Source organism: Vulpes lagopus, chromosome 1, assembly GCF_018345385.1.
Source record: "Vulpes lagopus strain Blue_001 chromosome 1, ASM1834538v1, whole genome shotgun sequence".
Taxonomy (NCBI): domain Eukaryota; kingdom Metazoa; phylum Chordata; class Mammalia; order Carnivora; family Canidae; genus Vulpes; species Vulpes lagopus.
In genome coordinates this window covers 180,505,784-180,619,054 of record NC_054824.1, presented here as the reverse complement: position 1 = coordinate 180,619,054, position 113,271 = coordinate 180,505,784, and the positions used below count along the sequence as shown (strand labels likewise).

Here is a 113,271-nt window from a genome sequence, read left to right as displayed (position 1 = left end):
GAAAATCACTGTAATTCATATTAGCATTTTTTGCTTAAAAAGTTAGCAATGTTCTTATTGTGCATCAATCCTAAAGGCTTCTTTAAAAAAAAAAAAAACTCAGTAAACAATTTTGCTTAAAAATTGTTAAGGTAACAAGATTCAACTTCAGGTTGTGTTGGGTGTCAGTGAGTCAGTGAATATGATTTAATATCTGCCCTTTCTCATTTTGTTTTCTACTCAGAGCATTTGCTTTTTTATATACTTTTGCATAGCCATACACACCTCCATACGTTATAGTTTCTATCTTTAGAGGCAGGATGGAGGAATCCCTGGGTGGCGCAGCAGTTTGGCGACTGCCTTTGGCCCAGGGCGCGATCCTGGAGACCCGGGATCCAATCCCACGTCGGGCTCCTGGTGCATGGAGCCTGCTTCTCCCTCTGCCTATGTCTCTGCCTCTCTCTCTCTCTCTCTCTCTGTGACTATCATAAATAAATAAAAATTAAAAAAAAAATAAGTAAAGCCTTTAAAAAAAAAAATTTAAAAAAAAAAAAAAAAAAAAAAAAAAAAAAGAATAGAGGCAGGATGGTAGAGTGGGTAAGAGCAGAGCAGGACTATAAACTACCTATGTATGTATCCTAGATTTGCAACTTGCTGTCCTGTGTGTTGTACAGTAAATAACTGTAAAATAACAAGAGTAGCTCTTCCACAGAGTTGAAGTGAGAGTTGAGGTAAATGTGTAAAAGACTTTAAACAATCCCTGGCATCTCGTAAATAGTAATATGCAAGCCATAATCATCATTACATACCCACACTTAAAAAGCAAGAAGTTGTCAAGGGCAGTGGCTGTCAAAACCATTACTTAACGAATTACCTGGGAATCTCGGTTTTCCTTTGTGTATCTAGTTTTGCTCCCAGGATCCCGAGGTAAGAAGAAACCCAGCCTGTCAAAGTACTGAGCCCTCGTAGGGTCAGCCACTGGAATCCTAAATAAATAAAACTAAAAGCTGCTCTAATCCAGGCGCTCCTGACAATCCTAAAAGTAGACAGAGCATCAATTCTAGAACTGCAAAAGTCGGCCGCAACGCCTTAAGCCTACTAGAAACGCTATTTGGGGGAGGTCTCCCGAGAGGCCGGCAGCTCACCTGGCAGCTCACCTGGCACCCGCAGGGCTGCCCCCGCCCCCCTTCCCCAGAGCAAAAGGAGAGCTAATGACTATGTAATTCAGGACGGGGTATGTTAGAGAGCAATCATTTAAATTAATTAGCCTCCTGATGGCTGCATTTACGGTGGAAATAAATGCTGTTGCTCTCTTGCCTTTAGCTCAGCCTGTTTGCAAATAAGAAAAAGCGAATCTCGAGGCTGCAGCTCGGGCTTCGGGGTGGAGTCCGGTCCCGCCCCCGCCCCCGCCCCCGCGGAGCCAACGGGGGCCCGTCTAACCGTTTAAATGAGGCGCCGGCGTCCCATTGGCTGGCGCCTGCTGCCCGCTGATTGGCCCCGCGCGGAGGTGGGCGGCGCCCGAGCGCGCTCATTGGTGGAGGCGACGCGTTTAAACCGAGGTTACCCGCGCCCCTCTGGGGTTTGTGACTGTGACTGGCGGCCCGAGCGTGTGTTCCGTGGCGCGTCGGCGACTGGACACGAGAGGGGGCGAGTCCGCTCCGAGACGCCCCGGCCGGGGTCCCCGCTGCGCAGCAGCCTCGCGGGAGCGGCGCCAGCACCTCCGGCGGCGTCTGGACGCTGCCATGGCGACCCGGCGGGCCGGGCGAAGCTGGGAGGTGAGCCCCTCCGGGCCGAGGCCGGCGGCCGGGGAGGCGGCGGCGGCGTCCCCGCCCGTCCTGTCTCTCAGCCACTTCTGCAGGTCGCCCTTCCTCTGCTTCGGAGACGTGCGCCTGGGAGGCTCGCGGACGCTGCCCCTGCTCCTGCACAACCCCAACGCCGAGGCCGCCCGGGTGGAGGTCTGCGGCGCCCCCGCCGCGCAGCAGGGCTTCAGCGTCTCTCCGCGCCGCTTCCAGCTGCAGGTGGGTGGTGGGCGGGGCGAGCCGGGGGGGGGGGCGGGGGCAGCCCTGCGGGTGCCAGGTGAGCTGCCAGCTGAGCTGCCGGCCTCTCGGGAGACCTCCCCCAAATAGCGTTTCTAGTAGGCTTAAGGCGTTGCGGCCGACTTTTGCAGTTCTAGAATTGATGCTCTGTCTACTGTTAGGATCGCCAGGAGCGCCTGGATTAGAGCAGCTTTTAGTTTTATTTATTTATTTATTTATTTATTTATTTATTTACTTATTTATTTATTTATTATTTATGCATGCGTGCGAGACACAGAAGAGAGGCAGAGACATAGAGGCAGAGAAGCAGGCCCCATGCAAAGAGCCAATGTGGGACTCCATCCCGGGTCTCCAGGGTCACGCCCCCGGCCGAAGGCAGGTGCTAAACCGCTGAGCCACCCAGGGATCCCCTAGAGCAGCTTTAAAAAAAAAAAAAAAAAAAGTACATTGCTTCCTCTCAGTCATCATTATATGCGTTTTAGTTTCCATATGTATCCGGGAAGCCGACTCCAAAGTAGTCGGAGTAACTACTTAATGCAGGTGAAATGCTGAGCTGTCTTGGCTGAATGGGTCCATAGTTAAAAAAAAAAAGAGAGAGAGAGAAAGCACCTGTTCAGGGTTTGTTTGGTTTTGGGGTTGTTTTTTTTTCCCCCCCCCCAACAAGCATGGGGTGGAGGAAGGGGAATGCATGACGCTTTACTATTTTGACCCTTTCCCCCCCTCCTTTGCTATAGTGTAGTCTTAATGATGAATCAGATTCGATTCTGCAACGGTTGTTTCAAGACCAACCTGCGTGGCTTTCCTGCGTTGGCATTGGCCCTAGTAATGTTTCCATCCCTCCCACCAAGAGCTAGAGGATTTGGCTGCTGCGGGCTTCCCATTGAGAACCTTTGAAAGTGTGAAAATAAACCATTAGCTGAGATTGTCTGTTTGTACAACTGCATCCTAAGGTCTCGAGGTCCACCGACTTGTGTGCCAGCAGTGGTTACGCTGTCTCCTCTACTTAGGGAATGCCTGCTTTTCCTTCTATGGGAAGATACAGATTTTTTTTCTCTATCTGTGTAATACTTTTTTATTTCTTTTGTTATGTGGTCTAAAGTTGTTTTATGGGTTTTCGATTTATCTTGTTAGAATTTGCCGTTTTGCAGAGTAAAAGTTCACTTTTCTAAACTGTTTTTTAAAACTAGCTGCTTATGATGTTTTATGGCTTCTACTTTAAAACAAAACTTGTCTTTTTTTTTTTTTTTTTTTTCTTCCCCTGAAAACCAATGGACACAGAGTTTGTTTTGTCATTGAGGGGGTTTTCCATCTGATTGCTGCCAGGCTATGGAGTGTTGGTGCAGTTAAGATTTTATTATAATTCTATTTTCTTGTTGAAACTTGTTAAGCCACCTAGTGGCTTTTTTCCTTACAATGAACTTAGAAAAAAATTTTTGGCTTGTTGAATGTTGTTACAGTATAGAGTATTGGTGACTAACAATTATTAATCCCCTACTGTATTCTAAACTGTATATAATATGTTTTGACATTATGCATCGCTATTTGTATACTCATTTGAAATGTGTTCTTTGATTATAGCCTGAAGAAAAAATTGTTATTTCTGTTAACTGGACACCATTAAAAGAAGGCCGAGTAAGAGAGACTGTGACATTTCTTGTAAATGATGTTCTGAAACACCAAGCTATATTACTAGGAAATGCAGAAGAGCAGAAAAAGAAAAAGGTAATAAGTTTTAATCATCCTGTGGTTTACTCTAAGAAAATAACGTGTAAAAACTTTGAGAAGTCTTTGTTTCAGGCTTTTATTTAAATTCTAGTTAGTTAACATATAGTGTAATATTGGTTTCGGGAGCAGAATTTAATGATTTGTTATTTACATACAATACCCAGTGCTCATCACAAGTGGCCTCCTCAATACCCATCACCCATTTAACCCATCTACCACCCTTCTCCTCTCCAGCAGCCCTCAGTTTGTTCCCTAGAGTTAAGAGTCTCTTAAGGTTTGTCTCCCTCTTTTTTTTCTCTCTTCTCCTATGTTCATCTGTTTTGTTTCTTAAACTCCACATATGACTGAAATCATATGGTGTCTGTCTTTCTGTCACTGACATATTTCCCTTAGCATAATACACTCTAGCTCCATCCACCTCGTTGCAAATGGCATGATATTCTTTTTGATGACTAATATTCCATTGTGTGTGTAGATATATAGATATAGATCTCCCTCTTTTTCATCCATTTATCCGTCAATGGACATTTGGGCTTGTCTGATAATTTTGCTATTGTTGATAATGCTACCATAAACTTTGGGGTGCATATGCCTCTTTGAATCAGTATTTTTGTATCCTGTGGGTACAATAATAATACCCAATAATACAATTGCCAGGTGGGAGAGTGGTTCTATTTTTAACTTTTTGAGGAACCTCCATACTGTTTCCCAGAGTGGCTGCACCAGTTTGCATACCCATCAACAGTATAAGAAGGTTCCCCTTTCTCTGCAACCTAGCCAACATCTGTTGCTTCCTGAGTTAATTGTAGCCATTCTGACAGGTGTGAGGTGATATCTCATCATGGCTTTGATTTGTATTTCTCTGATGATGAGTGATGTTGAGCATCTTCTTTGGACAAATGTCTGTTCGTGTCTTCTGCCCATTTCCTGATTGGATAATTTGTTCTTTGGGTGTTGAGTTTGGTAAGTTCTTTATAGATTTTGGATACTAACCTTTTATCAGATATGCCATTTGCAAACATCTTCCATTCCTTACGTTTCCTTTTACTTTCGTTGACTGTTTCCTTCACTGTGCAGAAGCTTTTTATCTTAATGAGGTCCCAGTGGTTCATTTTTGCCTTTCTCTTGCCTTCAGAGATGTGTCTAGTGGGCTTAGTGGTTTAGCGCCGCCTTCAGCCCAGGGTGTAATCCTGGAGACCCGAGATCAAGTCCCACGTTGGGTTCCCTGCATAGAGCTGCTTCTCCCTCTGCCTGTGTTTCTGCCTCTCTCTCTCTCTCTCTCTCTTTCTCTCTGTCTCTAATGAATGAATAAAATCTTAAAAAAAAAAAAAAAGAGATGTGTCTGGTAAAACAATAGTTGTTGCTACATCTGATGTCAAAGAGGTCACTGCCTGTGTTTTCCTTTAGGATTTTGATGGTTTCCTGTCTCACATTTAGGTCTTTCATCTGTTTTGAATTTATTTTTCTGTGTGGTGTAAGAAAGTGGTCCTGTTTCATTCTTCTGCATGTGACTGTCCAGTTTTCCAACACCATTTGTTGAAGAGACTTTTTTCCATTGTATATTCTTTCCTGCTTTGTCAAAGATTAGTTGACCATATTTGTGGGTCCATTTCTGGGTTTTCTCTTCTGTTCTACTGATCTGTATGTCTGTTTTTGTGCCAGTACCATACTGTCTTAATTAAGACTACAGCTTTATAATATCCCTTGAAGTCCAGAATTGTGATGCCTCCAGCTTTGCTTTCCTTTTTCAAGATTGTTTTGGCTATTTGGGGTCTTTTGTGGTTCCATACAAATATTAGGATTGTTTGCTTTAGCTCGGTGAAAAATACTAATGATTTTTGATAGGGATTGTATTAAATGTGTAGATTTCTTTGACTGGTATAGACATTTTAACAAAATTTGTTCTTCCAATCCATGAGCATGGAATGTTTTTCCATTTCTGTGTGTCATCCTCAATATCTTTCATAAGCGTTCTATAGTTTTCAGAGGAGAGATCTTTACTTCTTTGATTAGGTTTATTCCTAGTTATGGGTTTTGGTGAATTTTAAGTGGGATTGATTCCTTGATTTCTCTTTCTGCTGTTTCTTTATTGTTGTATAGAAATGCAACAGATTTTTGTATGTTTATTTTATATCCTACAACTTTAATTTGTTTATTAGTTCTAGCAGGTTTTTGGTGGAATCTCTCAGGTTTTCTACATGGTGTATCATATCATCTGCACATAGTGAAAGACTTCTTCCTTGCTGATTTGAATGCCTTTTTTTTTCTTTTTCTTGTCTGATTGCTGAGGCTAAGACTTCTAGTACTATGTTAAATAAAAGTGGTTAGAGTAGACATCCCTGTCTTGGGGCTCTGTCTTGGGACCTCAGAGGAAAAGCTCTCAGTTTTTCTCCTTAGAGGATAAGAATGGATGCTGTACTTTGTTAGATGCTTTTCTTGTATCTATTGAGAGGATCATATGGTTCTGATCCTTTCTTTTATTAATGTGTATCACGTTGATTTGTGAATATTGAACCACCCTTGCAACCCAGGGGGAAAAAAAATCCCACTTGATTGCAATGAAGGATTCTTTTAATGTACTGCTGGATTTGATTTACTAGTATCTTGTTGAGAATTTTGCGACCATGTTCATCAGGTACGTTGATCAGTAATTTTCCTTTTTAGTGAGGTCTTTGTTTTGGGAATCAAAGTAATGCTGGCCTGATAGAATGACTTTGGAAGTTTACTTTCCATTTCGATTTTTTTAAAACAGTTTGGGAAGAATGGATATTAACTCTTCTTTTAACTATTTGGTAAAATTCCCCTGGAAGCCATCTGGCCCTGGACTTTTGTTTGTTGGGAGATTTTTGATTCCTGATTCAATCTTTGCTGGTTATGAGTCTGTTCAAATTTTCTGTCTTCATATTTCAGTTTTGGTGTTATGTATGTTTCTAGGAATTTCTCCATTTCTTCCAGATTGCCCAATTTTTTAGCATGTAATTTTTCATACTATTCTAATTGTTTGTATTTCTGTGGTGTTGGTTATAATCTGTCCTCTTTCATTCATGCTTTCATTTACTTGAGACCTTTCCTCTTTTCTCTCTGATAAGTCTCGCTAGAGGGTTATCAATTTAATTCTTAAAAAAAAAAAAAAAAAAAAAAAACCAGCTCCTAGTTTCACTGATGTCTTTTTTTCCCCCCTGTATCATTTATTTCTGCCCTAATCTTTATTATTTCTCTACTTCTGCTGTCTTTAGACTTTGCTTTTCCTATTCTAGCTCCTTTAGGTGTAAGATAAGATTGTATATTTGGATTTTTATTGTTTCTTGAGGTAGGCCTACATTGTTGTATACTTCCCTCTTATGACCACTTTAGCTCCATTCCAAAAGTTTTGGACTATCATATTTTAATTTTCATTTGTTTCCATGTATCTCTTTATCTCTTCTTTAATTTCCTGGTTGACCCATTCATTCTTTAGTAGATGCTCTTTAACAACTCCATGTATGTGGTCTTTCCAAATGTTTTCTTATGGTTGACTTAAAGTTTCAGAAAATATGCATGGTATGATCTCAATCTTTTTGTACTTTTTGAAATCTGATATGTGATCTATTCTGGAGAATGTTTCATGTGCACTCTAAAAGACTTTGTATTCAGCTGCTTTAGGATGAAACATTCTGAATAGATCTGTTAAGTCCATCTGTTTCAGTATGTCATTCAAAGTCGTTTCCTTGTTGTTCTTCTGCTTAGGTGAGTCAGATGTTAAAGTCTCCTCCTATTATCATATTATTATCAATGAGTTTCCTTAAGGTTTGTTATTAATTGTTTTATATATTTAGGTGCTCTGAAATTGGAAACATAAATATTTAAAATTGTTAGATCTTGTTGGATAGATCCCTATGTTATGATATAGTGCCCTTCTTCATCTCTTGTTACCGCCTTTGGTTTAAAATCGTTTGTCTGATATAAGGATGGCTGCCCCAGCTTTCTTTTGATGGTCATTAGCATGATAAATGGTTCTCTATCCCTTCACTTTCAGTCTGAGGTATCTTTAGGTCTAAAGTGAGTCTCTCCAGCATGTAGGTGCATCTTATTTTTTTATCCATTCTGATACCCTTTGTCTTTTGATTGGAGCATTTAGTCCATTTACATTCAGGGTGATTATTGATAAATATGAATTTAGTGCTATTGTCATACCTGTAAAGTTGTTTCTGGAGATTTCTCTGTTCTTTTCTAGTCTTTGTTGCTTTTGTTCTGTCTTTCCCATTCAAAGAATCTCTTTTCATATTTTTTTGTAGAGCTGGTCACGAATTCCTTTAGTTTTTGTTTGTCTGGGAAACTCTTTATCTCTCCTTCTATTCTGAATGACAGCCTTGCTGGTTAAAGTGTTCTTGGCTGCATATTTTTTCCATTCACACATTGAATATATCATGCCACTTGCTTCTGGCCTGCCAGGATCTGTGGATATATCAGCTGCTAACCTGACTTGTCTTCCTTGTAAGTTAAGGATTTCTTTTCCCTTGTTGCTCTCAGGATGTTTTTCTTATGTCTGTATTTTGCACATTTTACTACAATATGTTTTATTGTTGGCTTGCTTTTGAGAGTTGGATTTAGATGTTTGTGCCTCTTGGATTTAGATGTTTGTTTCTTTTCCCAGATTAGGGAAGTTTTCAGCTATAATTCCCTCAAATAAACTTTCTGCCCCTTTTTTCCATCTCTTCTTCTGAGAGTCCTATGATACAAATGTTACTACACTTCACGGAGTTGCTGAGTTTCCTGTGTCTATGTTTGTGATCCAGTATTTTTCTTTCCCTCTTTTTTTTCCAGCTTCATTATTTCCCATAATTTTATCTTCTATATCACTTACTCATTCCTCTGCTTCTTCCATCCTTGTGGCCATTATATCCAGTTGGTTTCACATCTTGGTTATAGTAATATTTATTTCAGCTTAACTAGTTTTTAAGTCTTTTATCTCTGTGGTAAGGGCCTCCATGGGGTCTTCTATGCTTTTCTCAAGCCCAGCTAGTATCCTTATGATTATTGTTTTAAATTCTGATTCAGTCTCTTTATATCTGTTTCAGTTAGATCTGTGGCTATGACCTTTTCTTCTTTCTTTTGGGATGAATTTCTCTGTCTTGGCATTTTCCCTGGATCTCTATCTTCTGTGTGTTAGGAAAGCCTGTTAGGTTTCCTGCCCCTGAGAGTAATGGCTTTATTAAGACGAAGTCACAGAAATGACCAGGGCCTGGCATTTCAGGAAGTGTTTCTGGTGTATGCTGTGTGCATTCTGCTGCTGTGTTTTGGCTGCTCTTTCCCTCAGGTCAGTCCTCTGCAGAGTTTCTCCTTGCCTGCAGTGGGGAGTGTTTGGACCTTGTCCAGAGTGTGGTGAGTTTTAACAGGGTGTTTTGCTGTGTTCAAAGAGGCAAGATCCAATATCCAGTAGAGCTGAAGTTTTGCAGCACGCTATGGTCAGTAGACTTGATGCATGCGGAGGGGAGGGTCCTGGCCTTTGAGGGAGGGGCTCGCTGCTGCTCTAGCTCCAGGCATACTTGCTCTAGTTCAGAAGTACCTTCAGAGCACAGGGCCATGGGGCTGGGTGTAAGCAGCTCAAGGCTCCATTGTGGGCGCTGTGTTGCTAACTGAAGTCCATTCCTGCTGATGGGCAGGGAATAAAAATAGTGTCACCCCCCTCCCTCCTCCCCAGAGACAGGAGATCACGCTGGCTGCTGTTCAGGAAGCTCTCAAAAGAGCAGACGATCTCCCCTTGTGTGTCTCAGGATTCCATCAGATCCCTGCCTTCACCCTGTCTGTATCTGAGCTGTCGCCCACCTGGTGGCACTGTGCTCCTGTTTTATCTTAGCACATCACCTGTGTTTCAGAAACCAAATTTTAGGGACCCAGTGCACATGGCCCCATGCTGATCCTCTGGCGAAGGTTTTGCCATGCTGTGGATGGTGCCAGTTTGTCCCAGGAGGACAGTCACATGAACATACACAGGCTTGGAGTTGATGGTAAAGCACAGCAAAAAGCCAGCATCCACATTAGGCCCTCGGCAGGTCCCTCTGTGCCTGTGGTAATGAACGGGGCAGCTCAATCACACCTGCCAGCTCTTTTGTCCCCTGTGAGGCAGTGCCACCTCTCCTAAACGCACTCCAAGAAGGGGTGCACACTCCCAGTACGGCCCAGGGGATCCTCAGACCATGCTGTCCTCTCCTGAGCCTCTGCCTTTCTCTACAGGAGTACCACTATGCCTGTCAGGCTCCACCCTGGGGATGGCACAGACTTCTAAAAACTTCAGGCTTTGAGTTCTGCTACTTATAAAAAATTGTGATAATCAGCCCCTCTCATTTTCCCATTCAATGGTTTTGGGGAACTGTTTTTCTTGTACAATCCCCTGTACACTGATGTGTGTGTCTCTCTTGCTCACTCACTTGGTCCTCTGTCTGTGATCAGAACTCCTTCCTCTCCACAGCACTTGTGATTATTTTCTCCTCCAAATCATATCTCCTTACCTCTTATCTTCCACCATGTGACCCCTTTTCATCCTCCAGGTGTACAGTTTGTTTCTCAACCCTCAGATCAATTTCTTGGGTGTTCAAGAATGATTGACATGTATCTAGCTGTATTTTGAGAGACAAGGCAAGCATAGGGTCCCCCTACTACTCTGACATCTTAGCTCCTCCAAAAGACTATTTTGATGAGTTTTGAAGTAAAATGCATAATATTGCTAATATAAAGGTAATAATTCAATAACTATCAACTTAATCTGTATGTTTTACTTATTTTTTACAGAGGAGTCTTTGGGGTACGATTAAGAAGAAGAAAATGTCAGCCTCTTCAAATAATAAGAGGATTTCCTCTGTTCAAAATGTTAACAAAACATTTTGTGTTTCACAAAAAGCTGACAGAGTTAGGAACCCACTACAAGCTTGTGAAAATTTGGATATGAATGAAGGCTGTTCCCCAACAGAAAACAATTCTTTAATCCTTGAAGAAAATAAAATACCAATATCACCTATTAGTCCTATTTTCAAAGAATGCCATGGTGAGACTTCCTTGCCTCTTTCTGTACGTCGATCTACAACTTACATATCTCTTCATGCACGTGAAAACGGGGACCTGTTGAAAGTAGAAGATGCCAGCATTTTGGAAGATTTTAGTTTTAGTGAGAAAGTTGTTAATGAAGCTTCCTTTAACTCCACAAATAATACTAATGACCAAACTGAAGAGAACTGTAAACTTATTCTTACCCCACCCTCTTCTTCCACTTTGAACATTACACAAAGCCAAGGAAATTTTCTAAGTCCAGATTCCTTTGTAAGTAACAGCTGTGCAGCTAATAATGAGCTAGAGGTAGTGACGTGTCTTTCATCAAATATACTTATGAAAGATAATTCAATGCCTTTGCATTTGGAATCAAAAAGTGTGCATGAAAATTACCGGAAAATCTTAAGTCCTGATTCTTTCATAAATGATAATTATGGACTTAATCAGAATCTAGAATCTGAGCCAATTAATCCAATTCTATCCCCAAATCAATTTGTAAAAGATAATATGGCATATACATGTATATATCAGCAAACATGTAAATTATCATTATCCTCAAATAAAAATTCTCAGTTCTCACAGTCTCAAGATCCGAGAACAAATGGAATTTTACCTTGTATTCCTGAATGTCAGAGTTCAAAATCTCCCAAAGCTACTTTTGAAGAACACAGAGCTTTAGAAATGAAGTCAGATTGTTACAGTTTTACAAAAAATCGACCTAAATTTTCTGCAATGCAGGATATTTCTAGTTGCAGCCAGGATAAACTTACAAGACGCCCAATACTTTCTGCTACCATTACTAAAAGGAAATCCAATTGTACCAGAGAAAACCAAAAGGAGACTAATAAACCAAAGGCAAAAAGATGTCTCAACAGTGTAGCAGGTGAGTTTGAAAAAGTAACAGATAATACAAAAGAGAAAGATGATTTTCAATCTTGTCTTCCAGTTATAGATCCAGTATTCAGTAAACCTAAGAGTTATAAAATTGTAGTAACTCCTCCCTCAAAGACCACGTTAATTGCCCGTAAAAGAAGGAGTGAGGGAGACAGGGAAGATGCAAACGTTAGAATTACAGCTACAGGACATTCAGAGATACAAGAAATCAAAAGAATCCATTTTTCTCCTGTGGAATCCAAAACATCAGCTCTTAAAAAAACAAAAAAGATGACAACACCCATCTCAAAACATTTTAACAGAGAGAAATTAAACCTGAAGAAGAAGACAGGTGAGTCTTGTTGATAACATCTTTAGTGAAAGTATACCTACAAGGCGTATATTTGCTGTTTCTTTTGGCTTAGCGAATTTCCTATTGATAAGCTTGACTTCTAAGTTGCACTCTTCAGGTGCCATTTTGCTTAATAGAAGATGGGGCTGAGTTCTAAAATAGTTTTGATTTTGTTCTTACTGAAACTTTGCTGTTTTGTTCATTATCTTTTTGCATTAATTTCCATTTTAAAAAAATACTGCATTAAAATACTTAATCCTGATTACGGGAGTTATTTGGCAACCCCTCAGGTTTTATGCCCAGGGGAAGTACACCACTTCCTCACCTTAGTCCAGGCCCTGACTGGAAGACCCAGTGATGTGCCTGGCCTATCTGAGAAAACACAGAAGAGGACTTTGCATACCCTGTGCACCTCATGGCATTATTCTCCCTCAGCCTTTACTTAGCCATTAATTGGGAATGAAGACATTCCTAGAGGGAATGTCTCTAGGGCCCCAGAGGTCTGCATTCCTTTGGGGAAAACAAAACATCCGCTGTTCCTTCCCCACTACTCACAGCCTTTCCATCAAGTCTGCCTCAAAAACAGGACTAATTCCACCATGCCCATTGAACCCAGATGACCTCATGATAGTCAAGGGCAGGGCAGGAAAACAAACCACACTACTAATTTAACAGATGATTTGAAAGAATTCTAGAACTTCTAGGAAGTATCATACATCTCATTTCCCTCATTTAATATCTCATTTCCCTTTGAACATCCCCGAGTTTGAACGATTTTCTAGATCTCTCCAGCTCTGAACTCATGGTCCCTGATTAGTGTTGTCTTTTATAAACATTCCCTCATTTTGTTATCTTGTTGAAACCTGGCTCTGCCCTGATTTCATTGCAACCCTCTCCAGTTATGTCTGTTTTCTTTCCTATTTCTCTGACCTTGGGCCTCTTGAGATAGTAGCCCACCTTCATTTTTTTTTTTTAAAGGTTTTATTTATTTATTTATGAGAGACACAGAGAGAGAAGCAGAGGGAGAAGCAGGCTCCATGCAGGGACTTGATGTGGGACTCGATCTCAGGACTCTGGGATCACACCCTGAGCCAAAGGCAGATGCTCAACTGCTGAGCCACCCAGGTGTCCCTGTGGCCCACCTTCTTTCTCACGGCTACTATTTTTTCTCCTTTTTTCCTTGAAAACAAATGAAAAGAAAGAAAACAGCAGCAAAACAGCTTGAGGCTCTTTTTTAATCTCTCCCACCTGTATTCCTCCTTGTTATAATGAAAGATTACTCTCAAGATCTTTTTTTTTTTTTTTTTTTTTTTTTTTTAATGATCCTCACACACACAGAGAGAGAGAGAGAGAGAGGCAGAGGGAGAAGCAGGCTCCATGCACTAGGAGCCTGACGTGGGATTCGATCCCAGGTCTCCAGGATCGCGCCCTGGGCCAAAGGCAGGCGCCAAACCACTGTGCCCCCCAGGGATCCCTACTCTCAAGTTTTTTACATTTGGCTTCTTTATCATTTCAAAATCCTTGTAGGATATCCTTCCGATATCCTGGGTTTTTAGTTCCAACGTACTTAGTCCACATTCTCCTAAAAACATCTTCATTTCTAATCACTGTCTCTGTGATTTTAGCATTTTCTCTAGAAACCTGATTCTGACATTTTTTTTTTTTTGTCCCCTTCCTACATATAGGATCCTTTAATCCATTATGCTTTCTGCAGCCTTCACTCTGACATGTCCTTACTTTCCTACTTTTACAGTTTGGATTCCATGACTTATCTTGGTCATTTCATTCATCTCTCTTCCCCTCATTGTATTTGTCTAGCAAATTCCAATCCCAATCCAACTCTATCTGCTCAATGCCTGAATCTTACTGATTGGACTTTAAATTAATGACCACAAATCTCAAAAAAGCTCTTAACTCTTTTTAGCTTTGTCTTTGGGTTTACTGACCGTTATCACTTTGCTACAGACTGTCTCGTCCCTCCCTTCTTTTCTCCTGAAACCCCTAACACCTTTCCTTCCTTCTCTCTCATGATTGATAATAGTAGTAACAATTACTGAGCATGTCCTCTGTCAGACCCACGGGTAAGTGCTTTACTACTACCTCCTTTAATACTCCTAACAGTCACACAAAATAATTGTTATCAATACCGGATTTTCAAAATGAGGAGACAAGGGCATCCAGAAGTTGAGTAATTTGTAAGGTCACAGAGGCAGTAATGAGAAAGCTAGGATGCTACCCCAGGTGGTTAGACTCCAGAGATAGTCCTCTGAACCTTGTCTGAGCTGATGACCTGCTTCCTCCTTCATTGAGTCAGTGGAAGTACTGAAGAAAACCTTAACACACTTCAACACTTACCACTCTTACTTGTGTATCATCCACAGCTTTCTCGCTACCTACTAACGCCTGAAGTACCTATGCACCCCATGTGGCAGGGCTCTGCACTGGTACAACAGACCCTGTGCCCTTTTACCCCAGGACGTTGCCTTACCAATTGTCTTCTCTCTCCCATATCTTCCATTGTTTACTCCCGACTGAGTCATTTCTGATACAAATATGCTGTTATTCCATCTCTTAAAAAACAAAACCTTAATAACATTTATCCCTCTTCAGCCCCTGCTCCATTTTTCTGTTTTCTTCTGTGCAAAACTCCTTGAAAGAACCCAACTATTCACTTTGTTATTGTTCACTGAGATATGTATACTTTTCTGTGTAAACATAATACTGTGTAAACATGATACTTAAAAGGTGCTTTTAACGTAAAAAAAAAAAATCATTAAGAAAGTCGTTTGTATTAGCCATTTCCCCTTTGTCTCTTATTTTTTGAACCCATTTCAATCAAGTTTTGACTACTTTACTAAACCTTTTCTTGTCAAGGTTATTAATACCTCCACACTATTAAATCTGATAAATATTTCTCAATTTTCATCTTGAACTATAAGCAAACTGGTTGATACTTTGGACTTCTGCCTTCTTGGAACGCTTCATTCTACCATCCGCACTCTCTCCTGGTTCTTTTCCTACTTTACCGGTTGCCTCTCAGTCTTCCTTGTGGAGTGCTCTTTATCATCCCAACCTCTAAATCTTGGAGTAAGTAAAGGCTTTGCCACTGACCCTTTTTCATACTTTTACTCATTCCCTTAATGATCTGGTTCCATCTCATAGTTTTCACTGCCATCCATCCATGGAGAAGGCCTCCCAAGGTTGTATCTTTAGGTGCACATCTCATCTATAGACTCATTTATCCAACATATAACATTTCTGCTTCAGTGTCTAGTGAACATCTTTAATTTGTCCAAAGCCAGACCTTTGCTGTCCCCTTTCCCATGGTACACCTACCTGGCATGTCACTCCCATCATAACACTTCTGTTGTGACCTCTCCTTTCAGGCCCAAACCTTGTAACTGTCCTTAAGTGTGTTTCTCTCCAAACTTTTCTTTATAAATTCAGTCTGTCTGATTTCAAATTCAGTCCATCGACAAATCCTATCTTTTCTTTCTTCCAAATACAGAATCTGATCACTTCTCAGCATTTCCAGTGGCACCTGATTTAGTCTGTTTCATTGTAGAGTATACTACTAGATCTTGCTTCTACCTTTGGCTTCTCTATAGTCTATATTTTTCACATAACAACCAGGGTAATACTTTAAAAATTAGTTGGACTCTAAGGTATCCAGTTCTGTGCCCCCTAAAGGCTTCCTATTTCACTGAAAGCCAAAGTTCTTACAATGATACATAAGGCCCTGTAAGATCTGGATTGTCACCAACCTCCTCCCCACCTCACTCTTACCTCTCTTTCCCCCTTGCTTGTTCTGCTCCTACCACCCTGGCTTCCTTGTTATCCTTGAATCCTCGAACAGGCTCTGTCTTCAAGGTATTTCAAGTTTATTGTCCCATCTATATAGAATGATTTCCTTCTCCAACTCCTTCATATCAGACTCAAAATGTCCAGTAACTTGCCCAAGGTCACAGAAGCTACTAAAATAGTTATAATTTAAACTCAAGTCTCCCTAACTATAGGTTAAATGTTCTTTCTACCATATTTTGCTATACTTTTATGGTTTAAGTAAGAGAAGGATCAGGTACATGTAAGAGTTTTATTTTGGGCTTTTGACCAGTGATGATAGGGATTGGGATCCACTGGCCTCAAATTTCTGATGGAGGCAATGAGTGGTATCTAATATCTGGCTTTCCTACTCCATTACTCAGAAACCTTCAGGGGCTCTCTGCTGTTACAGATTATTTCCAGTCTTGTTGTTCTGCCATTTAAGATCATCCTCATGTGATCTCTGTGTAGCCAGCCTGCTAATTTATATTCCACAACATTCTTTGCCATGCTAGTCGTCATTCCATCCACCCATTTATCTTGGTTTTTTTTTTTTTTTTTTTTTTTTTTTTTTGCTTTACATTCATCACCATACATAATTACACAATTTTTTTTTCTTGTGATGAGGATTTTTAAGATTTACTTTCTTAGCAACTTTGAAAATTGCCTATTTGAATAGGCAGTACAGTATTATTAACTAATCACCATGCTGTATATTACATCCCATGACTTAATTTATTTTATAAGTGGAAGTTTATTCTTTTGAACCCCTCACCCTCACTACTCCCCACGTTAGGCAACCACAATTCTGTTCTCTGTATCTATGAACTTGATTTTTGTTTTTGTTTTAGATTTCACATATGAGATCATACAGTATTTGTCTTTCTCTGTCTGACTTATTTCATGTAGCATAATGCCCTCAAGGTCTATCCATGTTGTCACAAGTGGCAAGATTTCATCCATTTTTATAGCTGAATAATACTCCATATATTGAAGGACTCTTAGGTTATTTATATATCTTGGTTATTGTGAGTAATACTGCAGCGAACTTGGGGGGCATGAATCTTTTTGAGTTAGTATTTGTTTTCTTCAGAAAAATACCCAGAAGTGGACTTGTGGATCATACAGTAGCTCTAGTTTTAATTTTTTGAGGAACCTCCATGCTGTTTCCCATTGGCTTTATCAGTTTACATTCCTGACAACAGTGCACCAATGTTCCCTTTTTTCCCTTTTTTCTCCCATTCAGTACATTGTCTTTGATTTGGTTGATGATTTTCTTTACTGTGAGGAAGCTTGTAGTTTGTCTCCTTTATTTTACTTATGCTGCCTTTACTTTTGGTGTCAGTTCCAAAAACTCATCACCAAGGCTGTTGTCAATGCTTTTTTTTTTTTCTAAGAGTTTTATGGTTTCTGGTATCAAATTCAAGTCTTTGGTACATTTTGAGTTGATTTTTGTGCATAATATAAGATAGTAGTTGAGTTTCATTCTTTTGCAAGTGGCTGTTCAGTTTTCCCAATGCCATTTATTGAAGAGACTGTATATTGTATGTTCTTGTCTCCTTTGATGTAAATTAATTGACCATGTATGTGTGGATTTATGTCTGGGCTCTCTATTCTGTCTCACTGATCTGTGTGCCTGTTTTTATGCCAATACCATACTGTTTCGTTTCCTATAGCGTTGTAATATAGTTTGAAATCAGGTAATGTAATGCCTCCAGCTTTCTCAAGATTCTCAAGATCTTCTTTTGCAAGGTTGCTTTGGCTACTTGGGGGCTTTTGTGGTTCCAAAGAAATTTTAAGACTGTTTGTTCTATTCCTATGAAAAATGCCATAGGAAATTTGATAGGGACTTCAATGAATCTGTGGATTGCTTTGGGTAGTATGAATGTTTTAACAATATTAATTCTTTAAATCCATGAGTCTAGAATATTTTTCCACTTATTTGTATCTTCAATTTCTTTCATCAAAGTCTTAATGTTTTGTATATTGATTTTGTGTCCTGCATCTTTGCTGAATTCATTTATTCTAACAGTTTTGTGATGGACTCTCTAGGAGTTTCTATACATATAATTTCATCTGCAAATAGTGACAGTTTTACTTCTTTCTTTCTAATGTGGATTCTTTGTTTATTTCTTTTGCTTGCCCAGTTGCTCTAGTAAGGACTTCCAATATTGCACTAAATAAAGATGGCAAGAGTGGGCATCCTTGTCTTGTTCCTGACCATGTATCCTCTTATTAATTTTCTTACCTGTTGTTTTCACGCTAATTCAAATCTTTCACTTATTTCAAGTACAATAGTCAGCTTTTATTAACTCCCTGATGGCTTTCCTTTCCCTCTAGGTATAGTCCCTAAGCAAATTTGAATTCAGCGTATCTAACACCTTGTATGTACCTGTTAACTCTGTTTCTTTGCTTGTATTGTTTTGTTTCCTATAGATATTGTCTGACCAGATAACAAATTCTTTGAGAATAGGGAACTACCTATACCTATTTTGATCTCCTACAGGGTGTACAAGGAATGAATGAGTTTCTTTAAGGTAGCCACCTAGTTTAAAGAGAATTAGACACATTGAGCGTCTCTGACTTATGAGCCTATATGAGAGCATGATTAACACTCACTAAGAATAACTGGCTCTATTCTGGAAAACCCGGGAGAACAAAGGAAGTCAGTTTTCCAAAATACCTTTATTTAGTATTGATAAGGTGCCTGTTCTGTGCTATGCATTGTTCTAGGCTCTCTGGATACAAAGAGAAAAGGTATGATTCCTGTCTTCAAGCTACTGTCAGTCCTATAACTGAGCTATGCACAGGGAATCATGGAAGCACAGAAAGGGAGGCACTTCATATGGCCTTTCTGAGTGATGAGGAGCTGTGAGATGGTTCCAGGAAAGGATTCCCACAGAATAAAATGATTCCATGCAAAGGCACTAGCCTCTGCAGTGTATCAGAACGAGGACTTTTTACTCTTATTTTTATTTTAAAACGGTTCAAATTCAAAGAAACTTAGAACCTCATAAATACTGTCACAGTTTGACCATGTTCCTTATTTTTAAATTAGCATAGATTTTTAATCCCTCTAAATGAAAACTAAGGAAACTTTTTCTGAAGGTCCAGATAATAAATATGTAGGTTTTGCAGGCCAAATGATCCCTATCACAGCTACCAGACCTCCACCATTGTAGAAGGAAAAAGAGCCACAGACAATGTGTAATGAGTAAGTGTGGCTGTGTTCCAATACAGTTTTATTCATGGACACTGAAATCTGAATTTCATGTAATTTTTATTTGTCATGAAATACAGTCGTTTTATTTCTTTCCCCAATTATTTACAAATATAAAAACTATTCTATTCTTAGATTGTAGACCACGTTAAAAATAGGAGGTGGGCTGGATTTTTCCTTTTCTTAGTTCTGTTTATATTTAGTAGATGTATCATCTAATGTGAAACCTGCTTCTATTCTGATATAACCTATATATTATCCTATAAACTGTATCACTTTGTCACTGTGATTTTTCTAGCAGTTTCCTTTGTAGATAGCCTCTACTACCTCCCTCAGTGACCTGGGTTGGATACCTGGAAATCCTCTGAAGTTCTTATTCTTTACCAATCGCCCTACCAGTGGCTTGTTGGTTCTGCTATTAAAATAACTCTTCTTTCTAATTTGTCTCCACTGAGTCTGTTTTCATCTGAATTCTCATAATAGCTAAGTTGGGCCTCTGTGATAGCTTCCTCTTAGCTTTCTACCTCTTGATCCCTTTTATTCCATTGGCCACTGTTTTCTAAAATGTAAACAATGGTGTTACTTTTTAGATTTAAATCTTTGTCATACCAGGTATATCACACTGATTAATAGTGCAGCTTCTGGGACCATACTGCCTAGCTCTGCCATTAATAGCTTGTGTGATCTTGACCAAGTAGTTTAATTTTTTTAAGCTCCAGTATCCTAATGATATAAAAAGTGGATAATAAATAATGATAATAATAATAATAATAATAATAATACAGTTCTTAGAGGTTTGCTAGAATGATTACCTGAGGTATTCTATATTAAAAGACTGTGATGATACCTGCAACAAAGTATTCGAACATTAGCTACCACTATTTTCATTATGATTGAACTCTTTTCTACTTTTTTCAACCTCTCCTATTGTTTTTCTGATAGGTGTTTTTTTACTCCAGCCACATTGCAGGTCTGTCAACATCCCACATTCCTCATGCCTAACTTCCACTTCAAGAGTCAGCTCAGGTGTATACCCTTCTAGGTGAAGTTAGCTCCCTTCTTCTTGTTTTCATAGCTGCTTAAATGTCTTTCTCCTTTATGTAGTGTATTATAATTCCTTTTAAACTTTTGTAATAGACTAAGAACTTCTGAGGGCTGGGACCACATGTGTAATTCTGCATTCCCAGCACCTAGCACAGAATCTGCAATATATACCATTATTTAGTGTGTGTTTGTATATATGAATGTGAATCCTAGCTTCTGCAGACATAGGAAAAAGTGTAGCTTCTGGTTTATAACTTCGAGACGTAGATTTAATTGACCACCAAGTTCATAGCATAGTACCAGAGATACAGTAATTATTATGTATTTGCAAAATAGATGTGATGTTGAAGAACCCAAACTTAACTTTAAAACCGGTCATTCTGGGCAGCCCGGGTGACTCGGTGGTTTAGCACTGCCTTCAGCCCAGGGCCTGATCCTGGAGACCCGGGATCGAGTCCCATGTCGGGGTCCCTGCATGGAGCCTGCTTCTCCCTCTCCCTGTGTCTCTGCCCCTCTCTCTCTGTCTCTATGAATAAATGAATAAAATCTTTTTTTTTTTAAAAAAGGTCATTCATGGAATTTATGTCATTTTTAATGCTACTGTTCTGCTTTCTAATTTATTTTAGATTCAAGAATATACAGAACTCCTAATTCTAAAACAAGCAAAAAAACAAAATCTATTGTTGCTGTGGCACAATCTACTTTAACCTTCATAAAACCATTAAAAACAGGTAAGTGCTCAATATTTTTAAAGTCACTGAAAAACTGACATGGAATGAAGCATTAATCACATTTGAAATGGAAATGGATTGACACTTTTCATTGAATTAAAGCCTTGTATTGTAAAAATATGTATTCAAATAACAGAATATTTTCTTAGACTTCAGTGACATTAACTCATGGTGACTTCGAATTTTTAAATAACCAGGAGATACAGCAGTAATTTTTCCCCTTCAAAATTTGATTACATTTTATACGTAAAACATTTTCAACTGTTTTCAGCACATAGTGGAAAAGAAAAATATTGTTCATTGTCTTAAAGGTGGTTTTGCTACCAAAAAATGATCTTTTGCTATATATTTCATTGTACTTTAAAAGAGAATTTCTTATTCAGTAAACCAATTTTATTCTTAGATATTCCTAGACACCCAATGCCGTTTGCTGCAAAAAACATGTTTTATGATGAACGCTGGAAGGAAAAGCAGGAGCAGGGCTTCACTTGGTGGCTAAATTTTATATTAACTCCTGATGACTTCACTGTAAAAACAAATATTTCTGAAGGTAAACATTAAGTTAATGTTTAAATTAAATAATACTCTTGTTTTAACAGTTCTTAACATGAATTGCCATTTTTTAATTATGCACATCTATTATAGTTAATGGCGTGGTTGACTAGTTCATTGACATGAATGCTAAAGATTGTGCAGGTGAGAATTCTTAGAGTATTCTTTAGTGAAAGTACCGAACTTTGCCTTTTCTTTTTGCTTCTCATTCTTGTTTATTAACCAATGCAATTCCGGCCTTTCAGAGGAATGAGTTATATTTTAATACAGATTCAGTTTGAGTTAACAGTGAAACATGGCTACTAAGAAATATAGTTCAATCTTAACCACATAATGAAGTATAATCCTGGTGAATAAATCTAACAGTCTGTGTGGCCTGATCTCTTTAGCCTTAGTTTAAGGTGTGTGTAGGCAAGCTATAGAATTTTGAACAATCTTAAAACCAGTTGATAAGAACTTTTAAAACATTTCAGTGCATGTTCTGGAAAAGTGGAGACTCAGGTATAGAACAAGATGGAAACATGCTGTCCTTCAAGCATTTGAAGGCTTTATTCCTGAGAGAGAAAGAAAGTTAACTTGTACTATTGCATAGAAATTATAGGGATCAGTTCAACTCAAGATAAGGAAAAGTCTTTGTAAACTTTTAAATTGTCAAGCCATCCTATAGGCTGTCTTTTAAGATAATAGTTTCTTCATTGTTGCAGTGTTCAAAGAGAGGCCTGGTCTGTTTTTGTTAGAGAATAGTGTATAGCATGTTTACATTAAAAGGTCCTTTGACTAGACAATCTCTAAGGCAGCATTTCTTTTTCTCCAAAAGTAAACACAGCCTGACGTTTAGTTCTTCTTGAGATAAAGTGTGTTTTATGAAAATTCAGGTTGCATTTCAAAATTTAATTGATTTTTTTAAAGTCATATTCTTTAGAGACTTTTTTATAAGTTTATTAAAAAGGATAGAAACAGAGAAACCAGTGGAAGACTATTTCATTAGTCTAGGTTAGAGATGATAGTGTGGGAACTTGGGTAATTGCCGTGGAGGCTGTGAGAAGTGGTTAGACTTGAGATCCACTTTGCACGTAGAGCCCCATGTTGCAATGATAGAATGGTCTAAGGTACTGAGTGAATAGTAACAGCCATATTTTGAGATAGGAAAGAGAAGAGCAATCTTGGAAGAGGTGGAGAATACACCCTGTTTTGGCCATCTTAAATTTGCATTTATTGCTGGATTTAAGGATATATGTATATATTGTTTAACCAGAAACATTTTTCTTTTATTTTTGCCCAGTGAATGCTGCCACTCTTCTTTTGGGAGTGGAGAGTCAACATAAAATCAGTGTTCCTAGAGCTCCTACAAAAGATGAAATGTCTCTCAGAGCTTATACTGCTCGGTGCAGGTTGAATAGATTACGTCGTGCAGCATGTCGTTTATTTACTTCTGAAAAAATGGTTAAAGCTATTAAGAAGCTTGAAATTGAAATTGAAGCTAGGCGGTTAATTGTTAGAAGAGATAGACACCTCTGGAAAGATGTGGGTAAGAAAATTACAGAAATCTTGTGATTATTTATGTTTTCTAAAGATTTATTTATTTGAGAGATTGAAAGAGCAAGAACATGTGGATGCATGAGTGGCAGGAGGACCGGGGAGATGTGGGGGAGGGAATCCTCAAGCAGACTGCCCACAGAGGGTAGAGCCCAACGCAGGGCTGATCCCAGGACCTTGAAATCATGACCTGAGCCAGAATCAAGAGTCAGATGCTTAAAAAAAAAAAAAAAAAAAAAAAGAATCAGATGCTTGATTGATTGAGCCACTCAGGCACCCCTTTAATTAATTCTTTAAAAATACTCAAGACTTTATATTTCAGAGTCAAAAATGTACATGATTTGACTTTGCTGCCTAAAGTCTCATGTACTTTAATATGATCATATATATATTTAAGAATGGCATGTATCTAAATTAACTAATTTCATATAAGTGATTATCCCTTTTCCCCACTGATTTCTCTCCATAAAATTTTATCTGTTGTCTCTATTTGATTAGTGGTCTGAGTTTACTTGCTTTTCACATGCGTTTCAGGAGAACGGCAGAAAGTCCTGAATTGGCTATTGTCCTATAATCCTTTATGGCTACGAATTGGCCTAGAGGTAAGTATATGCTTCAGTTTTTGAAATTATATACTTTAAAAAATTTTATACTTTTTATTATATATACCTTCAGTAGACTTTTTATTATATATTTTTAATAGATTCTTTAATAAAATGTGGTTTCATTTGGTTAGGTTAATAGGTCTTTCAGTATAAAATTTAAGATCCTTTAATAAACACTTAGTAGGTAATTAGATTAGGCCAGCATATATTATTGGTCTATCATCACATAGTAATTTTCCTGTTTTCTTAAATACGTGTGATTTGGTACTGGATATAATGACAAGTATAGTAAGCTCCTTTTTTGAGCTTTTACAAACAATAATACTAGGCTGTTTTAAATATACTTTCTAATTTAAACCTTTTCAAAACCCAGTGAGGTATGTTTTATTATTTCCACTTCATTGGCAAAACTGAAGCTTAGGTTTGCAGTGACATGCTATATGCCAATTATTAGTCAGGATTTGAATGTATACCTGTCTGATGCCAGAGCCTGAACTTATAACCATTTTGATGCAATTTTGATGCAATAAAAATGTCATCAAATTTGAGTGTTTTTCACTCATTGCATGGCTCAGTAAGACTTAAAATTTTAAAACTAACTGAATGAAAAAGACATTAGTAGTTGACTATTAGAAATATGATTCTATTTAAAAAATACTCTGTGTTGGGGATCCCTGGGTGGTGCAGTGGTTTGGCGCCTGCCTTTGGCCCAGGGCGCGATCCTGGAGACCCGGGATCGAATCCCACGTCGGGCTCCTGGTGCATGGAGCCTGCTTCTCTCGCTGCCTGTGTCTCTGCCCCTCTCTCTCTCTCTCTCTCTGTGTGTGACTATCATAAATAAATAAAAATAAAAAAAAAATACTCTGTGTTTCCAGTCTTCTTTCATCTTTTGCATTTTCTTTAGGCCTTCGCCATTGTCACGTGGGATAGTCTGTTCAGTTTAGTCCAGGTTCTAGAATACAATGGTCTTTGGGACTGAAAGGAATTGTTAACAGTAATTTGGCTTCAATTTTCAAGAAATTGAGGCCCAAAGAGAACAAATTATAAGCTTACTGTGCTCACACAGTTTAATAGTGTCATTGCTAAGATTTCTTATTTCAGTTTAGTATGCTTTTGTTAATCAGAAAATTACATATCAACTGGCTCTGCTTCACATGTTAAATAATTCTAGAACCTTTATTGGAGTAGAACCTCTATTTGGGCTGTAGTGAAAAGCAAAAGAGTTAGGTAGAAACTTGTGATACCTTTTAAAACTTCTACTTGGATGTAGTATGTGTTGCTTCCATCCATATTCCACTGGCCAGAGCACACTGTGGCCCACCACAAATGAGATACAGCAAGTCCATGTCAGTTGATGGGAATATATAATCCTTTTACATGGAAGGGGGAAGGATGAGTAATTGTGAACAAAGTATTTTACCTCACCACCACATCTTAAGGTTCTGGTGGTGGCCATGGCCTTTGAGAATTTTAAGAAAACATCAGAGGCAAAAAAATAAGTAATATCTAGTAAAAAAAAAAATCTTTAATATCTTTATAAAATAAAGTTTTTTCTGTTTTGGCATATACTTTTCATGCTCTTATCTCCACAATTGGTCAATGTAAGATTCTAAGATATAGTATGATATGGTTTTAGTTTTTTCTAGTTCCTTTAAAAATCAATAATAAGCATGTTGATGTTAAATTAATTTCATGTTTAAATCATTAATTATAAACAGATCTGAACTTCCCAAAGTATTATCTTAGATTATTTCCAGATGGATTTCCATCTGTTAACTATTAGAAAATTTTTAATATTTAAGTTTCTGTTGTACCTTCATGATATACTTAAGTAGAATAATTAATCATTGAATTTGAACAACATGCCTACTTTTGATAGTTCTTTAAAGGAAAAAATTAAAATGTAAATATGGTTTGTCAGATGATTCTTAAGAAATTATCTTAGTCCTGAGCTTTTGGTTTTTTTCATCGTACACCGTACACACTAAAGAATACACAGAGCATGTATGGTTTAAAAAGGTTATTTAGCAAATATCCATGTTATTTCCATACTATTTAGAAAATAGAACATTGCCAAATCCTTAGAAGATTGTAGTTTGCTTTCCCTTTATTGTATCCCTTTGCTCCTCAAAGGTCACATAGTCTGGACTTTTATTTCTTTTCAGACAGTTTTTGGAGAACTCCTGTCTCTGGAAGACAACAGTGATGTCACAGGGTTGGCTGTGTTTATTCTGAATCGCTTACTTTGGAATCCCGATATAGCTGCTGAGTATAGACACCCCACTGTTCCTCATCTATATAGAGATGGTGAGTGGTTCTACCTTCATTGCATTCTTTCCACACTATACCTAAATGGCTTCTTTTTATTCTTCCTCGTCTCTGTTTAAATTTTATCTTCTTAGGGATGCCAGTGTAAATAGTCCTTCTCTCCACTATTCTCCCTTTCTTTACACCCGTCATTCCCCATCATTTCCTCCATCACTATAATTATTTTTACCTTTTTGTTGTCTCTACCCACCCTCTCCTCACAAGTAGGCTGTAAGCTCTGTGGAGACTGTATTTGTTTTAGCTCATTATTATACATATGGCACCTAGGATACGACCTGCATTGAGTAGGTGCTGATTAAGTATTTGTTGCATGAGACAGACTACATCACTTGATATCTCCGTACATCTGCTTCTTACTCAATGAGCTGCAAATATTAAAACAGAGTTTCTATGAGTATTGCATGAATTCAAATATTAAAAGCAGAAAGACGCATGGTGTTCTATTTGTGCTTACTATTACTTTTCTTTATTAGTACATTGTCATATTTTAAGGTGAAACTTATCTTTCACAGATTAACGTGCTATGCTTTTTTGTATTTCTATTTAAGGTCATGAAGAAGCTTTGTCTAAGTTTACATTGAAAAAGCTATTGCTGTTGGTTTGTTTCCTTGATTATGCCAAAATATCCAAACTTATTGATCATGATCCTTGTCTCTTCTGTAAAGATGCTGAATTCAAGGTATAGTGTTCATTTTCTCTTTTTATATTTCACATTTAAGACTTTTGCTTGTTTTTATAATGTATTTTCACTTTTAAAACTTCTAAGTTTCCCAAAGAGGAGTGCTTTGGAGTGGAATAGGATAATAATGCCTGTCTAGTCCATCTTACTAGTATTTCTAACTTTCTAACTTATTCGTTGACCTTTAAGCCAGCACACATCCCTGAGAATCAAATCAGCAAAACTATGCTTCTAGGGAATTAACAGGGGAGAAATTTCTTTCTTAATTTAGCATATTATCAAATGAATACTAATTTTTGGAGTTTGTTATTAAGAGAAATTTTTTAAAAGGCCTTAAATTGGAAATTTTTATGTACGTTATTACCATATGATATGAAATCTACTTTTTTTTAATATAATACCATTCATTTTACTTTATTTCTATATGCACAGAATAAGAATCTGTTGTTATCTAAATAAAATTATAATCTTGGGATATAATACCTGGAACCTGTTTCTCCACAGACTAGTAAAGACATTCTTCTGGCTTTTTCACGAGACTTCCTAAGTGGTGAAGGTGACCTTTCCCGTCACCTTAGCTTATTGGGATTACCTGTTAACCATGTTCAGACACCATTTGATGAATTTGATTTTGCTGTTACAAATCTTGCTGTGGACTTGCAGTGTGGGGTGCGCCTTGTGTAAGTATAAGAAAATAGAATTATTTTTCTTAATGACTAAAATTTTCTGGAAAACACTTTTCTGTATTTATATTGTCTTTATTGCTCTTTTTTTAAATTAATTTATTTGTGAGAGTGAGAGTGAGTGAGGGGGAAAGGCAGAGGGAGAGGGAGAAAATCCTCAAGCTGAGCACAGAGCCTGACACACAGGATCCCAATCCCAGGATCCTGAGATCATGACTTGAGCCAAAATCAAAAGTGGACACTTAACCAATTAAGCCACCCGGGCACCCCTCTTTCTTGCTCTTTCTTGTGATGCAATAATTTTTTTAAGGGTTAAAAAAATTTGGGATAAGTATCTGCAACACTTTTGTAAAATGGTGTCAATTTTAGATCCAGAAACCTGGTTTCCGATGCAGAATTTTTTTTCACGCTGACAGTGACAAGAGTCTGTGAGTAGAAACCAGTGGGGCCCCAGAATAGGAGTTGGGACAAGCATGGAACTAATTAAAATATCAAACATTTAAGTAGCACATTATGTTGATAGTGGTTTCGTAAGTACTACATTACTTGGGACCAATCCTAGTAAGTATTATTAACCTTGTGTAACACATGAGGAAAAGTAAGCTCTCAAGTAAGAGTGCCCAAATTTTATACCATGATTAGGACATGAACTCAGGATGTCTGGCTTCAAATCACACAGTGTTTCTCAGTAACAAATTAGGATCCTCAGAATTGGTTTCTGTATGAGTCCAGTGAGTTTACGAGTTTCTGGAAGGTGTGGCCATGAGCATGGTACTGCAGTTGGGCTCTTCTGGATCTCAGCATTGGAGACATTTGCCTTGTTTCTAGGAAACTTCCCAATTTATATTACATTTGATATTTCTGAGGAAGGGATCTCTGGATCTTTAGAACTCCCCAGTTCTTCTAAAACAACATACATGTCACTTGTTTCCTTCTAAATTAAATTTCCTGTGAACATTCTTTTCTGATTATATATTCTCACAACAAGGTGTAATAGTCTTTTGAAACTTTAGCTGTCTCCCACCTGAGCAATTTCCATATAGGCTAGAGCATTTATTTGATGAAAATGTTTCACATGTTATTTTTATATATTTTTAATTTGTTCATTTCATGAATCCAAGCCACAACATCTGTTTTTCTAGCCAATAAGAATTCACGTTTTTAGACTTTCTCCATTTTCCAGAACAGGCAGTAATTGGTTTTATGTTCAATGCTGTTTTCCACAATGGAAGATTTACTTGAAAAAAGCAGTGTTGAATGATGATGCTTTTTAGTTGATCAGGAATTCTAACTAGTTAAGACACTTGATTTTGTATACCAGATTTCTACTAATATTCCATGGGGGCTTGCTTTTTTCTGTAGAAATATTGATTATTATCTAGTACATAAAATACTAGTGACCTAGATGATGTTAGGGGTTTGAATTTAAGTTCTAGTATATGCCTTCTTAAGATAGGTCCTCAAATATTTTTACATTAATCTGGTATAGATATAACAGAATGGCTTTCAAATCTAATAAAACTCCGTTTTAGTTCATATTACTAGCTATGTGACTATAGGCAGTTTACTAAATTTCCCTGGGCTTTGGTTTCTTCATCTGCAAAAAAAAAAAAAAAAAAAAAAAAAAAAAGGATAATAATGCCTGATTGTAGGACTTGGTATGAGGATTAAAATAAGAAAAGAAAGCACTTGCTTAATGTGTAAAATACAGTAGTTCCTCCATAAAAATCCTCCTCCTTTCCTTTCCCTTTCTTTTTTCCTATAGAACTCTGTTGTTTTTTTCATGTGTGCATTTGTGTATGTATGTCTCTTTTCTTTTCTTACACTCTGTTCATAGACCTCAAACCCCAGGCTTAAAATGAGAGATGATTCTTATTTGCCAATTATGGAGCCACAGTTTTCAGTTCATTTTTTGGGCTCTTTCTCACCTAAAATCCTTTAAATTTGAAAGATTTATGTGAGTGATAACTGCATTTAAATAAACTTCATCTTGCATTTTGTTTTGTTTTGTTTAAAGGAAAGTTAAGTATATTTCTTTACATGATAAAGACAATCATGCATTGACAGATTCTTAGCATCTCAGTGTGGAGAGGCTAAAGGCAGGATATTTATGATATTTTGAGGTCTGGGTTTGAGACCCACCGTTTGATGCAGGGAGCTTTTCATATATGTTTTTACATGATAATGTCATCTTAAAATTCCCTTAATAGGCGGATCATGGAACTTCTCACACGGGACTGGAATCTCTCAAAGAAACTCAGGATGCCTGCAATAAGTCGTCTTCAGAAGATGCACAATGTTGACATTGTTCTTCAAATACTTAGATCACAAGGAATTCAATTAAATGATGAACATGGTAAAAATTGAGTAAAGATAGAACATTTTCTTCTCACCAAAAATTGATATGTAGATATATTGTGCTAACAGACTGTCTTTTCATTTATAGGAAATGCAATCCTATCTAAGGATATTGTGGATAGACACAGAGAAAAAACTCTTGCATTACTTTGGAAAATAGCATTTGCTTTTCAGGTATTGTACATTTGGTAAATTTTATACTTTTTATCAATTTTTAATATTGATTTATAAAAGCATTTTTCATCAAATAGACTGTTACTGGGATTTATTTTGTTCTGGGAACTGGGACAATTGCTTTATATATATTTCAAATTACTCTTCACAATACCCCTGTAAGGAAGGTGTTATCACTGCTTCGTAGGTAAGAAAACTGAAGCTAGAAGTTAAAGCATTGATAGGAAGTAGAAATGAGATTAGAACCCAGGCTTGTGTGTCCCATAGTTTTACACATGACACACTATACATTAACCACTACGTATTCCATCACTTCCGCATAAACTATGTTTGCCTTTAAAAAAAAAAAAAAAAAAAAAAGACAACAACTAACTTCTGTGGGTTAAAAATGATACTTGAAAAACATAAATACATGTAGCCTTTTTTTGTGTGTTTCAGGTCGATATTTCCCTTAATTTAGATCAGTTAAAAGAAGAAATTGACTTTTTAAAACACACACAGAGTATGAAGAAAATGTCTGCACAATCATGCCATTCTGATGTTATTACCAATAAGAAAAAAGACAACAGAAATAGTGGTTCCTTTGAACAATATAGTGAAAGCATAAAGCTGTTGATGGAGTGGGTAAATGCTGTTTGTGCTTTCTATAATAAAAAAGTAAGTGTTTTTGTTTTAGCTTCAGTATCTTTAAGTACCTTTTGGTTAAAGCCAGAATTTACTCACAAAATATTTTATTGTGTTTTTAAAATAATGTAGTTTATATATAAGCAAACTTTTCTGCAAATGAGTGAGGATGTTTTCACATACTGTATTTTATCTTAGCTGTGACCAATTGTATAATGCATGATTTTTTTATGTATTACTAAGAAAATATACCTTAATCAGGAGTCTCAATAGGAGACATTTACACACTAAAAAAAAAAAAAAAAAAAGGAGACATTTACACAGAACGGGCACCTAAAGATCACACCCTTATTTTAAAGGTAGATACAAATAAACCCAGCATGCAGAAGGGGACAGTAGAGAACCTGACCACGGGGTATAAGAAGGAGGAAAAAACTCTTGAGTTGAGTGTTTTGTAACCATTTGTTATATTGATACTGTATTTTTATATGAAGTATACCTTTAAATGAAAATATGTGAAAATGAATAAAATATCTGGTCTGGGGCAGCCCAGGTGGCTCAGCGGTTTAGTGCTGCCTTCAGCCCAGGGCCGGATCCTGGAGACCCAGGATGAAGTCCCACGTCGGGCTCCCTGCATGGAGCCTGCTTCTCCCTCTACCTGTGTCTGTGTTTCTGCCTCTTTCAGTGTGCGTGTGTGTGTGTGTGTGTGTGTGTGTGTGTGTGTCATGAATAAATAAATAAAATCTTTAAAAAAAAATCTGGTCTGGAATATGAAGTCAGAAAAATGATACAGAGTCCATGTTACTAAATATAATAAACTGTTATACCTTGAACAATATGATTAGTAGAAAACATTGTCAGATATATAGACAATCTTCTACATTTTAACTAAATACCAGTGAGCCACTGAAGGGTCTAGGGGAGAATGTGTTTTCATACCTTTCTCTTAACTTCTGATGTTACCGGCAATCCTTGGCATTTCTTGGCTTGTAGACACCTTACTCTAGTTTCTGCCTCGGTCCTCACATAGCATCTTCCTGTATATCTGTCTCTGTGTCTCTCTTCATATAAGGATAGGATACCAGACATATTTGGATTAAGAATCCACTGTACCCACTATGACTTCATCTTAACAGATTAAATCTGCAATAACAATATATTCAAATACTGTGATATTCTGAGGTTCTAGGTAGGACATGAAATTTTTGAGGGACCCTATTTCTCCTAGCACAATAATCAAATTCTATTTTTGACATAGTATTTTATAATTGATAATTTGGCTATAAATATGGTATTATCCTAGGTGCTATCACCTAATGTGATTTTCTTAGCTACTAAGAGGAAATACAGACTATAAAACCATTAATATCTATATTACTATCTAAATACAGCTAATTAATTATCTGTTATTTCCAATTAGGTGGAGAATTTTACAGTGTCTTTCTCAGATGGCCGTGTGTTATGTTACCTGATCCATCACTACCATCCTTACTATGTACCCTTTGATGCAATATGTCAGCGTACTACTCAAACCGTAGAATGCACGCAGACTGGTTCGGTGGTGTTAAATTCATCATCTGAATCTGATGGAAGCTCTCTGGATTTGTCTCTTAAAGCATTTGATCACGGTTAGCCCCTTTTGGCTGATGAACTTTTCAAGTTTTTCTCTGCCACATCAGATTTTTGACTAGAGCTATCTAATCTCTTTTTTTTTTTTTTTATTTGCCTAGTAGAAAACACTTCAGAACTATACAAAGAACTTCTAGAAAATGAAAAGAAAAACTTTCAGTTGGTTAGGTCTGCAGTTAGAGATCTTGGTGGAATACCTGCTATGATTAATCATTCAGACATGTCCAATACAATTCCTGACGAAAAGGTAAGCAAGAGTTGCTTAACTAATAATAAGAGTCTCAGAAGGTGACAGCAAGTTGCCTATTTTTCTCCATCAAACTTCTGTTTTCATCTCTTCTGTTTTCTCTTAGGTGGTTATCACTTATTTGTCATTTCTTTGCTCAAGGCTTTTGGATCTTTGTAAAGAAACAAGAGCTGCTAGACTTATACAGACAACTTGGAGAAAATACAAACTAAAAACAGATCTGAAACGCCATCAGGTACTCCCCCAAAATGAAAACACTACAATGTGAATTATACTTCACAAAATACCAGTTGATTGATTCTCGTTATGATTTTGACATTTTAATGATTTGTGAAGTTATTGCCATAATATTGACAATTGCGTGTATTTTGAGTTGGGGATGGGCGTTTCTCCTGACTCTTGATGTTTCCTTCACTGGATATGTCAGTTTTCCAACCACTGTCCCCTGGTTTGCTCTAGGGGAGGTAAAATGACTTACCCCTTTATGAATTTGTGAAAGTAAACTGAGGATACCTGACTTAGCTTTTTTCTTCTTGGAATCTAACTCATCTCTGGGACCAGGAGTTTTCCATGAACTTTTTATGCTGTGTTCTGGGAGCCTTGATCTTGGTGCTGGAGTGCCCCTTGGGTCTGGGTGTCAGTATCTGATTTGTAGTTCAGTTAGCCAGCTCTTTTTGTCTCAAAGCTTTTCCTTTGTATCCTTTATTAGTTTAAAAGTGGTAGTTTGGTTTCTGTTGTTTTATTTCTCAAAATGTTTGTGACTCTCTCTCTCTCTCTCTCTCTCTCTCTCTCACGAATAAATAAATAAAATCTTTAAAAAAAAAAAAAGGGGGGGGGATCCCTGGGTAGCTCAGCAGTTTTAGTGCCTGCCTTCCGCCCAGGGTGTGATCCTGGAGTCCTGGGATCAAGTCCCACGTCAGGCTCCCTACATGGAGCCTGCTTCTCCCTCTGCCTGTGTCTCTGCCTCTCTCTCTCTCTCTCTCTCTCTCTCTCATGAATAAATAAATAAAATCTTAAAAAAAAAAAAAAAATGTTTGTGACCTGGGCACAGGGAGAGAGGTATGTTTGTATTATTTCCCTTTGTGACCCCTATAGTACAAAATTTTGCATTAATGTAAGCATTTCTTTTTAATTCTGAGAAAAATATAATTTTTAACCATCTCTAAAATGGTCTCCTTGCTCAAGTTGAACAAACTATTTTAATCTTTTTTTTTCTCTCTACTCTTCCCACTAATGATCCTATTCACTTATTTGGAAAAAAAATCAAACAGCCATACTTGATACATTTATTAGATATTTCAGAAATACTTTCCATCTGATATTGCTCCTCAATTTTGAGTTACGATGCATTTATAATAGAGTTCTTAATAACTATAAAATAGCTACATTTTGACAACTCTTGAACATACTATGTATTTTGTTATAGTTTATCAAACTCAGAAATAACACTAATTGAAATAATTTGCTCTTACCATACTCAAACTCTTGGTAGTAACTTTTGGGAAATAGGCAGTGGGCTTATATGTTTTTTTCTGCTACCAGACATTCTTTGTGCCTTCTTTTTGCCCCTTGTCAGAATCTACCTCCTTGCCCACATATCCCTTAGAGGATAACTTTGTAGGAAAATTGCTTTAGGAGAGTTTTCAGCAAAGACTCTTTCTTGGTTGGTCTTCAGATTACTTCACTAATTCTGTTTATATGAAATTAGATCAGAGATTTAAAAGTCCCATGAAACAGGGATGCCTGGGTGGCTCAGCACCTGAGCATCTGCCTTTGGCTCAGGGTGTGATCCCGGGATCCAGAATCAAGTTTCCCATCAGGCTCCCCACGGGGAGCCAAAAAAAACTAGAAAACCTTTTAAAATAAATAAATCCCATGAAATGGATATTTATCAGAATGGGGGGTGGGGAGGGTGAATGAAATATCTTTCTTTTCTGCTCAGGATAGCCTTAATAAGATGTAAACTGTAAAGATTTCTTAGCTCTTTGCTGGTGAGATCTCTTTTCCAGATTTATTTATTTGGTCTAGGTAGTAGCAGTTTCCTTGTTTCTTAAAGACCACTGCTTTTCTCTTTTCTCCAGAGGACCATGCTCCCTCTCTTATACAATTAAACTAACATCCAATGATGTCTTTTCATTTGCTATCTGGGACATTAAGCAATAGGTTCCCTATATATTCTCATAGAAATATTATAAGCTAATAAATATATAAATATTACCTTCAGACAGCTAATTTTTCAGGTGTTATATTTTACTTTCTTGTTATTGTTATAATTCATATAAACTATCCATGGAGAATAGACTGGCTCAAGTTCTTGTAGTGACAAGTGAAAATTGTCTAATGGCCCAATTACCTAACAAATGAAGCAAGATTATCCAAGGGTATTCCAACACATTCTACCTTTTAGTTCTCCCTGTCAAAGAGTAGGCATAAACTGTAAAGCAAAGTAAATCCCTGTATGAGGCCCATATACAAGGTAAAATAAAACAAGCTTGTGACACATTGGCTTAACGACATAGCATTAAAAATGTTGACGTGCAGTCTAATTTAGAGAAAAAAACGTGACTGTCAGCATTGGAACTTTTATCATCAGTTTATCTAAGTTTTCAAACAGTTACTAGTTTTTGTAATATGTTTGCCTCTTTGGATTTATCTACTTTCCATCTGTAGCTTCTTTAATGTCACATAAAATTGTTCCATTTTAGTTTACTTAAGATTGAGATGGTCTAAGTGTTAACTTACCTTAGCCTACTATAAGAATGCCCCTTGCCCCTAGAAATTTTTACTCAAATGCAATTTTTGACTTTTTTTTTTTTTTAACCTAATAGGAAATGCTTTTTTTTTTTTTTTTTTTTTTTTTTTTTTTAAGATTTATTTATTTATTAGAGACACAGAGAGAAGCAGAGACATAGGCAAAGGGAGAAGCAGGCTCCTCTCAGGGAGTCCGATGCAGGACTTGTTCCTGGATCCTGGGATCATGCCCTGAGCCAAAGGCAGACTCTCAACCATTGAGCCACCCAAGCTTCTCAAATCTTCAGAAATTTTTTAACTTGCAAAACTAAAATTATGCTCCTTAAATAACTCTCCACTTCCTCCTCCCCCTAGCCCTGGTAACCACCATTGTACTTTCTATTTCTATAAATTTTACTATTTTAGATACCTCATATAAGTGAAATAATGCAATATTTGTCCTTTTATGACTGAATTATTTCAGTTAGCTTACATCCTCAAGGTGCATCCATGTAGCATGTGGAAGAATTTCCTTCATTTTTAAGGCTGTATAATATTCTGTTGTATGCATAGATCACATTTAGTTTATCCATTCATCTTTTGGTTATTCCCACCCATGGGTTCATGTGAATAATGCTGCCATGATTATGTGTGTACCTCTTTGAGACCTTGCTTTAAGTTCTTTTGAATATATATCCAGAAGTGGGATTACTGGATCTATGGTAGTTTCATTTTGAAAATTTTTTAATAAACTGCCATACTATTTTCCATATTGGTCACTATGCATTGCATTTTACAGTCTCACCAGTGATGCACAAGGTCTTCCTGCCAATACTCCTTAACCTTAATGAGATACCTCATTGTGGTTTTGATTTGCATTTCTCTGACAATTAGCATTGTTGAAAATCTTTTCATTTGTGTGTCATTTGTATGTCATCTTTGGAGAAATAGCTATTCCTTTGTCCATTTTTAGATCAGGCTATTTGATTGTTTTTGTTTTTGTTTTTTTTTTTTTTTTATTTGATTGTTTTGTTGTTGAATTATAGGAGTTCTTTATAAATTCTAGATAGGAGTCCCTTATTAGATATATGATTTACAAATTTTGTTTCTCATTCTATAGATTAAGTTTTCGCTCTGTTGATTCTGTCCTTTGCTGAACACATTTTTTAAAAATGTTGTTATCCCACTTGTCTGTTTGCTTTCTTTCGTTGCTTGTGCTTTTGGTGTTATCCGATAAATCATTGCTAAATATGAAGTTTTTCTCTATTTTCTATAAGTAGTTTTATAGTTTTGGGTCTGACATTTAGGACTTTAATCCATTTGGAATTTATGTATATGGTATAAGAAAAGGGCCTAACTTCTTTATCTTGTATGTGGATATCTACTTTTTCTAGCATCTTTTATTATATAGAGACTCTTCTCATTGAAAGCTCTTGGCACCCTTGTCAACGATCTTCTATCCACAAAATGAGAGGTATTTCTGGGCTCTCTATTCTATGCCATTGGTCTGTATGCCGGTCTTTATGCTAGTACCACACTGATTATTGTACCTTTGAAATATGTTTTGAAATTGTGGATAGAGGGAGTGGTTTTAATTTTGATATCTGTAGCCTTAAAGGCCATAATGCTTCATAGGGGCACTGACAGTGATGTTCGATGGCTTAATCAACTTGGACATAATTTCTCAGCCCAGTTTTAGAATTGTCTAGTCTTTTTTCACTTAGAAGTGGTCTAATATATGACTCACCATTTTGTATTATTTGTTTCAATCTCTTAACTACATTTTTCCGTAGAGTGGCTGTGTGATCCCTTCCATAGTTGAATATGTTCCCATACTGTGCAATTTTCTTTTTTTTTTTTATTTTTTTTATTTTATGATAGTCACAGAGAGAGAGAGAGAGAGAGGCAGAGACACAGGCAGAGGGAGAAGGCAGGCTCCATGCACCGGGAACCTGATGTGGGATTCGATCCGGGGTCTCCAGGATCGCGCCCTGGGCCAAAGGCCGGTGCCAAACTGCCGCGCCACCCAGGGATCCCCAGTGTGCAGTTTTCATTCACAGATAACAACAACTGATTAGAACTAACTAATAATTAGCATCGATAGCTAATGTCTGTGTAGAACCCATCCTTGATGGTGAGCTGTCCCAGATAGCTACATAAAGGGTATCAAACATGCTTTAAAATTGTTCTTTCCACCAGAAGGAATAACTTATATTCTAGTGTCCAGTTCAGATAACTAAAATTATAAATCCTACCTTGGAGAGTATGACAAAGTGATTGCCCAGTTCAAATACTGCCTACCCTACCAGTGAACTGACAGTCTACTTGACTTCTCTCAGTTTCCCCATAGTCATAAAAGTGGTACCTGTTCATCTGTTCTTATGGTTGTGTAAGATTTAGATGAATTATTCATAAAGTGTTTATAATGGTGCCTGATGCCTAGTAAGTATTTAACCTATGTTGTTTTTCCTAGTAATTCATTATTAGAAGTGACAGACATGGAGATGGGTAGAATACTAGCCTATAGTTTTCCCAGGGCAGGTAGCTCCTCTTCGGTCAGCAGTCTCCATGCCACTTCTTTTTTTTTTTTTTTTTTTCCATGCCACTTCTTTTTTTTTTTTTTTTTTTCCATGCCACTTCTCATAACCCAATATTCTGTTGTCTTGAGTGTCTATGCCTTAAAACCATAATGTATTCTATGCTAAGAGGAAATATTTTACTGCTTCTCCCTTTTTGTTCATTCCTTTGTTCAAATTGTAACAAAGTAATGCTACCTTATATTGTAAGGCATTTTGTTTATTTTAGGGTCTCCTTTTTTCTTTTTTATTTCTCTGTATGGTCCACCCCTTTTTTCAAAATCAGGCATGAATTCTCTGGGCCATAATCTAAGAAACATACCATATTTAAATTGCCTTTATATTGATTATTAAGGACCTGTGATATATCAAACATGTCTGTGATCTTTTATTTTAGGATTATATTTCCTAGAAATTTTTCTTTAATCATATAAATATGTATGCATGTCCACCAGCAGACCTTTTAACATTCCTAGAAGTATCTATACTCCAAAGATGAGCATATCTTAAGTCTCAGGATTGTTTTCTTTTCAGGATCAACTTGATTAATATTTAATAGATGACTTTCTTACAAACTTAAGTAACTAAGCCTTGTTTTATATTTGCTTTTTTTTTTTCTTTAAGGAGCAAGACAAAGCTGCAAGAATTATTCAATCAGCTATAATCAATTTCTTAACAAAACGGCGATTAAAAAAGGAGATCAGTGCAGCACTGGCCATTCAGAAATATTGGCGAAGATTCTTAGCACAAAGAAAATTATTAATGTTAAAAAAGGAAAAACTGGAAAAAGTTCAAAATGAATCAGCATCAGTTATTCAGGTATCGTATCCTGGTATATTGAATTTTAAAAGTTTTAATGTCATTTTTAAGGAAGAAAGTAAAATATGAAGTTTTCAATTATATATTAGACTTTCAATTTTTTTTGGTACTTGAACAAATACTTAATACCTTCCAACTACCTCCAAAACTCTTACTATGTTCAGCATAAGACTCAAACAAATTGAAATGCTTCCTTTGCTCTGAAGTCTAATTCTTTACCTCTTCTGTCTTTATTTTATATTAGAGGTTTGTAATCTTCTGCTCCATGGTACATGCTGACATACTATACCATTTTACTTTGTATATCCACAAACTCTAACCAAGTTCTTTGTTTAATCTTTACTATATGCCCTGGAAACTTATTTGGGATAAATGTGAACATTTTCCTCTGTAGCCCACTTAGTTGCATGTAACAAAATATTACCTATAATCTACCCAGAATGCCTATGTTAGTTTTCTACTTAGCAAAAAAATTTTAACGTTATCTTACTTTGCATAGTAGACATATTCCTTCTATCTGTTTTTGATATTAGATTCCATTTTAATAACATCAGAGAGGTGTACTATTTAAATTTACCATATGTAAATGTCATTGAAACTTCACCCCATAATTTTATCTATTTTATTAATTGAAAATTTTTGTGTCGGACTACTACTATCAGTAAGTGAAGGATTCTGATTTAATAAATTATCTTTTTTGAACCTCTTTTAATATAAAATATTACACATAGAAAATTGCACAGAACACAAATGTAGAGCCTGATAATTTTTCACCAAGTTAATACCCATGTAACCACCAAGAAATTACGTCAAGAAATAGAATATTATCATCTTCTCAGCAGACATTTCTCAATCCATTAACTCCTTCACCCTCATCCATAACCATTACTCTAATATATGCCTTTTTTTCTGTACATCTTTAAACAGTATAATTTTGTCTTGTCTGTTTTTTGAATTTTACATAGATAGGTTCAAACAATGTGAATTCTTTTATTCTATTCTACATTATTAAATTTGTGAGATGTATTAGTGTTGAGTGTAACTGTGGTCTAACTTTCATTCTATAATATTCTGTAATATACTTATCTTTTCTATTGTTGATGAACATTTGGCTTCCCAGTTTTGATCTATTATAAGCAATGATCACTTCTATGAATATGCCTTTTGGTGTAAAATGTACACTCTGATATATACCTATGAGTACAATTGTTTGTTTTTGAGTGTGTATATTTCAGTTTTAGTATATATTGCCAAAAAAATTGTAAAATAGTGATAGCACACACCATGCTGTTTATGAGCATTCATGTAACTCCATGTTCAGTTAAATACTTGGAAATTGTCTTTTTAATTTTAACTATTCTGATGGTTGTGAGGTAGTATCTTGGAGTAGTTTTAATTTGCATTTTCTTGATATTGGACATGTTTTTAAATTGGAAATCTCTTGCTAAGTGTTAGTCTTTTTTTTTTTTTTTTTTTCCATTTCAATTGTTTGCCTTCATGTAGATTTGCAAGAGATGTTGAACATTCTGGATTTTAGCCCTTTGTTGGATATGAGTGTTACAAATATCTTCATCTCAGACTGTGATTTACTGTTTTATGAAATGAAAATTGTATTATGGCTCGTGGTATTTTTGTGTACCATCTAAGGACTTTTTTCTTAACCCAAGGCCTTGAAGATATTCTTCTACATTATATTTTAAAAGCTTTAATGTAATGTCTTTCACACTTAAATCCCTCCTGATTTGTGTTAGGGACCTTTTTTTTTTTTTTTTAATAGTTGGATATCCAGTTGTTTCAGTAAATTGACTGAATCAGTCCTTGACTCATTGCTGTGCACCTTTCAGTAAATTGACTGAAATCGTCCTTGACTCATTGCTGTGCACCTTTAGCATACATCAAATTTTCTTATGTCTATGCTTCTGTTTCTAGAATTTTTTTCTGTATCACTGTTCTTTTTGTTTCATCTTTGGGTCTTGTACTTTAGCTTTACATGAAATCCAGATATCTAGTAGATAAGTCCTCCTTTTGCTTTTTAAAGAAGTTTTTAACTATTTTAATTCTTCTACATTTGCATAACATTTTGAATCTGAAGTATAAAAGTGTTGGAATTTGAAATTTAATAGGTCAGTTTAGTTAGAATTGGTATCTTTAAATACTGAACATGGTATCTGGTACCTATTTATTTAGGTCTTGTTTAAGTATCTCCTAATATGGTTTTATGATTTGATGCAAGAGGTCACAAGTATTTTTGTTTTTATGTATATAATATATTTTTTTAATTTAGATTTTAAAAAATTTTATTTATTTTTTTAGATTTTAAAAAATTTTAAATGAACATAATTAGATTTTTAAGTTTTAAATTAGCACTCAGTAAAATAGACTCTTTTTTGGTGTGCAGCTCCATAAACTAAATACATGTACATATTTATGTAATCACTACCTCAGTCAGGTTATAGAACAGTTCCTTCACCCAGAAAACTTCTGCATGCTATTTCTTTGTGGTCATTCCTCCTGCCCCACTCAGCCCCAGGAGACCATAACTCCATTTTCTGTTACCATAGTTTTGCCTTTTTGAGAATGTCACGTACATGGAGCCACAGAGTATGTAACCTTTTGGGACTCACTTTTTTTCACTCAGCATAATACCTTTGAAGCTCTGCTAAGTTACATATATCAGTAGTTTGCTTTTATTGCTGAGTAGTGTGGAGTAGTGTGGAGGTTAATTTGATGAGACATTAACTGCTTGGGAGATATCTGTGTTGTTTCCAGTTTTGAGTCATTTCATTTCTTTAAATATTTATGATCAGGATTGCTGGGTCATTTGGTTAAGTATGTGTTTAACTTTATAAGATACTGGCAAACTGGGGATCCCTGGGTGGCTCAGCGGTTTAGCGCCTGCCTTTGGCCCGGGGCGTGATCCTGGAGTCCCGGGATCGAGTCCCGTGTTGGGCTCCCTGCGTGGAGCCTGCTTCTCCCTCTGCCTGCGTCTCTGCCTCTCTCTCCTATGTCTATCACCAATGGATAAATAAAATCTTAAAAAAAAAAAAAAAAGATACTGGCAAACTGGTTTCTAGAGTGGCTATACCATTTTCATTCCCACTCTAGTGCATAAGAGTTCTCATTGCTCTACATCTTCCAATGTTGTGATGTCAGTGTTTTTTAGCCATTCTGTTATATGTGTAGTGGTATCTAATATTGGTTTTATTTTGCATTTCCCTAATCACTGATGATGTATATGTTTTCAAGTGCTTAATTGGCTTCAGGATTATCTTCTTTGTGAAGTGTCTGTTGAAATCTTTTGCTTATTGTTGTAATTGAATTGCTTATCTTACTGAGATTTAAAGTTCTTTCCATATCCTTTCCATATTCTTTGCCAGTGATTTGCAATTATTTTTTCCTAATCTATAGGCCTTTTCTAGGAAGTTTCTTCATCCCAATGTTGGTAAATGCTCTGTGTACTTAAAAAGAATGTACATTCTGTTGTTAATGTGTAGACTGTTCTGTAAATGTTAGATCTATTTGGTTGATGATGTTTAGGTCTTTTATATCTTGACTAATTTTCTCTTTGCCCTCTGAGTAAAAGAATAAACAATGTTCAGATCTCCCAACTGTAATAGGATATGTCTTTCTCCTTTCAGTTCTTTGTTTTATCATCATATATGTTGAAGCTCTGTTGTTAGGCACATGTACCCTTGAAATTGATGAGTTGGGTCTTTTATTATTATGTAATGTTGTTTTTTATCCCTTGTAGTTTTCTTTACTCCGAAGTCTACCTTGCTTGCTGTTAGTATAACCACCCCGACTTTCACTGGACTATCAGCTGCAGGGTATATATTTTTTTTCCTTTTGCTTGTTAATTACTTATATGATTATATATGACGTGAAGTCTAGACAGTATTTAGTTTTTATGTTTTGAAAATCTCTGTCCTTTGATCAGTGGTTTAGACTATTTATATTTCAAGAATTTATTGATATATGTGAATTTAGCTCTATTATTTTACTGTTTCTGAATGTTTCCATTCTTTCGTTTTTCCCTTTCTACTTTCTTGGCTTTTCAGTTCTTTGAACATTTGATAGTGTCACACTTTAGTCTGTTTTCTTTCTGACTATATCCCTTTGTACCTGTTTTTTTGTTGTTGTGTGTGATTGCTCTAGGAGTTCCAGTGTATGTAACTTTTAATCCACTTAGAATTAATATTTTATTACTTTAAGTTGAATATAGAAAACTTACCACTATATAAGTCCCTTTGTGTCCTGTTGCCCACTTTTATGTTTAGTTGTCTTGTCACTGAATCTACATACAATTAAAATCACATCAAGGAGTGTTATAATTTTTGCTTTCGATCATAATAAGTATTTTAAACACATGAGAATAATCTATGCTGTTAATGCAGGCATTTATCATTTCTATTGCTGTGCTTTATTTTTTTGTATTACATTTTTTTACAATTTATAAACCAACAAGGATACATTATTATTAACTAAAGTCCATAGTTTACCTTAGGCTTCACTTTTTATGTGGTGTTGTTATGTGTGTTTGATCAAAATCCTATCCTGAAAATCCTCTAGACTCCACCTATTCATTCATCCCTTACTCCTCTTCACAATTCCGAGCAACTCATGATTTTTTTATCGTCTCTGTAGTTTTGTTTTTTCCGAGAATGTCCTGTAGTTCAATTCCATCAGTATATATGCTCTTTTCAGATTGGTTTCTCTCTCTCAGCAATATGCATTTAAGTTGATTTTATGTCTTTTTTTTGGTTTGATAACTTACATGTTTTTATTGCTGAATAACATTCCATTATAGGATGTACCTCAGGACTTTTTTTTATCTATTGACCTATCAAAGGATATCTTGGTCGCTTCTGATTTGGGACAATTATGAATAAAGATGTTATAAACATCTGTGTACAGGTTTTTCTGTGGACATTGGTTTGCAGCTTCTTTGGGTGTGTATCTTACAGTGGGATTGCCTGATCATGTGATAAAACTAGGTTTATAAAAACAAAAAACAAAAGAACTAGGTTTGTGAGAAACTGTCAAACTGTCTTCCAAAGCATCTGTACCATTTTGCACTCCCACCAGCAGTGAATGAGAGTTCCTGTTGCTCCACGTCCTGGCCAGCATTTGGTGTTCAGTATTTTCGATTTTAGCCGTTCTAATATATATATATTGGCATCACATTGTTTCAGTTTGCAATTCCCTAAAATGCTGTATGATGTTGAGCATCTTTTCATATGCTTATTTGCCATCTGTATGTCTTCTTTGGTGATATGTTTGGATCTTTTGTTCATTTTTAAAATTCGTATTGTCCATTTTTTATTATTGAGTTTTAAGGGTTTTTGTATATTTGGATTCATACCCTTTATCAGATATGTATTTGGCCAATATTTTCTCCTAGTGTATGGCTTATCTTTTTGTTCTATTAACAGTTTTTCACAGAGAAGAATTTCTTTATTAAAGATTTTATTTATTTATTCATGAGACACAGAGAGACAGGCAGACACATAGGCAAAGAGAGAAGTAGGCTCCTTGCAAGGAGCCCGATGTGGGACTCGATCCTTGGACTCCAGGATCACGTCCTAGGCCAAAGTCAGGCTCTCAACTGCTGAGTCACACCCCAGGTATCCCCACAGAGCATAATTTTTTAATTTTAATGATGCCTGACATCAACTTTTTTCTTTCTTGGATTATACTTTTGGCGTTATATCTAAAAAGCCATTGCCAAAGTCACTTAGATGTTCTGTTGTTACTTCCTATATATTTTATGATTTTACATTTTATATTTAGATCTGTGATTGATTTTAGTTAATTTTTATGAAAGGTAAGAGTCAGTGTTTAGATTCATTCTTTTTCATATGGTTGCTGCTTATTCCAGAATAATTTTTTGAAAACAAACAAATTATCCTTTGTCTACTCAGTTGTTATCCCTTTGCCAAAGATCAATTGACTATGTTTTATGGGTATATTTCTGGGCTCCCAGTTCCATTCTAGTGATTTATTTGTTAGTTTGCCAATACCACACTGTCTCAATTACTATCGTCTTAGAGTAAATTTTGAAGTTGGATGATGTTAGTCTTCCAGCTTTCTTCCTCTTTAATGTTTGCTGTTCTGGGTCTCCTGCCTCTCCAAATAAACCTTAGAATCAGTTTGCTGATATCCACAGGGTAATTAGGTGAGATTTTGATTGAGATTGCATTGAATTTATGGATTTAGGAAGAATTGACAGCACTGAGTCTTCTACCCATGAACATGATACATCTCTCCATTTATTTAGATCTTCTTTGATTTCTTCCATTACAGTTTTATAGTGTTCCTCCTACAGGTCCTTTGTATATTTAGATTTATTTTGAAGTATTTCTCTTTTTTGCTACTAATGTTAATGGTGCTATATCCTACAAATTTACTGTGATTGTTTATTAGTTCCAGGAGGGTTTTTTTTTTTTTTTGTCATCTCTTTGGATTATCTGCATAGATGATTGTGTCACCTGTGGACAAAGAAAGGTTTATTATTTTTGTCTCTTGTATACCTTTTATATCCTTTTCTTATTACATTAGCTGGGACTTCATTGAATAGGAGTGGTGAGGATACATCTTTGTATCGTTCCAGATCTTAATGGAAGAGCATCTAGTTTCTCACTGATGAGTTTGTCATTAGTTGTAGATGTTTGACTAGATGTTCTTTATCATATTGTGAAAGTTCCTCTCTATTCTTGGTTTGTTGAGATATTGCCTTTTGAATCATTTTTCTTTTTCAGCCTAGATAATTTGTATTGATCTTAAAGTATATTGATTCTTTTGTTTATCATCTGCTATTGAGCCATTCCAATGAGATTTGGTTTGGTTTTTTTCTTTTAATTTTGATAATTGTGTTTTTCAGTTCTAATATTTCCATTTGGTTCTTATACGTATGTGTCTTTGATGTTTTTACTGATACTTTCTATCCTTCCATTAGTTTCAATATTTGGAACATTTTTACATCTGCTGTTTTAAAGTCTTTGTTGAGTAATTCCAGTGTCTATTGGCATCGGTTGAGTGTCTTTTCCTACACAGGTTGAAATTGTACCTGTATTTTTTTATGCCAAGTATTTTTTAATTATATACTGAATATTTTAAACGCTATGAGAGATTTTTTGTTTGTTTAAATACTATGTGAATGTTGGTATTTTAGTTTCATGAAGTAATCTGCTTTGTTGGGCTCAGGCCACAAGTTCTTATCAGCTTTCTATGGGTTTGGCTTCAACATCATTTCTTTTTTAAAGCATTTACAGTGATATTCGTATCAATCACATGTGTGTATCAGCAAATGGCCAGTTTGGGATCTAGGCAGTGATGTGTTTCTTAATTCAGTACTCAAAGGCTAATCTGTTGTCAGACCCATGTGTACTCAGCTTAGTGGTAAACCTAAGAATTCATAACAAAAGGGATTGCTTTCCTGAGCTATCCCTTCTCTCCAATCCTCCTGGGACTCTCCAGGTGTTTTTAGGGCTGCCCTGTTTGGTTCTCTGGCCAGAAAGGTGGTAAACCTTTGATTACACTGGTGTGCTGTGTTCTTTCTGTGACTACCCATAGCCAAGAGCAAGCAGAGACTCTGTATCTTTAGTAAGAGAAAATACAAAATATGGCAAAAGTTATGGAGATAGGGAGAAATGAAGAATTGGAGTGATGAAAGCAATCTGCCACAGGTATCTTTGGTAGAGTAAAAATAATAAATACAAATAAAGTAGCACTTTATTTGGTTTAAAATCTAGGCCCCATACCAACTCTTGGTACTTGCTTGATGACTTTACAAAAAGTTTTACATCATAAGTTTTGTTTTCTTTACATGAGAAAAGAATGCTAACTTATTGTGTTTTGTGAGAATTAAATAAGAAAATTATACATAATGCTCTTTAGTAAAAGCTATTTAAAGACAGCAGTGCTGCTAAAATAAATCTCTACTGCAAGGAGAGACAATGAACTTATCTTTCATGATCCATATCAACACTGATTAACATTTCAGTAACAGAAACTGGTAGCAGTATTCAGAATAAATGATTATCAAAATGCAAAATGAGCTATCCATATTGAACCTTTAATGTATGAGTTTGAAGGTTTCACAAATGAACACCTAGGGAGGAAGAAAGAAAAAGAATGGCAACTACATCTCTGAACAATTATTTGCTTTACTTTTCCCTACTTTTTTAAGGCAGCTTAATAAAATTTACATTTGCATCAAGCTTAAAGTTCTTTCTTTTTTTAAAAAAAGGAGATTTTATTTGTTTATTCATGAGAGACACAGAGAGGCAGAGAGAGAAGCAGGCTTCCAGGAACCTGATTCAGGATTCAATCCCAGGACCCTGGGATCACAACCTGAGCCATAGGCAGATGCTCAAGCACTGAGCCACAGGCAGATGCTCAAGCACTGAGCCACCCAGGTGCTTCAATCTTACAGTTTTCAAAGTTTTCAATTTTGCTTTAATACACTGAAATGTAGTTGGACAAATGTTCTGGTTACTTACACATCTCTTCATAGTAATGTGCCTTATTTCTCCTTATTTCTCATCAGCCTGAAGAGTAGGAACAAAACCACAAGGGACACGTAGTAAGGAATAGGCAATATCTGTTAGGAAAAACTTAGAGGGTTCCTAACTCTCTTCACCCTGGATAGGTGTGCTTGCTCGAGGCACCGTTGCATGACAATGGGTATAGTGCTATAGGAGACAGAAGTACCTAGCCCCTATACTGTTTTACTTATATGTAAGGGAAAGTAAGCTGTGATAGGGAATTCTCTCCCGACCTTTGCCCCTAACAAAGGAGTTAGGGAATGTGAGTGGTATGGGAAGAAAGCAACCTTGGCTATTCAAGAGTTAACTATTTATCACTTCTCAAATCTTCAGAATTCTACTTTGTGTGTCTAATTAGGAATTACCATTCACTAATTCTTAATGAAAAAAATGACTCAGAGCTTGCTTCTCAGATTCCTGTGTTTATATTATTGGACCTGTATAGGATCCCCCACATAAACAGTTTCCAATCATTACAAGATAGCTTAGAAGCCTTGATATTAAGGGGGAAATACAAAAATCCAAAGATATATTCATAGGAAATTTATACTTAGAATCAATAGACAACAGAATATTACTATAGCTTTATTTGGACTGTTTTCTTATATGTTATTCTAATAGAATATAAACTTGCTTCATATTTTTCCCTGGAATACAAATGCAATATAAATACCACTAGGCTTGAGACAAGGATTTCTAAATTGGCTACAGCTGTATCAACATAGAAACTAAACTACAAACAAAAGAGACAAATATTACCCAAATGCGATGTTTTTTAATTTAATGTGTTTATTTTTAAACAGAATGTTAGCAAAATGAATATTTGCAGAGGTATTAAGTATAGAAGGTTCCATCTGTCTTATTTTGTGTCCTTTCTTGCCTTTTGCAGAGGTATTGGAGAAGATACTCCACCAGAAAACAGTTTCTGAAGTTGAAATACTATTCAATTATCCTGCAATCTAGGATAAGAATGATAATTGCTGTTACTTCTTACAAACGATATCTTTGGGCCACAGTTACAATTCAGAGACATTGGCGGGCTTCTTTAAGAAGCAAGCATGATCAACAGAGATATAAGATGCTAAAGTCATCGTGTCTCATAATCCAATCTATGTTCAGAAGATGGAAGCGACGCAAAATGCAATTACAAATAAAAGCTACGATAGTATTGCAAAGAGCTTTTAGAGAATGGCATGTCAGGAAACGAGCTAAAGAAGAAAAATCTGCTATTGTCATACAATCATGGTATAGAATGCACAAAGAATTACGGAAATATGTTCAGATTAGATCTTGTGTTGTTATCATTCAGACAAGATTCCGGTGCCTTCAAGCTCAAAAGTTATATAAAAGAAAAAAAGAAGCTATACTGACCATTCAAAAGTACTACAAAGCGTATCTGAAAGGAAAGATGGAGCGCACCAACTATTTGCAGAAACGGGCTGCAGCCATTCTACTGCAGACTGCTTTCAGGAGGATGAAAGCTCGCAATTTATACAGACAAAGCAGAGCTGCTTGTGTTCTTCAGTCCTACTGGAGGATGAGACAAGACAGATTTCGATTTCTAAACCTTAAGAAAATTACTACCAAATTGCAGGCACAAGTAAGAAAACATCAACAATTACAGAAATATAGGAAGATAAAGAAAGCTGCCCTTGTAATTCAGATTCATTTTCGAGCTTATGTTTCAGCGAAGAAGGTTCTAGCATCTTACCAGAAAACACGTTCTGCTGTCCTTGTTCTACAGTCTGCATATAGAGGGATGCAAGCCAGGAAAAAGTTTATTCACATCCTCACATCCATTATAAAGATTCAATCATGTTACAGAGCTTACATTTCCAGAAAAAGATTTCTGAGACTAAAAAATGCTACAGTAAAGTTACAGTCAATTGTCAAGATGAGACAAACTCGGAAACGATATTTACACTGGAGAGCAGCCGCGCTAATTATCCAGCGGTGGTACCGGTGGGCAAAACTGGCTGCACTAAAGAGACACGAATATGTGCAGATGCGGGAATCCTGTATCAAATTGCAAGCTTTTGTTAGAGGTCACCTGGTTCGAAAGCAGATACGGTTGCAAAGACAAGCTGCTATTTCACTACAGTCTTATTTCAGGATGAGAAAGAAGCGGCAGTACTACCTGGAAATTTATAAAGCAACTCTTGTCATTCAGAATTACTATCGTGCGTACAAAGCACAGGTCAATCAAAGGAAGAACTTCTTGCAAGTCAAAAGAGCAGTTACTTGTTTGCAGGCAGCTTACAGAGGTTATAAAGTACGCCAGCTAATCAAACAACAATCTATAGCTGCTCTTAAAATTCAAACTGCTTTTAGAGGCTATAGGGAAAGGAAGAAATATCAATATGTGCTTCAGTCTACTGTCAAGATTCAGAGATGGTACAGGACATGCAGGACTGTTCGTGGTATAAGAACACAATTTTTAAAGACCAAGGCAGCTGTGATTTCTCTCCAGTGTGCTTATCGTGGCTGGAAAGTTCGAAAGCAGATCGGAAGGGAACGTCAAGCTGCAGTGAGGATTCAGTCTGCTTTTAGAATGGCCAAAGCCCAGAAACAGTTCAAATTATTAAAAACAGCAGCATTAGTCATCCAGCAACATCTGAGAGCATGGACTGCAGGAAAGAGGCAACGTATGGAATACATTGAACTCCGTGAGGCAGCACTGAGGCTTCAATCTACTTGGAAGGGAAAGAGAGTGAGAAGGCAGATTCAGAAGCAACACAAATGTGCTGTCATCATACAGTCAAACTATAGAATGTATGTGCAACAAAAGAAGTGGAAAATGATGAAAAAAGCCGCTCGTCTGATCCAAATGTATTACAGGGCTTACAGTATTGGAAGGAAACAGCGTCAGTTGTACTTGAAAACCAAAGCGGCTGCCGTTGTTTTACAGTCAGCTTATCGAAGTATGAAAGTAAGAAAAAAAATAAAGGAGTGCAACAGAGCAGCAGTAACTATACAGTCCACATATAGAGCTTACAAAACCAAAAAAAACTATGCAAACTGCAGGGCTTCGGCTATCGTAATTCAGAGATGGTATCGAGGTATTAAAATTGCAAACCACCAACGTAAGGAATACCTTAATTTAAAGAAAACAGCAGTTAAAATTCAAGCTATTTATAGAGGTATTAGAGTAAGAAGGCATAACCAACACCTGCACATGGCAGCCACTGTTATTCAAGCCATGTTTAAAATGCATCAAGCAAAAATGAGATACCATAAAATGAGAACAGCAGCTGTCATAATTCAGGTAAGATATAGAGCATATTGTGAAGGTAAGATTCAGCGTGCAAAGTACTTGACGATTATGAAAGCTATTACTATTCTTCAGGCAAGTTTTAGAGGAACAAGAGTTAGACAGACCCTCAGAAAGATGCAGAGCGCAGCCACGCTTATCCAGTCCTACTATAGAAGACACAGACAGCAAGCCTATTTTACTAAGTTAAAGAAGGTAACAAGAACAATACAGCAAAGGTACCGGGCAGTAAAGGAAAGAAACACACAGCTTCAAAGGTATAACAAATTAAGGCATTCTGTCATACGTATTCAGGCTGGTTTTAGGGGGATGAAAGCTAGAAGACATTTAAAAAGTATGCATTTAGCCGCAACTCTTATTCAAAGGAGATTTAGAACTCTCAGAATGAGAAGAAGATTCCTGCATCTCAGGAAAACTGCTGTTTGGGTTCAGAGAAAGTACCGTGCAACTGTCAGTGCAAAGCATTACTTCCAACGCTTCGTGCGGGTACAAAAGGCGGTCATTAAAATCCAGTCATCATACAGAGGATGGATGGTAAGGAAAAAGATGCAAGAGGTGCACAGGGCTGCCACTGCCATCCAGGCAGCTTTCAGAATGCACAGAGCAAATGTGAAGTACCAGGCCTTGAAACATGCCTCAGTTGTGATCCAGCAGCACTTCCGAGCAAGCAGGGCTGCAAAACTACAGAGGCAGTGTTATCTCCGACAAAGACATTCTGCTCTGATCCTTCAGGCTGCGTTTAGGGGGATGAAAGCCAGAGGACATTTGAAAAACATGCATTCCTCTGCGACCCTTATTCAAAGCACGTTTAGATCTTTAGTGGTGAGGAAAAGGTTCATTTCCCTCAAAAGAGCTACTGTTTTTGTTCAGAGAAAATACCGGGCCACCATTTGTGCCAGGCATCACTTGCACCAATTCTTGAAATTAAAAAAAGCGGTCATTACAATCCAGTCATCTTACCGAAGGCTGGTGGCAAAGAAGAAGCTGCAGGAGATGCACAGGGCTGCGGTTCTCATCCAGGCCACTTACAGAATGCACAGAACATATGTTACATTTCAGACCTGGAAACATGCCTCCATTTTAATTCAGCAACATTACCGAACATACAGGGCTGCAAAATTGCAAAGAGAAAATTCTGTTCAACAGAGACGTTCTGCTTTGATCATTCAGGCTGCATATAAGGGAATGAAAGCAAGACAGCTTTTAAGGGAAAAACACAGAGCTGCTATCATAATACAAAGCACATACAGAATGTATAGGCAGTATCTTTTTTACCAAAAGATCCAGTGGGCTACAAAAGTAATACAAGAAAAATATAGAGCAAATAAAAAGAAAGCTCTTCAACACAGTGCACTCAGGAATGCAGCAGCAGCCTGTACTGAAGCAGATTTCCAGGACATGATCCTAAGGAAACCGATTCAGGAACAGCATCAGGCCGCCACTATTATTCAGAAGCATTTTAAAGCCTCCAAAGTAAGGAAGCATTATCTCCACTTGAGAGCAAATGTAATTTTTGTCCAAAGACGATACAGGGCACTAACTGCAGTGCGCACCCAGGCAGTCGTGTGTAGACAGTCTTCATATAGAAGTTGTAAGTTGCAAGAGGACATGCAGCATAGGCACCTGGCTGCCACACGAATTCAGTCATTCTACCGAATGCACAGAGCCAAACTCGATTATCAAGCAAAGAAAACCGCCGTTGCTGTAATACAGAATTATTTTAGGTCCTATATCCGAGTAAAAGTGGAAAGGGAAAATTTTTTGGCAGTTCAGAAGTCTGTGCGAATTATTCAGGCTGCTTTTAGGGGCATGAAGGTTAGAGAGAGACTGAAAACCCTCTCGGAGGTGAACATGGTAGCCAGTGCTAAGCAGTCTGCCTTCTGCTCTTGCAGAACCGAAGCTCAGTGTGCAGCTGTTCACGGCTCAGCACTTAGGACTCAGAAGTGGCGTGGAGCTTCCCTGGTCACTTGTTCACAGGAGGCCGAGTACCCCCAGAGAGAGGCTCTAGTAGCGACTCAAAGAGCTTTCTGCGAGATGGTCACAAGGAAATTGGAAACACAGAAGTGTGCTGCCCTGCGCATCCAGTACTTCCTTCAGATGGCCGTGTGTCGGAGAAGGTTTGTCCAGCAGAAAAGAGCTGCGGTGACCCTCCAGCAGTACTTCAGGACGTGGCAAACAAGAAGGCAGTTTTTATTGTACAGGAAGGCAGCAGTCATCTTACAAAATCACCACCGAGCCTTTTTGTCTACAAAACATCAAAGACAAGTATATTTACAAATTAGGAGCAGCATTATCGTGATTCAAGCTAGAACGAGAGGATTTATACAGAAACGGAGGTTTCAGAAAATTAAAGATAGTACCATAAAAATCCAGGTACTTCTCTATTTAAGTGTAAAGCTTGCATTCTTTCTGCAGTCGGTATTTGTTAGAATCTGTAAAATTAACTTACGCAGGTCATAAAGAGTAGTACTTCATTTACATGACCATTTCAATGATCTTCCAAAATGGAACATTTGTTTGAGAGTGGGAAAGGGGCACAATAGTAATTCAGCACAGAACTTGGGATCTTCTGAACATGGTCACTCTTTGCTTGATGCATTTCAATAGATATTAATTTTGAGCACATAGTTTGATACATGGGAGTTCTCTACTGAGTAAAATTATTTTTTTAAGTTTTTTTTTAGTTTATTTTTTTAATTTTTATTTATGATAGTCACACACACACAGAGAGAGAGAGAGAGAGAGAGGCAGAGACAGAGGCAGAGGCAGAGGGAGAAGCAGGCTCCATGCACCGGGAGCCCGATGTGGGTTTCGATCTCGGGTCTCCAGGATTGCGCCCTGGGCTAAAGGCAGGCGCCAAACCACTGCGCCACCCAGGGATCCTGTAAAATTATTTTTTAAGTGAGAAATTTAAGCTAAGGTGAAGTGAGATTTGGCAAAATTTAGGCCAAATGATATAATTGTATTCCTCTACCCATGTGTTAATGAAGCCACTTAAGCTATATAGATATGTACTTTATTCAGAGTGTTTAGTAGTTTTGGTTTCCAAAGCATTTTTATATAATTTTTTCATTATGTTATTATTCTACATAAAAGATATATATACTCTATATAACACATAAAAATATTATATCCACACTTCTCGCACACATACATGTATCAGTGGGTGAGAATTATAGAATATTATGTCTCCTGAAATGTGAAGGACTGAGAAAAGTTAAATAACTTCTAATGTTGCCAGAGAGAGGCAGATCCAGGAATGGAATCTAGGTACTTCAGCAATTTATTTCCCACCTGTTCATACGCTAGGCTTTGAACCTTGGTGTGATATGTTGGTACTTGTTGGTTTGCTGTTAAACTTAGATATGCTGTTTCCATTGAGCAAATGTCCAGTGCTGGCAATGTGCTAAATGCTATCGTGGGTGATTGGCATAGACAGTAAGAAATACTTAGTTGCTGTCCTTAAAGCACTGACGTGAGCAGGGACGCACAATTATAAAACAAAATGAGAAGTTTATGTTGCTGGGAACATAAAGAAGAGAAACCTAAGTTTCTCTCGGTCAGAAAAGGCTTCCCAGGACGAGCAGCATTTAGGTTGAGCTGTTAAGCCAAAGGATGAATTCAAAATAGCCCAATAAAATGTATCCAGTGTATCCCCCTGTAGGAGATAACACAGAATTTAAAAATGAGAGAGAGAGAGAGAGAGAGAGAGAGAGAGAGAGTGTGTGTGTGTGTGTGTGTGTGTGGTATAGTGTAAAAAGTAATGTGAGACCAGGTTGACAGTAGAGGGAGTGAGATTTCAAAGAGCTTTGTGAGATATAGACACAAGTTTAGTCTCTTCCACTAGATTAAAAGAAGTTCTAGAAGAATTTTAAATGGAGAAAACCAGAATCATATTTTTATTTTTAAAAAACTACTGTGGCAGGAATGTGGAAGAGGAACCGAAAGGGAAATAGGGAGACCACCCAGGAGGCTCTTGGCATTAGGTCAGGTGAAAGATAGTTTAGTAAGATGTAGTGACAATGGGATGGAAGAGGTAGTATTTGCATTATATAGAGTATAAACAAGCATCCAAACCATAGGTATCGGGATCCCTGGGTGGTGCAGCGGTTTGGCGCCTGCTTTCGCCCCGGGGCGCGATCCTGGAGACCCGGGATCGAATCCCACGTCGGGCTCCCGGTGCATGGAGCCTGCTTCTCCCTCTGCCTGTGTCTCTGCCTCTCTCTCTGTCTCTGTGACTATCATAAATAAATAAATTAAAAAAAAAAAAAAACATAGGTATGGCTCAAGTAGCTCAGCAGATGTTACCGTTCACGGACACAAGGAGCAAAGAGAGGAGCAAGCAGATTGGAAGACTGATGATGAATTCAGTTTGGGGTATATGATGAAGTTGAAGTACCTAACAGATGTCTCAGGTGAGCAGTCTAGCAAGGTAGTTGGCTGTGTTTGGAGTTTGGAGAGTAGTACAGATTTCAGAATTTGACTTCTACATTATTGCCATTCGTGTGATAATTGAAGTCGTGGGAGTGACAGGATCACCCAGGAATAATGTAGAAAATGGGTAAAAGAAGAGGATCTGCTTGGGACTCAAACCCTGAAGAATGTCAACATTTGAGAATATTAAGAAGAGAAGCCAAAACATAGTAGTAAGAGAGAACAAGAAAAACTGATCAAGAAACCAAGCATGGGGGAGAGGAAGAAAAGAATGCTCAAATTTTAAATGCTGCCCAAGAAGTTAATGGTTGAAATAGGTTAACTGCATGTATTAGTTAGGGTTATGGTCAAATGACAGAAAAGCAAAATAATCTTAGGAAATTTTAGCTATTTTTGTCATATGTAATTAAATTTAAAAATCATTTTACACATCTAGTTTTTAACATATATCAGTAGACTCAAACTTTAGTGCACATTAGAGTCACTTGGAATTTTTAAAAATACTGATACCTGGCTCCCACTGAATACCAGTGTGTTAGTATTCAGGTTTGTTTACGTTAAAACCACATTAATATAGTCTGAGTAAGTCAGGGACATCACAAGAGTAATTTTGACATTCATATCATTCTTGCCTGTCAGGTGACTTCTGGAGCCTGCTCCCTTCCTCTTCCCCTACCCCATAAGGGGTGGCTGCAGTATTTATTGTAGGTGTTTTGGATCTTGACTCTGTTGCCTTCCAGCTTTGTGGTGTAACAGGTCTCTTCTTCCCCAACATCAATTTCTGTTATGAGAGATCTATAAAGAATAAATAAGTTATCTTTTCCATTTATTACCTGCACATTCACAAGTTACTCAGTTTCTCTTGATTTACTCATCTCTAAATTATATAATGATATTATATGGTATTATATAAGGTCTTATATGGTATTATGGTTTTGTAAGGACCTACAGTGTCCCTTAGTACAGTGCTAAGGGCTTAATAAGTTATAGCTGTCACTTAAACATTTAGTCAGCCGTAAGGATGCAGAAATTGGAAAAACTGATAGTCCTATGATAGAGAGTTGCTCTCAGCAATCTGCTGCAGCCTGGACACAAAACCCAGGATATACATAAGGGAGGTAGGATGGGAGGTGGGAAAGATTCCAGGAAGTAGGGTAATCAGTGTGTTCCTTTCCCTTCTGTTCTTCCAGATGGATTGAGAAAGTGAGAACAATGCGCCTATATGGCTTTTCAGACATTGTACACATATTACAATTTAGAAATATTTGTTAGGATTTTATTAGTCTTAGCTCTCAGCCAGCTCCAGGTTATATGTAATAAAGCACATAGTAGGTGTTCACTGTGGTTAGCCCCACTGTTCTCAGAGGACTCATATGTATCAGCAATGAATGATTAGAGTAATAGAGTTGTCATGTGACGGTATTTCTGCAATTGATTTTTGTCTACTTAACCTTACTCTAGCTGTCTTTAATACTGATTTTTCTTCAGTTTGCAAGAAAACATATCTCATTGCATATTTGTTAAATTTCTGTATTTAAAAGGCTGTGTGGAGGAGCTATAAAGCCAGGAAATATTTACATCAAGTGAAAGCTGCCTGCAAGATTCAAGCCTGGTATAGGTATTGGAAAGCACGTAAAGACTATCTAGCTGTATTAAAAGCTGTTAAAATCATTCAAGGTTGCTTCTACACCAAACTGGAGAGAACACGGTAACATATCATAGCTATGTGTGGGGAGAGTACGATGGTTATCTGTGTGTATGTGGTAGCCAAGTCTTCACATAAAATAATACTGCATATTGATTTTTCTTTAAAATATTTGCTATGGTTAACTTGTATGGTTTGTTTTGTTAGCGTTCTCCATTAATGAAACAAAGTATATCTCTAAGACTGAGATTGAGATAGAGCCTTGATATAATTCAGTAAAAAATACTTAATCAAACTTGATTTGAGTTCATAGGGATCAGGGTAAGGATGGGACGGATGGGAAGTGAAAAAAATAATCCAGTAAGATCTTGGTTTCCTTATTAGTGCGTTGGTACATTTTGTTTGTCAGTTTAGCAACTGGCAAAATTTGCTTTCTAACTCATTTTTTTTCTTTTCTTTTTTACCTTGCCCTCACATACCTTAATGATGAAGACCTAATTACCAACTTATTTATATTCATTGTATTTTCTGATTCCTAGTTCATTTGTTTGAGACACATTTTCTAAACTCTTACCAGGTTATCTATATTATTTTTATTTCATAATATAAGGATTTCTCTCCAGTTACCAGAATTAATGAATTATTGTATCAGTGGTGATTTTAAAGATTGTTTTTTGAGAGCACACTAGTGTAAGAAGAGTTTTTTGGTAGATTCCATGGATAGAAGCTCAGGGCTTACCATATAAAGATATAGTTGCTGCCCTCAGGTGTTAACCAGTGTCTGGTTTATTTTCTAAGAAATGTGGCAACATGATGTTAAGTTAAATCCATTCTAAGGTTTTATGTATTATCACTATGTTGACACAGAAAGTTTAATCTCTAGCCCTCACTTTCTAAGTTCTTCAGTTCTACTTACAGAATATTTCTTTGTAGATATTTGCACGATGCCAATTTTCCTTTCAAACAAATGTCCATCTCATTTGCCTGATGCTATTAATCTCCTAAGTTCTCTTTGGGACCCCCCTCCTGTCTACTTAATTACCCACTTGCAATATGGACTCAGATTTTATACCCTGCCATTTTCTTTATCTAGGCTTTGTCTAGGTCTGGATAATTGTACTTTCTTTTGATCCTGCTCAGAATTCTTTCTCATTCTAGAAATTCATACTTCTTGCCACTGGAATATGCCAATTTTGCCAACTACAAAACTTTTCCATGTGTCAGGTGTGTGTGTGTGTGTGTGTGTGTGTGTAGAATTCTGAATGCTACTAATTTAAATGTAAATTATACTTTTCCACTTTATTTTCTTTCTCTAGTATTTAGCATGGGGGAGGTATGGACAATAAATACTTACTGAGTAGATTAAAGAAATTTGTAATTGCTTTTCAATAACTGCTTTTTAGGTTTCTGAATGTGAGAGCATCAACAATTATCATTCAGAGAAAATGGAGAGCTATACTTTCTGGAAGAATAGCTCGTGAACACTTCTTAATGATGAAAGTAGGTGCAGAAATTTAAAACCAGCTCATTTGCAAGGAACTATTTTAGGAAACAAAACAAAAAATGAAAAAATGTTTTTTGTTAACTATACATTTTAAACACATTATTGCAGTCAATTAAAAATCATTCACCCATAAAAATGTTTTTTATGAATATTTTTGTTTATATATTTATATTTACAAAATATTCTCAAACCCAAGTTTGAAGTAACTAATTTTAGAGTAAATAATTTATTTGGAGGAAGCATATTTTGTCTATTATAAGTCAAATACTTAATAAAGTCTTTAAGCTACAATTGATCTATTAAAAATATTTAACATCAAAGTTTTAGAATAGCTGTAGTACCTATAGCTTTTTATTAAAGAAATCAAAATTAGTATGCTACTTATAAATTTCAGCATTCATCTAATATTCCCTATTAAGTAGCCATTATTATTATACCTACTAGTGTATATTTACTAATTAGATCCTCATAATCACCCTCTGAAGTAGTTATTAGCATACCTATTTTACAAACCAGGAAACTGAGGTGTAGAGGGGTAAAGTGACTTGCCCAAGGTCATTCAGCCAGTTGGTGGGGGAATCTGTGTTGTAAAGCAAACCTAGTTCCCATTTTAATTTATAGACTTTTTCAGATGTCTTAGACTTTGGTTGTCAGGATGTTATATAACTGAAAAATCTAAGATGCGCTGGTTCTAAGATGTACTTTATGGTTCTTGCAGCAACAAACATCTTCTCTGATAGCTGTTTATAATGCGCATTCTGTTCTTTATACTGCTAACATTTTTATTAAATGTATTTGTCCTGTGGTAATATTAGTCCTTTTCTCCCTCACAATGAGAAGTATCAGAAGATGGGAGGGAAAGAGTACCAGATAGATCTAACAACCTTGGCTTGTGCCTTAATAAAAACTTAATTTTTAGCTATAGACCTATATAGGTTAGAAATTATATACCATCACCTTTTCTTGTATATGAAATAATGATGTTCTTAAGCTAAAAGTGTAAAGAAAAATCACAATTATACCATCTCATTTTACATTGAGAAATTCAAAACCTCCAGTGGGCAGAAATTATTAAGCCTCTTTCTATTAATGTCACTTGCAAATTTTTCCTTATAGAGACATCAAGCTGCTTGTTTGATCCAAGCGAATTTTAGAAGATACAAAGCAAGGCAGGTCTTTCTCCGGCAGAAGTCTGCTGCTTTGACCATACAGAGATATATACGAGCCAGGAAGGCCGGAAAATGTCAAAGGATAAAATATGTAGAATTAAAAAAATCTACAGTTGTTCTACAAGCACTAGTGCGTGGTTGGTTAGTAAGAAAAAGAGTAAGTATTTTTAAGTAGATATCTCAGTTTTATGAAATGAAAGTATTTGATGTTGAGGCACCTGGGTGATCAGTGGTTGAGCATATATGCCTTTGGCTCGGATTGTGATCTTGGGGTCCTTGGGATCGAGTCCCACATCGGGCTTCCCGTAGGGAGGCGCTTCTCCCTCTGCCTGTGTCTCTGCCTCTCTGTATCTCTCATGGATAAATAAATAGAATCAAAAAAAAGAGAGAGAGAGAGAAAGAGAAAGAATTTGATGTTAAGAAATTTTAGGTTTTGGAGAATAATTTCAGAACTAATATAACCATTAACTTGAATTGATTCAGCTTCTGCAGAGCCATGTAACAAGATCACTGGCTGCTGTAGATTTTTGTTCTATGAGCTTGTTTCACATTGATGCTCACCTAAGGTGCAAACTAAATTTTCTCTTGTAATGAATCTTAACAAAGGAACTGAAAGTAGGTTGAGGGAAGAGCTCCACATGAGAAGGAGGTTGTTGTTCAAGTAGCCGTTTACTTCACCAAGCAACTCTGAGGTGTTATGAGCTACAATTCCTCTGTAACTTCCACATCTTCAGCAAGAGACTCCCTCCTAGAGAGTTCATGACTTTTTGGTGTCCAATAAATATATGAAGCACTGGCAAAGACAAAATCCTTAAATTTGAAATTAAAAAGAAGAAATATTTTATATTGTGTTCATTAAATATAAAAAAAATAAATAAATAAATATAAATTGGAGGTCTAAAGGCCACTATAGAGTGGTTCTGCTACAAGAGTCCTGTGCTAGATTTGTGTAAGACTACCCATGGGCAGCCCGGGTGGCTCAGCGGTTTAGCGCTGCCTTCAGCCCAGGGTGTGATCCTGGATACCCGGGATCAAGGCCTACGTCAGGCTCCCTGCATGGAGCTTGCTTCTGCCCGCCCCCCCCCCCCTCTCTCTCATGAATAAATAAAATCTTTAAAAAAAAAAAAAAAGACTACCTAATAATTGGAGAAGTTGATTCAGATAATTTTGTCTGACTTACTATGACCCTCTCCAGCAGTTGTGCTTACAATACTGTAATTTTTTTTGAGTTTAGTATTCATATACTTCTTTCATTACAGTCAAAGCTTTAATTAACTTTTTGTGTAGTCTAGTTAAATTAAATACTGTTCTTAAGTGCCCAAAATATAAGTTTGCTTTTTATACCCTACATTAAGAGTTACACATGTGGAAATACTGTATAGTAAAGGATTATAATCACCTTGAGTTACAATGTAAGTATGATGTTAATATTAAAAGTTAACTTATTGCTAATTTATATAATTTGGTATTAAGGATATAAAAAAATATAAACATTGATCAGTTATCTTAAGAGTCAAATATTTGATTAATCTTTTATTTCTCATATAGATTTTAGAACAAAGAACCAAAATCAGACTTCTTCACTTCACAGCAGCTGCCTATTATCACCTGTCTGCTCTTAAAATTCAAAGAGCATATAAACATCACATGTCTATGAAGAATGCTAACAAGCAGGTTAATGCAGTCATCTGTATCCAGGTTAGCTTTTCTTTTGGAGCAAAACTATATAGTTTTTGTTATACATTTTCTATTTTAATAAATAAATTCCAAATACCTTATGCTAAGGTCATACAGTGTTTTGCCTTTTGCTTATAGGATGACATATTTAGGATGGCTTGATGGGTTAGAAATCGGTTGATGTTTTAAGGCACAGGAATAAATCTGTGAATTACTTTCTGAAATAATTGTACTCATTTATACTTGTAGCAAAGTCTAAGGGTACCTGTTTCCCTACATTCTTGCCAACACAGAGCATTAAAGAGTCTGATTTTTGCTACTTTGATGAATGGCCAATTGAATCTCATTTTTCTGGATTTCCTTTGATTGCTATCAGTTCTAAAAAATGTTTCACGCGTTGACTATTCAAATGATTACCTGTGGATTGTGTGCTTTTAAAAAAAAAAATGTGTGTGTTTCATATACTTTGCCCTTTTCTCTTTTGGATGTTCTTATTTGTTATGATTTATAGCAATTACTTATGTATTCTGGATAAGAACACTATTTATTAAGATATATGCAAAGTATTGAAGGAGAAAGTAATTTGCAGAATGACACATACAGCTTGAAAGAATTTGTGTCAATTGTGAAATGAAGGTTGTGTTGTGCAAGGTTAAATTCACACACACACCCGATGAGGATTGGAAGATTTGCACCAAGCGGAGTGGAGAAGTAGTGTCACTGGGGAGGGTTGAAAGGTATTTCAGTATAATGTTCTGTTTATTTCATTTGTGTATTTATGTGTATATAGGTATTTATTTCAAAAACCAGAAATAAAGAAAATCTCTATGTTTTAAACAGAGGTGGTTTCGAACAAGATTACAGCAAAAGAGGTTTGCTCAGAAATACCCTAGCATCCTCACAAGTCAGCATGAAGTTCCAGAATGTATGAGCCAGCAGAATAGAGCTGCATCAGTAATACAGAAAGCAGTACGCCGTTTCCTCCTCCGTAAAAAACAGGAAAAATTTAATAATGCAATCAGTAGAATTCAGGTAACTGGAAATATGATGTTAGTTCCAGACTTTGGTTTATAATTCACCTACATGGTATCTAACATTTTATAAACACAGTCACATACGTTTTAAAAAGCTGAGGTTCTCCAGTTGAATAACTCATAAATACTGTATCTTTGCTAAGTCCTTCATTTTTAAATTTCCCTAGAGATATTTAGGATTAAGAGATAAAAAAGTATTTTGACATTTTAAATAGATTTAGACATCTGTAGTCCATGAATGATGTTTTGGGTTATATACAGGGATATTATATTTATTTCTTTTCAGAAAAATTGATTTTGTTGTTTATTAGAACGTGAATTGAGGTCTTATTTGCAATGTGTCTGATTATATCCTATAAATTTACTGAAATACTTATTTTGTAGAAATAGATGTAGATAGAAGTTCAAAACATCATGGGTTGTAATCTTAAAATTACTGTGTTTTGTTCCTTTAAGGCATTATGGAGAGGATACTCTTGGAGGAAGAAAAATGATTGTACAAAAATTAAAGCTATCCGACTAAGTCTTCAACTTGTTAACAGGGAGATTCGAGAAGAAAACAAACTTTACAAAAGAACTGCACTTGCACTTCATTATCTTTTGACCTATAAGCACCTTTCTGCTATTCTTGAGGCCTTAAAGCACCTAGGTTAGTTTGTTTTAACAATATCTTGTATAAATACAGTTAGAAATGCATTTTTTTCCTTTGAGTATACAAAGGATGTTATAATACTGTATTAGCTAAAACTTCATTTTGTTGCTATGAATTTATCTCTCTCTCTCTCTCTCTCTCTTTTTTTTTTTTTCCCTCCTTTCAGAGGTAGTTACTAGATTATCTCCACTTTGTTGCGAGAACATGGCCCAGAGTGGAGCAGTTTCTAAAATATTTGTTTTGATCCGAAGTTGTAATCGTAGCATTCCTTGTATGGAAGTCATCAGATATGCTGTACAAGTCTTGCTTAATGTCGCTAAGGTAATTTTCCATTTTAATAATGAATTGTTCCTTGCAAGAAATCTGACCCAGCAGATTAACTTCATATTTGCTCACCGCTAGAACTTAGATCACCCAGTTAAAAATTTATTTATGTGCAAGAGTCTTAGGGGGAAAAATATTTAATCTGTTAACATAATTGTACATAGAAACACTTTTTATGGTGTTATTTCTTCTATCTTTATGTTATTAGTAACAATGATTACTAACATTTATTCCTACATGCTAGTGTTTTTCATGCATCTTTTAATTTAGTTCTTAAATAATCCTCTAAGGCAATTTGTGTTATTATTCCTATTTTATAGAGAAGGAATGATAATTCTTATAGAAATTAAGTCTCCTGCCTAAGCACTTCATTGTGATAATTGGTAGAGCTGAATTTGGGTCCTTTTTTGTCCACCTCTAGAGCTAGTGTCCACTCCGTTGTATCAAAACACTAGAACCTCTTATAATCTGCTGTCACTTAATTATCCTGTACATAATATTCTATATAGGTATTAGCATTAAGTTTTTTGGCTTTGGACTGGTAACAGATATCTATACTAAACTAATGCATGCAATCGAAAGTATTGAGATGACAAATTTATCTTCCCCACCCAATCCCTCAGCCACAACTTAGAAGATTTTACCTGATATTTTCTTACTGAGAAGTGGTGGTTTAAGAACACAGACTGATGCCACACTGCCTGGGTTTGAATCACAGCTCTGCAGCTTATTATAGGTTACTTAGCCTCTCTCCACTTTACTTTCTTTAACTGTAAAATGGGTATAGTAATAATTTCATAGTATCTACCTCACAATGCTATTGTGATAATGAAATGAGTCCATATATATATAATATGCTTCATATGTAAAAGTGCCAGATAAATGTTAACTGTTAATAAGGTTTCGTTATCTTTATCTTAGTATCATTGGCATTATTTGTTCCCAGGTAAATTTCAACATGAATCTAATGATACAGTTAGGTAATTGAGGCAGGAAAAATATATTCTTAGTCTTTATTTTATCCTATGATGAGCTATCACAAGTAAGTTTTTCCTAAGAGGTTCTCAGTAAAATTGGCTTGTCGTTAATCTTGTTTTTATTTACTTTAAGGTGTTCACATTCAAAGATTTTAGATCTGATTCATATTTTGTGGAATTTGGGAAGAAAAAAACCATTAAAATGCAGACATGAATATAAAATGGATCCAGAAACGATAGTTTTACCAAGGAATCATTTCATGAAGTCCTTTGCACTTGCTGTATTAGATCAAAAACTTTTTGAACTTTTTTGCTTGGGCTATTTCTAAGGCTACATGTGTTTACTATAATGTTTGCTTTTATTCTGTTCTCTTCAAGTATGAGAAAACTACTGCAGCAGTTTCTGATGCAGAAAACTGCATAGATACACTGCTGGACCTTTTGCAAATGTACCGAGAAAAACCTGGTGACAAAGTTGCAGACAAGGGTGGAAGCATTTTTACAAAAACCTGCTGTTTGTTAGCTGTTTTATTGAAGACAACGAATAGGGCCTCTGTAAGTACCAGTTCTCTTGCTTTGAGGTTATCTTTCTAGGTTCTAAGGTCTGAGACTTTCACATTTTTCCTTCGGTAACTATCCCAATTTAAATAGGGTTTTGTATATGTTCAAACCTGCCTTTTGTGTTGATATAGGAGGTGTTTATGTGTTGTGTTGTGTTGTGTGTGTTCTGTTGATATAGGAGGTGTTTCTAATGTATTAAACTGATTTTTTTTTTTTTGTATTTTTAAATTTAAATTCCAGTGTAGTTAACATACGTGTTCTATTAGATTCAGGTGTCTTAGATTCAGGTGTATAATATAGTGATTCAGCAATCTATACATGACTCTGCTCATTATAAGTATGCTTTTTATTCCCTTCACCTGTTTCAACCATCTGTGTATATATTTTTAGTGTAATTGGTACCATAAGAACAAATCACTCTGAAATTTGCTTTTTTTCATTTAATATGTTTTTCTAAGCTTTTTTGGTTTTATTTTAGAGAAAGTGCATGAGTGGGAGGGGGCGCAGAGAATCTTAAGCAGGCTCCACACCTAGCTCAGAGCCAAACGTGAGCCTCCATTTCATGACCCTGAGATCATGATTTGAGCCAAAACCAAGAGTTGGACCTTAACTGACAGAGCCACCCATGCACCCCTCATTAAATGCATTATTAATACATCTTTCCTTTAAATTGCTATACAGCTATGAATATGAATACACTGAATTTTATTAAGCCATTCTATTGAAAGATACTCCGATTTGGGGGAAATTTTCATTATTACATTTACATAATTTATTATATTTATATTCTTATTTTGTTAAGCTATGTATAAGGATATTTATTTGTTTTAATTTTTATTTTATTTTATTTAAATTCAAGTAATTAGCATTTACCATATTATTAGTTTCAGAAGTAGAGTTCAGTGATTCATCAGTTACATATAACACCCAGTACTTAAATTGTATCACATGCCCTCCTTAATGTCCATCACCCAGTTACCCTATCCCTCCACCTGCCTCCCCTCCAGGGACCCTCAGTTTGTTTCCAATGGTTAAGAGTCTCTTATGGTTTGTCTCCCTCTCTGATTTTGTCTTGTTTTATTTTTCCCTCCTTTCTTTGCTCCTCTGTTTTGAAGAAACTGAATTTTAAAAATAAAATTTATTACCATTATATGATTAGCCATTTCCCATTTACTTGAGGGAAGTAACAAATTATCCTAGTAAGGTAGAAAACCAGGCCTGTGTGACTCCTCATCCTCTTGTTGTAACCATAAATACATTTCAAGCTTTTCTGTGGTGAGACCCTCATAGGATTCTGGCCTTCATCCTGAGAACAAAACCACTGAAGGATTTTACACAAGGGAGTATGTTGTAGTTTAAGTTCTAACATGACTTTGGCTACTGATTGAAGAATGGATTTGAGAAAGCATGTGTGGAAGTAGGGAGACCATTCAGGAAGGAGAGAGGTATAGCTATGTAGTGGTCTAGGCAAAAGACTGTACCTGACCTAGGGCTGTGAGAGATAGTAGATAACTTTGGAAACTTAGAGAAAGTTCACAGGACTTGGTAACTGGATATAATAGGTATAAGGACTATAATAATATTTACCTGTTTATTCAGTACGGAGTTAGGTGTACAATTTTTTAAATATTTACCTTTTTATAATTTTCTTGCAAATTAAAAGTTAAACGTCTAACTGCTGAACTTGGAAAACATGGCTTTTATTTTGTTAAAGATTCATAAGTTTACCGTATAGTGGTTATTATGGCTGATTTTACTAGCAAAGAAGGGATCCAAAATTTTTATTAGTTTTAATAAATGTACATTTTCTTTTTTAGAGTGTTCGAAGTAAGTCCAAAGTTGTTGACCGTATTTATAGTCTCTACAAGCTTACAGCTCGTAAACATAAAATGAATACTGAAAGAACACTTTATAAACAAAAGATGAATTCTTCTATAAGTACTCCCTTTATTCCAGAAACACCTGTAAGAACCAGAATAGTTTCAAGGTAAGCAATAAATGAACTCTGTAGTTTCGTGTCACTGTTCGTTCACTCATTCATTCATTTAACATTTATTGAGTACATACTATAAGCAAGATACTGCGCTTGACAATGGAGAAACAACATATGAATAAGAATAGAATCTTCAGTAAATCTAAAGTAGACAATCTCAGTAAATAATGAAGTAATAATACTGTGGCTTAGGGTATTTAATAGTCATTTGATAAATTCCTTGTATTAAATAGTTAACTGCTAAGTCTAACAATTAGCTTTTTATAATAAGCTTTGCTATATAAGTTTTTTTTTTTTCTTTCATGTAGAACAAGCTATATTGTTCAAAGCTGCCAAAAATCCCTCCTGGCTACAATACCAACTTCCAGCTCCTCTCCTAATCTCCCTAATACTTGAAATTTCTTCTTCTAAAGAAGTTCTTTATGAGACCTTGTACTAGTTTCCCTAGAGCTGCTATAACAAATTGCCACAAACTTGGTGGCCTTAAACAACAAACAGTAACTGATTCTTTGACAGTTCTTGAAACCAGAAGTTCAAAATCAGGGTGTCAGCAAAGCCTTACTTTCTCTGAGGGCTCTAGGGCACTATGCTTCCTTGACTCTTCCAGTTTTTGGTGACTCTAGGTATTCCTTTGCTTGTGGCTGTATAACTCCATTTTCGGCCTCTGTCTTCACATGGGCCTCTTCTCCTCCCTCCACCTTATTGGATTTAGGGCCAGTTCAGGTAATACAAGATGATCTTATCTCAAGATCCATCAGTGAGGTATATCTGTGGAGACCCCTTTTTTCAAATAAAGTAACATTTACAGGTTTTGAGGATTAGGATGTGGACATATCTTTTTTGGGGAGGCTGGTCATTCAGTCAACAGCAGACCTAGAGAGATAATAATAGTAGTTTAACTAGTTTAAGACAGGTAGCTTTAGAAATTCTTTTAAATGGGTATTAGCTTATCTGGTTAACCAAGCAGACACCTCTATCAGTGTGAGAGTAAGAATCCTATGGAGCTGCCGTAAGGTGCTGAACTTGTGATTATTGCATAGCATGGAGTTACGTAATTTCAGGAGAATCACAGTAAGCAAATAAGTGAATAAAGTAATTAAGATTGTGGTAACTGCTAGGATAGAGAGTAACTTACAGGACCTGCTAAAATAGCATCACTGGGAAACTGGGATGTAATTACAAGAAATAAAAGTTGAAAGGACAGAAGATAGGGTGGGAGGGGGCATTGAATCATGGGTTTTATTTTGGGTAAGCCTAAGATACCTGTGACAAATTAGAGGAAAAGCCAAGCAAGCCATTAGAAAATCAGGGCTGTGGTTCTAGGCAGAAGAATCAGTTGAGAGATTGAAATTCAGGAATCATCAAATCACATTTAAGGCTGTGGTAATAAATGTGATCACCTTAGGGGAAGAGAATACCTAGAAAAGAAATTCCCAAACCAACCCTCAGAACCCATTTCTCCAGAACTCAGACAGAGAAAGAACCAGCCAACAGCTCTGAAGAAGAATTGGTAATTGGATAGAGGATATTCCAGAGTAGTGTCACATCAACTGTGTGGAATACTACTGAGAGGTTGTTAGATAAGGTCTGAAAAATGCCCATTGGACTCAGCAAGATGGAGGCTAGTGGGGAGGTGGTGACACATACAGATTGAGGATTGAAAAACAAATGGAATATTTCATATGAAAAATTCATGAGTTTATGATGATACTAAGGGGAAAAAATCGTTGGTTACCCTTGAAGGATGCTACATAAACAACTCGTGATGCTTACTATGGGTAAAAGGAAAGAATCAAGTGTGTCCCATTTTTCTTGTATATACTGTATAGGGCAATCAAATGGTTGATGTCCGAATTCTCTATTTAAAAAATTGTTTAATAAATGCAGAGAGAGAATGAAACTATCCCTATTTTGTAGCCCCTAATGAAATAATAGGTCTTCTCTAGTCCATGATTTATGCAAGTTTGATAGCAAAGCTTTAGATGAATTAAATTGATATAGGTGACAATAATCAAATCTGTTGATGAATCTTGGCATCACAAAAAGATAAGACCACCAAGTAGACCACCCGGAGAGACCAGGTACACAAGACCATCTGAATATGAGTCTTGTCACAAAAGCAAACCTGAACACCTCATGCCTTTTTGTGCTACTCTTAAGTTCTTACTCCCAGATCCATGCCAGGCTGCAAACTCAGTTTCTGCTCTGAATTGCCAGAAGTTCAGACGCTTTGAGTCAGCATTTAGAAACTTCTCTAGTAATTTAAATATTCTGTTACATAGTTTTTAGAGTCATGTATATTAGAATACAATTTACATACAAAAACTGGTTTTCTAAAAAAAAAAAAAATGGTTTTCTGTTGTAGAGAACTCCAGCAACATCCTTCTGTTAGATGTTATAAATTAGAATTATAATACTGATTTAATATATAAATTTGTTATTTATTGAATTCATTTTTGGTCCAAAATTCAAAACATTAGAACTATGACTTTTACATTTTGCTGAGGCAAAGAAAATTTTATTTAAAATGATTAATTTAGCATTTTCTGGTTTTACCTTATTAAAGATTTAATTGATTTTGATGAACTATGTTAACTCACGATATTTAATTTCCTTCTTTCCTTCCTCCCTCCCTTCCTTCCCTGTCTCCATTTCCATCACTCAGCACTTCTCTACAAGGCATAAATCCTACAGTGTTGACAATGCACTATTTTTTGACCTGAGTTACATAGTGGTTAGCTTTATAATTACTAATAAACTGTATAGTAGTTGTAAATTGGATTTATGCTTGCATATTTCACGGTATAACAAAAGAGAGCCTACTTGCTTTAAACATATTATGAGGACCATTTCTACATATGATTTCTATTTAAGGGACTGATAAATTTTAATACCAGTTATGTTTTTAAAACTATAATTAACATAAGTGAATAGCTTCTCCTTTTTTTCAACTGAGAAAAAATATTTATATCACACCAAAGTTACTTTGTGCCCCTTTGCAATCAGTTATCTCCTTTTAACCCCTAGATTTTGGCAACTGCTTATCTTACTTCAATACTTTTAGTTTTGTGTTTTTTACATTGTTACACAAGTGGAATCATACAGTATACAGCTTCTTGTGACTGGATTTTTTTTTTTTTAGTTTAATCTTTTTGAAGTTTATTTATGTTGATGCATGAATTATAGTTTCATTCCCTCTTGTCACAGAGTACTGTTCCATTGTATGGCTTTACCACACTTTGACCACTTACCAATTAAGAGATGTTTAGATTTTTAACAGGAAATAAGAAGATGCAAATGTATAACGTAGTAGAGAGTTATGTGAGAAAGATGATGAGCCCCCCTCTGATGGATGTTATTTTCCTAATGAAGCATGAGATTATAAGCATCAGCTCAAAAGCAGACCAGGGAGGGTATGCAGAGACATTTGAAGAGAAGAAAGGAATAAAATGATCATCTTGGGGAAAGAGGAAGGAAGCATACTAGGCAATTGCAAGCACTCATTTAGTTTTGTAATTATTGACATAAAATCAATCAGCCTGTTTCTGCAGTCTTTCTTTTCCTCCTGTTCAGCTATACAGGAATGGAGAAGTCTGATATTTGGATTCAGCTTGGAATCCAAATAGAACTTTCCATATGAATTTAATAGGAAAGAGAAACAATAGAATGAATGAAATTTGCCAAGGGGATTCTATTGGTGGACCTACACTAGATAAGGAGGGAAGTGATGTCAGCATTATGATGGGTGATAGGTACATGTTGAGGTCAATGAATTAGAGATCTCATGGGGTGGAAGATTAAATACAGTAGATGTATTAAATCAAACAACATGGATGAATCAGAAGTGGTGGGAGAATGGCAGTATCAGGTTGAGAAGTCAGTGGTGGGGTACTTGCTGACGACGAAGGCTATTATGTGATCATGGAAGATGGGGTCGGTTGAGGTAGAACAGAAGGAAAGGGGGACAAAACTGACAGATGAGATTGTTGGATTTGGGGCTAGCTACAAGGATGTTGAAGTTACTGAGAATGGTGGCAGGAGCCGAGAAGACCAAGAACCAAATTACAAAGAACAAAATACCAGGAGTTTATTAGAAGACCAGAAGGCAGTAGTAAGAGAGCTAAATAGCATAAGCCTCAAAGGAGGAAGGATGGTGAGAAATAACCTGACAGTGGTAAAAGGCAGTAACCTCTCAAACAGGTGAAAGGGTTGTAAGGAATCTGAAGTGTTCAGGAGTGGCCACATTTTTGTTAAGACAAAACAGTGAAAGTAACTCTTTTAAGGGAAGAACTCTGTTAATCCAAGATTTTTATTCTTTTCACAGACTTAAACCAGATTGGGTTTTGAGAAGAGATAACATGGAAGAAATCACAAATCCCCTACAAGCTATTCAAATGGTGATGGACACACTTGGCATTCCTTACTAGTAAATAACATTTTCAGTATGTACCGTAAAAAATACTAAAGCTAATCATGGATGTGTAAAGTGTTTTTGGCTCTCCTTTGTACAGCTTCTAAAATCTGACTCTGTATTAAAATTAAAATATATATATGTAACAATATCTAAACTGTTTCATAATCTCTGTTGTTTCTTTTATTATTTTATAGCTTTATGCATGTTAGAAACCACAATGTCATAAAATATTTCTAACACTATTATTCATGTCTTTTGTCCTAAAATATTATATCAGTCTGAATATAATCATATTCCAAAAGGGAAAAGAATAGCTTATACTCTCATTTTATAGATAAATTGAAGCATTTTTCTAAAACAAATTTTGGAAATATGAGAGTCTGCCAACACACTTAGAAGTGACAAGAGGATAAAATTATCTCACGATGCTCTAGACAACATCTCCATTTATTTCCCTAACTGGACCATCCAGATAGGCTAGTGAGCTCCTTTAGGGAAATTAAATTCAACCTGCCCCTTTATATATATACTAAAAGCCCTTCACTTTGAACTGATTGGAGTTATAATTTGACCTAAAAAGAGCATTTTGTTGCTTGTAAGAGAAACTTGTCACCAAAATCATATACATAGACCTGATCATGATTAGGTGTTGAAACCTAACTTGTTATTCTCAAAAGTTTTGGGTCACTATTACCAGTACTAGGCCACTGTGATTTCAGGACCACAGAAGCCTAATTCCAGTCGCTGTTTGAAATCTGATGGCATCCCAAAGTCTGTTTATAAATGAAAGCCATAAAAGTTTTTAACTTTAAATGAATCAGTGGTAACTAAAAATGCAGAGATCATTTAACTGGCTTACTAATTTGTTAGAATGAGGATTAAATGTAATTAGTCTGAAATTGGCTGAGATTTGGTTAGGATGGCTCTAAAGACCATTTTGGTGTATTAGAATATATTGAAATTCACTGTAGAATTTTTACTTCTTTGCCATTTTTTTTCTTCCAATAAAGTGTTGTAGGAATTCTTAGTATTTTTCAAACATTTTTGTTGACTTTCCCAATGCTTTGCTTTTCTCAAAATTTCATTTAACAAAATCTTAGTATAAGCAATCTTGGTAAATTATACCACCAGGATATAATGTTTATTGGTATTAATTTAAGATGGTTATGACCAAAAAGTATTTCTATATAGTATACTGTATACTATATACTGTAGTATATGTCATATACTACAGTATACTATATGACTTCCAGATGTTAAAATTTTTTCTATTGTTGAAACTCAGACTAAATTTTTTTTTTAAGATTGGTTTATTAGAGTGCACATGCACAGGAGGCGAGGGGCAGAAGGAGAGAGAGAGAGAGAATATCTCAAGTGGATTCCCCACTAATGGGGAGCTCTTTCCCACAATCCTGAGATCATGACCTGAGCTGAAACCAAGAGTTCAACATAACCACTGAGCCACCAAGGTGCCCCAGACTAAATTTTTAAAAATTTTATATAATATCCTACATTTATATGAAGAACATTCCTTCTAAGCTATGTGATAAATCTGTATCAGGATTCTAACACCTAAAAGCCAAAAGGCCTGTCTGTGTATTTGTGGGTGGTTTGGAAGACTAGTTGAGAAGTAATTAAACCTTTTACTTTAGGGGTACCTATTTTCTATTTTCTACAGAGATATACTACATTATATTAAAGAAGGAAAATAAACGTATTAACTGCAATCTAATTTTCTTTTACATGAGTTTATTATGGGGAAGTTAGAAGAGTTTCAAATTAACCTTCTTATTAACTGTTATTAACCCAAATGTCCAGTAGATGTCACTATGACCATACGGTGTCATTTTTTAAAATTTAGTTTTAAATGTATGAACAAATATATTGTTATATAGCTATGATTTTTGGAAATAAAATCTATGCTTTGATATCCTTGGAAAGTTTTATCTACATACCCCTAATACAGCTTGTTATTCCTATTGTATTTTGGCTTCATGCTTGAGAAGAATAAATTCACATTAGGCATTCTGTATTCAGAATTATTTTTCTCAATAGGTGATTTTTTTCCCAGGTTTATTATCTTTATAACTTCTAAATTTTTGCCTGTAGCAATGAAAGCCTTGTACATTTACATTTACTGAATAAGAAAATACTATCTTTTGGATTGCTTGTTGCTAATAGCTAAATTTGCTAATACGCTGGCTTGCTTTTGGGTTGGGGGGAGCTTGAAATCACAATCCCAAAATCAAGAATGGTATGTTCTACTAACTGAGCCATCCAGGTGCCCCATCTAATAGGCTTGCTCTTAATTTTATTGTTCAGTCATTGATTCTCATCATAAAGAAAGTGATCATCTATAGTTCCTCTTTCAACAAAGATTTCCTATGAAAAGACTTTGGTCATAACTTCTTTATTATTTCTCAAATAATTCAGAGAAATACTTATATATTTGAGTATGTGTAAAAACTTCCAATCCATGTAAAAGGAAATATTCTAAAAACTTACTGGTTTCAAGAAATATTTATGAAATATTCACCACCTAAAATAGCTTCTGAAGCTTGTATAAATTGAGGACACCTTTTTACCTAAAAAATTTATAAAAGCCTATTTCAGAAACAGATCTTACAATGTAGAGATTCATTGTATGAATATTTCACTATTACTTCAGAAAATTTCTTTATTTGTAATACTGGTATTTTTTAAAATTATGATCTAAATGAAAACAAAATGAATTTGGTCAAAACTTTGCCCTTGCTATGCCAAAGCATCATTAAGTTTCATACCTGCCAAACATTGTTTGAATATTTGAAATAAATTCTTCTTGCTGTCAATCTTTGCAATTGATCTTTATCAAGGTACATTAAAAGATAGTCCAATAACATATTTACTTTCACAGTGTTACTAAAGACATAGGTTTACAGTGTTGCTCAGGGTCTTCTTCCTACTGTTACTTTCTCTTTGAGGCCATCTGAATTCCTTTGCCATTTTCCTAAAAGACCTTTTAAGGGATCCCTGGGTGGCGCAGCGGTTTGGCGCCTGCCTTTGGCCCAGGGCGCGATCCTGGAGACCCGGGATCGAATCCCATATCAGGCTCCCGGTGCATGGAGCCTGCTTCTCCCTCCGCCTGTGTCTCTGCCTCTCTCTCTCTCTGTGACTATCATAAATAAATAAAAATAAATAAATAAAAAGACCTTTTAATTCCATCCATGTTCATATTTGCTGTAAAGGAAGGACTGACTACTGGTAAGCAGCAGCAATCTTCTACCCATCAACCCAGGCAGCTTTCCCAGGGAAAACTCGTCTTCATTCAGAGCCTCACTGTCAGCATGCTGAGTTTGCTCTTTAACAACCTCCATATTGTGCAATTTGGGGATACTGTTAATTTCAGATTACCTAGAAACCAATCAAGGAAATTTAGATCACAAACGGTGAGCCGAAAGGTAGCTCTAAGCAGATACTGGTATTCAAATCACAGAGGGTGTTGCATCACATTTCCAGTTTGTCCAAGTGGAGATTGGACAGACTCATAAATCAGCTGGAATCCAATTTTCCTTTTCTGGGAAAAAGGGGTCAAATGCCTACTGACATTAGCCATTAGCACCAGAGCAAAGAGAGACAGCTAAGAGTATTTTCAGGTAAAACTCTCTTGTTTGCCAAATCTCCTGTTCCTTTTTATCACATACTCTTTCAACCCAGACCTTCCTCCCCTGGCTCGGTTTTACTAATTACCCTTGGAGCAGACAATAACATCAGTCTTACCATGTCCTCCCACTTGTCCTATTCCCAGGGAGATTGTTAGATTTGACAGATAAAGAATTATAGGATTGTCCTTGCTGCTTAGTAAGGGGACTGCATACACTCCTAATTTGGCCACATAAGGTAAAAGATGTGATAGCTCTGATGTTCCTTTAGGAGCACGAACTCCCAAAATTAATGGTATGAATGTTGGGTCTTGTAACTTGCTGGCATGCCCCACTAGTACACAGCAGTGCAGCACCAGACTCGAGACAACTGGATCAGTCAAGAGAAAACATTTTGTGAGTGAGGAGCAAAAAAGAAAAATTGTTATAACTCCATCCACCACCCCCTCTTTCTCGTTTTCATCTCTGATTCTAGATACTTTTCCAGTAGAGACTCCTCTTTGCTCTTTGTATCGTATTGAATGTGTAAACAAGGTCACTGAATTGACTAAGCCAGCTCCTCAAATCTTTCCTCCTCCTGATTTATTTGCCCATTACGATTTTCAATGAGACCACTGTTGAGGCTCTGAAGCAATACAATGTGTCCCACCAATATGTTTCTTTGCATATTTATACATTGGTAACATCCTCAGGAACACTTGCTACAGTCAAACATCCTTTGAAATATTCCATACAGATGAGTAGGATGAGTAGAATGAGTAGTATTCTCTCATTGTGTTTTAATTTACGTTTCTCTAATCCTAATGATGCTGAACATCTTTTCATGTGTTCTTTTCCCAGCCATATGTCTGATGAAGAGCCTGTTCAAGTGTTTGTCTACTTTTTTTTTTTTTTAAGATTTATTATCTTAGTGTGAGTGGGGGGAAGGGCCAGAGGGAGAGAATTTCAAGAAGACCCTTGCTGAGCACAGAGCCTGACCTGAGATTCAGTCCCACAATCCTTGAGATCATAACCTGAGCCAAAATCAAGAGCCGGTCACCTAACCAACTGAACCACTCAAGCACCCTAAGTCTGTCTTTGTCTACTTTTAAAAACAGGTTGGGTTGTTTTCCTACGTTTCAAGAATTCTTTATTCTGGATAGAAGATAAATTTATCAGATAAATGACTTGCAAATATTTTCTCCTTGTCTGTTACTTGTCTTTTCATTCTCGTAACAGTGTCTTTTGAAAAGCAGAACTTCTTAATTTTGATGAAATCTACCGATTTTTCTTTTATTCATTAAATTTATGGTGTTCCGTGAGAATGGTGAAAATTAACAAGACAGGAAACCACAAATGTTGGAGAGGATGTGGAGAAAGGGGAACCCTCCTGTACTGTTGGTGGGAATGTGAACTGGTGCAGCCACTCTGGAAAACTGTGTGGAGATTCCTCAAAGAGTTAAAAATAGACCTGCCCTACGACCCAGCAACTGCACTGCTGGGGATTTACCCCAAAGATACAGATGCAGTGAAACGCCCGGACACCTGCACCCCGATGTTTCTAGCAACAATGTCCACAATAGCCAAACTCTGGGAGAAGCCTCAGTGCCCATAGAAAGGTGAATGGATCAAGAAGCTGTGGTCTATGTATACAATGGAATATTCCTCAGCCATTAGAAACGACGAATACCCATTTGCTTCGACATGGATGGACCTGGAGGGTATTATGCTGAGTGAAATAAGTCAATCGGGAAAGGACAAACATTATATGGTCTCATTCATTTGGGGAATATAAAAATTAGTGAAAGGGAATAAAGGGAAAGGAGTGAAAATATCAGTGAGGGTGACAAAACATGAGAGATCCCTAACTCTGGGAAATGAACCAAGGGGTAGTGGAAGGGGAGTGAGCAGGGGGACGGGGTGACTGGGTGATGGGCACTGAGGGGGTCACGTGGCAGGATGAGCACTGGGTGTTATGCTATATGTTGGCAAATTGAACTCCAATAAAAAAAATAAAAAAAAAGACAGTGGGCTATGCCAGGGCATTTCATTCCTGGACATCTACGGGAATCCCACATGTCCTGCCTCCTACACCATAAAAAAATAATATAAATAAATAAATTTATGGTGTTGCATCTAAAAACTCGTAACTCAAGGTTACAAAGATTTTCCACTATGTTTTTCTACTAGAACTTGTGTCATTTTGGTTTGTATATTTTCTGAACCATTTCAAATTAATTTCTGCATATGGTACAAAGAATGGATCAAAGCTTGTTTTTTTACACATGGAAAACCAATTGCTCCAGCCTCAGTCATAGAAATGACTATTCTATCTCCACTGAGTTACTTTTGCACATTTGCCAAAAATCAATTAACCATTTAAGTATTGATCTCTTTCTGAATTCTTTTCCACTGATCTGTTTATTTTTATGCCAGTATTACGATGTGTTAATTACTGTAGCTTTAAAAGAAAGCTTGAACTCAAATAGTTTAAGTCCTCCAGCTTTGTTCTTTTGCAAAGTAGCTTTGACTATTTTAGGTCTTTTGCATCTGCATATGAAATTTAGATCAGCTATTCATTTCCTCTGTTTACTTTTAATTTCATTTGGCCTTCATTTTCTAATTCTTGAAAAGTGAGTCATTGTTTTGAAATCCTTGTTTTCCAAGATAAGTAGTCCGTGCTTTAGATTTACCTCTAAGAATTACTTTAGCTGTATCTGACAAATTTTGATGTAATGTTTTTCATTTTCATTTAACTCAGGTACTCTCTCTTTTGACCTCTTGTTTGACCCATGGATTATTTACAGATGTGTTTAAATAACAAATGCTTGCAGATATTCTAGATATCATTGTTTTGGATTAGTAATTTAATCCCATTCTAGTATTTTTTATGATTTAAACTGAGACTTGTTTTATGGCCCAGAATATAATCTCTTTGATAAATCTTTTATGTGCACATGGAAAGGATGTCTATCCTGCCATCATGTAGAGTGTGCTGCAAATAGTAAGTAAATCAAATTAGGTGAGAGTGTTGTTCAAGACTTTTGTATACTTACTGGTTTTCTGTCTACCTGTGTCAGTTACTGAGAGATGATTATTTAAAATCTTGGACTATAATTGTGGATATGTATATTTCCCCATGATTCAAAAAACAAAAATTGATTAAACTACACATGTTTTCAAGCTCTTTTATTACTTATAGAGATCTTTAGGATTATTATGTTGTCTTGATAAACTGAGCATGCTGTAATTACGGAATGAACTTCTTTATCCTTGGTAATATTCTCTGTTCTAAAATCCATTTTATTTGACTTAATATAGCAACTCCTGTTCTCTCTCTCTCTCTCTTTCTCTCTCTCTCTCTTACATTTGAAAAATATTTAATTGCATTGAAATACACATAACATAAAATTTAATATTTTGACCATTTTAAGTTCATTGGCACTGATTGCATTTACATTGTTATATATTCCAGTTCTCTTTTGATCATTGTTAGCATGTGTATTAGTTTCATACAGCTTCTATAACAATTACCACAAAATCATTGATTTAAAGCAATAGAAATATATCCTTCCACAGTTTTGGAGACCATCTAGAACTAAGGTGTTGGCAGGGCTGCACTCTCTCTCTCGAGGGCTCTGGGAGAGAACCTGTTCCTTGCTTCTTCCAGTTTCTGATGGCTTCAGATGTGCCCTGGCTTCTGGCCACATCACTCCAGTCTCTGCCTTTGTGGTCACATTGTCTTCTCCTCTTCTGTGTAACTTCCTTATCCCTCACTCTTACAAGAACATTTTTCTTTGGATTTAGGGCCTACTGTGATAATCCAGAATGATCTCAAGATTCTCAACTCAAATACATCTGCAAAGACCATTTTTCCAAAAAAGGTCACACCAAAGACATATCTTTTTGGAGCTTCCGTATAGCCCACTTCGGTACAGTCTATCTATCCATAGTTTACTTTTAACCTATTTGTATATTTGTGAAAGATGGGTTTCTTATTGAATGCATCTAGTTGGGCCTTTATATTTCAATCCAATCAGCCAATCTCTGCCTTTTACATTAGATATTTAAATTTTTTACAGTTAATGAAATCACTGATATGGCTAAGTTTAAATCTGTCCTTTTGCTGTATATTTTCTATTCATCCTATCTGCTTCCCCCCCCCCACTACCACCTTTATCTTGTTTTCTGACCTGTTTTGCATTAAATAAATAGGTTCTTTTTTTATGATTTTAACTTATATACCTTATTGGCTATTACCTGTAACTTTGTTATGTTATTCTATTGATTACTTTCAGGTTTTTAGTAAATATCTTCAACCTATCTCAATCCATCCATAAGTAATATTAAACCTGCTCACGTATTAGTATAAAGACCTTACAACATACTACATTTCTACCTTCCCAACCTTTGTGCTATTGTCAACATTTTACTTTTAGTATAATATAAACCCACAGTAAATTATTTTTGTCATTTTTGCTTTAAACCATCAGATATCTTCTTAAAATATTTAAATAATCTAAAAATCTTTAAAATTGTTCATATGGGTACGTTTTGAAGTGCTCTTCAGTCTTTATGTAGATCCAGATTTCCATCTGGCATCATTTTCTTTGTGCCTGCTTTAAGCTGTTAGGCAGGACCAATTTTTCCCCACCACTGAGGTAAAAACCTGAGAGCTCTATGAATGCCATGTAAGTCATGAAGTGTCCCACTCTGACTTGTGAGAACAGAAATTCTCCCTCCCTAATCCCAAATGGACTTCAGGCATTCCTCCCTTTGATCTCAGGTGATACCTTCCATGGCCTCTGACATGTTTTTCACCCAGATATTCTTGTCGGTGCTCAGCTAAAAACCTAACATGAATGCTTTGCAGATCTATCTGTGCAGCTCTCTTCTCTCCTGACTTTGCACTCGGAATCCTACCTGCTTTGGTTTCATAATTCTTAGTTCCATCTCCTCACCTCAGGAAGACCACTATACTCTCTAATGTGGAGGAAACCCTCAGGCAGTAACCTGGGGTGATAACTGGGCTCATCTCATTGCCTAACCTCCAATGCCTTAAAGACTATTGTTTTTTAAATTTTGTCTATTTTTTTCTTTAACTTGTTTCAGTGGGAGAGTTTATCCAGTTCCTGTTACTCCATCTTGGCCATAAGCAGAAATCTGACCAATAAGTTTTTGCTCCTTCCTTTCTACTTTCTTGTCTTCGTTTATGATAATCATGTTTGAGTTTTTTGTAATTACTTTTATCCCTTTAATCTATTAGTTACATATTTTTTAAACATTATTCTGTTGGGTTAACCTAGAAATTTTAATACCGAACCTTGAGTAATGCTAATTAAGTAGGCATTATTACCTCTACAACTTCCTTAAAAGTCCTAGAAACATAGAGCACATTTCGTCCATTTCTTCACTCCTGGCTTTTGCATTATTGATGCCATACATTTTAATTCTACATATTTATTTGCCATGTAAGCATTATCGGTTTTCTTTTGGGCAGTCAATATTCTCTTATACTTACCCATAGACTTAAGCTCTTTCCCCCCACCTTTTATTCTTTGCTATTAGTTCCTTCCTGAATTTTCATGTTTCATTTACCATTAGTCTACAGCATGTCATTTAGCAGTTCTTTGGGCAGAGTTCTATTATTGACATACTCTTTACATTTTTATCTATTTGAAAACATCTTTATTTTATTTTTTGAAAATGTTTTTAGTAGTTATAGCATTCAAGTTGGCAGTTATTTTCATTTAACATATCAAAGATGTTATTCCACTTTCTCCTTGTGAGGACTACATTTATTAGATGCTCACATATATTCTATAGCTAGGATAGCTAAAAATATAGTACTAAAAGACATGACTAGTGTAGATGCTGAAACATACAAGAATTTAGCATATGACAAAGGTGGAAATTCAGATCCATGGCAAAAAACATGAATTATTTGATAAGTAATCAGAATAATATAGCAACTCTCTGGGGAAAAATGAGCTTGTGGGGCACCTGGATGGCTCAGTCAGTTAAACAACTGCCTTCAACTCAGATCATGATCCCAGGGCCCTGAGATGGAGCCGCATGTCTAGCTCCCTGCTCAGGGAGCAGTTGGCTTACTCCTCCCCACTGCTTGCACACTCTTTCTCAAAAAAATCTTAAAAAAAAAAAAATGAGATTGTATACTTATCTGACCCTGTTCACAAAGATTTGTTTTATATTCATTGACTGAAAATTAAACCAAAAGAGTGTCATAACATACCATGGCAGTATTAGAGAGAGAGGGAGAGAGACAGCCTGCACGAGTGTGGGGTAAGGCGCAGAGGAAGAGAATCTTTCAACCAGACTACCCACAAAGCAAGAAGCTCAGACGCAGGACTCAATCCCACCAATCTATGAGATAACAACCTAAAACCAAACCAAGAGTCAGACACTTAACTGACTGAGCCATCCAGGCATCCCCAAGGCAATATTTAAAAAAACAACAGCAACAACACAATATTGTAGTAATTCTAACTTTAACACAAATCCCATAATCTTGAAGGAAAAGATTAATTGATTAACTTGCAAGATCCACCATAACAAATATAAAAGATAAATAGCACACCAGGAAAAAAAATTATGTGACTCAAAATCACAGACCAATTCTATTTTTTTGATCTATAAAAAGTTCATACAAGCCCACGATAAAAAGATCAACACTTTAATAGAAAAATGAGCAAAGTACATGATGTTGATGTGTCCAATTACTGATGATATTACCTCTTCTCACTTTGATAAGGTGGTACCTGCCAGGTTTCTCCACTGCAATGTTACTGTTTCTCCCTTTGAAATTAAAAAATATCTTGAGAGAGATTTAAAGATGGCTTTCAAATTTATGTAAAAGCCTTCAATCTCATAGAGAAATATAAATTATACTATGATTATGTTCTTACAAATCAAATTACTCACGTGAAGTATTTAATAGCACTATTGGTACTGTGGGAAAACATTCTCTTGTATTTTGCTATTGAGAGAGTTGGTTGGTGTAATTTCCATTAGAAAAATTTACTACCAGTATTTATCTGCATCTGGGGATTTATTGTACTTATAGGTTCACACATGTACAAAATGGCACGTGTAGTACTAAACATTGCAGAAACTTTAGCAATAATAAAATTTGGTAGATAACTTCATTATTCAACAATAATGAATTTGATTTAAATTATACACCCATATAGTAGAAAACTATGTCGATCTGAAAAACAAATCAAAAAGTCACTTAGGCATTGCTATAGAGTGATCTCCAATCTAAACTAAGGGAAAAGAAACTAAGTGAAAAAAAGAAGGTATATATTTGCTTATATATGCTTAAGATAACTCTGGAAAAATGCATAAGGTAAGGTGGCATTATGTATCTTTACAGAAGGGAACTGGGTGGCTGAGGGACAAGTGTGGGATGGAGACTTTTCACTGTATACCCTTTGAAGTTAATACCAGGTAAATATAGTTTCAAAAAAATCAGTATTTTAAAATTACGTTGTTTGACTTTGTTCTTACCTGGAATAAAAGATATCTTCCAGACTTTTAATTTTTGAAACATTAAGTACACTTCCTCATTTAGTTTCATTTTTACATGCAAGACACTATATAAATTACTAGATGCTGGTAACTTTTAATTGGTTAAAAATTTAGATATTTAATTTTGATATCTCAGTATATATTTTAATTTTAGTTTATTTTTATTTTTTAAGATTTTATTTACTTATTTGAGAGAGACAGAGCATGAGCAGGAGGGAAGGGCAGTGGGAGAGGGAGTAGCAGACTCCCCACTGAGCAGGGAGCCTGACGTTATTTGACCCCAGGACCTCAAGATCATGACCTGAGCAGGAGGTAGATGCCTAACTGACTGAGCCACCCAGGAGCCCCTATTATAATTTTAAAAAGAACTTTCTTTGATCCTGGCTTAACACTTAACGCTAGCTTTGTGTGTTTTGACAAACCAACTTCAATACTCTCTAAGCTTCAGAGTACCCTTTTATGAAATTTAATCAATAAAAAGGAATGAAGTACTGGTACACAAAACTACATGAATAAATCCCAAACACTACGCTGAATGAAAGAAGCCTTACCAAAAATGAGTATTTGTGTTTTCCATGCATATGAGATTCTAGAACAGACAAATATGATTAGTGGAAAGGTCAGAACAGTGGTTATGTATAACAGGAGTCAGAGGGAACTTGGTAGCAGCCTGAGGTATACTGGTGAATGCATTGTTCAAGACCCATAGACTAAAAAAAAAAAAAAAAGACCCATAGACTATACCTTTGACAGTTGCACATTTCTTTATAAATTTCATATCAAAGAACAATCTTAAAAAATACTGAGCTTAAGCTAATGATATGTTTGCTTACGTATTTAGGGGGGCATCATAGCTACCTGCAGCCTGCTTTCAAATACATCCAAATAATACAATGTTAATGGTAGAATTCAGGTGATAGCATCTGAAATTTTTCAAATTAAAAGAAAAAAATGAAAATAAGCAGAGGTATATCCCTAAACTGGAAGTCACTCAAATGTCCATGAACTGTAGAGTGGATGGATAATTTGCGGCATATTAACAGAATGGAATACTACACAGAGAAGGAACTGTCTACTGCCCCCACAAAGCTATAGATGAATCTCACAAGCAAAATATTAAACAAAAGAAGCGAGATGTAAAAATACTGCATGGTTCCATTTATGCAGTGTAAAACAAGGCAAAACTGATCTACACCGTTACAAGTCAAGATAGGGTCTCAAATTGGCAGTGGGCATATGCAATGACTTCTGTGAAATGTGTTCAGTTTGTGAGAATTCATTGTTCTGTGCTATTCTGGTATTGTACTTTTCTCTTAATGTATTTTAATAAAAAGCTACAAAATGAATATAGTAACAGCTCTCACCTCACCATATTATTTTGTAGTTTACATTAAAAACTGTTAGAATGTAAGCTCCATGAGGACAGTGATTTCAATCTTTTTTCTTCACAGCTATATACCCAAGATTAGAACATGACCTGATATATCGTGATCACTCAAAATATTTTTTATAAATGAATAATAAAGCACAGTGCTGATTTAATCACCTGCCACAGATTACAAATGCTCTAAACATTAGACAATACTATCAATAATACAATTTTATCATTGCTTGAGATGAGTAGGTCATATTTCTCTTTAAGCAGTGCATCCTAGACAGCACTGTATTTTAACATGAGGTATCCATTATCTCATGTTTCTAAGTTCATCTCTCCATTTGATCAATGATGGTAAAGAGATCAATGGCCACAGGTGAACTTTACTCCATGGACTTACAATAGGGATTTGAAGTTGAAAATTTACCTTGTTTTTTTATGCAGTCTGAGTTAATTATTTATGCTGCTGCTCTTGTTTCCCTTATAAGTTATTGTATTCTTACTGGACTCTGGCATGAAAAGTGTTGTCCATGAACATAGTCTGCGTTATTTTGGTATTATTCAAAAATATTTTAAATGAAATATAAGTTTTGTTACAAAGACACTTAGACAGATGTTGTAAATAATTAACTTTGTCTTCAAGCAAAGTATTGTGTACTTACTGAGGAGTCCCTAGTGCTTTAGAATTGTTAAAAATCTTTGTTGGGCACACCATTGAAGATGAGGTCGAAAGATTTGTCTTTTATCATCATATTCATCATCTCAGGAAAACTCTCTGCAGAAGGTAAAATTAATTTGTAATATTCTCTATTCTCTAAAAATATAAAAGAGAATTCTAACATACATTTAACTTGAAGTTTTATTATAGACTTTCATTTTTATGTATCAACTTTATAAAAAGCATATGTCTTATCATTTTTATAAATATTTAGGCAGATTATTTTTCTCCTTTGGGCATAATTAGTAAACTATTCCTATAGTGACAAACTTAGAAAAACAAGACAAGACGAAAAAAAGAAGAAACAAAAAAGCCTGTTTTGTATCATTAGGTTTTAGGACCTAATTACTTAAAAAAGGTTTTTCAAGCTAACAGTACTGCCACGTAGAAGTTGTATGTTAACTTTAATTCTAATTTCATATTAGAATTCATTCCTAACATGGCAAAGCTTGTATAATTTAAGTTTTATGTTCATAAAGTGAGAGCTTAGTGTGGGAAATTGGAGAAAGAAATAGCCATAATTCATCAAAATTTTTGAATCTTCACCCTTTGATGTTTACACTAATTTGTTCATTGGTTGAAATTTTTAAGTAGTGATTAGAAGGAGGACCATATAATTGATCATGCAGACAAGGACACTTCTGAGAGTGAAGTGGAGCTCTATTAATAATGATGTTGGACAACGGTGTAAGTTATGACTGTACTGATGAACTCCCTCACTCTTAGAGATCTTTATCACCAGACTGCCCAGTGTGTGAATAAGTGTGCCTGAGGCAAGCAGAGTACGTGCAGATTATTGAGGAATAGTTAATTGTGCTATTTATTAAACTGTAAGGAGAAAAAAAACAGACAGGATAATTAGGTGTCAGCAAGAGTGAATATACAAAATAGGAAACCACAGCAATAAGACTTTTCTAAAATAAACACCTAAGGGAATTTATTGAAACAAAATGCCCCATGGATTATAATTGCCTTTTAGGCAATAGTTTACTACAAATTTCTACCACAAAGGATCTGCAATTAAAATTATGCAAGTAAAATAAATAGAATTAATCATATTTAATACATTCAATTCTACAATAAGATATAATTTTTGCATGAATAGTTTACTGTCTAAACTAAATATTGCATGAATATTTTTCTGTCTAAATAGGGAGACACCAGCTGATAGAATTTTCTATCAAGACATTGTATTTTCTAGATAATTTCCTGATTATTACATAGTTATCTCTTCTTTTACTCAAACAAACCAAAAAAGAAAAAAAAGTAACCATAATTTCATATTTCCATGCTTTCTCTCACCCCCTTTAGGAACATTAGGGGCAAGAATTGAATTTAATGTCACTTCCCATTTTATAACATGCAATCATCATTGGTCTATGAAATTGCCGCTTTTGCTTTATTTATGCATTTCCTCCCTTTGTCCCTGACCCTGAATTCTATTTCCCTTAGTATCAAACTGGGAGCCACTAACAGGTGATATATATTTGATATATATATATATATATATTTGATATATTCTTAAATATGTAACTATCTGAACTGTGTCTTGTTTTGTGTGTGTGCTTCACAATTCACATAAATGAAAGCTTGCCATAGAGTTTATCTTCTTACGATTTTGTTTTACTTGCTATCATTTAAACATATTTCCATGTTGCTGAATCTGTTACTTTCAACTGTTACAGTGTTTCAGATATTTTACTTATCCAGATTCCTAGTGATGCACAAATAGTTACCTCTTACTTCCTTCTTTTTTTCTCTCTAACTTCCTTCTAACCACAAATAACTCTAAAATTACTGTGTCATATAATTATCTTATTTAGTTGTTACAATTTTTCTGTGAAATGTGTGTTAACAATACTTTGTTGTCTACTTCAAAGTTGCTAAGAGAGCAGATCTTAAAAATGCTCACCACGTGGGAATAAATTTGTAACTGTGTGGTGACAGACATTAACTGGATTTATTGTGAGATCACTTTGCAATATGTGCAAATATATATGTACACCCATTATGTTGTACACCCCAAACTAATATAATATTATACATCAATTATATCTCAATAAAAATTATCTCAGTAACTATAATATTTACTTCTGTGTGACAGGCTTCTTTCACTGAATAATATGTTTAGGAGATTCACCATTCAGCATTCACCACGGCTGCATGATATTCAGCATTGTATTGCTGTGCAATATTCCACTAGACGCATGTCTAAAATGTGTTTATCTTTTCGGTCATGAACGGGCATTTGAATTGTTTCCAGTTTGAGACTACCTGAATAGTGCCACTATGAACATGTCTTTAGGTGCACAGATAAATACTTTTATTCCTTCTTTCATTTTGTCAATGTGGTGTATTACATTGGCCAATTTTTGTATGTTGAACCATCCTTGCATCCTGGGGATAAAGCTCACTTGCTCATGGGTCTTTTAATATGCTGCTAAATTCTGTTTGCTAATATTTTGTTGAGATTTTTTTGCACTGATGTTCATAGGGATGAGTGCTTTTAAAAAATGGTATGTGTATGTTCTGTCTTAATATTGCCAAAGAACACTGAGTACTTTTTATGAGGTCTGTGACCATTTACATGTCCTGCTTTGTAAAGCTCTTGCCCAAATCTGTTATTTTTTAATTAGTTGTCTGCCTTTTATTTTTAAAAAAAATGGCATTCATTAAAAAATTTTGTAGGTTTGCCTATCTCAAGCAAAATTTCATCTATTCTAGAACTCTGCTATCCAATATGGTAGCCACTAGCTACATACAGCTATTGAAACATGGTTAGTTCAAATTGGGATGTGCTGTATGTGTAAATATACTCTGGGGTTCAGACTTAATAAGGAGAAAAAAATGAAAAATATTTTTAACAGTTTAATGGGTCAGATAAAATGTATTATTAAAGTTAACTTCAACTACTCCTTTTATTAATGTGACTATTAGAAATTTTAATTACATATGTGGCTTGCATTATATTTCTATTAGAAACTGCTGTTTCACAAAGTTAGGGAAATCCTCCCTGAGGAAGTGGCCAGACCAGTTTTATTCTGTTGGTTATTGGTGATTGCTAGCAGATTAATTCTGATTGAAACAGAAGTCTCTTAGAAGGTAGGCATTAAAAACAAGTACTTGTTAAAGTGGCTACAGATACTGTGAATTTAAAAATATACTGTCATGCAATCACACATTTCACGGTTTTAGATATTTTTCAGTTTTCAGCTTGATATTTATTCATTTCAGAGAAAACTTGTGGTCTTCCTAGTGTGGAAAATGGAAGAATTGCACAATATTACTATTCTTTTAAAAAATATTACTTTCCAATGAGAATAAATAAAACACTGTCATTTGCCTGCTTGGCTGGTTATACAACTGAAACTGGGAAGCAAGAGCAGCGAATCACATGTACCCAGGAGGGCTGGTCTCCAGAACCACAGTGCTTCAGTGAGTCTATGGGCTGCATCCTCAAAATATTTATAATACTTAAAGAGATTAGTCCATAAGGGTCCAAGATAACCTGGTGGGTGGTGAAACCTTTTGGTTGATGAAAACAAAATTACTGGCTCACTGTCTCTTTTACAAAATGAAGGCATATTCAGAAATTCTGAAACAATATTTCTTATTAAAATGTCATTGTCTTTGTTTTTAATAGTCCTATAAAGAGAATAAGGATAATTATTGAAAATGATATTATCATATTGCAAGAAACAGAGATGCAAAGGAGTTACTTTAAAGATTGAGGAACTTCAAAAAAAAAATAAATAAAAAAATAAAGATTGAGGAACTTAAACAGATAAGTGTGCATAAGAAGCCAGAAAAATGCTGGACTCTGGTCTTAAGAAGAATAAGATTATTACCCTAGTGTTTTATCCTTTGAAAGACTCATCTCTCCTTTTTGTGCCAACTTCTTCTCCAATAAATTCAGAAAAGTGTGTTTTCTGAATTTTGAGTTCAAATTTGAAAAAAGGAAATCTGATTGGTTCATCTCATTATTTCATGCCACGGTACCCTATAGTCAAACCATTAATGAGCTTCTATTAGATCAGCTAACCTCTTTTGAGCAAAGGATTCTCTAAGCTCTGTTTTGCAGAGTAAAGGCTTTAGTTCGGTCTGTTTCATTTAGAAAAAAAATGAATATGATGGTTACAGAGGTTGTTATATCTAGTGAACATATCCATTTGGGATAATGATCCTTTCCATGAATTTTGAACATACCATAAATTTAAGCATAGCACCTTTAGTATTAACATAGACCATAGATTAACTCTAATAAACAAATAAATATTCATAACTAGTACTTAAAAATAAACATTAGCAAGAGCTTTGAAATAAGAGCCAGAAAAGAAGAACTCAAGTTGAGTATGTAGTCTAATGGTTAAGACACAACCTCCGCAGTTAACCTGCCTGCATTGGAATTCTGCTCCACCACTGGGAAGTGGGCATTGTGAGCCCAAGTTTCTCACCAATAAAATGGGCATAAAGCTACTTCACTGAGATAATTCATATAACATGCTTGCCACACAGCAGGTACTCCATATATTTAAACTCATATTAACCTTGGACAAATCTCTTAACTTTTGTGAATTGATTTGTTATAAGGGTCTAATAGTACGGCTTAAAAAATTATTGCACCCCATTCAGTGCTGAAGTAAATTTATCATCTAACACAACACTGTTGTAAGTATTAGCTAAAAAATAACTGCAAACTCAAAGATTTTGAATTACATGTCTGTGATTCAGTCTTGGTCTACAAGGACTGACTATGGACTGGCTCTGCAGACTTACTATGTAACTAGGCAATCATTTGCTGAATTGAAAAAAATGAATGAATAAAGTTTTCACATTAAGGTATTTGCAGACTTATTTAAGGATCCATAAACTAGGTATATGTTTTTGTTACATGGTGTTAAAAATTGTCAAACACAGTAGATTTAAAAATATTAGGAAGTAAATCCAAATGAAATTTCTTCTATTAGCCACTAATGATAGTTAGTGGAAGAGCTCTGTTATATTTTCTAAAAGTAGATGTGAGAAGAGTGGGATTCACTACCAGAACTGAAGTTAATCAATACAAAGAGTGTCATTGTTGAGTTGAATCAATTTTTGAAGAAATTTGGTGCAGAACATGCAGGATAATTCCAAAATTAAACCAAATCAGGAACTGTAGAGTGAAATTTTTCTCTCCCCTTTAAATTTCAAGAATAATATTAAACTTTTGCCTTAGTTTTACAATTAAGTAAAAGACAAGCTTAATTTCACCAAGTTAAGCAAAGACATTTTTTCCCATAGAAAAGTGCACTAAGCCTGAGCTGAGAAATGGTTACATCTCTGATGTAAAATTAATGTACAAAATTCAAGAGAACATGCGTTACGGTTGTAATTCAGGATATAAAACCACTGGAGGAAAGGATGAAGAAGTGGTTCAATGTCTTGCTGATGGATGGTCTCCTCAACCTACCTGTAGGGAAGAACATGGTATGTGTTTAAGAATCACCTCCTAAAGCTGAAGATAAGGGACTGAGAGAATAGTACTTTCTTATATTGAAAGACATTTTTATTTAACAGAATTGATTTTTCATTATGTCTGCAAATGCAAGAAGTTGATATATGTTAAATGTTTCCTTAACCCAAGAGTTGAGAACTCCCACAACTCTCCTACTCCACTAGTTCCTATTTAATTTTTTAACATTAATAGACTTAATTTTAGAGCAGTTTTAGATTTGCAGAAATATTGAGCAGCTTATACAGAGAGTTCCCATATACCCCTTCCCACCCTTGGCCACATACAGTTTCCTGTTAATGACATTTTGCATTTAGCGTGGTGTATTTGTTGCAATTGATGAGCCAATACTGATATGTTAACCAAAGCTCATACTTTAGGGTTCATTTTTCGTGTTATACAAGCTATGAGTTTTGTCCAATGTGCAATGACATGTATCCACCATTAGGATATCATACAGTATAGTTTCAATGCCCTAAGAAGCCTCTGTTTCCATATCCATCCATTTTTCCTTTCCATCAAACCCTTGGCAACCACTGGTCTTTTTTTTAATTATAGTAAAATACACATAACATGAAATTTACCATTTTAATTATTTTTAAGTGTACAATTCAGTAGCATTCACAATGTTGAATGACCATCCCCATTTTTTCCAAAACTTTTTCATCAACTCAAGCAGAAACTGTACCCATCCTCCCTCTATCCCCCACCCTACCCCAGTACCTGGTAACATCTATTTTCTATCAATTTCCTTATTTTAGGTACTTTGTATAAGTGGAGTCATTCAATAATATCCTTTTACACTTGGCTTATTTCGCTTAGCATAATGTATTCAAGGTTCATCTGTGCTGTAACATGCAACAGAATTTAATTTCTTTTTATGACTAAATAATATTCATATATATGATAGATACCTCACATTTTATTTATCCATTTATCCATTTTTTAAAAACTGTATTTATTCATGAGAGATACAGAGAGAGAGAGAGAGAGAGAGAGAGAGGCAGAGATGCAGGCAGAGGGAGAAACAGGCTCCATGCAGGGAGCCCAATGTGGGACTTGATCCCAGGACTCAGGATCACGCCCTGCGCGGAAGGCAGGGTCTCAACCACTGAGCCACCCAGGCATCCCTATCCATTTATCCATTGATGGACACTTGGTTTGGTGGCAGTTCCTCTAAAAGTTAAACATAGAATTACCATACTATCCAATAATTCCACTTCTAGGTATACACCCAGAGCAATTGAAAGCAGAGACTCAAGCAGACACTTGTACACCAATGTTCCTAGCAGCATTTTTCACAACAGCTAAAAGATGGAAGCAATTCCTTCTTTATAGTAATGAAGAAAAGAATGGAATGGAATAAAATGAAAAAAAAAAACCTAAGCCTATTTCTCGCAACATAAATAACTATTTCCTTTATTAGAGGAGAATTTGGGATAGTATTATTATTTTTTATTAGTAAACCAATATCAATATATAAATAATCCAATAATTTGAATATACATATTTTGCTACTGTGTTGTTAGTCATTTAAATTGTACAAATCCTCAGATGGCACATAATCAAAAAATTGTTACCATACAAGACTTCAGTTGAATTCTGACCTTTTGCCAAGTACACTAGACTAGAATTTAGAGAAGACTGGTGGCATTAAGACACAAGTGTATAGGGCAGCCCCAGTGGCCCAGCAGTTTAGCACTGCCCTCAGCCCAGGGTGTGATCCTAGAGACCCAGGATCAAGTCCTATGTCAGGCTCCCTGCATGGAGCCTGCTTCTCCTTCTGCCTGTGTCTCTGCCTCTCTCTCTCTATGTCTGTCATGAATAAATAAATAAAATATTTTTTAAAAGACACAGGTGTATAAAAAAAAAAACGGGAATACAGCAATGGGACACTGGCTATTTATCAATTTTGCCAAAGGTTAATTCTACTAAATATGTTTAAGATTTTGTGAAAATACATTTTGAGATTGATTTTTAATATTATAGCTTTAGTGATAAAGTGCACAAAATAACATTTATTTTTTTTTAGAAACATGTTTGGTCCCTGAATTATATCATGGAAATTATTCCACAACACAGAAAACATTCAGAGTGAAGGACAAAGTACAGTATGAGTGTGCTCCTGGCTACTATACAGCGGGAGGAAAGAAGACCGAAGAGACAGAGTGTCACACGTACGGATGGGCCCTCACACCAAAATGTACCAGTAGGTCCTCATTTTAAAGACAATCCAGTCTCATTTTAAAGACTTTGTCTCATACAGCAATGTTTATAAATTGTCCCACTACTTATGCTTCATTTTTCATACTTTTTGGGTTTTTTTTTTGCTCCTAGTTTTAATTATGTTGATCATAGGCTTTGATCATTTAAAGCTCTCAAGTAAAAAAGAACTCCTTTTAGTTCAGATAATTATTTAATAAATATAAGAATTGACAAGATTTTATTATATAACAAAATATAACATATAATATAATGTTATATAATTATATATAATAATCATATATAATTATGATTAATATTATATTTATAATATATAATTATATCAATTATATTTATATAATATATAATATTACTTATAGTATATTTATTATGAAATATATATTATATTTATTTATTATATAATATTTAATAAATATAATATATAGTATATTTTTATATAATATATAATATAAATATATTATATATTTAAATATTTATAATATATATGATATATTATAGAATATAATATATGAATATACATTATATTATTATATTATGATTAATATAATAATATAATATAAATATATCATATAAATATATATTTATGATATATATGATATATTATATAATATAATATACATATATTATATTATTATATTATGATTAATATATTAATATAATATAAATATATATTTATAATCTATATGATATATTATATAATATGCAAATATATATTATATTATTATATTATGATTAATATATTTTTATATATGATAATTATATGGTTTTAATATAATTATATATAATATAACATATAATATAATGTTATATAATATAATAATATATAATATAATGTTATATAATTATATAACAAAATATGGCAAATTAACTAATTTCTATTCCAGATATAGTACATAAGTAGTAGGTAAACTTTGTTCAACAGAAAAAAAATAACACTCTTTTGTATTTCATTTGTTCTCTCATTTTTAGAGTTAAAATGTTCTTCTTTAAGATTAATACAAAATGGTTATTTTCATCCTATTAAGCAAACATATGAAGAAGGAGATGTTGTTCAGTTTTTCTGTCATGAAAATTATTATCTAAGTGGATCTGACTTAATTCAGTGCTATAACTTTGGTTGGTACCCAGAATCTCCTGTATGTGAAGGTAATTTTTAAAATTTCATACTCACACAAAATACCATGCTTTAGCTTTAATTTCTCTGAAAAAAAAATGTTTTTGATATCTAATCCTTGTCCTGAGTCTTATTATTTTTAAGTTTGAGGTAGAATTTAGTGATTCATCAGTTGCATATAACATTCAATGCTCATTACTTCAACTGCCCTCCTTAATGCCCATCACCCAGTTAACCGATCCCACCAGTCCTCCCCTCCAACAACACTAGGTTTGTTTCCTAGGGTTAAGAGTCTCTTATGGTTCACCTCCCTCTCTGTTTTCATTTTATTTTTCCTTTGCTTCCCCTATGTTCACTTATTTTGTTTCTTAAATTCCACATATGAGTGAAATCTTATGGTATTTGTCTTTCTCTGAGTGACTTACGCTTACTCAACCATCAAAAAGAATGAAATCTTGCCATTTGCAATGATGTGGATGGAACTAGAGGGTATTATGCTGAGTGCTATTTTTAAAAATAAATATGGTCTTTCAAATCATTGCTATATATTTTCAGCAATATTTAATCTGAAGAAATCTTGAATTTTGTATTAGTTTGTAGAGTGGTTATAACTTTTAAACTCTTTATTATAATAAATAAATTTTATTTATTGGGAATTATTAGATTCAGTTATCCCAAGTTGGCAGCTTTCTGAGGGTTCTTTCTTATTTAGACACATATTTCCTGATATGAAGATATGAATATACAGTCTTCAAAATGATGGGGGTAAAGAACAGAAAAATCAACAGAATATTACCCAGAGTAAAAATGAAAAATATGGTCCTCAATTAAGAGATATACTAAAATGTAATGTCTATGGTAAGTTTCTATCACTGGACATGTACAAGCAGATAGTATGATCACCCGTTGGAAGACAACAATTCAAGAGTCATTTAAACATAGCTACGGTGAGATATGAAGGAGATCCAAGCCTAGCAGAGAGAACTTATTTGAAAGAGTAATTGACACAGTGTGACAAATATGATAAAGTCATGTATAAAGTATTTGAACAAACATGGAAGGTTTTGATTGATATGGTGTGGGATAGCATTTTTTGGAAGTAATGGAAAATATTTGAATTGAAGGAGTTTGAGAATTGGGAATGGGGAGAGGTAAAGGTCTTGATAGCTTCTGTTTTCCCTGTAATATAGAAAATAGTCATTATTGGTAGACAAGAGGAAGACAAGAAAGTGGAACTTGGAAGAGAGGATGAAGTTTTTTAACAGATGCTAGGAGACGTGAAAAAGGAAGATGACCACGAGTATGAGATGGGATTGCCCAGAATGGTCCTAACTTCAATGTTTTTGTTTTTAATTTTCCAGTCCTGCTCAAGAGCTTTGGTCTAATAGTAGAGGAAAAAATTGTTAGCAAATTATCTGTAACGTGTTATTCCAGAAATAAATAGCAAGCTACTTAAAATCTACTCCACCCTCCCCACCCAATTAGTCAGCATGCCAATGTGCCTGTTATTTTCTCTAGTAAATAGTCATTAAATGTAGGGTAGGCAGTGCAGTTGGCTGAATAATAATAAGTTATATCCTAATCTCTGGAACCATTGAGTTACCTTACTGATATGGCAAAAAGGACTTTGCACATGTGATAAAGGTAGGTATCTAGAGGTAGGAATAATTTCTGGGATTATCCATGTGGGCTCTAAATGTAGGAGGCAGAGGGAAATTTGACTACAGAAGAGGAATAGAGATGTGACAATGGACCAGAAACGAGAAGTTGGAGCAACAGGAGAAAAGGTCGTGTGCCCAGGAATGCAAGGAAGCTCTAGAAGTTTGAAAAGGCAGAGAACCTGATTTATAAAGCTTCCAGAAGGAATGCAGCTCTCCTGACAACTTGATTTTAGCCCAATGAAACTGATTCTGGACTTCTGGCTTCCAGAACTGTAAGAACAAATTTGTGTTATTTTAAAACACTTAATTGTAATGATTTTTCCCAACATTCCTTTGAAAGGAAATGAACACAGTCTATGATGTAGAATCGTTAAGAACAGATTTTATTTCAATCATATAGACATAGGTACAAGAACAGATCCACCACTTAATAGTTAATTTACCTACTTCAGAAGTTTTATTTTATTTATCTATAATATGAGAAAAAGAATTGTCCCTGCTTAATAAAGCTATTTTAGGATTAGAGGAGATGATGAATGCTGTTTTAATTCGCTTGCTTTTTTGGTTTCCTATTGGTGCTTAACAATGCTATTTCAAGTTTAGCAGCTTAAAACAGCACACTTGTGTTATTTCACAATTTCTATAGATCAGGAATTTGAGCACAGATTATCTGGCTCCTCTGCATTCCTGTTGGACAAGACTGCAATTAAAGTGTCAGCTGGGGCTTCAGTCTCATGTGAGGCTTGATTGGGGAAGAATCTGCTTTGAAACGTGGTTTTTGGTAGCATTGAGTGCTTTGCAGATGGCTGAACTGCAAGTCTCAATTTCTTCCTGGCTGCCAGCTGGAGGCAGTCCTCTGCCTGTTGCCTTTTTGCCTTCCCCATTTGGGGGCTTATAATGTGGGAGCTTGCCTTTTTATCAAAATCAGCAAGAAGAGAGTCTCTCAGCAAGAATGGCCTTATTGTACTATGTTGCCTATCACGCTAATCACATACATCCCATCATCTTTGCGGCATTTGCTGGTTAGAAGCAAGTCACAGTTCCTGCTTACTTGGAGGGTTATCACACAAGGAAGTGAACATCAACAACATCAAAAGTGGAGCTCAAGGAGGTGACCCTAGGATCTGTCTTCCATACTTCCTATGGTACTTGGCCTAAAGAATGTGCTTATTAAATCTACCTATTATAGTTTTGCAATTATATGGCTAAATATGGTGATTTTTTTTATATAAGGAAGAAGAAATCGATGTCCTCCTCCACCTCTGCCTCTAAACTCCAAAATCCAAACACATTCAACAACTTACCGTCATGGAGAAACAGTTCATGTAGAATGTGAGCTTAATTTTGAGATACAAGGATCAGAAGAAATACGTTGTGAAAATGGAAAGTGGACAGAACCTCCGAAATGCATTGGTTAGCAACACCCTAATAAGCTTTCCCTAAAATGAAGTCTGCCTGTGTAGCTAAATGGTCTTTTTTCCTTAATTTGTCTCTTTTCAGAAGAAAAGAAGACAGCCTGTGGGAATCCACCCTTCATTGAGAATGGTGCAGCAAACCTGAACTCTACGATTTATTACAATGGGGATAAAGTGGCATATGAATGTAAAAGTGGGTATCATCTCCGTGGATCCACAGAAATTACTTGTAAACGTGGAAAATGGACACGTCCTCCTGAGTGCATTGGTATGTATGCTCGATTTACCAGCAAATAGCTAAGCCTGTTGCATAAAATCTGTCATTCTTGTTATTCAATCCACATACTTTTAGCAAGAGACTACTGTTTAGAAAGGTTAAAAAATACATTGATTCAGCACCTATTCTGCTACTTTTTTTTTCCGTATATGCAGCCATCTTAGAATTTAACCCAATATAAAGATTTGGGAAACTAAAAAGAATTTTGAATGTACAATAGTGCTAAGTATTGTTATCTGACCTGTTTGACACTGTGACTTGAGCTTTATTTTTTATTTTTATTTATTTATTTTTTCACTTGAGCTTTAAATGAAAGCACATAAGTAACTCTGGATTGGGTAACTGGCCATGATCGTGCTCTACTTCCTCTCCCTTCATGTCCTACAAAGTTACGCTAGGGCACTCTGTTCCTGCCTTTGAGTCAGTCCTTCTGATATTGCTTATGCATCTGGCCAGTCTGAAGCCTACACCCTTCTGAGACCTTTCCCTGGTCTTTTGTTTTACTGACATGCACAACCAGGCTATGCTGCAACCAGGCTATGTTGCCAGGCTATGTGCTACTCTTCCCATCATCCTTCTCATTTCTTGATCTCTCCTAGAAAGATCTTCACAGAGATGTTTACTTAAGATTTACTTGTTACATGAGAGAAATGCTATTAAGGATGCTAAAGAAACAAGCAGAGTAAGAGAAGAAATAAAGAGAGAAAAAGTGGAAAATTTCGTCCACGGATTGACTGAGATCTGAGATGAAAAGAATGAGAATTAAAAAGTAAAAGTGGATAATGACAAAGGGTAGTTTTAGAATTGACCATAATCCTCAGGTTATTGTTTATCTTTCTACACATTTTAATAATATTTGTATCATGATTCCTTCATAAGCAAGAAAAGTGACAAATATGCATATGTTTGCATGTTTAGGCAAATGGCTGTTTATTCTTACTTAGTAAATTTTTAAAAACTATTTTACTTATTTATTCATGAGAGACACACAGAGAGAGGCAGAGACATAGGCAGAGGGAGAAGCAGACTCCATGCAGGAAGCCTGATGTGGGACTCAATCCTGGGACTCCAGGATCATGCCCTGAGCCAAAGGCAGATGCTCAACCACTGAGTCACCTGGGCGTCCCTTACTTAGCAAATTTTTAAAATATTTGGGCTGAATAGCATTTTTCTTATTTCTGGAAAATTTAGAAATCAATTGTCCTGAATAATATAATACAAATATTGAAGAACAGTAGTATGGATAACTATATGATATCATTATGTTGTTATAAGTTCATATTAATTTGAAAATAACCTCTTTCCTTAGAAAATATTGAGAATTGTAAGCCTCCACCTCATGTAATAAATGGGGCTGTCGTTGATGGATTATTAGCAAGCTACACAACAGGATCCTCAGTGGAATATAGATGCAACGAATATTACTTATTGAGTGGAGCAAAAGTATCTCATTGTGAACAAGGAGAATGGTCATCCCCACCTATTTGCTTAGGTAAGACAGAGAACACATTATATATTTAAAAAAATTTTTTTCCAGCTTTATTTAGATACAAGTGATAGATAACATGAATTTAAGGTATATGAGGCAATGAGTTGATATACATATATGTTTTGAAATGAGTACTGCAATAAGGCTAATTAACATTCCCTTCACTTGACATTGTCATAGTTCTACTACCAATGATCTTATCATTATGAGAACGCATTTAAGATCTACTCTCTTGGCAACATTCCCGTATTCAAAAGAATATTGTTAACTCTAGTCGTCGTTATGTACATTAGATCCTAGAGCTTATTCCTTTTATAACAACCCACTGAATTTCCTTTACCATTATGTTTGTATTTTATGTGATTTTTATATAACATTTTATATAGCATGGGAATGAGGATTTTTGTATAAATCCTTTTCCCCAAGTGTTTTCTCTTCTCATTTTTGTAAGCAGAAAATCTAATATCATAGGTTCTAAAACTACATTAGTTCTTAACTACGGCTTTTTAAAAAATTGTGGTAAAATATGAACAACAAAACTTCACCATGTTAGCTATTTTTAAGTGCGCATTTCAGTGGCATTCAATAGATTCACATTTTTGTGACTGATTACTTTTTGTGTTTTCTCCTAACTGAAATTTCGTCTTATTATACTCCCCATCATCTCTCCCTATATTGTCTCCAGAATGTTATTTGGAGAGAATAATCAATCCAATTCTTTCCTTAGTAGAGAGTATTGTTAATAGCTTTCTCAGCTGTCAATTCCTCACTTGAATGGTTACCTTTGTTCTATTTTGTTAAGCAAATAAGAACATGTTTGTGATTACTTTAAATATATTTTGGATTAAGACATGGTGTAATTAACATTAATGTTTAAGTGGAGACTTAAAGGAGCTATCAAAATAATTATCTAAGTTGAGATAACTTTAAACACTGATCAATTGAGTTTATTTTGATTTGATTTGGTTAAGTATTAATATATTAGTTATATATGCTTATATATATCAAATTAATATATTTGATAGAAATGCAATTGATTTCTATTAATTTTGTATCCTACAATTTTACTGAATTCATTTTTTACTTTTAATAGTTTTTTAATGGAGTCTTTAGGATTTTTGTGTATAGTAGCATGTCATCTGCATATAGTGACAGTTTAATTTTTTCCTTATCAATTTGAATGTCTTTTATTTCTTTTTTTTTTTTTTTTTTTTTGCCTCTAATCGCTGTGGCTAGAACTTTCAGTGCTACGTTGAATAAAAGTGGTAAGAATGGACATCTTTGTCTTGTTCCTGATCTTAGAGGAAAAGCTTTCCATTTTTCACCACCAAATATTATGTTAGCTGTAAGTTTATCATATATGGCCTTTATTTTGTTGAGGTACGCTCCCTCTAAACCACTCTATTGAGTGTTTTTATAATGAGTAGATGGTGACATTTGTTAAATGCTTTTTTTTGCATCTACTGAGATGATCAGATGGTTTTTATCCTTTGTTTTGTTGATGTGGTATATTACATTGATTGATTTGTGACTATTGAGACATCCTTGCATCTCCAAAATAAATTCCACTTGATCATGGTAATTAATTTTTTAATGTGTAGTGGAATACAGCTTGTTAATAATTTGTTGAGGATTTTTGCATCTATGTTCACCGGGGATATTGGCCTGTAGTTATCTTTTTTCGTAGTATCTGTCTAGTTCTGGTATCATGGTGATCCTGGCCTTGTAGAATGTATTTGGAACCGCACTTTCTTCTTTTATGTTTTGGAATAATTTGAGGAGAATAGATATTAACACTTCTTTAAATGTTTAATAGAATTTGCCTATGAATCCATCTTGTCCTGGACTTTTATTTGTTGGGAGGTTTTTGGTTTTTTTTTTGTTGTTGTTTGTTTGTTTGTTTTTAATTACCAATACAATATTGTTACTAGCAATTGGTCAGTTCAGATTTTCTATTTCTTCCTGATTCAGTTTTGGAAGATTATTTTCCTAGGAATTTATCTATTTCTTTCAGGTTGTCCAATTTGGTAGCATATAATTTTTTGTAGGGTTCTCTTATAATCCTTCATGTTTCTGTGGTGTCAGTTTTTACTTCTCTTTTGTTTCTAGTTTTATATATTTTTGTTCTCTCTTTTTTTCTTGATGAGTCTGGCTAAAGGCTTATCAATTTTGTTTATCTTGTCAAAGAAAGAGCTCCTGGTGTCACTGATTTTTTCTTCTTTCTTTCTTTCTTTCTTTCTTTCTTTCTTTCTTTCTTTCTTTTGTTTCTGTATCTTGTATTTCTCCTCTGATCTTTATTATTTTTTTTCCTTCTACTAATCTTGGGCTTTTTTTTTTTTTGCAGGGGGAGTGCTCCTTTAGGTGTAAAGCTAGACTTTTTGGGATGCATAGCATATATATTTACAGTTGTTATATGCTCTTGTTGGAATGATTTGTTTATCATTATGATTAGACAGTGCTTCTTGGTCTCTTGTTACAGTCTTTGTTTTAAGGTCTCTTTTGTCCAATATAAGTATTACTACCCTGGCTTTTTGTTTTTTTCTTCTACTTGCATGGTGTATCTTTTTATATCACTTCACTTTTAGGTCTAAAGTGTGTCTCTCATAATTTAAACAATATATTTTTTAGAATTATTATTCGTAATTCTATTGACTTTAAAATTTTATTTATTTATTTATTTATTCATTCATTCATTCATTCATTCATTCAAGCGAGAGATAGAGCACAAGCAGGGGGAGTGGTAGAGGGAGAGGAAGAAATAAATTCCCTGCCAAGGGGGGAGCCTGATGCAGGCTTTGATCCCAGGACCCCGGGATCACAAATCAAGCTAAAGGCAGACAGTTAACTGACTTAGCCACCCAGGTGCCCCTTAAACAATATTTTTTAATGTTCAAATTAAATGGTTTTAATTTATAATATAATAATAATAAGAAAAATGTATAAATTCATTTGTTAGGAATAAAGTGTTTCTTATGTATATGTGTGAGGAGTTTTAATAATGTTAAATATAAAACATTGCTTTTGATACCTGTCAAATTTTTCATTTTAAATATATATTAAGCTTTATATTTGCCAAATAAGTAAATAATTTAAAAGACTATTTTGTTTTACAGAGCCGTGTACTATTAACGTGGATCGCATGTACAGAAATAACATAGAGATGAAGTGGAAGTATGAAGGAAAGGTCTTACATGGAGATTTAATAGATTTTGTATGTAAACAAGGATATGACTTATCTCCATCAAACTCGTTGTCTGAATTGTCTGTACAGTGCAATAGAGGAGAAGTGAGATATCCTTTATGTATTAGAAAAGGTAAAACAGTGCTTTCTGACAACTTATCAGGTGATCAATATTACCACTTGAGTTCAAAGTATATGAAAGACCCTATGCAACTCAACATCATCATCTTCTAATCTATAAATTGGAAATGATCTGATCAATATCCAATAAGCACATACACTTAAGTAGGATGACATTGCTGACATCTTTTAATTCCAATAAGTCAATTTTATGAAGAGAGAAATTAGTAGGTCTTATAGATATCACCAGACTATCAGAGGACTGATACCCCTAATGTGAACAGTCAACAACTCTGGAAAACATTGCTTTTCTTGGGGTTTGCTGGAGAGTATTGTTTCAGAAAAGGGTTGATGCAGATTTAGAGATTCTGTATTCTCCTTGGATATGGAACTATTTTATTATTTTTAATAAGAAAAAATGGAAGAGGATGCCTACAAAAAGCATGGCTTCAAAGGGGCTTCCTACATTTGCACTTTTGATTAGATAGAAAGAGAAAAATAAGATCATGATCATAAATACTTTGCCAGTCTCACATATGTATTTCAATATTATAAATAAAATTGTAACCACAATAATCACTTTTATAGTATGAAGCTATTGTAGAACTATGCTCTCAATTATTTAAAAATTGACAGCTACTTAAAAATATTTTTACATGAAATATCTCATTTTATTTCTTTTTTAAAAGATTATTTATTTTAGAGAGAGAGACATATTGTGGAGAGGGATGGGGCAGAGGGAGAGAAATCCTCAAGCAGACTCCACACTGAGCACGAAGCCCCAGATGGGGTTAATTCCACACCCCTGAGATCATGACCTGAGCTGAAACCAAGAACCTGTGCTTAACCAACTGAGCCACCCATGTGTCCCTATCTTATTTTATTTCTGTAGCAATTATTAAAGTATTAGAGGTTTATTATAAAAATTCATTGTATATTTTTAAATCATTTTTGCAGAATCTAAAGGAACATGTGGAGCTCCTCCACTTATTAAAAATGGAGTCATAATTAGTTCGACATTAGGCATCTATGAAAACGGTTCCTCGGTAGAATACAGATGTTTTGATCACCATTTCCTTGAAGGGTCTAGGGAGTCCTATTGTTTAGAGGGAGTGTGGACTACACCACCATCGTGTTTAGGTATGTACTATGAAATATCCACCTATTTAATAAAATAAAACCACATTTTGTTCACTTTCTATTTTCTGTTAGTTGATATAACACTATTATAATGCTTAGTTTGCTATATTTGTGTATCAGTATACTTATTTCATCACTGGTTTCTATTCTTTCCTATAGATAATAAATAACTATAGTCCAGCTTGCCCTAACAAATAGTTATTAAATACAAACCACACACCAGTTACTGGTGTTGTATGGGGCTATTAAATGAACAAGCCATAGTGGTGTGGATACATGTGTTAACAGTTATCATTCTGTGTGATCGATACTATAATAGAAAATATGAGTACAATGGGGAAATAAAAAGTTGAATCAAGTTATGCCTTATTAGTGAAGCATCTGAGTAGAAGTAATAGTATCTACCAAGATTCTCAGGAGGAATTAAAAGGCATATCTTTAAATAAAAAGAAAATATTTTTTTCCATTTCTGACTTATTTACTATCTTCTTTCACCAGCTTGGACGTGAGTATAATACTGAGTAGAAGAGGCAATGGATATCTTGTTTTCCAACCTGACAAGTAAAATTTTCAATAATTTATCTTTAATTATAGGGTTATAAATATTTTAAAATCAAATTTAAAATAAAGATTGGTACCATTTCTTCCTTGATAATTGCAAGAATCCACCAAACATGCCATTTGAGCATTGAGTTTTCTTTGAGGAAAGATCCTGACATCTCTCAGTTTTGATAGGGTGGCTTATAAGAATTTGTCTGTAATATCTAAATTGTCAAATTTGTTGACATAATGTTGTTCACAACATCCTTTTACATTCATTTTAATGCCTTTAGTGGTATGTCTTTGTTATTACTGCTATTAAAATGTATCTCTTTCTTTCTTGACTGTTTTGCTAAGGGTCTATAACTTTTTTTTTAGAAGTTTGGGGTTTTTTAGGAAAGATCTGTTTATTATTTTAGAGAGAGAGCACGCAAAGGAGGGGAAACAGGGGTAGAGGGAGTTTCTTTAAAACACAGTTTATTTTAAAGCATACTTATTCAGTCTGACAATCTTTCCTCTTATAGTAGACTATTGAGTCCTTATACATATTAAGATAAATACTGATAAATTTTGGTTTATAACTACCATCTTACTATACTAGATATATAACCTATCTATTCTGTATTCTTTTCTCTCTCTCTCTTTTTCTTTATTCTGGGTAAATTAATTCTTTTTATACCATTCCACTCTCTACTAGCTTGTCAATACTTTCCTCTTGGCTTCCTTTTATTGTTATCACTGAGACTACATAATTAACCATGATTTATTACAGTTGAATATAAATTAGTACTTTTACCACTTTTCTAGGACCCAGAACATTTTATCTTGATTTACCCTTCCCACTTTTTTTATTACTGTGTCATGCATTCTCATTCTACATATAGTTTAAGTCCCAAAGACACAATGAATATTAGGTTGTCCAAAAATAATCTTTTAGATTTATTTATATGTTTTTCAGTGCTTTTTTTTCTCATTTTCTCCTGTTTTTCACTATTTCTGATAGGGATCATTTTCCATATGCCTGAAAAATATTTCTTTATTATTTTCTCAGTTTTTGTTTGTCTGCAAATTTCTTTATTTTCCTTGACTTATGAAGAGTAATTTTACTAGAGATAGAATTCTAGCTTGATTCTCTTTTTCTTTCCATGCTTTAAAAGATGTCATTTTATTCTTTTCTGCATTTTATAGTTTTTGTTAGTAAATGCCATTCTTAATGGTACTTCTTCGAAACTAGGTTTCTTTTTGTACTCTACTGGTTTTGAGATTTTTTCCCCATTATTTTCAGTAGGCTATTTATGTGGGGCCTTCATGTGCATTTCTCCAAGCATTTCATTCTTCAAGTTGGTAGCGCTTCTTGAATCCGTGGCTTGATTTTTCAAAGGTCTAGGAAAAAAAGTTATCTAACTTTTATCTTCTCTTTGTTTCCATTTGACAATTTTTTATTGATATATCTTCCAATTCATTAATCCTTCCTTTGGATGTGTCCAATCTGCTTTAAACTCATCCACTGAGCTCTCAATATCCTTGTATTTCTAGAATGCCCACTTTATGCTTTCTTTTTTGTATATTTCAGTTGTCTGATGAAAGACTATCTTAACATCTACTTCTTCACCATGTTAATCACACTTATCTTTAAGTCCTTACTTGCAGACTCCATTATCTGAATCATCTGGAGCCCTGTTTCTATTTCTAGCCTATTTTTTTGCTTTTTCTGTTAACAGTTGATTAAATATCAAATATTATGTATGGAAAATTTTAGAAGTTTGCAACAATGATGTCATCTTGTTCCAGAGAATACTCATCTCCTTCCAGCTCATAGTGTAGGGGAAATTGGCCTCAATCTAACTAGAGATGAAGCGTTTTCTAAGCATATCTTCAGACCTTTGTTCACCCCTACTAATAGAATATAACCCCGAGGGCTCTTCACTAAGAGTTTGGTGTTAGACAAGTTTCCTCCTTCTTGACTTTCTGCTTGGCTCTTTATCCTCTCTCTTTCTGCAAGTCAAGAATAGGCAAATGCTTCAAGGGAAAAGCCAGTGCAGAGTACCGTGTTCATTCTCTGCACCTCCCATTCCTGAGTCCTTGACCCCTCAAGTCCTAGCTGTCATAGCTGATCTAAATTTCCAATTTTCTATCCTCAACAATGGGAGAATTCCAAAAGCTCTGCTAGCTCTATGTTTGCTGTTGACCATTCTCTACAGTCTCTCAGCTCATGCTGAGAATCAACAAATGCTCCAAGAGCAAAATGCCACACAGAATGTTAGACTCATCTGGATGAGCTTTAACCAGAACCTTCGCATCTTGAGTACTGATTGCCTTAGAAATTCTCTTCTGCCTTGAGATACTTGCTTCATGTCTGTTTTCAGATTTTCTAGTTTTTAGTCAAAGTGCTGGTCTGATATAAGCTATTCTGTCATAGCTGAAAACAGAAGGTCCATGAATTAATTTTTAACTTGTTTTAATTAAAATTTCATGTTTTGTAGAACCAGGGCATTTTTTTGGCATTTTAAATTATAGTGCCATTTGACCTCATTTCCAAAGATATTTTGCAGTAACTGTATTCTTTTAGAGTCTTTCTGATTATTTTTGTTCATTCTTATTCTATCTATAGAACTGCTAGCATAACATCTGACACATTGAGATTCAATAAATACTTACTAAAAATATTGAAAAAAGATGTTTGTTAATGTTTTACAGTTGTATGATTCATATGTTCTATTAATAACTCTGGACCTTTAACCTACCTCAGGGCCTACTGTTTAGTGCTATGTCATCCAGGAGGCAAATAAGGACACACTCCATTTCCTGAAATAACTTGACATTTTTGAAAGTATCAATATTTTGGAAAAAAAATCAAAGAAATCTGTTGGGTATACTAATAATTACCTTAAGTTTTTATTTTTTTGTTTTAATGCATTAGTGGAAGGACACAATAATATTTTCAATGTTCAGAATTTAAATCATCTTAATCTAATATTGATATTCCTTAATAACTAAAAATTTAAAAGGAGGAAAACTGTCAACCCCTCTGGAATCCATCAAGTCATAGAGTTTGAGTCATTGTTGAGAATCCAGCTTCTTTTTACATTTCCATAAAATCTATCCAACAATCAAATACTTTGTCTCATGGAGATTTTATTTGAGTTTCCTGAAGAAAAAAAATAAGAAAAATAGTATCATTTCAATAATTATTAGCAACTATTAATGCTTTTTATAAAAACACCTTTTTTTGTTTGCTATCCTTGAAAACCATAATGGTATAAAGCTAAGTGACTAGCAGGACATACACTTTTTCCAAATCCAGGACCACAGAGATAAATGGCAGACTTTTTCTGTGAGCTTTGAACATATTTTCTGACTCAAATATTAATTCTGACTTGGTTGCCACTCTAATGCCTAGGAATTTTAAGGTCATCATGAATAGGAAACGCAATGCTCCCTGTTAATGCCAGGATGTGTCAAGATAATTTTCTTCTTTTTATTTTTCAGAGCCTTGCACATTATCTTTTGTTGAAATGGAAAATAATAATGTATTCCTGAAATGGGATTTTGACAATAGACCATATATTTTCCATGGCGAGTATATTGAGTTTCTTTGTAAGAGAGATACATATATAGCTGAGTTCTCAATGATTGGATCTGAACTCAGAGTACAATGTGACAGAGGGCAGTTAAGATATCCAAGATGCATTCACAAAGGTAAGGAGAAGCTAGTGCCTATAACTGGTTATTTTCTTCAGATTTTTATTCAAGAGATTCTTTATGTCATAAATTTCAGAGATATTAGGTTCAACAAAATTCCAACTTTATGGTCATTATATAGGAAAAAAAATTTTATTGTTTTCAGCCAAGCAGACTCTGACAACTTTCTAAGTTGTCTGAATTCGAAGTGTTGTTTGCTATTTCATATTTGTGACACTTTGGCAATTGCGTAAATAAATTGATTTATATGTGCAATATTTAAATGTGAGAAACAAATTATATGTTGAGATAGAAAGTTGCATTTTCTTCCACTTCCCAGTATAGGTACAAGTGTAAGTTATGAGAAGATGGAAAGATGGGAAACAAAGTTGCACAAATCTTTCTGCTGATAGAAGAACATATTAATAACAATGATTAAAATTGTTATTTTCAGGAACATATTTCTGTGTAAGACCTTGAAAACGCTAAAGTGTTTCCTTATGTGACAATTTAAATATATATATATATTATACTTTTTTATTTGTTTTTTCCTCATTCTTTTTTGGTTTTTATTTGAGCACAGTTTACACACAATATTACATTAGTTTCAAGCATACCACACAGTGATTCAACAATTCTATTGTTATGCTGTGCTCACCACAAGGGTAGCTATGATTTGTCATCATGCAACGCTATTATAATACCATTCATTATATTCCCTATGCTGTACCTTTCATTCCCATGACTTATTTATCCATAACTGGAAGCCTATATCTCTCACTAAGTCCCTTTTTCTCATTTTGTCCATCCTTCTATCCTCCTCCTGACTGGAAACCATCAGTTTGTTCTCTGTGTTTATGGATCAATGTCAGCTTTTTGTTTCTTTGTCTTGTTTTTAAGATTCCACATATAAGTGAAATCATATGGTATTTTTTTCTCTGTCTAATTTATTTAAAGACCCTGAATAGCCAAAGCAATCTTGAATAAAGAAGAACAAAAATGGAGGTATCAAAATTTTAGATTTCAAAATATACTACCAAGATATAGTAATCAAAATAGTATGGCACTGGCACAAAATAGACACATAGATAAATGGAACAGGATAGAGAGCCTAGAAATAAACCCATACTTTTATATGGTCAATTAATCTATGACAAACGGGGCAAGGATATACAATGGGGGAAAATAAGTCTTTCAATAAATAGTGAGAGGAAATCTGGACAGCTACATGCAAAAGAATGAAACTGGACCACTTTCTTACATGATACACACACACACACACACACACACACACACACACTCAAAATGGGCAAAAGACCTAAATGGGAGACCAGAAACCATAAAACTCCTAGAAGAAAACAGATAGTAATCTCCTTGTCTTTTGCTTTAGCAACATTTTGCTAGAGGTGTCTCCTGAGGAAGAAAAACAAGAGCAAAAATAAACTATTAGGACTACATCAAAATGAAAAGCTGCATAGAAAAGGAAACCATTGACACACAAAAAGACAACCCACTAAATGGAAGAAGATATTTGCAAAGGATATATCTGATAACAGGTTAATATCCAAAATATAAGAAGAATTTTATTTTTTTAAAGATTTATTTATTTATTTGAGAGACAGTGGAAGGGGGAGGGGCAGAGAGAGAGAGAAAGAATCCTAAGCAAACTCCATTCTAAGCATGGAGCCTGATGTGGGACCTGACCTCAGAACCCTGAAATCACTACCTAAGCCAAACCAAGAGTTGGATACTCAACCAACTGTACCATATGGGTGCCCCAATAGATGGAAAATTTAAAAGCCTCCCCAAATGCAGTGCCTGGATGGCTCAGTCATTTAAGGATCCCACTCGATTTTGGCTCAGGTCATAATCTCAGAATCATGAGATTGAGCCCCTTAGGCTCAATTCTCAGTACAGAGTCTGCTTAAGACTCTTTTCCCCCTCCCTCCGCCCCTTCTACCACCACTCATGTTCTGTAAATAAATAAATAAATAAATAAATAAATAAATAAATATTTTTTAAAATAATAAATTAAAAAGGGACAGAGGACATTTCTCCAAAAAAGACATACAGATGGCCAAAGACACGTGAACAGACAAAATGATGCTCAACAGTGCTAATCATCAGGCAAATGCAAATCAAAACCATGAGATATCACCTTCCACTTGTCAGAATGGCTAGAATGAAAAAGAGAAGACATAAACAAAGGTTGGCAAGGATGTGAAGAAAAAGGAACCCTCGTGCCCTGTTGATGGGAATGTAAATTGGCACACCCGCTTTGGAAAATAATATGCGGGTTTCTCAAAAAGTAAAAATAGAATCACCATATGATCCAATAATTCTATTTCAGGATATTTACCCAACAAAAACAGTAATTCAAAAAGATATATGCACCCTTTTGTTTATTGCAGTATTGTTTATAATAGCCAACATATGAAAGCAGCCCAAGTGTCCATTGATAGATAAATGGATGAAGGATATGTAAGATATTAAATATATAATGGAATATTACTCAGCCATAAAAAAAGATGAGATCTTGCCATTTTTGACAACATAGGTGGATCTAGAGGGTATTATGCTAAGTGAAATAAGTCAGAGAAAAACAATAACCTTTTTTATATTTCTTTATGTATGAATGAAGAATAATCCTGTTTTTAGTAAAATATTACAATAATACAATTAAATGAACTAAATCACTTTATAGGATTAGGATTTTGACACTTTTAAAGATATAGTATAAAATGGAAATTGTACTTTATGTTCAATTAAGAATATTATAGAAATAACTGAATGCAAAGTGTACGTGGTTTTGTTCTGATCATTATGAACAATGAACAAAAGGACATAAACAACAAAAGGGCAACTTTTTAAATACTTTTAATAGTCTGTAAAAAATATTCATAAAACACTCATGGGTAAAAAACTAAAATTTTTTAACTATGGTAAAATCAGGATAGAAAAACTTTATATGTATTTATGTGTTGTGATGTATGTCAGATTTCTCATTTCAAAAAGAAAAAGAGGTAAGTGACTTAGAAAAAATTGTTTAAAAATTGTATTATTGTATAAAATGGCACTGAATTTTTAAAAAGGAATTGGTGGTATAATTTACAAGTCTATCTACTTGCTTTTATCCATAACTAGCTAAAACAATGACTAATTATATGAAATATTGAAGCACTGAGATTATAATAAATACTTGACCAGAAATGTTGCTTATTTCAAAAATCTCTCTTCCTTCTTCTCTCTTTCTCATCAAGGATGATGTCTTATCAACAACCCTGAAGGACATAAAATATATGGCAGAAAGAAGAATGGCATATCACATCATTAAATCCTTTACAAAACATAATTTTTAGAAGAAAAATTACAAATCTCTAAGTTTTAGCTTGCTTGAAGATTTAAATATAAATTGTCTATGTCAAATATTTTTTATTTATAAATAAGCCAGAACATGTTTCCTTCCTAGTTTGACTGAATTGACATGTAACTTAACTTTTATTGCATGTTTTCCATCTGTTAAAAAGGTTGATCCATACGTCAAAATGTTTGTTGCCTAATATTCATTCATTGTGATATATTGTTGCCTTCAAGATATTTGTCCTTATCATATTCATTAATATTAAGGTTTTCTGTTACTCTTAATTCAATCTTTACGTCACTATTAAAGAACCAAACACACTAGAGATAAGAAACTATACATCTTATTGGAAGATTTACTTTATTAAATACAGAAGAGACTTCCCTTTACACTTTCTAAATGTAAAGAACCTTAAAAATTAATTGTAGGGGTGCCTGGGTGACTCAGTGGTTGAGTGTCTAACTTTGGCTCAGGTCATGATCCCAGGGTCCTGGAATTGAGTCCCACATAAGGCTCCCTGCAAGGAGCCTGCTTCTCCCTCTGCGTCTCTGCCTCTCTGTGTCTCTCATGAATAAATAAGTAAAATCTTTTTAAAAAAAATAACTGTAGTATTAGCTTAAAGGCTAATAATTAAATTTTGAATTGGTGAACTATCCACATGTTAAAATGTTGCCCAAGGAATATGGCTAAAAACAAATAACAACTCTTTCCATTTTTATATTTTGCACTTTCAAGTAATTGTTGGAATGATGCAGATTATAACATCAAAAATCAGTCCCGCGGCCTGACATTGTCAGTATTACCAAGGTCTCTTGAAGACTTTTTATACTCACAGTGTCACTTTCTGATTTGATTAACAGTTATATATCTAATTGTTATTAGGGTTCATTCATAAGCACTGTAATAGCACTACTTGGGTACTAGGACCACTGGCAGGACTAGTTGTTATCAGAACAGCACATTTTCTTATCTAGAAGCTATTTAGTTCACCTAACTCAAGACCTTCTCAATATGATGACATTCTTTACATCTCCAAGTAACAATTTTCTAATGAAGGACAGCTAGGCCTAATCCACTCACATGTGGATTACACGTGAATTCATTCAGTATTAAACGTATATTTCAGAATTGTCCTCGAGTTCATAATCACTCTTTTAATATTCTATAGTCATTATCCACAGTGGATCCCATAACACTGAAATTTGCTTGAAATTAAATATCAATAGAAAAGTGTTCACCACTTTCATTTGATTGAAAAATTCATCAATCCATTCATAAACAATATTGAACACCTGCTATATATATCCCAGAAAACAGATTTGCTCAACTGTCTTAGGACTATGTACTTAGTATTACCATATATTCTGATTTTTTAATTGTGCAATCTACTGACTTTTTTTTTTAATTTTTTTTTTAATTTTTATTTATTTATGATAGTCACAGAGAGAGAGAGAGAGGCAGAGATACAGGCAGAGGGAGAAGCAGGCTCCATGCACCGGGAGCCTGACGTGGGATTCGATCCCGGGTCTCCAGGATCGCGCCCTGGGCCAAAGGCAGGCGCCAAACCGCTGCGCCACCCAGGGATCCCTCTACTGACTTTTCTATGTGGAGGGGGAATCTAAAAATATTTTGTGAGCAATGTGGTTCACCAGCTGTCGATATGTAAACCCCAAATGCTAAATAAATGAAGGTGTAAAAAAATGCAACAATGGAACATATACAAAGTGGTGGCATGAGGAGGTGGTGATTAACTTTTTGGAGGGTGTATAGGAAAAGCCTGAGGTCTGCAAGTCTAGAGAAGACATCCCAAATAGAGGGAATGGCACACACGAAGTCAAATATTAAGCACATACCATATGCTACACATCATGCTGAGCGCTGCAGACAAAACAGTGAATAAGACACATCGTTTTTGCTGTTACGGAGCGTATATTCTGATGGGAAATGAAGATATTAGCCAAACCCTCACAAGATGACATGTGCCAAGAAAGACACTCTCTTTGTCAGAGAACACCAGGAGATGCGGCCTAGTCCTAGATGCTCAAGAAAGGCTTCTTTGAGGAAGTGATATATAAGCTGAGACTTGAAGGGAGAAAAGGGCGAGGGAGGATGATGTGGAAAACATGTGCAGAGAACATGATGCTTCCAAGAAGCTAGTAAATATCTAGTGTGGAGAGAGTGGAACAAGATAAACCTGGAGAGATTGGAATCCCATAATGAAGGCCTTTGTAGGCTAAACTGAAGATTTTGGAAGTCACTGATTGAAATGAGATGTTTCTAGTAATTGCTAAAAAGACACCACTGACCGATATAAAGAGAGACTGGTGTGAAGGGAGGAAAATGTAGGCATAGGGAAACCACTTTTAGGTAAAGAATACAGTCATGCAAGCAAACTGTGATGGTAATTTACACCAGAGGCTTTTTTTTTTTTTTTGGAAGGTCATCCAAAAAGATGTGACCACTGGTTGACCTGTGAGCTGGATCCCAGCTTCTCACTTCCTCCCCTGTCCTTGGAATATGGGTTCCATTTGCTTTCCCATTTCCAGAAGTGACTCTAAAAATGTAGCCTTGAGGTAGTCATGTGGTATTGAGAACACCTGCATGGTACACATGACTGAACCTAGTTAAGGCCTCTAGAGAAATCATAAGATCTGAGGAGCAGGATCTCTTCATCTTACTGCTGCCAAAGACAGACCTCATATGTAACTTCCCTTTGGTTATTACACCGGCCAGCTACCAACCGGAGTGGGCGGCCTCTGTACCAGCCCTCTGAGTATAGGGACCAGTTCCAGATTCTATCTGGGAAACTCCCAGGAGGGTTGCAAATCAACAGAGGCAGCAGCAGGGAGGGTGCAAGCTAGAGCAAGAGATATTTAGGATGTGATGTCATCATGACATTTAGACTGATGGCACGTGGGTGGGGGTGAGCCAGACAAAAGGTTCAGCGGGACACTTTGGTGTCATAGTTGAGTGAGTGGATGATAGCCACCTAGGTGTGGTAGGAAGAACCAGAGGAAGAAGCAGTATGAGGGAGTAAGGATTAGCATGAAGTATTTAGTGTCCAAATGTTATTTCTGAGGTATCTGTTGGGTAGCCAAGCAAAAATATTAAGTAAGCAGTTGGTTCTTTTTTTTAATAAGATTTTTATTTATTCATGAGAGACAAAAACACAGAGAGAGGCAGAGACACAGGTAGAGGGAGAAGCAGGCTCCATGCAGGGAGCCCAACGTGGGCCTCGACCCTGGGTCTCCAGGATCACACTCTGGGCTGAAGGCGGCGCTAAACCACTGAGCCACTGGGCTGCCCTAAGCAGTTGATTCTTGCAGCCAATGCTGTGATGACCAACCCAGGTTCCTTTCAGAAACAAAAGACTTTCTCTTTCAGCTGCTGGGAGCTCTCTATTATCAGCTTCCTAAGGCAATTGCTTCAGTGGAAGAAAATCTTTTCTCCCAAGGTCATAACTCCTTCCAAGGGCAGCCTGCCATTAACCAGTGACTGGCCAATGGGAGTTATTAAGAAAAGACCCTTCATTCCAACTCAGGACACTTCTAAAGGGACATCTCGGCTTCCGAGCTACCCAGAGTTGACAGACGTCACTGCTTCCTTCCTTTTCCTTCCACAGATGTAGATCCTAACAGTATTCCCCCAAAATGCTCTTGGCTGCTAATTTTCCATCCCGCAGCCTGGGAACCCAATCTGCACAAGCCCAGGTATCAGAACAGAGCTCTGAGCACAATTTGCCATCATCAGGTAGCAGATGTCTATTAC

The 113,271-nt window shown here is 35.4% G+C and overlaps 2 protein-coding genes across 5 annotated transcripts; both read left to right on the top strand.

Moving 5' to 3' along the window:
• The first annotated feature begins 1,587 nt into the window (after window positions 1-1,587).
• ASPM (assembly factor for spindle microtubules) lies at window positions 1,588-70,694 on the top strand. 4 transcript variants are annotated; one of them, XM_041743933.1, is made up of 28 exons: window positions 1,588-1,997; window positions 3,594-3,737; window positions 10,509-11,646; window positions 20,701-20,805; window positions 21,209-21,355; window positions 22,640-22,885; window positions 23,428-23,495; window positions 25,664-25,805; window positions 26,375-26,505; window positions 27,010-27,185; window positions 29,399-29,544; window positions 29,635-29,720; window positions 30,159-30,377; window positions 31,765-31,972; window positions 32,075-32,220; window positions 32,327-32,455; window positions 38,151-38,345; window positions 47,781-50,156; window positions 56,138-56,304; window positions 57,645-57,741; window positions 58,862-59,071; window positions 60,463-60,612; window positions 61,432-61,623; window positions 62,082-62,274; window positions 62,444-62,598; window positions 63,957-64,133; window positions 65,957-66,126; window positions 70,457-70,694. In XM_041743933.1, the coding sequence occupies exons 1-28, from the start codon at window positions 1,722-1,724 to the stop codon at window positions 70,557-70,559; spliced, it is 7,692 nt and encodes a 2,563-aa protein (XP_041599867.1). In that variant the 5' UTR covers window positions 1,588-1,721; the 3' UTR covers window positions 70,560-70,694. The 4 variants fall into 4 exon arrangements, with proteins under 4 accessions (XP_041599867.1, XP_041599620.1, XP_041599787.1 ...); XM_041743686.1 differs by having other exon boundaries at window positions 10,509-11,988; window positions 32,078-32,220; window positions 47,781-52,535; XM_041743853.1 differs by having other exon boundaries at window positions 10,509-11,988; window positions 47,781-49,820.
• Window positions 70,695-83,678: 12,984 nt separating this feature from the next.
• On the top strand, window positions 83,679-109,842 carry F13B (coagulation factor XIII B chain). Its single transcript, XM_041727260.1, has 12 exons — window positions 83,679-83,876; window positions 87,045-87,245; window positions 89,091-89,276; window positions 91,334-91,510; window positions 92,494-92,670; window positions 95,533-95,712; window positions 95,800-95,982; window positions 97,301-97,483; window positions 100,594-100,794; window positions 101,739-101,921; window positions 105,951-106,160; window positions 109,403-109,842. The coding sequence occupies exons 1-12, from the start codon at window positions 83,813-83,815 to the stop codon at window positions 109,405-109,407; spliced, it is 1,950 nt and encodes a 649-aa protein (XP_041583194.1). The 5' UTR covers window positions 83,679-83,812; the 3' UTR covers window positions 109,408-109,842.
• Window positions 109,843-113,271: the final 3,429 nt, after the last annotated feature.

Coding starts and splice junctions, on each gene's coding strand:
- ASPM (XM_041743686.1), top strand. CDS start 1,722: ATGGCGACCCGGCGGGCCGGGCGAAGCTGGGAGGTGAGCCCCTCCGGG. Junction 21,356..22,639: donor AAAAACAAATATTTCTGAAG/GTAAACATTAAG, acceptor ATTTTTGCCCAG/TGAATGCTGCCACTCTTCTT. Junction 38,346..47,780: donor AATCAGCATCAGTTATTCAG/GTATCGTATCCT, acceptor TGCCTTTTGCAG/AGGTATTGGAGAAGATACTC.
- F13B (XM_041727260.1), top strand. CDS start 83,813: ATGAGGTCGAAAGATTTGTCTTTTATCATCATATTCATCATCTCAGGA. Junction 83,877..87,044: donor AGGAAAACTCTCTGCAGAAG/GTAAAATTAATT, acceptor TATTCATTTCAG/AGAAAACTTGTGGTCTTCCT. Junction 89,277..91,333: donor TACCTGTAGGGAAGAACATG/GTATGTGTTTAA, acceptor ATTTTTTTTTAG/AAACATGTTTGGTCCCTGAA.